This window comes from Lutra lutra, chromosome 17 (genome assembly GCF_902655055.1).
Source record: "Lutra lutra chromosome 17, mLutLut1.2, whole genome shotgun sequence".
In the NCBI taxonomy this organism is placed as follows: domain Eukaryota; kingdom Metazoa; phylum Chordata; class Mammalia; order Carnivora; family Mustelidae; genus Lutra; species Lutra lutra.
In genome coordinates, this window is record NC_062294.1 from 2,720,001 (window position 1) to 2,862,128 (window position 142,128).

Sequence of the window (142,128 nt, forward strand, 5' to 3'; positions counted from 1 at the left end):
CTGAGGCACCGCCTGAGGCACCGCCTGAGGCACCGCCTGAGGCACCGGCCGAGACACCCGCCTGAGGCACCGGCCGAGGCACCGCCTGAGGCACCGCCTGAGGCACCGGCCGAGGCACCGCCTGAGGCACCGGCCGAGGCACCGGCTGAGGCACCGGCTGAGGTAGGTTTGTTGAGCTTCTTTCACTCTGTTCTGTGCCCTGAAGGCAGGGACGAGACAGACACCTCACTTGGCCACCAGGGATGTGGTGAGCTCCGGTCAGGCAGCCGGAGCACTGGCCTGGGGCCGCACAGGTGTGGGGCGCAGCCCGTGTGAGGCTGCCCGCAGCGCGGTCAGGAGAGGACGTGGTCGTGTGTGTGGAGCCTCTGGAGCGAGGCCCCTGGTTGGATCTCTCAGGGGTCCCGGCTGGAGCTCGACCTGACCCGGCCGCAAAGGCATTTAGAAAGAAATAGGGCCAAAGTCCCACTTCGCGGGAATGCTGTACAACGTGGAAAGGAGAGCTTGGAAAGTCAACCCCTAGAACCGGGCTGGAGGGGCGCAGCTTCAGCCCCCGCCGAGCCCTGCCTCCTCTTGACCACAGCGTCCGGATGTGCGCATCCCAGCCTGTGTCGCTCGCCTGCACCCCTGCTACTGGGCGCTGTACCATGCACGTTCAGCAGGCAGCACATCCCAAGGCTCCTGCCCGTGGTGGGTCTGATGGGGACCCCGGGTCCATCTCATGCTGGCTGTGACCTCGGGCCGGTTAGCCCGCAGAGCCTCAGGCCCCTTGGGTAGAGCTGGAAGAGCAGCGCTCGCCTTATGAGATCGCCTGGGGGACTCCAAGTGGCAGTGAGAAGACCCGGAGCACAACACCTACCGTACAGTAAGCCCTCGGCCAGAGCTCCCAGAGGAGCTTATCTGCGGCTCATCTGATCCAGCCTGGGGTCATGAGGTGGGGTGTGGCCCCAGCCCAGGGATGACGGACACCCTCTTGGAGGACGCTCTGAACTGAAGCTCTGTGTAGGATCCCAGCTGGAACTGGCTCAGAAATAGTCTCACAGAGTAGAAGCAGCCATGGGAGGAGCCTGGTCAAGCGGGAAGAGCCGCACACTGGGGACTGGCTGGGGACTTGGACAACAGGGGCTATTAGGACCATACCAGCCGAAGTGGAGGCCAGCCAGGGTGGTCTCCTAAGACTCTTCTGCAGCAAGGACCATTACTTATCCCCAGTGCCCGTTCTCCAGCTCTTCCTTTGTGTTCAGCGGCGTGGTGGTTAGTGGTGGTACTCTCCTGGCCTCTCTTGCCGCTATATGCAGCCTTGGGACCAAGTTCAGGGCACCGAGAAGTCACAGGAAGTGTCGTGTCATGTGTCTGGGAAGTCTCCTTTAAAGAGAGGGAATGAACTGTCTTCAAATCCGAGAGGAGACTGAGGGGAGATGACGACCAGCTGTCATGTGGGATCATGGCTGGGGAGCCTAGAACAGGAAAAGGAGATTAATCTCCCTACCCAGGATCTAAAAAATAAGATCTATTTTTTTTAAAAGATTTTATTTATTTATTTGACAGAGAGAGAAAAACAGCACACAAACAGGGGGAGTGGCAGAGGGAGAAGCAGGCTTCCCGCCAAGCAGGGAGCCCGACGTGGGGCTCCATCACAGGACTCTGGGATCATGACTTGAGCCGAAGGCAGATGCTTAACACCTGAGCCACCCAGGCGCCCCAAAATAAGATCTATTTTTAAAAGGGAAAGGCATGGCCTTTCTCCTCTCCTTCTTCCACCTGTTGTCAGAAACTTGGGTGTGATGGCTGGAGCTCATGCAGCCATTTTGGGCCATAAGGAGGAGGGCCACGGTGTAGGGAGGCTGAAAGGAGCCTGGAACACTGTCAACTCCGTGGGCACCACACCAGCCCTGAAATACCTGCTCTGTCTTTTATGCAGAAAAATAAAATATTGTGTGTTTAAGCCACCTCCCATTGATTATTTTTGTTTGTTTTGTCCTATTCAGTGGAACCTAATCCCGATGGAAACATTTTCTAGCTCTTTAAATGTATTCAGACTTCAACAGCGTTCCATCTGGGAAACTTTCCCATACAGCGTGATCTTAGAAAACAAGTAGCATTTCTCTTCCCGTGGCCTCCCAAAGTTCTCCTGTTAAGTGTTCAGTGGCAGGTCCACTAGACCCTGATTCATGGCCCTCCGGCTGAACGGGACGAGACAGATATGTTCCATTCCAGTTCCTTAAAAAACAGCCAGACCAACTCGATGGCATTTTGGTACTTTTCCACTTTGTGGGAATTACGATGTACATCCTGTTCATCAAGATGATGCGAAGAGCAGAGCTTCGTGGTTGTGGCCATCGCGCTGGCACGCGAGGCTGATGTGCACTCAGCAGTGCACAGTAGGATGAAACACGCGTAATCAGCATAATGTGATTTACTCTCGTGCTGCTGCCCCAACATTTAAACAGATGTCAGATGAGTAGAAAACACGGTGGGAGGAACACATTAGGGTAAATTATTGCATCTGAAAAAGAGGGAGTATCGTAAAAATGTTAAAAGAGAAAGTTAGTATTTATGACTGGAGTTGCTGGTAATTTTATCTTGCATTTGCCTCCTTGTGCATGGTAATTAGAGCCTCCTCCGTGGGGACAGTTGCGTGTTCCAATGGGCTCGGGCGTAGCCAGCAAGGTCCCCTGCCTGCTGAGTTAGGCAACCCCCCCCCCAACGAGAACACCAAACACACGCCTGGGGAGGGTTTTCTCTGGCCCACTGTAGGTCTCAGGAGTGAGGGTTGCTGGTGGCGGGCCCATGGCATCCTCTTCCTGGATCCCGACCACTCGGGACACATAGCACCCATCTCGCAGATGAGGGCACTGAGGCCCAAAGTGAGGTTTTGGCTAGGATGTGGTGCAGTCCGCCTTGCGTTCCATCTCCTGAGTCCTGAGCCCTCCCTTCCTCTGCCTTTGTGCTGTTTAGACATTAAACGTCTCAAAAAAGCCACGTTGAAGACTTGGTTCTGTTTGCCTGCTCTTCTGGAAACTCTAAACCACGGTTGACTGAAGGCCACGACTGGAGGCCTGTGTTCCTCAGGGGCAAGGGTGCTGCGGCCGCTGCCCTGGGTGCTTGGTGCAATGCAGAGTCCAGGCTGCACCCAGACCTTCAGGGTCGCCACATCTGAGAGGCCAGGGCCCAGGACTGTGCATTTTATGATCTGCTTGAGAAACGTCTTATGGGCAGAGGTTTGAGACTCCCCGGCGGGAGGATTAGGAATTCGGACTCTGCGGCTGGCAGTCACGACACACAGTGAAACTAACACCCGCGTCCCTTGGTGGGATTGGACTTCACTTCGCGGGCCTCAGGGTGAGGTTTCCGTAGACGGGTCCAAACTCTCACCCTGCCACTGACACCCGTGTGGCCCCGGCGAGGCCACTTAGCCTTTCTAGAATGTGGCTTCTTCATCTTGGAAACATGGTGACACCCACGTGTGTCTCACTGGTCACTGGGAGAGCAAACGGCTTTGACCACACTCTTTGTCTTTGCTTCTCCCTCCCGTACCCCCGTGTGGACCATCTTCTGATGCACAGTGGATTCTTTCCTGGGAAACTCGCTGCAGATCTGACTTGCCCAGAAATATACACCTTGTGGAGCCCGTGTTCTCGTGAAGGGCCTGGAGTCCCATGTCCTTAGAAAGGACCACAGACTCTTTATTTGACCAAGTACTCCCAGATCCTTGTTGAGCCTCGAGAGAGAGATTTTCTTCTGTTCCGTGGGGCTTCCTGGTTGGCAGATAACCACAAGTGATGTGCAACTGGTAGCCTTGGTTCATACACACACCTGCTTCATGAATACCCGTCCGCGATCTGTATTCCTAGACTCCAGTGCTGGTGCGTGTCAGACACAGACACACGTAGGGCCCTTAGCCTCACCACCAGCATTGCTGTAGCGAGTGTGTACCCCCACCGCCAAATGCAGGTGTTGTCACCCCATCTCTGGTGTAAAGGAGGTGGGCCTGTGGGAGGTGACAAGGTTGTAAGGGCGAAGCCCTCAGAACGTGTTTAGTGCCCTTATAAAAGAGACCCCTTGCCTCTTCTGTTGTGTGAGGACACCGGGAGCAGAAGGCCTTAGCTTGCATCAACTCAGAGCAACAACCGTATAGGGCAGACACCATCATTACAGCTGTGCCCGCCCTCCCTTTGCAGATGGAGAGACTGAGGCCCGGAGAGGTTAAGGAAACTGCCAGGAGCACCCTAACTGGGATGTTACAAAGCCCGACGGTGTGGCATAAGGGTTTTTGCTTTTCATGTTGACTTTGAACTGCTGTGCAGTGAGAGGGGCCCAAAGAGAACATTCCATCTCCTCCCCAGAAGAGCCGTTTCCCGATGGCTGAGCACACTCGGACTTCGCACCCGTGTTATTGAGAGTTTCTTACCTGCGTGCGAAGAGTCAACTCCTCTAGTCATGGGCATGTGGCCCTCACAGGCAAGCGCGTCCGTGCTGAGCTGACCATGGTCTGTGTCCATTGGCTGGTGGTTTCCATACCAGCCCACACATTCCGTGGACCTGGGGTTGGTCCCTGAATTTCACAGGGTCAGGTGGGGCTCCGGGCCAAGGCCTTTGGCGTTTCTCTCCTGAGGGGCTGCGGCGGCCTTCTCAAGCATTGTTGCAGAGTACGTGGCTGGTTTTAATCTTCCAAACTTTGTACCAGAATTCTTGCCTCTGAAGGAGCCTTCTTGCCTTAAAGGTGTGTTGAAAGCTGGCTTCTGCTCACAAGCCTCAGTGCTGTTGCCTAAAATAATACTCCAGGATGCTGGCAAAGGGAATAGTGCACTTCCTGTGAGTGTTCAACTCACATTCTCCCAAAAATAACACCGAGACTGTTAGCACCTGCGCCTTCCAACGTTTCCTCGCTCACAACAGGGAGATTAATGGGCTCCATTCGGAACGGACCTCTCTGACCTCACGGATGAAGTCGGGGAACTCAGGAAATTGCCTGCTAATCCAAATCCTGATAATCCCCGGACTCGGACATTTCCCCTCATCCCCTTTGCAGCCCTCCAATGCCCCCCCTCCAAACCAAATTAAGCTTTCAATGTTTTGAGGAGATACTGAGCAGATCACACCCCACAAACACCTGTCTGGTATGGTTTACTGAGTGGGGACACCCAGAACGATGCCATGGAGCACAGTGAGGTGTGGCCTGGTGACCCCAGGGAGCTGGTCCACGGCAGAAGGAAGGAAATAAACAGAAGGAGAAACATAAGATTGCATTCTAACCCAGACTGCATCTCCTGGTCACACTGTGAACAGGTCGGGGCTTGGGGGGGGCAAGCACCATGTCTGTCCGTGGGAGGCGTCTCACGGGTCAGCAGAGTCCAATTCCGTGTACATCTGTTCAGATCGTTGGTGGCACTGGGGTGGAGAATGCTCTCCGTAACCTTCCATGGAAGGTATCTGGAGGCCCATGTTACAGGTGAGGCAACTGTGCGTACCTGGGAAGAGACAGGATTGGGATCCAAGCGTCTGACTTGCAGCCGACTTCTCTTTCCTCTGGTCGAGCGTGCACACTCCCACTGCAGAGCACACCTCGGCACACAGTAGGTGCTCCTTAAATGCATGTTGAAAGTCAGATGGCCACTGCTTTCCCCCAGTCCCCACAGACCGCAGCAATTCTCCCTCCTCTAACATGGTGGGGTCTGCAGTCTCTACCTGGAACTTACACCATGACAAGGTAGTCCCATGTCTCAAAGCATCTCTGGATGAAAATAAAAATGAAAATGAAATTCCCCCTCCAGTATCTGTCCCCGGGACAGTTGTCATTAACTCTGCTCAGCAGCTCTCTACCTCAGGGACACCCAGCAATGAACATTTCCTGGCCCGCCCTGTGCTGGAGGGAATCGTGTGACAGGGGCTGACCAAGGGCTCGTGAGCAGAAGTGCTGTACGTTATTTCCAGATGGGACTAGCTCATTGTCAGCTCAAGACCTCCAGAGCTCTCTTGGGCCCGGTGGCCAGTGATGTTGGAGACGATGAAAGCTCCACCAGCCCCAGTCCCCGAGTGACACGTGAACAGAGAACCCCTGTTGTCCCATGATGCTCTAACGTGAGCGATAAACCTGCTGCTTCGGCCGCTGAGACGTGGGGGCTCTTTGTTACCATGGCCTCCCCCAGGCTCCCTGACTGATGTGCCCTGCCTCCAGGTCCTCTTCTAGAAAACACCCATGTTTACCATTTTCTTGGGTATCCTTCCAGATAGAACCAAGCCCTGCACAAGGAAATACAGAAAAGCACACAACATACGCTGTTCTCAGTCTCAATCCTCTTTGCACCTAATATATCATAGAAAGATTTCCACATCCACATGCAGATGTTTGCCTCGTTCCTCTGTGAGAGCTACATTATATTGCCCTCCAAGTCTGTTGTGTCCACTTACTGGACATTTAGTTCTGATGTCTTGCTGGCACCGACGGGGCTGCAGTGGGTGTGTCCCCTCGCATGCATGTCCCTTCAGACTCACGCAGTTACATCCTAGAGCAAGCTCAGCGCCGCGTTTCTCCATCTATAAAATGGGAACAGTAGCGGAACCTGCCTGGAGAGATCGCCGGGCGTGGATCGTACATCTCAGTACAGGTGACGTGCTCTAGCGTGTGGACGAATGAAATAAGTAAAAACATAAATAAATGTAGTTATTTTATTATTGACTTGTGGGTAGATTAGTGAGCTAAAAATGGGCGAAATAGAGATTCTAAATGGGATCCCATTCCAGGAAGAAAGGGACCGGGAGTGCGCGTTTCACGTTATCGCTGACATATGTGTGTTACCATTAAATAAGCCGGATGTCGCGAGATTTCCCTCCTCCCCTCATCCACTTGCCCCTCCTCTCTTTAACAGCCTTTAGTTTTCGAGCATCTACTGTGTGTTGCTCACTGTGCTAGGAACCAGGGAAAAGGTGAATCATATACGCACCCTGTTGTCATCCCCGTTTTACCCAAAAGTCAAAAATAAAAATACATTATTTGGCGTGTCGCAACACACATGGTTCTTTGACATCGCTGCTTTTTAAGATACGTGCCACCATCATCCCAGCCCATTTGAGAACATTTCATCACCTCAGCAAGAGGTCCTGGCCCCGTAGTGGTCCTTGTCCTACTTCCCCGTCCGCCCAGCCCCTGGCCACCACTGATATGCTTCCGATCTCCACGGACTCCCCTGTCCTGGTGTTTCATGTGATGGAATCACACCGCACGGGCCTTGTGTGTCCAGCCCTTTCTCTCAGTGCAGTGTCTCCAGGGCTCGTGTGGTGGCCCGCGTCAGGGCTCCTTATGGCTGGGTGACATGCCGTCGTGTGGACAGACCGTGTTTCGCTCATCCCGAGCTCCGCTTGGATGTGGGACTTGTTCCCACTTTTTGGCTCTCACGAATAAGGCCGTCGACATCGTTCGGGTTCAGGTTTTTATGTGGGTGTTTGTCCTCCGTTCTCTCGGGCGTGCGCTCCAGCCTGCAGTTGCTGGGTCCCGCGGCGACCCCGTGTTTAGTTGTTTGGGGAGCGGCCGGCCGGTCCCCCAGCAGCTGCCTCGTTCACACTCCCGCCGGTGGCAAGCGAGGGCGCCAGCCTCAGCACAGCGTCGCCGACACCTGTTACTGTCTGACCTTGAAGAGGGAATTCTCTTTCCTGGCCTGGGGTGTGGTGAGACGGTGTCTAGCCGAGGCTGGAGCTTCGAGCCCCGTGAGGCCCGGCTTGCTGTGGTCCCGTAAGGGGACGGCGCTCCGGCACCTCCGGGCAGCGCTCTCTGAGCCCTCGCAGCGTCCCCGGGAGCCGGGCCACGGAGGCACCGTCCTTCCTACGCCAGGGACGAGGGGCCCGAGGTGCGTGCCGCTCCTGTGAGTGTCTCAAGTCCACACAGCAGGACCAGAAACCAGGTGCTCTGACCCGCGGTCCAGGCCCCTGTCCCCTGCACCCCCGCGGAGCCCTGCCGGAGGCATTCTGTCCAGCATCCTGGCCGGCTCTGCCCGCTGCTCTGCGGTTATCCAGAGGAAGAACCAACGACCCCAGGCTGCCATTTTAACACACCGGCTTCGTCGGAAGTTTTAAATTAGTTCTGACCAGTTTGGTTGAGAACGCCGAGTTGAGCTTTTTTGTAGTGATTTCCAGCAGGGAGGGAAGAGGTCATGCCACCGAGGCCCATCAGCAGGGCCCATTGTTTCGCGTCTCAGGCCCCCGCTCGCCGCAGGAAACGCACAGCAAGGTGAAGGCCGCGCTTGCCAAGTCTTTGAAAGCGGTTCCTCCTGCCGGCGAGTTCCTCCCAGAAGCCACAGCCCACCCGACTTCCCGCAGCGCTGTCTGCAGCACAAAGAAAGCAAATATTTCTGGGACCAAACACGGCACTGAGGTCGCCGCCCACCTCGGAGGTAGATGTGCGAGTGATGCTCCGGCTTTGAAAGCAAACTGAGTAAAAGCGGACACCGCGTGGGCGCGGAGCGGGAGGCGTGGTCCCCGGGCGGGAGGCGTGGTCACTGGGCGGGAGGCGTGGTCCCTGAGCGAGCGGGAGGCGTGGTCCCCGGGCGGGAGGCGTGGTCCCTGAGCGAGCGGGAGGCGTGGTCACTGGGCGGGAGGCCTGGTCCCTGAGCGAGCGGGAGGCGTGGTCCCTGACCGGGAGGCGTGGTCCCTGGGCGGGAGGCGTGGTCACTGGGCGGGAGGCGTGGTCACTGACCGTCGATGAGATGTGATCCAACCACCCGTTGCAAGGTCTTATTTCAGAAGAAAAGCCGATGGCTCCAAACCACGTTCAGTGCATATGAGTAAGCGCCAGGAGTTCTCGGCTGGGGCGGGATGTCGGAGGACATTCGGCCGTATCGGGACACGTCTTCGCTTGTGTGCTGCTGGCGTGCGTGCGTGGAGGGCAGCCGCGCACGGCGGGTCAGTCTGCACGCCCGTGTGGCCCGGGGCCGAGCAGCCCTGCTGTATACAATGCCTCCTGTAATTCCCATGCCTGTTGAATACAAATGTTCTCTATCCTATGTGGTCAGAAGAACATACACCAAAATATATAGCTGCTTGCCTCTTGGACAAGGGGAAAGGCTGATGATGTGGAATTTTGGGGATCTTTCGTAGTTTCTAAACTTTTTAAAACAAAAACCATTATTACATCACAATCACTTTAAAAAGCAAAGCAGATTTAGACACTGGTGATCGCAAACAGGGAGAGCCCGTCAAGGAGCGCCACCTGTGTCTCATCCCTGAGCTCAGTCTGCTCGGGTCATGGCCCTCCTGTGGTCTGTGCCCAAGCCGTGTGGCCTCCGTGCCCAGTGTCCTCTGGAAGGCTGACCTCCCCATCCCTGGCTCTCTTCTTCCCTTCCATCACAATTCTGTCTTCAGATTCAACCGAGCAAGCAGCAGCTGTGACTCCACAGTGCAGTAGATATGTTTCAGGGAGGAACACTCCGGAGGTGAGGGAGGTCCGTGCCTGAGGCCCCATCTACCAGCTGGCAGGGGCGCCCCCGCTGGCATGGGAGAGCTGCGGGTGGAGGCCTCAGGCTCCACGTCTGTGAACTAGTGTGACAGTAGCCACTGATCTCAGTGCTTGTGGGTGAGGACAGATGAGCCAGTGTGGTCAATGTCTGCATGTGGTAGGCCCACAGCAAATGGTCTTATTTCCCGTATGGGTGGCCTCCAGTAGTTCAAGATAGTTTTCAGTATCGTTTAACTCACGTGTTCATTTATTTTACAAACTGTTAATCTGGATGCCCACGATGTGCCGGGCGCTGTTCTGGTTGCTGGCGGGCCAGCAGTGAGGAGAATAGTATTTCTGGCCGTATTTGTAACAAATTACCTCAAACCTGGTGGCTTAGACCAACACATATTCATTCTCTCACAGTATCTGATGGTCAGGAGCCCAAAATCAGCTTAGCTAGGTGGTGCCGGGGCTCAGAGTGTCTGTGGGGATGCAGGGGTCCACTTGGAACCTCAGCAGAGGCTGTGGTCTCATCCAAAGCCTTGGCTGGGGCTGGAGGAGGTTTTTCCACAGAGTTTCCTCCATGGCCATCGACAGGAAGCCTCAGCGTCTACCCCACGGAGGAGCCCTTGAGCGTCCTCACACCGTGGTAGCTGGCCTCCCCCAGGGTGAGTGATTGGGCACCAGTGGAAGCCATGACACCTTTGGCCACCAGGCCTCTGAGGTCACACCATCACTTTTCCTCATTCCATTTATTCCGTTTGTTACAAGGGAGTCCCTGAGTTTGGCCTACACTGAAGGGGAGAGGAATTGGCCTCCATCTCCTAAAGGAGGAGCGTCAGAGAGCTTACAGTTTAGAAACTCTCACACCACCCTTAGGTAGATGACAGTCTGGCTGGCTCTTTAAACACAACAGAAAGCTCTGAAAATGCAGAAGATCAAATAAAGAAATAGCATGCCCACCACAGTCCCCCCACCAAAGATCACCCGCTCATGTTCACGACTCCCCAGCTCTCTTGAAGGACCCTGGGAGTGCATCCGGTGAGCATGGCCGTGTGTGCAGGTCTGGGAGCACCACCAGGACGAATGGCTTCCTTCCCTGCCAGAGCTTCCCGCATTCCCGCCCATCAGCCTACACCCTGTGCCCCAGCCCCAAGCAGTTGCCCAGCAGCCTTCTGTCGCCCGTGACGGGCTTCACCTGTTCTAGAACAGAACTTCCAGGGAAGTCCAATGGCCCGCGCTCAGTGGGCCGGCTCCGTCCGGGCAGCAGATGCTCTGCAGGCCCGGCTGCCTTGTTGCCGGCCCCGAGGGGGCTTTGCTTTGCTTGTTTGGTTTGAATTGCTGAGCATCGCACTGTCTGGAAGGCACCTCAGGTTATGGGTCCCTTTGCCTACAGACCCACCCTGTCCATGACTGCTCCCCGCGATCTCCGGGTCTCTGCTGTGCGTGAACCAGCGTCCGTTCCTGAGCCGTGACCGCCTTCCCATGTGGCGACAGTGCCGTGCAGCTCTGCCGGGCGGGAGGCACAGCCACATGCGCTCCTTCTGCCTGGTCCACGTTTCTGGACTCTAGGGGCCTTGAGAGAGACGCCCGTCTCCTCCCTTGGCGGGCGGAGCCGGGGTGGGCAGGCAGTGCGGAGGCGCTCCGGGCTGATCCATCTGCGGCTGGGGGAGGGGGCCCGGGACTCCCGAAGGGGACCAGGTGCACCTCACGCAGCAGGCCGAAAACCGCTGTGCCGCCAGACTTCCCGCAGTTTCCTGGAGCTGCAAGTGCGGACTCGAGAAGCTGCAGCGGACCCCGTGTGACCTCGAAGCCTAAAATACTCACCAACCGGCCCTCGGAGGAAAAGCGTGCGATCCCTGACCTGTGTTTATTCAGGGCTTCAAGACCAGCATTTAAAAATGAACTAGGGGAGGGGCGCCTGGGTGGCTCAGTGGGTTAAGCCGCTGCCTTCAGCTCAGGTCATGGTCTCAGAGTCCTGGGATTGAGTCCCGCATCGGGCTCTCTGCTCGGCGGGGAGCCTGCTTCCCTCTCTCTCTCTCTCTCTCCCTCTCTCTGCCTGCCTCTCTGTCTACTTCTGATCTCTCTCTGTCAAATAAATAAATAAAATCTTTAAAAAAAATGAACTAGGGGAAAAATGATAGAGCGCGAGGCTCTCGGTGAGGTTCAGAGTCATCTTGTGAGCCTCAGGGTTGGGGTCTCTGTAGGATATGAGACGCGTGTCTTGGGGCACCTGAGTCGGTTGAGCGTCTGGCTCTTGATTTCGGCGCAGGTTGTGGTCTCAGGGGTGACCGTGGCTGGCGTGCATCCGTGAGTTGGTTGGCACGTCCGTGACTTGCATCTGGGGTGGGGCCTCTGAACAGTGTGCCTGAGGCCTTTGCCCAGCCTCCCACCCCCGGTCCCTCGTGCAATTTCTGCTTCTGAATCGTTTCTGTTCCATCTGAGCAGGGCCAGCGCCACCTGTGGTCCAAGGCCATGGACAGTGGTTCTCACATTTGGTTGAGCATCAGAGGGTCCCCTGGAGGCCTTGGTACACGCGGTCGCCTGGGCCGCACTACAGAGCTTCTGAATCCGCAGGGCTGGGCTGGGGTCTGAGACTCAGCCGAGGCTGCTGGCCCGGACACCCCTCTTTGAGACCCACTGGCTCAGACTCGTGCAGCCGGGGCACGGCTCCTTCACCGTCTGGCCGTGCCGTATCTGAACTCCTGATCATTTCGTATCCTTAACTAGACACTGCATTTGCTTTTTTAGATGCATTTATTTTCAAAGCCAGGTCCCTATCTCCACTCTAAACAGAAAATCGGTGTCCTGTCACAGAAACAGAGAGTAAACCCTAGAGGCAAGACCAGTGCCGGCAGCCTGGGCTGCTGGTGGCCCTGTCCTGCTGTCCGTGCTGGGAAGCGGCGTGGGGGCCAGGGATGGCCCAAGGTTAGAGAGGTGTCAGGGCCTGTGAGCACTGAACAAAGACTCGATCTGGAGGGCTGCAAGAGGCCTCTGTCTTGGGGAGGAAATGTGTTTTTCAGCAATTGGGGTGAATGGTCTGGTACAGCGACTGAGTGCTACTTAGTGTCCCCTGGGGGACCTGGCCCATACTCAAGCCGGCACTGACCGCAGGTGCCAGCCACTCTCTCTGTCCCCCCCGTTCGGGCAGCTGTCACAGTCTGGCATGGTCTTGTTGACGTGTTGCTTTACCCCCTGACTCTACCTTGACGGCTGAGAAGAGTGCCAGGTCAGCGGAGGGCGCGCCTGCCTGTGTCCCGCGGCAGCCCAGCTTCGGAGAAGCCCTCCCTGAGCGTGTGCTGAATGACATGTCTCCCATCTTATGGTGGCACGGGGCTCCTGGTTCTTCCCCGTGAGGGGCGTCTCTCCCTCCCGTGATCCCGGCGTCCTTGTAAGCAGGACCCCGGGAATCCTTGGGTTGCTCTGGTTGCCCTCTGGCTGGGCGTTCCGGGGTCGCTCAAGGCTCCTGTGTCTGGATCCAACAACCTTCTCACTGGACCACCAGCCCTCGTGCCGGTCAGGCCCTGGTTGGGTACCCAGGAAAGGGCGATCAAGGGACCGTTGACAAAGGCCTGGGCAGGGTCCGTGGAAACCTGGCTGTGCAAAGGGGACAGGAAGATAGGGAGATAGAGTCAGGAATGGAGAGAGGGACTCCCAGGGAGGGAAGGTGGCCTGTAGGATGCCGAAGCCTCAGGAGGGACACAGCCCCACGGGGACCCTGCAGGAAGGGAGATGGGAAAGAGACCCTCAGACTTCACCCTCTCCCCACCTTCAGCTCCTGTACCAAGCCTCCCACGGGCTGAACCGCTGGAAGCCAGAGCCCAAGGAGTTCATTGGCTCCTCTGCAGCCACCCTGGGGCCTGGGGCAAGGCAGAGGGGATGGACCTGGAGAGGACAAGAGGTTCCACCCGGCCTCAAGAATAGGGACCCTGGGGGCGTCTCTGTCCCGGAGCTTGAGCTGAGCTGGGAGCGGGACAAAGCTGAACAGAAAAAGAATGACCAGTCTAGGTGTCAGGTGGCCTGGTGTGGGGTGCCCTGCCCAGATCCCCTTTATTGGCTGTGCCCACAGCCCCGGAGACTGTGACTACTGGCTGCCAGCAGCTCTCAGCGCCCCTCCTGGGCAGGCGTGCCCATGGCTTAAGGAGAGCTACCTCGCTGGGGAGCTGGGCACCCACTCACACCCAAGACCGGGCCCCATCTGCGATGCTGCTCTCAGTCCATACTCTACTGAGAGCCCCTCCTGGCTCAGCCCTTCCCCGTCCTCTCCCACCGAGAGCACCCTCTCTGCAAAGCACTTTCTCAGGGGTTCCCACTCACCTTTTTTCCCGGAAACTCGACCTCAGGTGCCTGCACCATTTCCTGGCTGCGTGAGCTGCTTGGTGATGAAAAATCCTCCAGAAGTTCTGAACCCCAGGATGTTACCTGGACGATTCCAGAATTCACAGGAGGACCAAAAAAGCCATGTCTCAGGAGCAGAGATTGCCGGTGGGCTCTCCCACGTGGGTGTGCGGGAAGGTATACAGCCCCCGCCGGCAGTGGTTCCCCCGGGCGGGGCGTTGCTAGGGATCTGCATTTTCCTGTTTTTGCCCGTCTGTGTTTTCTAATTTTTCTCCACTTAACTTGTTTTATTTGTATAGTTTTTCGTTGTTTCTAAAGACCTATGCTAGACAAAAGGAAGCGTATCAGAGCATGCAAGGAAGATGAGGCCACGAGGGGGAGAACCCCTGGCCAAGTCCCAGCAAATCGGGTCTCATCTACAGAAGGGATGGGTTTTGTGTAAATGAGGTCGATTTATGACACGAGACGCCGGTCCTCCGATACTCCAGCAGCACCAGCCCTCCAACAACCCTTTCTCAACGGATCTTTGCGACCTGCCACACAGGGGATCTGAACTCATCAGAGCGCCAGGCCCAGTGGCTGAGAACGCTGGATGGACGGGAAAGGCCCTCTAGGAGGGAAGGCGGGGCTGGTCTGGATCCAAACTGGGAATAGTAATAACCTGAAAAATAGCAGCTAGAACGGTCGAGCTTTTCCTTTATGCTGTCGTGGTCCATGAATTCTTGTCTCAGGTTCACTGCTGTACTCCCACGGTGCCCCGCTGAAGTGGGCACCATTAGCGTGCCATAGTGTGCCATTTTGCAGAGGGAAACCCAAGACGCACAGGGGGCGAGGAGCCAGGCTATGAGTGGCAGAGCCATGGCTGGACTCCGGCCCCTGGCCCCAGAGCCCATGTCCTCCAGCCCGGCTTGAGGCCAGACCACCGCGGAGCAGAGCCCGGATCTGCTGCTGAGGCGCCCGCCCAGCTCTCTGTGGGGCTTTGACAGTCTCTGCGTCCCAAACTGGGACTTAGGTACATGCTTAATGAGTCCTGTGCTCTATGGAACTTGCCTCAAGAATTCTTGGAAATGTGTACAACTTGTTGTCTTCTTTCCAAGTTATGAAAGTTCAGCTAATGGGAGGGGCGGGCTCAGGCATAAACCCCCCCCAACCTCAGGGAAACCAGCTCACGTTGCCGTCTTGCCTTCCTGACGGAGGCTCCTGGAGTTTGTAATGTGTCACCTGGGTGTCAAACAGCACACGTCAAGCCCTGGGGGCCTCAGCCAAGCGGAGCAGTCCGGGAATGAAGTCAGGGGAGAAAAGGAAAGGTGGATGCGTGAAGGGCGTGGGGGCCAGAGTGCAGACCCGTCGGAATCAACCGGCCGGAATAGGCTGAGCTCCGCGGCTCCCTGTGTCTTCTAGAGCAGTGGGCACCCAGAAGTCAGCTTCTGCGTCTCCGCGGGGGCCCCTCAGTCCCTCTGCCATGAGCATACAGCACCATGCCTTGCTTCTCGAAGGGGACAAGCCTGTCTCAGGGGACTTGTGGGCACCAGCGTACACCCGCAGGGCCTCAGCTCTGCGCCGAGTTCATCTCACTTGCCATTGATGCACAGAAACTTCCTCCTAAGATACAAAATCCTTTCGGGGTGAGAAGGACAGTTCCTCAGGGGGCAAATGTCTAACTCAGCTCGTGGGTTCACGAGGTTCAGGCCCAGTTGCTGCGACAAGGAAGACCCAGCAGGACAGCGGCTCATGCCACCTGAGGCCTGTCTCTCCTTTCGCCGTGGGCAGCCGGGCTGGTGCGACAGCTGCGTGCCACAAGCTCGTGCAAACGTGCAGGTCCCCTCGGTCGTCTTCCTGCCCTGTCACCCCCGAGGGTGAGGTCCTTGCCCACAGGCCTGAGGCTGAGCCGCCAGCACCACGGCAGTGCTCCAGCCGGGATGGGGAGGAGCAGAGTGGAGGGCAGACAGTGTCCCCCGAGACGTGACATGGCATTGCTTGCCCCCTTGGTGAGGACATGGTCACGGGAGCCCCCCCCGTGCTGACGGGGAGATGGGAGTGGTGGCTGCGCTCCCTGCCGACATGTGGGGAAGGATTGCTGTCACTACAAGGAAGAAGGGGGACTGATTTCTTGTCAGCCCAGGGTGTCCCTCCCGCCTTACTGCCTGGCGAGATGGCTCCCAGCCTCTGTGCCGCCCTCCGCGGTACGCGAGTCCACCTGGGCCCCTGTAACAAACCAGCATGGACCGGGGGGTGTCTTCTCTCGCTTCCGGAGGCTGGAAGTCCCAGATCAAAGCCCTGGCAGAGTCAGTTCCTGATGAGGACTCTCTTCCTGGCCTGCAGAAGGCTACCTCCCTGGGTCCTGGTCCTGGTGTGCTGGAGAGACAAGGACTTCCATCTTCCTCTTCTTACAGAGCCGCTAACCCCACCGTGGGGTTCCCACCCCTGTGACCTTCTTCACCTCCCGAAGGTCCCACCTCCCAACTACCGCCACCCTGGGGGTTAGGGTGTGAGCGTATGATCTGGGGGGAGCACAGTTCAGTCCGTAGCAGTGAGACTCTATGACTCTCCTGCGTCTGAGTCCAAGCCCCATCCGGCCCCACTGCCCACAGAGCCCCAGCCATGCCAGGACAGACTCTATTGTTCCTTGCAGATTAGCTGCTATTTACATGATGGATTACATGGACCCAGAGAGGGATGGAAGCCAGCAACCCCAGGGACCAAATTCCACCCTTGCTGATGAATAAGCCTCCTTTGGAAGCGCAGGCCCAGAGGAGCAGATGTATAGGAATGCAGATTTGTGAGAAGCCAACGACCAGTTCCTCAGCGGTTCCAAATATCCCCAAGGCTTCCCAGCCCCTTCCAGCGTCCCACTGCCAAGTTAAACACAGGCATGCCCTTGGTGGACGTGCACCAGACGTCGGAGGGCAGAGAGAGGAGGGAAGCCAGCTCCGGCCCACTCGCACCAGGCAGCCTCTCCCGGGCCGACGGAGAAGCCCGCGGCGGTGTGAAATAGTGTTCATGCGCTCGGCACGCACAAGACCGCAGACCTATTCTGGGGGATGAAGGGCTGCTCAGAGAGGTTCCCACCTCTCTGTATAAATGTGATTTCACACTCTACTCAGAATGCCCCAGGAACTCGCAACAAAAAAATGGGTGCTCAGATGGGCCCCCGCAATGAACAGCTCCTTGTGCCTCGCCGTCAGGCAGCTTGGAAAAACCACGTTTCTGGTCTTTTTCGGGAGCCCAACTGGCCAGGCCGAGAATACGCTTTCCCGGCAAAGGGCCGATTTGCTGGCCGTCCTCCTGCCCATGCTTGGGCCACGCTGTGTCACTGTGGACACTGTCCTTGCTGTTCCAGAGTCCCTTCCTATTTAAACCTTTCTCTGCCTTCCCAGCCCAGCTCAGAGGCTGCCTCCTCCTGGAACCCTCCCGAGAGCGCCCGTCCTGCCCATTCCTATCGCTTGTCAACATCTCACCTTGTCTTTGCTGGTCCATGCAGGCCAGGCTGCTTGACCAATGCCGTCCGAACACCCGGGTGGCGTCACCTGTGCAGAGGTGGCCTTACATGACAACCACGGAGTCTGGGCCCAGCTCATCGTTAGCTATGTTAACTTGGGCAAGTCCTATCACCTTTGTCATGCCTCAGTTTCCCCACTGGGAAGAGGGTGAGGCAGAGAGACCTGGTGTGTGTGTGGCAGCTCATAGGTGTGCTGTGACCCCCGCTCGGGCTTCCCCTCCTCCCTCCAGCCTGGGATGACGGCTGCCCAGGAGCATGCGGTGGAGGACGAGGGGGCCAGAGAGATGTGGGGATTGGGCCCAGGCCTCATGGAGGTTTGGTCAGGTTAAGGACTTAGGACGTTAAGCAGGGAATCTGGGCAGGGTTTGGGCCAAAGAGTAACACCCTCGGGACTGCATCTGGGAAGGTGCGAGGGGGTCTGTGACCCGCTGCTCGCAGGGCTGAGGGGAGGGCAGAGCACGGCACTGAACGCAGAGCTCCTGGTGTGGGCCCTGCTCAGAGTCACGGCTCCTTGCACTCAAGGTTACTGCCCTGACTCTGGGCAAAGCCTCCTCACACGTCTGCTGCAGGCACGGGGAACGGAAGGGGACAGAAGCCCTGCACTCCAGGTGGCCAGGGAGGAACGGGTGGTTATTAGCCAGAAGGCAATGCCAGGCTCCTTCCGGATCTTTCCTCGGCAGAGCAAAGCGTGTGGACAGAAACCCTGACATTCACCAGCATGTGCCTCGGAGTTTGGGGAGTCTCTGAACTTGGGACCATCATTTCCAATATGTGCATCTTCAGTGGGGTCCGGGGCACCAGGGCCCAGGCTCCTGCGCCCAGTGAGGCTGTGCAGCCGGCGAGGTGGTGCAGCCTGGGGCGCGTCACTTGAGCTCTCCGCGCTTCTTTGTCTCAGTCTGTCTCTCGCTGAGGCAGCCCCTGTCGCGGGATTTGAGTGCGGAGCAGTTCCGGAGGCGGATGCAGGAAGCACCTGCGGGACCGGCGGCGGGTGAGGTAAGACCCGCAGGGAGGGAGCCAGCACCAGGGACCCGCATGGGTCCCTGGGGCTTAGCCCCATGGAGGAAACTCGGGAAACCAGAGGAGAACACACACCTCCGAGGCCGCCAGAGCCGTGAGGCTGTGGTACTCACAGCCTCGTCCCCATCACCTCTGGTGGGAGCGGTCGCTGCAGGATGTCCGTCCCTCGGCCCGGCCCTCGGGCCTGCCAGCTGGGAAGCACTGACTTCCAGTGACGGCAGCAGCCGCTGGCTCTGGGGTCGGGTCAAAGTGCGTGGAAGGAGCCGGGGGCCGGGGGCAGGGGGAGGAGCAGAGCACTGACAGTGTCTGCTGCGAACAGAGTGGAATGGGACCAGTCTCGGGGTTAGTATGAGAATAAATGAGTGATACGTGTCAGGGGTGGACAGGCTGCTGGACGTTGATCGAAAGCTCTTGGTGCACACTAGCCCTTCCGCATTTTTGAGAGATGTGAGCCTGTCAGGTGGGTGACTCTCCCTTCCTTGGCAGGTGGAGGAGAGAGCCCTCGTGGAACTTCCTGATGGGTCATGATTCTCTTGGGGTACCAGTAACCTTGCCTTTGCCCCCTTCAGGGGCGGCCCTGCACCACCCTGTGACTTTCCCAGCGCACTTCCTAGAGTCTCCTTGTATCAGACTCTCTTCAGCTGTCTCCTGCCCGCCCCTGACTGCCTGCCAGCTCGCCCATGCACGCAGTGACCTCTTCTCCTTCTTTGTGGTCATCTGGCGCCCAGCCTGTGTTTGGGAAGTGGGTAGGGGACAGAGCTCAGAAGTAGACATTCCAGGCAATCGCTGTCCCTGCCTCCAGGCAGCGGGGATGTGGACACACAGCCTGGGCCCCGTCGGTCAGACATGTCTGGACTTCAGGTTGGGAGCTCGTGACCTCAAGAGCCGGGCCCATCACTGGGTGCAGGTAGGCTCTGGGACACACTGTCCAGATCCCCCTTGAGAAAGGAGGACTCACTGCCCTTGTAGCTGCAGCTCTCTTTGGGGTTGCTGTAGCAGTAGAGATGCGCCTTGACCAACATCGCTTCCTGGCTTTGTGTGGAGCTGCCTCCAATGACTGATCTCGGCCGGGTATGCGCCCCGGCCCCAGCCCAGCATGGGACAGCTCTGAAAGGCCAGCCCAGCCCCGGACTCCCCGTGGTGGTGGCTGAGGCCTTTGTTGGGACTGTCTCCCAGCTCAGGTTCCCCTCTGCCTCGTCCCAAATTCTGCTCCTCACTCCCGGGCCCGTTCAGGTGGTGGGACCGCACAGCATCTCAGGGCTGCTCCCCAGGTTCCTGCCTGGGACAGCCTCAAAAGGGGTTCAGCTGTGTCTGTTGCATCAGCAACGGTGGACAGGGCTTGGCGGATGGGCACCATGATGGGTTTATTAGTTTTGTCTACTCCTAGGGAGTCATAGAAGGGCCCAGGCTCCTGCCACCTTGTGGCTCTGCCTCCCCCCCTAGAAGGCTGGGGTGCTCTGTATTCAGTGTGTGGATGGGAGGGAGGTGACCTGTGCTTCCTCACCAGTGGGGTCCTTATGCCTCTTCTGCTCACAGTCTCTCCATGAGGACTGGCCGAGGGTTCTCGTGGGCCTACCTGATTGCCCGGTAGGATGGCAAGTGTGGTTCCTGGCTGGGCAGCCACTCTAGCATGACAGTTGGTGGACATGGAGCTGCCCTTGCTAGGCTGGGGTTGATGATAATAGAGCCAGAGCCCCAAGAAGGGGACTCTATCCCACGCAATGCACCCCACCCCGGGCATTGTTTTTGAGCAGGGGCTCAATACGGACCTGTTGAATGAGCGCATGAAAGCATAGAGAAATGAATGAAAAAGCCACAGACTCTGCTAAGTCCAGGAGGTGTTTCCAGGTTGTTCTGGCTTTTTGGAAAGCATTCTCAGCATGGTTCTCCAGTTAGAAAGGAAAAAGAATTGGCTGGACGGAGGTGCCATTTTTCTCTAAGACAGTGGAAGGAAGCGTTTTGACTGTTGTCCAGGATATCCGGAGCAGGGCGGACAGACCCCTTCCCCAGCCAGGCCTCATTCCCAAAGGCTGTGTGTTTATTTGGAAGAGGTCTGTTCCTGCTGGAAGACAGGTGTTCCGAATGCGGCCGACGTGCCACGGTTGGAGGCCTGGGTGCTGCACTAGCTCGGCTGCCTGGAAATGGATGGCTTTTCTCATCTCTCTGGTGGGAACTGGGAGTTTCCCAGCAAAAGGTAACACAGCCTGTGGAATATTATTTCCTGAGAAGCACTGGATTTCCCCCCATATTAGTCATCATAGAATGTGTATTATTTTAACTCTTGGAGTTGGACTTAGGCCTCAGTCCACTCTGAAGGCAGAGTGGAAAATCGCTGGTGGGGCCCATGGCTGGTGACTGGGAAGGAGCAGCCTCTCTTCTCTTAGAGATGATATCGTGCTCCTCGAAGGCACAAACAAGCCTTGTCCAGGGCCAGGACCTGGTGACTTCTCAGAAGTGGGGTCCAAGCCCTTGGTCCCTTGTGGGCCGGGTGGAAGTGGAATAGAGGGGGATGGTACACAGTGAGGGTTAGAAGATCTCATTTAATGACCACCCACTCGGTGCCCGGTGCAGACAGTGTCCTGGAGCTGGGGATAGAGCAGCGGCCCAGCTATAAACAGTAGGGGACACAGCAGGTTTACAAGTTCAGAAGTGACAGTATATTCTCCGTGGAAGGGGTGGGTCCCCAAGGACGTGGACAGTTTTCCAGATGAGAATAAGGGTGCCACAGACATCAGGGTCTGTGAGCACAAGGGCCCAGAGGCTGGAAAGGGCAGGTGTCCTCCCGGAGCTGGAACCATCCCCCTGACCCCCTCTGATGTAGCCCCTCCATGTCTGGCCAAGTTGCTGGCTGCATGGGTGGGAGGCCCCAGGAAGCTGCTCAGCAGTGGTGGTGCAGGCTGGGAAAAGGCAGTGAACTTGAGAGTCCCCTCGTATCTGTGGGAGAATGTGTGGGGATCGGGAAGGCAGGAGGCCCTTGGGGGCAGGGGTTGTCAGAGGTGACCATGCCATGGCTGGATGGTGACCAGCTAAGTGTAGCCTGGCCAGGACCCCCACTCCAGCCAGGGCCATCCTGTCCTCCGAGCCCCATTCCCAGTGGTGGGGATCCTGGGGGGAGGCTATGAGCAGACATTGCCCATGGGCACCTGCCTCTTAGCATCGGAAAATCCTGTTGGTAATTGACAGGTGAAGCAGGTGAGGCTGGCCAGGTGTCAGAGTGGGCGCTGGAGCCAGACCCCTGGGTTCAGATCCCGCTCTGTGGTTTTCCAGCTGCGTGTCCTTGAGCTAGTCCCTTCTGAGCCTCAGAGACAATGATGGCACCCCCTGAGAGTTATGAGGGTTCCGTAGGAGATACATAAATGCCAGGCACCCTGAGCCATGCTCTTAAACTAAGCTGATACTCTGGGATCCCCAACCTTCTGCGTCTGGGCCTCTCTTCCTTTTTCCTCCACTATCCCCACTCCTCTCTTTCCCCCTCCAGTTCTGTCTCTTCCTTCTGTGTTTGTCAGTGAGCCTCAGGAGCCTGCTCTGTTTAAACTTCTTCTCCCAGAGGAGCTCGGACAGCCAAGTGTTCCTGCCCTTCCACAGGCTCGCCTGAACCCCCGTTCCCTGGTCAGAGCGTTGAGGGGCTGGGGAGGGGCTCAGCCGGTTGCCTGAACTGCTACTCAGTTTGCAAGGCCCAGATCAAAAGCCCCCTCTTCCAGGAAGTCCTCTAGAACTTTCTTGAGTAGCTGCCTACTCCATCCCGCCCCCCCACCCCTTTCCCCTCCCATACTGTGGGCATCAGTGTGAAATGCCTGCCCCAAGGACTCTGTGGCTGGAGGAGTGGCAGCTCTCCAGTTCTCAGCTGCCTGGTTAAAGGGGTCCACAGGGGGGATGGCAGACTCAAGCTATCTACACCCCTTGTCAGTGGAGGGCCGGCGCCTAGATTAAAGCAACGAACACATACTAAGGAGGAGTCCCAGGTGTGCCAGGGAACCGTGGGGACCTCGAACGTGGTGGGGCCCAGATGAGCAGCCTGGTGTCCCGTCTTCTGCCTGCTCTGCGGCGTGCCCGGCCCTCCCCAAGCCTCACCTTCTCGTGGAGACTCTGCTTCCATCCCTGCCCCTTCTCTTCCTCCTCGTTGGTCCTGGCTATTATTTTCCTTGTTTTCCGTGGGAAAGGTCTCCGGACAGCTTTTATCTGTGGAGCACATCTGGTGTGCAGGCCAGGGGCTCCCGCACCACAGCCCGGCTACACCGCAGGCTGCAGGAGGCTTGGCTCTGCCGGAGGCAGGTTCCGGAAAGCACAGAGTGATCCAGAAAAAGGAATTCTGACTTTCATTTCAGGGGCCCGCTGACTGTCTCTTTAAGGGGGTGGACAGTCAATACTTTGGGGTTTGCAGGTCACAGGCTCGCAGGGGGCATTGCGGAATCCTGCCCTTGTGGCACCGGAGCAGCCAGAGATGTGGCAGTGCTGCGGTAAAACCTGACTTAGGAAAGCAGACGGCGGTCTGGACTTGGCTGGAGTTCGCTGGCTCCCGCTTGTCTGTCCCATGGACGCCACTTTGCCCTCAAGAGCAGCACATCCCACAACATGTTCCCGCCCTTCTCGAATTCTCCCGGGCGTTTCTCGTGGGTGAGACCCCCCAGCACTGCACCCAGCCCTTCTCCACCTCTGTCTGGCCCCTCTCTCCAGGCCTCTCTGGCTGGGGGCCCGGGTCCTGCCTGTGTCCCTCTCACGCACACGGGATTAGAGAGGGGAGCTGGCACAGGAGAGGGCCCACTGACCTCCCTCAACTCTCTCGTGACTTGGGAGCCAACACAGCAGGCTGAGTCAGAGACGGGGCGGGAGCACCTCTGCCTGGACGCCCCCAGCTCAGGAGGCCCCCACCTGCCCCTGCCCCTGTGGCCCCGGCTCCTCTGCCTCTTGGCCACCTTGTTAGGATGGAGTTCTGTTTCCTGGGTCCTCGCAGGGAATGTACATCTGGGGCCAGAGAAGGGGTGTCAGTGACTATCGAGGCCCAAAGCCTTGGCACCCCAAGTATTATCTCACACGAGGCACCTTCTCCCCAGCAGCAGCCAGACACATGGAAACTGAGGAATATGACTGCTGAAGGAGGGGGTGTTGAGGGCATCCGGGCCCCAGCAGACCACTTGGCATGTCTTAGGTCCTCTGTAAAGTGCTGTGTACGTACAATACTAACTGCTCTGCGGGTGCACTCCCGGTGTGCGGGCACCGTGCCCAGGGAGCGGCCTCCCAAGCTCCCCGTGCGGCCGCACTGTTACCCCTGCCCTAGGGATGAGGGCCGAGGTTCTGAGATGCCAAGTGACCTCAGCATCACAGACCGGCGTCCAAACCCTCACCCAGACTGCACCGCCCTCCATGCCTGTAGTTACTCGATGGGGTTGGATGGTGTCCCCCAAACTCCTGTCCTTCCCGGAGACGTGACCTTATTTGGAAATAGGATCATTGCAGACGCGATTAGGTAAGATGAAGTCATTCCGGAGTGCGCGGGCCCTTAATCCAATGACTGGTGTCCTTATAAGAAGAGGAGAGACAGAAAGACAGACACACAGAGGGAAAACATCCAAGTGAAGACAGAGGCAGAGACCGAGGGACGTGCCTGCAAGCCGAGGGACACCCAGGACTGCCGGCAGCTAAACGGGGATCGTGGAACAAATTCTGCCCTAGAGCCTACAGAGGGAGCGTGCCCCTACGACACCTTGATTGTGGACTCCTGGCCTGCAGACGGCAAGCGAACACACATGTCTCAAGCTCCCCGTGGTTGCTGTGCAATTCTGAGCCCTGGGAAACAGATGGGGTCACCAAGCCATGTGACATGGGACCTGGCGATTCCAGACTCTGTCCCTGGTCAGTCTAGCCTCCAGGGTTGAAGCCTTGAAGGCTCTGGTAGAGGGCAAAGACCCAGGAAGAGCCTGGAAGGGCAGCCTGAGGGCCGCTGGGAGTGGGTTCTTCCTCCAAATATTTGCAGGCTGCAGTTTCCTGAGTCCTCGGAGCCTCTGCCTTCACTCTCGGACTGGGGCTTTGTCCAAAATCGGCACAGAGCTCTTCTCCGGGCCCCCAAGGATCTACCAAGATGGACAGTGTGGCCCATGCTCCCGGTCCCCTGCTGCATCGTTCCAGGGCCCAACTTGGTTCAGTGCAGAAGCCCCAGGGTGGGGTCTTCAGCCTCTCCTGGAATGTCCCATGGTTGGCCGTGAGCCTGACAAGGGCAGAGAGAGTAGGAAGGAAAGACAGAAGTCCGGTGAGAGACGGAGACGGGAGAGGAAGCGTGGTGGAGGCACAGAGAGAGACAGATGGGAAAGGACAACAGGGAGCGGGAGATTGACTAGAAGGTCAGGACAGATGGACAGACCCAGACAAGTAATCGATATTGATAAGAAGACAAAAAGTTTAAGGTAGAGAGAAGGGCAGAGAGAAGATGGGGAGATCCACAAAAGAATGCTAGAAGGGGGCAGACAGGAGGGTACAGAACAAGGAGGAGGAGACAGAGGGGGGGGGTCTGCAGAGACCGCACCAGGCCCCTGTGGATGGGCTCAGCTGCATGCTTGTACTGTCCCCTTCCCCTGATGGTGCCCAGCCTGTGCCCGCCGCAGAGAGGGCCTTTGAGCTCAGCCCTGGACATACAGGGTGGGGTGTGGCCAGCACTGGGACGATGGCCACTGTGGGAGCCCCAGCCCCCAGACTGCGAGTTCTGTGGTTTCCTGTGCGTTCAGGGCCACACGAATGCCCCCACCCGATAGCAGGACATTGTGCGTGTTTTCAAGTCGGTGGGCTTTGACCCTCAGGTTTAGTTGGGCCTTTAGGTGGAAAGGGGAGAGGCCGCCCCATTTCCCCACAGACGCAGCTGCCGGCTCCATCGTGAGCCCCTGCAAAACGCTGTAGAGAGATGTCGGGAGTGAGAAAGGGCGAGGAGGAGGGCGTGTCAGAGTTGCTGGTTCCCCGCCCAAGGTTTTATGGGACCGGGTCTTCCAGCACCCCAGTCTGAGAGGCTCCCACAGGGAGGAATGGGCTTTTTGTTAACACACAGGGGACCTGGAGGGAGTGTCACTGTATCGAAGCCTTGGCTGGTTGCAGGTGGCAGGAAGCCCAATCCAACCTGGCTGGGTTGAAAAAAAACCTTTGCTCAGTTACCTAAGAAGTCCAGGGCCACATCAGCTTCAGGTGCTGCTGGATCCAGGTGTTGTCATGTGATCAGCAAGCTGCCTCTCTCCTCTTCCCTCATCACTGCTTTCCTCTGGGGGGAATTCATCAGGACACCGCCCTCCAAAGCCGTGGCGAAGGCGATGCCTGGCAGCCGTGGTCTTCTGCCAGCTCAGCGGTCCTCCAGGGCCCCCATGTCTCAAATTTGACTGTCTCTGCGTGCCCTGAATTCACTGCCGCTGTGACACATGGTGACCTGGGAGCTGGGGGTGGGGCTCCTCATCCACACTCATGGCCTGAGAGCTAGGAAGGCTCGCCGTGGGGAAGGCACTGCCGCTGGGGCTGACAGCCTCCGTGCCTCAGTCCAGCGGGGTCGCTCACTGAAGTACTGACACGGTTCCACGTTGTTGGGTAAAGAGCCGCCGCCCTGAGTTTCCGGAGTGCTTCCGCTTCACCATCCTGGACACCTTGACCCTGGAGTTTGGGTCGCAATGCCTGGCAGAGGGACGGTCTCCGGGAGGCCGGGGTCTGCCCCAGAGTGCTGATGAATGTTTTGAACGTCACCCAAGAATCCAGGGACCATCAGAACCTGGGGTCAGGACTGAGCTGGGGAGAGGGCCCGGCAAGATGCCGCTGTTGACGTTGGGCCTGGAGGAGCTGGAGCGACGGTGGGACTGCGTCATGGGTGACTAGAGCAGCCGCTGATCCCCAAGCAACCCCCACATGTCAGGCCCCAGACTGCGTGCTCCGCCGGGGAAAGCATGTCTCGGGGTTCTGCTCCAGGGCCGCCCACGGTCCCCAGGAGGTAACAGACATCCATCTTGACACAAAGTGCTGGGGTCTTCCTTCTGTGCACGTCTTTTGATGTGGTTTCTGGGGATGAGGCTGAGGAGGAAGGTGGGAGCTGTCAGAGTCCCGCACAGTTTTCTGTGTCTCCCTCATTCTAGACCTTCCAGAACATTTCTCGTTGTTCCTGCTCACCAGGGGACTGACATGGCACCCCGCCACAAGGCCCATCTCCCCCCCTCGGGACCACTCCTGTTGGCGGGACCGGGGTTGGGCAGAGCCGCTGGTACGGTTAGTGTGGTCACGGTAACTGTCAACGTCCTGTCATCTGGGGTATTTCTGTTATTTTCGGTGGATTGTTTTCCCTCCTCATTATGGATTATACTTTCCTGACTCTTGGCATACTGGGAAATTTTGGATTGGGTGCCAGATACTGGGAATCTTACCTTGCTGGGTGACAGACGGCGCTGAATTCCTGTAAATGCTCTTCAGCTTCCTTCCACGACGCATCTAAGCTACTTGGGCAGCTTGATCACTTAGTTTGTGTGTGGTCAGAAGTAACCAATTACGGTCATCGTTCGGGCATCTTGGACGTACATAACCTGGGCCCGGATCTTTATTTTTAGTGAATAAGAACGTAGGCCACCAACTCCTGTTTGGAGCCTCTGCGATGTGTGTGATTCTCAGCTAAGGTCTAGAAATCTGCTTTAGGTCTAGAAATTGGCCTGTGATAGGTGTCTTTTGGGCACTGGCCGGACTTAGGATTTGGACGTGACGTCTTTCATGGTCAGTGAGTAAGCCAGATCATGGCCATCTTTCTCCTGCCCGCTCTGGGTGACGTGCCAAGTGCTGTCACGGACCCGGCAACCACTGCCCCTACTAAGCGGGTACGACTTAATTTCTTCCCTGAGATGTAGACAGGGTGTTGGCCCCCGCCGTGAGACAGAACGCTCCAAGGCTGTGCAGGACATGGCTTGACAGTTGCTTTCAAATGGGCCTCAGAGGCAGAGAATTCCCGTCTGCTCTCGGAAAGGTGGGGTCTGGGGGCTCTGGGGTGGTCTCGCAATGCCGGGCATGAAGTGCTCATTGCGCAGTCAAGGCGTCTTCCTCCAGAAGCCTATTTGAATCTCAAAGGGGCCTTTTTGCCCTCATGTGATAGCAGCTTCCTTACCTCTCCACTGCTCATCATTTCGTTCACCCCCCGACGATTTCCCGGCACAGCCAGTATTCTCCTGATCGCCACTTGCAGAGGAGAACGCAGGGTCGGGGACGGGACCCTTGTCCACGGCGGTGCCTGCGGGCCAGGACAGAGGCGAGGCGGGAGTGCGCCTGACACCAGGACCCTGTCTCTCCTCCACCACCCATCTTGCCTCTTTTCAAAGTGAGTCACAAGGAAGACAGCCGCCAGGGAGCCAGGAGAGGAGGAGAGAGCCTCCGTCCCGGCCGCGCATCCATTTCACGCAGCGTCATAAAAGGTCACTTGGCAGAAGACGAGCAGTAAATTACATTACCCCGAGCACACACTCCACAATCAAAGGCATCGTCCCGGAGAAGCAGGGCGCTTGCCTCTGCGAGTGGGGCTCCATCATAAACCACAGGACGCCCCAGTACCTGTGGAGGAGGCTCAGGACCCCCACGCAGTCCCAGGACCACCTCCTGGTCCCGTGATGGTGGCCCCCACCCCCGTTCTGGGGGACAGGCCTGGTTCAAACGACACCCTGCCCAGAAACCACAAGTTTATGAATCCCAGAAGTTTCGCTCGCTCAGGTCAGGCTCAGAGCTTGGCTGACGTTAGTGAAGACATTTTTCTCTGTCAGGCAACAGAACGCAGCACAGAGACGCCAGCTGTGAGGCCTCAGAACCCGGGTCTCTAATTAAAACAGTGGAAACTTAGATATCTTCACGGATCCATCACTGCCGCCACCGGGTGTCACAGGGAAGGCTTCGGGGCTACCCCCACCTTGTGGTCCTGTAGGTGGCCTCTGTGTGTGTGTGTGTGTGTGTGTGTGTCTCAGTGTGCATGTGCCTCTGTGTCAGCACGTGAAGTTGTGAATTTGTGTGTCAGCATGCATGTCTGTGTGTCTGTGTCCCCATGTCAGCATGCACACGCATCTCTGTCAGTGGGCACACCCATGTGTGAGTGGGTGTGCCAGCATGTCAACCTCTGCATGCACATGTCTCAGGGTGTCAGTGTGCATCCACATCAGTGAGTGTGTCAGTGTGTGCACCAGTGTCCGTGTGAATGCATGTATGTTTGAGTGTGCACGTGTGGGTGCGTGTCAGAGTGTGTTAGCAAGCATGTGGGTGTGTCTCTGTGCATGTGTGAGAGTACATGTGTGCATGTGAGTGTATCTCAGTGCTGGTGTCAGTGCATGTGTCTGTGTATGCTTGTGGGCGCAGGCACTGTCAGTTCTATCTACTTCACAAAAGAGGACACTGAGGCCAGGTAAGCTTGGCCCGGGGCTGAGCTGGGTTTGTACCCCGGCTTGCTCTCCACCCCTACCAGATCTGAGCTCTGCATAGACCCTGCCACCTTTAGGCATCCAGCCCTGGGCCAGAAGTCCAAGCGAGGGACCTGGTGGTAGTTGTGAGTGACCGACGTCGATTGGGTAGTGTAGGTACTCTCTTACAGGGAGGGAAATGACACTTGGAGATTGGAGCAGATCGTGTGGGCCAGCTCCCAGCTCCTGACCCTCACAGCTCCAGCACCCGGATCTCTTGGCCCGATGCTGCCTCTGGTCCCCAAGCCTGCTGTGCCCACGTGTTGGCAGACCCTGACTGCTGAGGTCTGATGTCCCCAGGGGCATAAGTGCCTGAGCTCCTCCTGTCAGCCCAGTAACTCTGAAGGGTGATCCGTGATTTCACAAGGGCTTGCAGTGTGGTAGAGAGACAGTTGGTAGTATACTAAGGTGTGTACATGTGTCAGCAAGTGTGTGACACACAGCAAGTGTGTGACATACAGGAGCGTGATGTAACATGAGCTAAAAACACACAGTGAAAAAGCAGCAGGGTCGAGACTGCTGAAGAATGGCGGCACCAGTTTGTACAGGGCGGTCGGGGAAGGCCTTGGAGGAGGTGCTGACTGGTGTATAGAACTAAGGGAAGTGAGTGAAGGAGCCATGAAGAGCCATGAAGCAGGCAGAAAAGAAGGGGGGACATGGTGGTCATTGTCATCACCATCATTACCATTCCCACCATCCCCATCGTCACCATCACCACTGTGACCACCACAGTCATCCTCCTCCTCATCATCACCATCATCATCTTCACTATCTACACCACCACCATCACCATCATCACCATCACCCTCATCATCACTACCACCACCATCATCACACCATCACCCACACCATTGCTGTACTGTCGTCATCACCACCGTTGACATCATCACCACCATTGCCATCATCACCATCACCACCATGACATCACCGTCACCATCCGCATCAGTGTTCCCATTCTAATTCAGTCGGTCTGGGTGGGATGAAGCCTCCGTGGTTGATTCTAAAGTCTATCACTAAGGTCAGGAGCCGCCGCCACCCTAAGCTAAATCACCTTATAGGCAAAATTTCATGTTAAATTCCACATCACAAACCTCTTTGGGGTCGACTTTCTTGTTCCCCCCATTACAGAAGGAAGACAGACTTAGAATAAGGGACTTGATTAAGACCACCATCCCAGCAGCTGAGTGGCCCAGGCGCTTACCGTCTGCCTTTGCCCCGTGTGGCCCCGGAGTCCCAGACTCACACCTTCAGTACATCGGCGCGTAACATACACCCGGGGATACTGGGGATGGGTCAAAGTTCATTTCCGAGCCAGGACCTGCAGGTGTCCCCGCCCAGGACACCTCCACGTCCCTTCATTGTCCCAAATGTATGCTGCCTTTTGAAGAAGAGAGCCCGCTGTGCGAGGCCAAGAAGTCGATGAGGGTGATCAAGTCACCAGAGCTGCTACTGTGGCTGCTCCTTCTCACATCACTGAACCCCACTTGGTACAGCGCTCTGAGAAGCATCTTTATTGATTTGCAACAGGCATGTGAGAGGGCTGCTGGTCACTTCCCTGCTTTCTCAGATGAGCAAACCTGAGGCAGAGAAAGATTGTGAAACTTGCCTAATTCACACAGCTGGTGAGTGGCAGAGACAAGCTCATGCGCCAGCTCTGACCTGTTGGGAACCCAGCTCCATCCCTCCATGCGGCCTTGACACCCGAGGCCCCCGGTCTGAGCAGCAGTGAGCTTGGGCAGAACCTCTCTGAACTCGTTTCCTGCTCTGCAAATGGCGGGTGACTTGGTGCTTCCTCTGCTGGTCTCAGGGTCCTCGTGAAACTAGAGCAGAAGGGATGTGGCTGTATTTTGTCAACTTCCTAGCACCACGCACAGGCCACGTCCTGCTTTGTGGGTGACTCGTGTGTGCACCTGGCCAGGCTTCTCGGCCCCCCAGTAATCTCGCTCATTGGCTCTCGGGCATCTCTGCCCCTGCTGGAGGAGGGCCCTGAACAACGCGCCATCTTCAGACATCCTCTTGGCTCAGGCCTGTGCTCATGCAGAGGGTAGCTGAGTCCCTGCACTCCACATGCTTCCCCCTCTGCGGTCGCCCCTCACTGCCAGGCCGGATGGCAGGACAGACTGGGGAGGGAGGCTGGCAGTGGAGATGGTGTCGGTCTAGAATTGGAGCTTCCAGAACGCGCTGAAAACACGCATTCTGGAGCCCAGCACCAGCGATGCCGTGTGGAGTGTGCTGGCAGAGTGCCCTGGCCAGGTCTGCGGCCAGCAGACTGGAGATTAACGTAGTGTCTGTTCATCCAATAAGCCTGTATTGGCCCCAACTCCGTGGCGCGCCCCGAGGGCTTGCCGCTTCACCTGCCACATCTGGGAGCGTGCCTGGGTCTTGCGTACCTGAGGCAGGTTCTTCCGTGACAGTGCTTTGTTCGTCAGTGACAAGCAGACCATCTGGTGCACACGGCCTGGGTCCTGCAAGGGGGGCACCGCGCTGTGCTGGGACATGCTTGACAGCCTGCTCTCTGGGGGACACCCTGACTCCATGGTGCGGGCCCCCCACGGTGGCGGGCACCGGGCTCCCCAGGGGGAGCCGCTGTGCGTGGAGGTGGGAAGAGGCCGTAGCCCCCTGCGGCTTAGTATTTCTACTTCGGGGATTTGAGAGACATAAATAAACACACGAAGAGCAGAGACGGTCGTAAAAACAGAGTAAAAGAATTCGGAAGTGATGAGTTTTGAGTATCATTACCTTTACTTTTCATAATTAATCTTAAGTGTGCATGATTTATTTTTAATCACAGAAACTTTCTAAATTGTATTAAAATTTCATTGTGCTTACGAGCTGCTCCAGGCTGGTGCCAGCATCCCCCGGGTAGCTCCTCTCATTTGCCCTACTTTACAGATGAGGACCCTGGAGCCCGGAGAAGCTAAGTTCTCTCGCTCGGGGTCGCAGGCTGGGTCGGGCTTCCTAGCCTAGCCCCAGAGGATCATCATCGTGTCAGTCTTCTAGCGTTATTTTGAGGATTGTTGGTCTAGCGCACTTAGGTGACCCTCTTGCGGCTACTGTGCGCCCAGTCGGGGCTGGCTGCGGGCAGCGTCGTCCTCTCGATCCGTGCTGGTGAGCCACAGTGCCTCAAGCACAGTTTCCGTCCCCACGGACTCCCTGGGTTGGGGCCGTGGCTCCTCCCCTGACTTTGTGAAGCGGGCACACCAAGTTATCCTGCTGCTTCTCAGTTCCTCACTCACAAATGGGAGCCAGGAGAGCTCCCACCTCGCCAGGCCGCAGGACGCGGCGGCCCCAGAGGGCAGGCCCACCCTGGAGCAGTCCACAGTGCGCACCGCCATGCCTGGAAATGCTCCTTGGCAGACCAGCCAGGTGAGCTGGGCTGGCGCGTGGCGTTGGGGGTAGGTAAGCATCCCGGGGCAGCCTCCCATCCTGGCCCCTCGGGCCTTCCTGCCAGGAGGGTGTGGGCGCCAGGAAGCCAGCGGCCTGGTGGGAGTGGGCTGTCATTGTCCCGCGAGGTGAAGGCATCACCGTGATGCTGCCCTGGGGTGCCCCCACCTCTCAGCTCTTCCTTTGAACCCTGACAGTAATCCCACACGCACATGCGGCTGCCACGCCTGCGTGTCTGATGTCCTTTCCGGCTTTTGTAATGTCATTTCCCGTTGGGGTTGGGAGATGCGCTGTTGATGTGGACGAGTCACTTGTCGGTGCTTCTCACACACGGAGAACATGAGCACGGACGGACCTTCTGAGCAGATACCGGGGGCGGTCCAATGGCTGGGCTGGCTCGTGTCTGTCTCCTGCCTCCCCTTCCTTCTCCACCTTCTCTGGCCGCTTTGGGGGTCATCCATTCAGAAAACGGAGCTGTGGGAGTCGAAATCCCGCGGCAGAGGCCCATACTTTAGGAACTGCTTGGTTCCTGGTGAATTGATTGTTGGTGATTTCAGTCGAGAATCAAATGTAAAAGGACCCTGAGAAGTCATAATGGCAAAGCCCTTTAAATCTTTATAGCAATGGCAGCATTTACAATGAGGACAGTATGATACGATGGTACAGTTCATGTAGTATTGTAGGATAGTGTCACGGAAGCGGGACAGGCCAGGGCTCAGCAAACACTTTTGTAACGGGCAGGGAGTAACTATTTGAGCTCTGCGCCTCGTGCCATCTCTGTCGGCTTACTCCGCGTGGCGGTCAAGCCGCAAGCAGCCGGGTGTGGCTCGGAGCCGATTAAACTTCACGCGCTCCCGTGAACACTCCCCGCTTTTGGCTGTGGTCGCGGGCGGCAAGCACATCTGGCTCACCAGCCACGGTTTGCCCAACCCTGGCCCCGAGCACTGGCTTAGGAGTCAGATGAGTTGAGCTGAAACCCTGGCTCCACCACTCACCGTGAAAAGTGAGAATGTTGGGGAGCTGCTTCATCTCTGGAGCCTCCGCGGGGCCTTCCACAAAGTGCAGACGAGAACGGCGGGTACAAGCTCGTTGTGGAGAGGTGGAGGAGATCGTGCGTGTGAGACGCTGAACCCCATGCCGGGTGGCAGGAGGGTGTGTTCATGAGAGCTGACCTGGCTGGGGAGGGGAAGGAGGAGGAGGAGGGCAAGGAGGAGGAGGAGGAGGGCGAGGAGGAGGAGGAGGGGAGGAGGTGGGCGAGTCTCCAGCCCTCTTGACTGTGCCCTGCCGCTAACCTGGTGGCCTGACCAAGCTCTTGCCCCTGCCTGGCTTCAGTTTTGTCACCTGGCAGGTGAGGTTGGCTTTGGGGATGCCCAGGCTTCCTTTCCACTCAGTGCCCCTGGGACCCTGTAGGTCCCTCCATGTGGCTGAATCCCACAGGGGACTCTATCTAGATGGGTGCTGCTTTCACCGTTTCACCATGGGCACGGCACGGAGCCGTGGACTGCAGTCACCCGAAAGCCGGGGCTCTGCTGGGAAGCCCGTGCGCGGCCCTGGGAGCTTGGGCGAGCCGCTCGGTCGTCCTTGCTTTCCTCCGGAGACCCTGCAGCAGCCCCTCCAAGCAGGGTGACGCTGAAGCGGTGCGGGCGGGGACAACCGTGTCAGCCACCCTCCTGGGTGTCCCCCTTGGGACAAAGTCCGATCTGGCCGTGGTCACTGCAGCATCCCCCCAGAAGGTATGTCCACATCCCAGCTCCCAGAACCCGTCAATTGGGTCTTCACAGATGTAAACAAGGAAGGGACCTCGAGATGAGATCAGCCTGGATTTGGGCTGTGCCCTGCCCCCCAGGACACACGTGCTTGCAAGGCACACAGGAGAGACACAGACGCAGGGGAGGCCCCGTGAGAACAAAGGCAGGGGTGGAGGAGCATGGCCATAAGCAGAGGCTGGGAGAGGCAGGAAGGACCCCCCAGCCCGGAGCCTTCGCAGGGAGTGCAGCCCTGCAACACCCTCATGGTGGACCCCCGCCTCCAGCGCTGTCGGAGAAGAATCGTGTGTGGTTTTAAGCCCCCCGTTTGTGGCCGTCCGTGGCGGCAGCCGAAGGACACTGACCCTGTCACCAAGTGCGGCGCGGCTGCGGACAGCGAGGCCCAGATTCTCCCTTGGAGCCGGCCACGCCTCCAGCATGACACTCGCTCGTGTCCCCTGAGGAAATGCCATCTCCTGATAAGTGGAAATATTTTTCCAGTGGAGACATTGCAGGTCCGAACTTGTTAATGAGGTCCAGGGTCCTGTTTCGACTCCTGGGTCAGCGCTGGTGCAGAAAGGACGTTCCGAGCCGAGTGAGGCTCGGGCCAAGGAGTTCAGCCAAGAGCGCACCGAGCCCAGCAGTGACTTCTGTGTGTGCGCATGTGCGTGTGCGCGCCCGCGCCGACACATTAGTGCTTTTTTGTTAAGGATCAAAAATACACTTGAAAAAGTTATGAAACCACATGGTGTATTGCAAGCACGAGACAATACTCCAGATTATAATCAGTTACCTTCCCACCTCCCATCTTTTTGTTGTTTGTGTTTTGAGTTTCATTTGGGCTTTATCATTCATTCTTTTTCGGTTGACAAATGTTTACGAGTGGGGCCCCGGGGGCTTGGGGGAAGCCCATCTGATTTCCCCACTTCGGAACGTTAGTTAATTCAGCTTTTTGTGCTCAGTTTCCTCATTTAAAAATGGAGCCCGTGCAGGGCTCACCGGTGTCATGAGCATGAAGGCGAAGCCGCTCCTCGGGGATCCTGTGCGGCGCCTGCCCCGCAGGTGTCTTGTCTGCTCCCTGTCCTGGCCTTGAGGTTAGGGCGAGCACGACACAGCATACTGAAGTGACACCTCAGTGTTTTCACACGTGTGTGCTGAATGTGTGCAGCATTGCTGGGCAATGAAACATCTTGGCGTAGTTTTTAGATAAATTGATATTTACCCCCTTGGGCACCAAAGGATCCCCTGCTCCAGTGCCCTCAGACAAAACAAAATAAATGAAATCCAAACTCACCTCTGATGAAAATGACTCTAACCCGGGACCTCTCAGCCACGACTGGACTGGGAATGGTTTGCTTACAGTTGGTGTTTCAGCCCGGCAAAGGGTTCAGGCCAGGAGAGGATGCGGGGCGGGGTGGGGGCGGGAGGACCCGTGCCCCATTTCCCTTCTCTCTGGACCAGGCATGTCCACCGGCATAAAGCGGATGAGGCTCCTGATGGATGAAGACTCAGCTCTGCCACTGGCGGGGCTCAGCGTTGGCGTTAGACCACCTGGCCTTGGCAGTCATTTAGAAACTTCTGTGAGCCCTCGTGTCTGTCTGTGAAGGGTTTAACTGGAAGAGCCCCACAGAGCTGCTGGAGGGGCTGCGGGAGATGAGCTTCAGAGAGCAGTGGGAACAGTGATGGGCCCTCCCTGCCCTCCTTTTATCCTTATCCCAACAGGCTGTCTGATACCTGCCAGTGTTGTAGTGAGCTCTCCATCAGAGGAAGCATTCAAGCACAGAGGTGGGCACAGGCATAAAGAAGAGTGCTGCCCTGAGGACTCCCGAGGTCCCGTCCTTCTAGAGACTCTCTCACATTGTCAGGTGCTGCTGAGCCAAGGCTCCTTCGTGGGCTGACCCCGGGTATGCACAGAGCTCCAACCTTTCCCAGCCCCTCCTTCATTCATGTCCATGGTGACAGTCAACCCAGGCCAGAGGCCGTAGCCTGAAAATCTGTCCTACCCACACTACTCTAGCGTCCCTTCAAAATGGTGCTCGCTACTAGCCCAGAAATTAGCAAGTTCATTTTACAATGTTTTACTGTATTTGGGTCACTTTAAAACTTGCCAGCCTTGCTTGAAAAGCTCTTAATCCCGGAGTGTCCGCTCTCCCATCTGTGGCACAGCTCCCTGGAGGAGAGGCTCTTGGCCTTGGCCCTCTCCATAGGACACCCCCTCAGATCCCAAGTTTGAAACTTTTTTTGCTACCAGATGATAACAGCTTCCTCGTTCTTTATCCATGACTCGAGCTGTGGCAGCCAATCAGAGCATGAGATAATCAGCATGCCTGGTTCCCAAAGCAGTGAAACTTGACCTTCCTGTCACTCTGATTTTGACTCGTGTGCGATTTCTATTAGGTTTTGTGAAATCATGAAAATAGCTCCCGGGTCACCAGCGTGACGTGCTCAGCATGATGGAGAGGCAGCTCACCACCCGCCTGTGCTTCCTGCCGGGCTGGGGATGCAGGCTGCGGATGCGAATGCCCAGCTCATGTTGGGAGCTTCTTGGTCCTGGGGCGAGGAGGGGGACTGTGTGCAGCCACCACATTTACGGAACAAGGACATGAGAGAGATCCTAGACCCACAGGAGGACAGCAAGGACAGCATGGCTGGGGACTGTTGGGTGGGAAGTCACGGGGGACGGAGTTTCAATGGGGTCTTGATAAAGGAGGAGGAGTTCAAGTGAGGAAAGGTGTTTCTGACAGAGGGAACGGCATGTGCGAAGGCTGGGGAGACCAGCAGGGCGTGGAGAGCTGGGAGCCAGGGAAAGAGGGACAGGTGGGTGGGAGTTAGATTATATAAGCCCTGGTGACTCATGCTCACAGGTCCAGGGGTCTTCGGCAGAGTTTTCAGTGAAGGCTGTCAGCTCTGAGCGTGCGGTCCCCAGCAGGCGTGGCTCCAAGCACCACTGTGGCGGTGTCAGTTCTCATTACAGAAACTCCAACTCCTCCGAGCATTTTGTTTTTTGTTTTGTTTTTGAAGCACTGACTCTTTGAGTTGCGTAATTAGAAAGTCCCTTTTGGCTCTGTCTCCATCTGAGGGGAAAGATCCCCTTCTTGACCTTGGTGGGGGCTCAGTTCTGCAGCTGTAAATAGTGGGGTTTCCTGGGCTTAGGAAGCCAGGATTTGCCAGAGGAACACATGTGGAAAAGGAGGATGTGGGTCCTCCCGTGGAAAGGCCCCCGGTGTGTTTTCTGGGATGGAGGTTTGTGTGCAAGCATGCTCCTGGAGTTAGCATGTGGGGGCAGTGGTGCAGGATGTGGGATGGGCAGACAGAGGGGTGGGCTGAGATGCGGGAGCCCTGGGCCTGGGGGGCGCCCTGCAGAGCTGCCCTCATCCTCGGAGGCCGGGGCTAGGGTTAGAGATCGCCCAGGTCCTCACCTGAGCTTGGGCGCCACGGCTTGTACCATGCTGGCTGGCACGCTGCGCGGCTGTTCGCTTTGGAATCAGGCAGCCAGCCGTGGCCAGATGCAGCAAAGTCTGAGAGGGCGTCCTTGAGTCAGGGCAAGGGCACAGACCACAGGCCCCTTCCGAGGACAGCTGCAGTGTGGGATGTGCTCAAGGCTTGCTAGTCTGGTACAGCGTTCCAGACTTTCCTGGCTGACCCTAGAAATGGCAAAGTCAGTACACTTAGAAGCGGGTCACATTTAGTACATCTGGTAAATAGCTCATGCTTTTTTTTTTTAATATTAAGAAAATTTTCTTTGGCGGGGATAGGGTGTGCCTGGGTGGCTCAGTCGTTGAGCGTCTACCTTTAGCTCAGGTCATGATCCCAGGGTCCTGGGATGGAGTCCTGCCTCAGGCTCCCTGCTCAACAGGGAGCCTGCTTCTCCCTCTCCCACTACCCCTGCTTGTGTTCCCTCTCTCACTGTCTCTCTCTCTCTGTCAAATAAATAAATAAAAATCTTTAAAAAAAATAATAAATTTAATGCAGTTAGTTTCAGGTGTCCGATGTCGTGATTCAACACTCCCATCCAACACCTGGTACTCATCACGACAAGCACACCCCTTCGTCCCCATCACTGGTCTCCCCCATCCCCCAATCCCCCCACCATCTCCCCTCTGGTGACCAGCAGCCTATTCTCTAGAGTTAGGAGTCTGCTTCTTGGTTTGTGTATGTGTATGTCTCTCTTTTTCTCCCTTTGCTCATTTGTTTAGTTTCTTAAATTCCATGTAAATGAAGTCATGGTATTTGTCTTTCTCTGACTTATACTGCTTAGCGTTATATGCTCTAGTTCCTGGTGTTGCAAATGGCAAGATACTGTTCTTTTTGACGGCTGAGTAGTGTTCCTCTGTATCCACACACCGATCTTCTTTATCCGTTCATCAGTCTGAGGGACACTTGGGCTGCTTCTGTGTCTTAGCTGTCACTGATAATGCTGCTGGAAACACTGGGGTGCATGCATCTGAATCAGGATTTTTGTGTCCTTTAGGTGAATATGTAGTGGTACCCTTGCTGGGGCAGAGGGGGCTCTAGTTTTAACTTTGTGAGGAGCCCCACACTGTTTTCCAGAGTGGTGCACTATTTTGCATTCCCACCGACATGTAAGAGGGCTCCCCTTTCTCCGCGTCCTTGCCAGCATCTCTCGTTTCCAGAGTTAATTTTGCCCATTCTGACTGACTAGGAGGAATCTCATCATAGTTTTGATTTGTGTTTCCCCAAACATCATTTGTGCCGAACGATGTGGAGCATCTTTTCATGCGTCTGTTGGAGAAATGTCTGTTCATGTCTTCTGGCCATTTTCTAACTGGATTATTGGCTTGTTAGGTGTTGAGTTTTGTAAGTTCCTTATAGATCTTGGATACTAGCCTGTCATCTGGTAGGTCACTGGCAAGTATCTCTCCCGTTCCGTAGGCTGCCTTGTCCTTCCGTTGACTGCTTCCCCCACTTCGCAGAAGCTCTTTATTCTGATGTCGTCCCAACAGTTCATGTTTGCTTCTGTTTCCTCGCCTCCAGAAACACATCCAGAAAACCTTGCTATAGCCAATGTCAGAGAAATTACTGCCTGTGCTCTCCCCTAGGATTTTTATGGTTTCGGGTCTCATATTTAGGTCTTTAATCTGTTTTGGATTTGGTTTTGCATACGGTGTAAGAAAGCAGTCCAGGCTCCTTCCTCCTCGAGTGGCTGCTCATTTTCCCCAAAACCGTCTGTTGAAGAGACTGTCTTTTCCCCACTGTGTGTACTTGTGAATTCATTTCTGAGTTTTCTCTTCTGTCCCATTGATCTTTGCGGGCCTTTGTGTGCCAGTACCAGACGGTGTTGATCACCGCAGCTCTGTGACAGAGCCTGAAGACCAGAGTGGTGATGCCTCCAGTTCTTCTCTCCCAAGACAGACAGCTCACTATATCGGAGTTGCCCCTCGCATACTTGCCGGCTGAAAGCCATAGGACGTGTAGCCAGTCCCCTATTGGAGGCCTGTGTGGCAGAGATGGCCGTCCCCACCAGCCGTTTGGTCCCAAGTGCTTCCCGACCCGCAGCTACAAGGCGGGTCCTCAGTCACCAGGGATGGCTGGTTCTGGCCAGTGGCGTGGGAGCACACAGAGCGACACTGCACCCAGGGGCAGGCGGCGGGAGGCTCTGGGGTACTTCTCATGCTGGTCTCTCCACTGCTTGGAAGCCTTGCCGCTGCAAGGCGGTGGTGTTGCCAAGAACGTGGGTTCCTGCATGAGCACTGGGAGCCCAGCACCCGCTGACCGACCCTCACTGGACGTGATCATGAGCAAGAAAGAAGCCGATGCTGTGTTGAGCTGGAGGCATGGGGCTTAATTTGTTCCTATGCTGTGTTGAGCCGGGGGCATGGGGCTTAATTTGTTCCTAAAGCATGATCTGGCCCATCTGGACTAATAGAGAAATTGATGCCAGAAGGGGCTGTTGGTATCAGAACATCCTGGAACACGCAGCACTGGCTCAGCAGTCGGCGGACGAGGAGCTACACCAGCACTGGAGACGTGGGACCTGTGACCTGCGGGGGCCAGATGTCTGGTAAAACCTGCCTCGGCCGACCTGAGGAACCTGCGTCTTTAGAGAAAGAGGTTGCGGCGTAGCACAAAGCACGTACGCTGCGACCGGCCCCCCGTGGCAAAGTACGATACAGAAGAGACAAGCTCAGGAAACGAGTGGGAGTCAGTGCGGTTCTGAGGAGCCGACGCCGCTCGCCGCAGCAGCGGGAAGAGCAAAGCTGGAGGAGCTGAGAGACAGCGATCCGGGAAGCCCTCGTAAACCGATTCTGGCTAATTACATTTTCTCCAGGCCAAGGGCAGAAGAGTGGTGCGCTGCTCCGTAAATCCTTTCGGTCGGGTGGAGTGACTCATGGCAGAGATTAATGGCGAGACCTTCCCAAAGAAGCCCAACAAGTTCCAGAAAGAGAAGACGACGACAGAACAGAGAAATGTGTCCTCATGAGCACTGTGTCTTGAAATGCAAGCGGGCATGTTTATTGGCTCACGAGGCCGACAGCAATCAGATAGACGAGGAGCCTCTTGGCTTTCTCATGAGGGTTTTCCTGCCAACAAAAGGCTTGGTCCCCAACCTTCTATAGGCAGAAGGTGGCCTAGAATGTGGTACAGCCCTCAAGAGGGGACATCCCTCTTGGGGGATCCCTTTGGGGGGCCCAGATGATGAAAGGCAGGGAAGAGCTTTTCAGGGGCTATGGAGAAGCAAGGGCAGGGAGCCCTGGTCAGGACGCGTTGCCCACCCCAGCTCAGCATCCTCCGGCACTGCCCCGCCGGGCTTGAGCAACGCCTGAGACGGCCTCTTCTTTCCGAACGGCGAGGGTGTGGAGATGGAAAGGTTTGTAGTAGTGACTGCGAGGGCAGAGGGTTTTCTCTGAGCCGATGACACGCTCTCAGGCTGACCACGGGAATGGCTCCTTAGCCTCTCAGAGCCCCAGCTGCTGCCTCTGGGTAAAATGGGACGGAGGCGGCCCCTGCTCAGCGGTGCTGCCTATGAAGACGGACGGCGGTGATGCGCTCCGCACCCTGCGCGGTCTGGCGGACGAGGAGCTTGGCGCTTGTCTTGCTGCTGTTGCTTGTGCCTTCTGTGGAGGAGAGACTCGAGTCCAGAGAAGCGAGATCATTGTCACAGGGGCTCCGAGGCCAGCCCTTCCCGGTCCTCCCTGCCAGATCCCGGCCACCAGCCGGGGTGGCAAGGTGGGCCTGGCTCGTTGGGCCAGCGGCACCTTCCCCGGGATCCAAGTCAGGCTTGGCCGTGGGGCTGCTGCCGTCCCAGTGCCGAGGCGGCCCTTCAGCAGGCCTGCCTTGTGGTTTGGAGAAACACATGGCATGCTGAGTACTTAATCCTAAAACAACGAGAATTTTCTCTGTTTTAAGGGGCAATGACAGGAAGTTGGCAACATGGCAGAACTGGCCACACACGTCCTGGGCTCCATTCTGGGGGTGGAGGGAGTCGTGGCCTGTGAGGCAGGGCTGGGTGGGGATCTGGGTTTGGCCTCCTCCCTCTGGCCTCAAGCTGGGCTTAAGCTGGGCTCAGGCTGGGCTCATGCTGGGCTCAGGCTGGGCTCGTGCTGGGCACAGGGCCCACCCAAGCCCAGCCCTGTGCCTAAGAACTCCCCTCCAGGTCCCATCTCACTAAGCTCACCGACATGGGACAAGCTGGACCCACCTAGTGTTTGAGCCCCATCCCCTCAAAGGGGGGCACATGACAAGAGATGGTAGCAGTGACCCCGGGCTGTGGCAGGGGCTTTTAGCTCTGCCTGAGTCTCGGAGCTGCACAATGACGGCGTGAGGAGCTGGACCCGCGTGGTTTCGTGGGGTCTCTCCTGCCCCACCTGGAGCCGCCACCCAGTCCTCTCCATGCCCTGCCTGCCATTCCCCACCCCACATGGCCGGACCATGCCCCGTGTCCAGCATGCACCTTCTCCCCTTGAAATGTCCCGCCTCTGCCACCCTGCCGACTAGCGCAGGCGTCTGGTCGGTGAAGTAATGGCTAACGAGAAGAAACAGTCGTGTCTGAGCGTCTGTTGCGAGGACAAGGCTGCGTCTGCTGCAGCACAGCCTAACAGCCAGCCCCGGGAACAGTTACCAAGGGAAAAGACAGTCCTGGAAACTGGGGGGGGGGGGGGTGGGCAGCTCTCCAGCACGGCCCCGGGAGGACTCCTGCCGCACCATGACCGGTTCCCGCACACAGAGGAATGGCATACAGCTTCTCAGGCGGTCCTCACTCTTATTCTCCCCGTCACATTCCATTCTAGCCAACGGCCTGTTGCTTCTGTTGCTAAATGCTTCTGTCGCAGCTTGCCGCAGGGTGGAGGCCTGCGGTGCCGGGAACACAGGTGTCATAGGGCGAGCGGCTGACCTCCCACCCGATTCTAACTCCATCGAGAGAACGGCACACAGGCACACGAGGTAGCCTCCTGAGAGCTCACAGCCAGAGCTGCTGCTGGGCCCCGGCTTCTGCCCCTCCTGAGCGCCCTGCGGCCACGCCTCCCGGGGCTGCCCCTGTGCCCCAGGAGCTGCTTGTACAGTCCAAGCCTGGAAAGACTTAGCACTGGTTGGTCCAACTTTCGTTTTCTCAGATCAGGACACCGTAGCCCAGAGAGGGGAGGAACTTGCCCAGAGTCACTCAGCTACTTGGGGGTCGGAGGATCCCTCGCACATCAAGGCCGTGGCCCTGGTTCCTGAGGCCTCGGCCCTAGTCTGCCTCCGTGAGCCTCTTCGTGGTGGATCTCGAGCCTTGGTCCCTGACCCTGATGTCAGCCCTCTCCCGGGCCAGCTCCTGCATCTGCTGGCTCCCTGCAGAGCAGCTGGGGGCCTTCTCAGCTGCGAGGGTGGCTGTCCCGCACAAAGATCTCACGTCTTTGATGACCACAGTGCTCGGTGCTGATTGACAAACGAGCTGGTACCTGAGCTGCTCAAGCAGAATAATGACACCGAGTGTCAGCCCAAGGGCCGGCGGGGCAGCCCAGATAAACACAGAAGGCCGGGATGGTCTGGGGGCAGCTTGTGGGCCCCTGGGGCTCGGGGTCTTCATGCAGGACGGGAATCAGTCACTCCTGAACGCTGTGTCCTGGCCTGCACCAGCATGCTGGGTGGTCCCGGGCCGGCCGCTTGTCAGCTCCTGCTTCTCCCACATCTCCGTCCGCTGCGGCCACAGTTCCCACCTGTCAATCACTCAGCAGCTCAAGTAGTTACCAAGCCAGACACTGCCCCAGGCTAACAATAGTAACTGCGACAGCCAGGACAACAGTAATAGTAAGATCCTGAAAGCACCAGTGTTCCTATTTAATTTAATCTTCACAGCCACTTTGTGAAACAGATACCATTTTATCACAAATAGATCAGAAGATCAGAAGTTATTGATCAGAAGCCTGGGTTACAGAGAGATGAAGCAGTTTACCCACGGCCACACTGTAAGTGTTGGTGGCAGGATTCATGAACTCGGGAGCACATCCGTCTGGCTCTAGACCAGTGAGGGACACGGGGTAGAAAGTACAGATCTTGCCCTCCAGGCTTGCTTGCTCCTAGAAGGGGACACAAAGAAGAAACTGTTTTCCTCCACTGGACACTGTGACAGCTGCAAGAGATAGCTGGAACAATGGCAACCATTTTGTGATACTGAGGAAGAGGCTGACATGTTAAGGACGGAAGAGCAGCAAGAGGGAAGAACATGGGTTTTGGATGATGACACCCAGTTAACCATCTCCAGCCTCCCGATTTCTTTTCCTATAGGAAAAAAAATATTTTCCTTATTGTATAAACTGCCTTGACTGTGTTCCGGCTACTCGGAGCCAGACACCTCCTGTCTGGTTGATAGTCTAAGGAGGGGCCCTCCTGCCGGGAAACTTCCCCGACAAGTTTCAGTGCTCAGTGAGTGGGGGTGATTATGATGCAGATGATGGTGGTGGTGATAGTGTGGCTGCGGTTCTGCTTTCCCTACCAGTATGGGAGCCCTGACTTCTAGAGAACACAGGCTCAGCATTTCCAGCCCATTTCCTTTCAGGCTCAAAGAAGATGATCTCAGGAAAGGCAAGGCATGACAAGGAGCGCCGCTTTGAGTCACCTCGGAACACTAATTTCTGCTCTTCTCCTCATCCAAGTAGCAGCCACATACTGAATCTTGGCACACGTCGGGCCAGGCTGGGCTTCTATCTGTGTTGGCACATCCGACCCTCAAGGCCGTCCTGTGACATAGGCACCATCCTTATTCTTCTTTTACAGATGGGGAGGTCCGGAGATGCTAAGCAGTTCATCCCCCAAAACACAGGAGGAACTGGTGAAGCCGGTATTTAAATTCCGGTTTGGCAATTTTAATCTGGAGAGTGGGGGGAAACGGGAGTGTTCATCAGAGCCCAGGGGGTGCACATCCCTGTGGTCTTGGAGATAGCCACATGTGCACAGATGTGGCCCAGAAATCTTTCCTCAGAAAAGAGGAGAAGTGCCAGTCTGTAAGGACGCATTTATAAGGATATCTGTTACGGCACCATATGGTGTGGAAGCCAAAAACCAGACGAACAGACCAAGCAACCTGGACACAAACAGAACATCCCTCAGTGGGGAGGGGTGAACTGCGGCTCACCCGAGCTATGGGGCATCAGCAGCTGATGAAGGGGGCGGGAGTGGGGGAACATTAGGGGGGCCACTCCGTGAGGAGAAAAATAAACTGATATGAGCGGTGATGTTTATGGTTTCATCTCACTTGGGTAAAAGCAGGGATGGAGGGGCGCCTGGGTGGCTCAGTGGTTAAAGCCTCTGCCTTCAGCTCAGGTCATGATCCCAGGGTCCTGGGATCGAGCCCCGCATCGGGCTCTCTGCTCAGCGGGGAGCCTGCTTCCTCCTCTCTCTCTCTGCCTACCTCTCCGCCTACTTGTGATTTCTGTCTGTCAAATAAATAAATAAAATCTTTAAAAAAAAAAAAAAAAAGCAGGGATGGAATCTCCCTTTGGGCACACATGGTTGTATTTGATTGTGTAAGCATGAGACGGGCATGGCAGCAAGTGTGCCACACTGCTCACACACGGAGAGCACAAACGAAGCAGGTGGAGTGGGGAAAGTATTACCAAATAGTCCTTTAACGAAATGCATCACCAGGCCTTAGACATATGGAGAAACCGAACAGTGAACCATGCACCATTTCTTTGGATGACTCCTACTAATGCTCCCTACGTAAATGTGGTGTATGTGGGTGGTGGGCAGGACACATGTGGCTCCCTGACCTCTCCCCACTCCCCAGAGCCACACCTTCGGGCTCCCCTCCTCTTGATTGTGAACACAACCTATGTCCTGCTTCTGACCTATAGTATATGGCAAGGGTGAGACCTGCTTGTGACCCACAGGATATGGCAAAGGTGAGAGGTTTTGCAGATGTAATTAAACTTGTCACTGAGCTGATTCTGACTTGATCAAAAGGATGATTCTCTTGGGTGGGCCTAGATTAATCAGGTGAGAGCTTATAAAAGAAAGACTGAGACACTCTTTGATGTCAAAGACTTCCCTACTGGCCTTGAAGATGCAAGCCATCATGGGCTCCATAGCTGAGAAAAAAAAATTCTACCAAAAACCTGAGGGAGCTCAGAAGGAAATCCTTCCCAGTTGAGCCTCTGATGAGAACACCACCCAGAGGACACCCTGATTCAGCCTTGTGACACCTCGAGCAGAGGACCCAGTGAAGCTGTGCCCAGATTCCTGACCCTCAGAAACTGTGAGGGAGTACATGTGTGTTGTTTTAAACCACTAAGTTTGTAGTAAATTGTTACACAGTAACAGAAATATAATGCAAAGCCCACAGCTAGAAAATTGGAACAGTGCAGAAGAGAATAACATGCAAAATCTAGGTCCACCACCACCGTCTCGCTGTGGTGTCTGATGCTCCTTGAAGAACATCTTTCATGTGCAAGGGGACCTCAGTGCTAGGAAGAGGGGTTAGTGTTGTTTTCAAGTATATATAAAATGATCCCCCCCCCCCGCCCATTTCCCTTGGTAGAATATAGTATGCCCTCTCTTAAATCTTGCTTGTTTTCATTTAACCCTTTTTTATCAGCCCCTCTCCAACCCCCCACGCTGCCAGTACCTCCTGAATTCTCTTTCTCTGATAAAAATGGGTCTGAGCACATCTTTTCTTCCACACTTTCTGGACATGTGGACCAACCGTCCCTGTTCCAATTTCTGATGGGTGAAGGTTTGGCAGAACCACAGATAACTCGGGTCTCTGAAAATGATTAGGTCAGCTAATGGATGCTTAGAGCCTGTAAAATTCACAAGGCTGTCAAATCATTTCCAGACACAGGAGGGACGAGCAGCAGAAGGGCTGGGAGCCTTGGCAGGGGGGCGGAAGATGCTTTACGGAGGCTGGAGACAGAGGGATGAGTGGCCCCTCTCTGCCTTTGGGGCATTTTGGCAATTTGAATATATTTTATTGGATTTTGTCATTATAAAAGGACTATATGATTCTTTGACAAGGCCAGTGATTCAGAGGTAGATACATGAAAAGATGAGCTAGGAATGTGCCCACGGATGCCCTGGGGAAAGTGCCCCAAGGTGTGAGTTCAGGAGCTTCAGTGCAGCCTTGTTTTGTGACCACCCCAAACAGCCCCCTCACCGAGTACTGAAAGAGCATGAGTTCGATAAAGTGCGGCGCGTGCATGTGCTGAGGGTGCCAGGCTGCCGTTAGAAACAAAAAGGTGGTGGAGTGTTGATGTGTCAGAATAACACGGGGCAGCCAGAACGAACAGCCCCTAACCACGGGCAATAGCACAGATGAATCCCACCTACCTGGAGTTGAGCAAACCCGGCCACACGCTGTAGGATTCCATTTGCACGAAAGCATAAACACGGGCTGAGCAGACTGTGCCATTGAAGTCAGGGGAGATTACCGCTGCTGGAAGGGGGGTTTGTGGAGTGGGGGAGTTCTGGGGGCCAGGAACGTTTCTCGGTGTGGTCGATGTCCCCGGGTGTGTGCAGCTGGTAAAAATCTGTCCTGCTCCACATCTGTGACTCCTGCACGTCTCTGTAGGTGTGCTAGACCTCGGTTAGACGTGTGAAACTCAGTTCCTCCTGTCATTGACAAAATGTGACCACGTTTGTGTTTCAAAACGTAGCCCGTCGTCCCAAGAGGATACGTTTAGAAATCCAGCAAAAAACGGTTCATGAATGATTTGAAGTCAAAAATGAAATGCAGCCGACCTTTGCACAACAAAAGCTTGAACTGCGTGGGTGTGGGTCTATGTGGATTTTTTTCCCATAAATACAATCCGGTACCGAAAATGTGTTTTCTCTTCCTTGTAATTTTCTTAATAATGTTTTCTTCTCTGTAGCTTACTTTGTTGCAAGAATACAGTACACAACGCACACAACACACGAAACATGTGTGAGTCGCCTGTTTACGTTAGGGGTAAGGCTTCCAGGCAGCAGCAGGCTGTTGGCCAAGTTTTAGGGGAGGCGAAAGTTACACACGCGTTTTCGGCTGTTCGGGGGTGGTCGGCATCCCTGACCCCTCGTTGTTCAAGGGTCAACTCCAGCTGTAAGTCAGCGAAACCGATTCAGGAGGCCAGAGGCGGGGAATGAAGGAGAGCTGTGCGGTGCAGTGTTGCGTGGTGCCAGAGCCACAGCCCTCTGTGCTGCAGCGGAGAGGGCGGAGGCAGGATGCAGGCAGCGCTGGTCTCCTAGCAACGACCCCGGCTCACGCCTCATTGGCCAGAGTGCGGTCACATGACCATCCCTAGCTGCAAGGGAGCCTGGGAATCCTGGTCTTTTGCTGAGTCCCGTGGTGAGGGGAGAAGGCCAAGGCGGATCTCGAGAGCGGGGGCTCCGTACCCATAAGGGGCAAGACTCACCCAACCAGCCCAATTTTAGGGAGTCAAGGAGGACGAGGAAGGAGGACGCCTCCCGCTTTGAAGACCGGGATACCCAGGGCCCGCGCCCGCCTTGGCTGGCCGCCCGGTGTTTATGGCTGCACGACGCAGGGTCACTGGGAATTAAGGCAATTACGGGCAATTAAGGCGAGGAGGAAGAGGAAACTGCCATTTCCAAGGACTTCCCGTATGTGGGGCGGAGGGCCTCTCACAGGCCGCATGCCACCCCGCGAGTGGGGACTTGGGGCCCATCTTGCAGACGAGGCGAGCGTGGCCCGGGGCTCCTTTCCCCCGTGGGGTGCGCGCGTGCTGTGCGCTTGGCCTCTGTCCCCCTTGGGCACCTTCGGGAAGCACTGCTGTTTGGCACAGATGAGGATGGAAGGCCGGAGAGCTTCGCCGGGCGCTCGCAGCGGAGGGGACAGTCCCGACTGCGCGGCTGCCCAGCTCTAGCGCCCCCCCAGCGACTCCTGACCGCGGCTCCCTGGCAGGCCCGGACTGCAGCAGGAATTTGGCACACTGGAATATTCTGGAAGGAAGCTTTCCCTGTTTATCCATTCATCCCAGCTCCACGGGGCCACTCCTCAGCCCTTTGAACCCTGGGAGCCCACGTTCTGCGCTGATGAGGAACTCCAAATTCCCTAACGCAGCCGGTCCTCGCGAGATATCCTGGGCAGCCCGCAAGGTCCCCTTTGGAGACCTGGGACGCCTGGCTCATGGCAGGGACGCCGTGCACCCCATAGGGCTGCCTGAGGTCCCCAGTGTCATGGCAGCACACTTGATGCTGCCCGCACAGCCCTCCCTGCCGAAGGGAGCGGCTCGCGCAGCCCGGCCCGCAGCGTCCGCAGGCTGGCCTTGTTCTCCTCAGTGAGGAGCAAGTCCAGGAAAGCCAACCGTCTGGCTCCGTTACCTTCGCTGCTTTTCCAAAGGGCCCTGTTTTCCGCCGGCATCCCGCCCCGGCCCCTCGTCGGTTGATACAGATTATACAAAGGAGGCAGCTCTTTCTGGCATGATGTATGGGCCCCTCGCTGGGGGCCCATCTATCTCCACAAGACCCCGTCCTTGGGCCAGGTATCGCTGGGGTCATGGCCTCGGGAAGGCCACCAGAGGTCAGATAAGGATGATGTTGAGTCTGTCAGAGATTCCTCGGGTGCACAGACCCCGCATGCTGGGGCTCTGCTCAAGGAATTAGTGAGATTTGTCATGGGGTCAGTGAGGGTGGGGAGGGGGCGTGCTAGCTGAGGTCACAGGGTCACTGCCTCAGTGACTGAGTGCCTTATGGCTAATGGGGATGCCCCGTAGCTCCTGGGGTCCGGCATCCCCTCGAGAGCCCAAACCCGTAGTAGCACAGAGACACTGTGGAGAGGGAGATGTGTCCAGGCCCCCGCAGGGGTGCTCAGCAAATGGTTGTTGAACAGACACACGCACAAGCGCATGAACTGGCTGTGTGGCCTGGAGGTGGGGCCCGTGATCTGCCTCACCCCACTTCCTTTGGTCAGAGCACTCCGACTTGTCTTTGGGAGGAATGTTCTGTACAGTCATGGGGTCCTGCCCTCCCCAAGCCATGGGGCGGCCCCATGACTCATGCTGAGTGGCTGACCCTTTCCCCAGCTAGAAGCTGGACTGGGCACAGATGGAAGAAAGCCCCAGCGATGACCAGAGAGGTTCATCCCAGCAGAAATACCAGGGAGGAGCTTCTTGGCCAAAGAATGAAAGAAAGAAGCCCCCGGCCTGTCTGGGGGTGAGGAGGGGGGCACAGGCAGCATGTCCTCCCCTTGCCTTTCGTCCTCTTTGCTCTGCCCCTCTGCGTGTCACACTCCGCCAGCGCTAGCAGAAACATAGCCGCACGGTGACAGACGGGCCACACACAGAAAAATGGCAGTGGATCCAGCTGGAAAGGGACAGCTGCCAGACTCAGGGAGCTAGGGTGAGGGCTGGGGCCGGGGAAGGGCTATGCTGATGGTGGAGCCCCATCCTGAGGACCTCTGGCCACAGGAGAGGCTCGGCTGCACAGTGGGGAGCACTGGACGAGGAGATGGGATGGCGGCTGGTGAACCTGGTGTCGGGTCCTCTCAGCAGCACCTGCCTCGGCGTGAAAAAAGCTTGAGGAGGCCCATGCATGCCGGACCTAAATTGGCCCCCACCCCCACCCCAGTTCTGAAGCCAGCAGCTCAGGAAGTGAACATGTTGCCCATCCAGTCCTCCGTGAGCCCTGCGAGTGCCCATGGGCAAGTGTGCTCTTGAACTTTGTGATTTCTCCTGGTAGAAGCAACTCTTCCAAAGGGGATTTTCTTAGCCAGTTTTGTTCTGTGCTGTTTTGTTTTCCTGGGGGGTGTGGGGGAGGGCTAGGTGCTGAGTAATGGGGTCTTTGAATGCCCCTCCGTGATAATTACCAACTGGCTCTGCGTCCCCAGAGGCCCCGGCACACAGTTCTTGGAATTGTCCCCTCGCTCCATTATGTTTCAGAAAGTGCAGCGCCAGAGGCATTTTCTGAAGAATCAAGATCTGAAACCAACATTATCTTACTCTCTTATTGTCGGCACGGGAAGACAGCCGGGCCCCGGCCAAGGGAAACATGTCAGACTTCCATCAAGTCCCCGAAGGTCGGAACCTCCAAGACTACCAAAGTTTGATTTCATCTTAGGAAAAACTCGGAATGTAATGCCAGGACATGGTGACTATTTTAAGTAACTCTGCGCATTAGGTAGAAAACAAATAATAATAATTACAATAGAGATCCATGGTTAAAACCCCGCGCAGGGTAGAGGGACCCGGAGAGCAAAGAACTGAATACGGAAGGACCCCTCCACGTGCCCCGTGTGCTCCTCGCTCTTTCTGCTCTAAACGGCCCCCACCCCACCTGCCAGTGTTCTGTGTAAATCCATGGAAGCCGGATGAGACACCTGGGCTCTGGGACGCCTTCCCTGGTCCCTCCCGTCCAAACGGCTGGTTCTCTTCTCCGCGGGCTCACCCTTCCTTGGTAAGCAGTTTTCGTTATTATTTTGGCCTGATACTATGATTACTTGTGAGCACCCCCACCGCCCTCACGAGGCCCCAGGTTCCCTGATGGCAAAAATCCACGCGCAGCTCTGCCTCTTCCTCCTGGCCTACTGCCTGGTCCTTGGCAGGAGGTCAGAACCTGCCTGTTCCGTGAATTAGTGAGCTGCGTTTACTACGGCCTTGTCCATGTTTGACGTGATCCTACGGGCCCCGTGGTGCTCGTGCTACCGCGGTGAGCCCGGGTTTGCTCCCGGGGGCATGTGTGTGCCTCCGTGACTTAGTAGCCTCCGAATGTAAAAAGAGATTCGAGCTCACGAACGATCTTGAGACACACGTACACAGTGAGAGCGCACAGTTGAAGGCCGATCAGAAATCATGTAGAAGCAGAAGGACCGATTTCCAGGAATCTGGAACGAGTTAGGTGCTGTAATTAAACATAAAATTTTACTCTGGACTTCCTGGCAGCGAGAGAAAATGGAAATTATTCAGGACCATCAGCGTCTTCCTGTTATTCAATTCGAGGAGGACTGTAAGGAGGAGGTCCCTATTTAAGGCTGGTGGAAAATGCTTTTGACTTCTATTTTGTTAAAGATACAAAACATTAGTCACATATTCAAATCTGAGGTCATCTGAAGGTGATAGGAAGAGAATGCTGGGGCACAGAAGCAGGGTCGGCTCCTTGTCTCTGCAGACCAATGGCTCTCAGCTGGGACCCTGCAACAGCTATGTGACAGCCGCCCCCTCCCCCATGCAACAGGGCAGCCAAAGTCATTTCTGGGCCTCCAGGGGGTGTGGCTGGGTCACTGTTTGCCCCTGTGAGGTCATTCAGGGACCCAGGACCCTTCAACATGTGGCCATGCCACCCTCTTGTCTGTATGGCCCTCCTCGTCCAGCTGGTGCCTAAGGAAAGGCACACCGCTTTTGAGCCACTTGGACTAGGAAGTGACTTCCGTGTCACTCTGAGAACGTGTCCCAGGGCCACCTCAGATGCAGGGGGCTGAGAAAGGCAACTTCTGGCTCAGCAGCTGTCCCCAGTGACAAGTCCTCTTTACAGAAGGAAGACTGCAACTCAACATCAGACTCTCCAAGGAAGAACTTTGAAAACCCACATGCCGGGCCCACGCCCGGAGACCCCGGCTCAGGGATCTGGGTGGGCACAGGTACAGGCGTTGTCCAGGGCCCCTGCAGGGATTCCGACGGGGCCCTTGATGTAGGGGCCTTCCTCGGGCTACCCTCTTCCCCATCGGGCTTTTCTCTGACCACGTGCAAAGGCGGGGAGTGTGCCCACAAAGTTCATGTCCCTCCCACAACCCCACAGTGCGATGTTATTTGGCAGGAGGGTCCTTGCTGGTGTAATCAAGTTAAAATGAGGTCATCCTGGAATAGGGAAGGCCCCAGGTCCGATAGGACTGCCGCTGTGTGAGAGGGGACACAGAGGCACACTTGCACTGGGGCCAGGTACAGCTGCAAGGACCGCTCACCGAGGATCGCCAGCGACGGCCCAGGGCAGGAGTCTCCCTGGAGCCTTCGGAGAAAGCAGGGCCCTGCTGACGCCTTGATTTCAGAGTCTGGCCTCCAGAGCTGTGAGCCCGTACGTTTCTATGGTCTTACGCCCCCCAGTTAGTGGTGACACAGGCAACTTGGACCCCCCCTGGCACTCTTGTGATTCTGGCTGCACCCAGGGATGAAGACTGGGGAATCCAGGAGCTCTGTAGCAAGGTACCGGGGTCAGGGGTGTGGAGGCGACCACCCTGGGGCTTACAGGCTGGCCGGGGTCTGGGGGTTCTGAGGGGCTTGTGTCTAGGATTAGAAGCTGGATTTGTCCCCTGCTCTAGCTCTGAACCTTTCCCCCCTCTTTTGGCTTCCTCCCCTCAGCCGTGGAATAAAGCTTTTGGCCTAGAAAGGGGGTTCTCACGCCCATGCCTGCCAGTGATGGAGGCACCAGGGTGCTGTGAGATGCAGACCCCAGGCACGGGGTCGTCAGGCCATCTGGTACCCTGGCCGCAGGCAGCTGGGAGCCCCACTCACGGGCAGCGTGTGGACGGCTCACGGCCCCGACACTCTTCCTCCCTGGCTTACAGTCCAGGAAATGCACTTTTCTGTGTCTGAGCAGCTAAATGCTGCTTTCCTTCATCAGCCTCTGGGACTGAGTTCTGGAACCCTCTGTGTGGACTGCGGACAAAGAGGCCCTGATTATGGGGGAAGGAAAGAGCCCTCTGATTGCACTGGAACCACAGCATCAGCTGCTGGTCAGGCACGTCTGAGAAGGCATCAGTACACGTACTCATTATCCAGGCAAAGAAATGTGCTAGAAAAACAAAACACACTCGACCCGGTGGGATCTAGAAACCAAGTCGAACTTTCTTTGTCTAGAACAGACGGTTACCACGTGATCTTGGTCCGTTCTCTCTTTCCTAGATCAAGGTAGCTTTGCTCGCTGTTAATATTTACTCATTTTTCCCACATGAGTTGGAGGAAAATTACAGTTCCTACCTTTCTAAGTTCATAGGGAGAGAAAGAAATCATAAAGATTAATGCATTTGACCGTGTAAAATCTTTTTTAACCCATTACAAAACGAGGAAGCTACCACATTGGGGAAAATGTGAGCAATGTCTACGAAAGACAGTCTGACTTTGTAAGTGGCTTCTAGGAGAAGAGATCGGTTCTAATGCACTACTGCGAAGTACATTTCCTAATGTGTGGGTGATACTTGTAAATCAGAAAGATCAAGGCCGTTACCCCAGCAGGCACAAGGCAGTCGTTATTTGCAAGCAGTTCACAGGGCAGGAAACAAGTGGCTGGCTCCCGTGGAAATGCACGTGTGCCCTCGTGGCACACACAGACGAAGGGAACCCCAGCAGAGGCTCCGGCTCCTGGGCCTGCCCCTGTCACGAAGAGGTTTTTAAAAAATTGCAACATTCATTAAGAGACTTCAGAAAAGCACCCTTACCGCTCGTGCTGGTGAGACTGGGCTGGTGCAGGCTTCAGGGAGGGCCGTGGGACCCCGGATGTGGAGTGCGTGAAAGGTCACACCTTCCAGGTCAGTCACTGTGTTCGAGGTGATTGAGTCAAATGAGACACACAGAGACGCTGATGCGGGTGTTAGCTGCGACCGTCTCCGACTTTGCTGGTGTGCTCCGTGCAGTAAAAGTGAACGGGGTAATGACAACGGAAAGATCATTGCTGTGTGGCATTCTTATTTTAGTTCAGGTGCCTGTGTATGTCTTCTGGTTTTTCTACAATAAACATGCATTGTTTTTACTTTTTTTAAATGTGTGAAATTCTCCGTCTCTGTCCAGTTCCCTCTTTGTTCTGCTTTGCCTGTTGGTTGTGAGCTCGGGTGGGCCTTAAATGCAGACTTGGAATATTTGAGGGACGATGGGGCACGGAAGCAGACATGCTCGCCGCTGATTGGCAGAACAGAACCCCGTGGAGGCCTCTCCCTGGTCCAGCCCGCTCAGTCCGGCCTCCACCCCTCCAGCACCAGCTTCATTCTGCTCCCCAAGTTGGGTTTTCCAGAAATACATGTGAATAAGGGGCTCTGTGGCCTCCAGTCGTGGGATACTGTGCTTTACTGTAAGAAACTGAGGATTTGTTCCTGGAGCAGAGCTCCTCAGACCTTCTGGAATTTCCCAAGTGAGGGGAGTGATCGAGGTGTCTTTGGTTGTGCTGAAGTGACTTCTGGAAAGACCCGAGGTCACCTATGGATGGGGCCGGTAGCCTGGGGAGCCAACCCTGGGGTCCGAAGGATGGGGCTCTTCAGTCTCAGCCCCTGATGTCCCGGAGTTCAGTCACCAGCGCAGTGACAGAAGCACACGTGCTGATGAGACACAACCTTCACGAACGCCCACGTGTCGCAAGCACGCCGGGACAGTACCTTCCACAGAGTCAGCTTTATTCCGTCAACAAGTGAGGCCGACGTAATCATAATGCAGGTTCAGGATTCCAAACTCAGTGCCATTTCACTGCACGTTTAACTTGGCTTCATACACGACATGCAGAGCAAAGCGCAAGCCGGAGTGACTGGATAAGACACCACGGGGCTGAGAGCACTTGACCTCAGTCTGTGGGTGCGCAGCAGGGGGCAGGCCTCGGTCGGGCCCGGGGCAGCTTCCGTGCCACTTGCCGTGCTGGAGCCACGGAAGGTCTGCTCTGTCCAGAGATGACCCCGGCAGAGCCTTCGCGGGGTTGTCATCCTGAGGGGCTCTGACGTGGGAGGGTCAGCGTCTGGAGAGCCTGACTGTTCGCTGCAGAAGTCCTTCCTTCTTAAGAGTCTAATCAGTCTTGGGCCTTTGCAGGCCTCCTCTGGTTCCAGCGATTATCAGCTCTTGGTTCTACCAGGCTCTCTCGGCCTTGCTGGTTATCAGCTCTGGGTGCCTCCAGCCGGTGCTGCTTTGGGCGATATCTGGCCTAGGAAGCGGCGCCCTTGCCTGCTGACGTCACTGCTGGGTGTGAGGGACTCCGTCTTGCTCTCTCCAGTGGGGCTTGGGGAGCTTCTAGTGGGGGTGCCGGGAGGGTGGTGCCCCGGAGGGGGCATGGAAGCACCGTGTCCCCTCCCCCAGCGTCTCTCCCGTGCATCTCTCCCATCGGGCTGTTGCTGCGCTATATCCTATCCTAACGAACCCGTGATCGAGTAAGAAATGCTTCTCTGAGTTCTGCGAGCTGCTCTAGCAAATTAATCCGACCTGCAGAGGGGGTCACCGGAACCTCTGACCTACCTGTGGCCATTCAGCCAGAAGCACAGATGACGGGCTGGATGTGCGGCTGGCGTCTGAAGTCAGGGAGGGGCAGCCTTGTGGGACCGAGCCCCGCGCTGCGGGGTGTGATGCCACCTCCCGGTAGACAGTTGCGTTCACTGCTCAGTAGTGTGTAACACTACATGTGTTCAATCCTTTGAAAAGTGTTGCTCTGGGGCATTGATCCATCTTTGACCTGGCAAGGAACAAAACTGAGCCTCTCAAATGGAATCGGTGTCACCAGGCTGAGAATCTAGACACGGCACTGGGGAACATGGTCCGAGGACAGAGGATTGAGGAGGTGCTGCTGTGTCCACTGGGAAGGGCTGCCCTTGATTCTCACCATAGCCCTGGGGACAGGGACTCTGGTTACTCCCACTTGGTGGATGAGGACACTCAGACCAAAGTTGTCCAGTAGATATGGTGGCACTGGGATTCAGACTCCAGGCTGACATCAGCGTCCTTGTGTGTAACTGGCCTACTGACTGATGCACAGTGGTGGGCACCAGGCCCTGGGCAGGGGGCGCACCGTCGACCCCCGGGTAAGGCCGCCAGGTGTGGACAGGTGGCTGAACTTGGGAGTTCCGGGTTCCTGGAGCCGTGACTTGGGGCCCTTCCGGGGAAGGTGTGACTACCTGCTCGGCCATGGTGGCTTGACTGACAGCTCCCAAAGAGATACGCCCATGTTGCGACCCCAGGTTCTGGGAACGTGGACTTACGGAAAAAGGTCCTTGCAGATGTCACTAAGTTAAGGACCTCAAAATGAGACTGTCCATTTGGACGGATGGCTTCTCCAAGCGGGCCCTGAATCCATGATAACTGTCCTTAGAAGAGACACACGAAGGACAGACACACGGGGAGGGTGAGGACAGAGGTGGAGATTGGAGGACGTGGCCAGGCCCAGCGGGCACCTGAAACCCCAGGTCTGGGAGAGTCAAGGAAGGGCCCTCCCCTGGAGCCTTTGGAGGAAACGTGGGCCCCTGATGGCACCTTGATCTCAGATTCTGGCCTCCGGGAATGAGAGAGAACATTTCTGTCGTTGGAAGCCGCCACTTCATGGTCCTCTGTAACGGCAGCCCCAGGACGGGAATATAGAGCAGGTCCAGTGAGACCGTTATTGTACCTAGCGGTGTTGCTCTGGGCCGGCTTGTCCCAGATCTTGGTGTCTGCACAGAGGGTTGCCAGCGAGACCTCCTGCATGGGATCCACAGCCTCCCTGAGCCCTGCCTGCCCCGACCTAGAAATAGCTCTGGCTGCGGCGCCCTTTTTTGGTTAATGGATTGGGCTCGCGGTCCCTGCCGCTTTCGTAGCTTTGCCGACCAGGAGGCCCCGGGGAGCCTGGCTCCTTCCCTCCCTACTGCTTCTTATCATGATGGATTGCCGCTCGGGAGTGAGATGGAAACTGAAAAATGCTTTGTCCTGCATGGCTCTGGGCTGTGCCCTCCTAGTTTTACTCGCAAATCCCGGGTTGTAAACTTTTAAAAATAGGCACAGGGCTGCCAGTGTCACTAAAGGGGGGTCTGATTTATTTGAGATGCACCATCATTGTTGTAGATGGTTCTAGAACTTGCCAGAAGGACCCTACTGGTTGTGACGATCGTTCGGTTTTGCCCTTGGCTCTCTGTGTTCCTCTCTGGCTGTTAGTTTTCTCCTCCAGGAGGAGAGGGTGAGATTCCTAAGGACTTTCTGGGGACCCTCCCTGGAAGGCAAACATGTGGCGCTCTGTAAATGCTTCCCTAATGGTGCGAGCTGAAGGGGTAACAGCCTCTATGCTGAGGCGGCTTGAGCGGAGCCAGGTGGGCGAGCACGGAGCAGGCGCCTCGCGTGTGTTTGTACGGAGCGCGTCAGCCCAAAAGCCTCTGTAAAAGCAGATTCTCAAAAAACCCCAGAGAGCAGAAGGGAGGTGAGGCATGTGCCACCCTAAGAATGCTGCTCTTAAAAGTATATTTAGCCAATACTGCTCAGATAATAGTGGAAAATAAAATTTGCCAAGGACTCAGCTGACCCTTTTACAGCTGAAACTAGACCCGCTGAGCGGAGCTGAGAAACAGAGGGCTTCTTCACCGTCCTCGCTGCTGCTTTTATTGAAGCAAAAACACGTGGAGACAAACAGTAAAAGAGGGCGTCGCTCCCCGTCCCGCTGCTCCGGGAGAAAACCTGCTACGCTTGGGAGGAAGCTGTCTTCCAGGCCCTTGGTCGTCGTGTCCTGCGTCCACTCGAAGTCCAGTCCATGCTCTGCGTGGCCGTTTACAGCGCCGCACCCACTTGGTGTCACGTGGACCTTTTGGGGTGCATCGTATATTCGCCAGCATTGTTTGAGGTGAGGGGGCTCTGTTATACGGCTACGGCCTAATCACCCGAGTAGCACCCCCGTGGTGCATGTGTGGCATAATAATCTGATCAAGGGCCAGTTTTCTGAGGGTTTGAGCAAGACGCAGATTCTTTTTCTTTTACCCTGAGCTCACAGGCCACGCGTGACGCCAGTGTCTGTCCTCCTGCTGAGATGAGGTGTGGTCAGCAGGGAATGTGGTCAGTCCAGGCCATCATTTCGGACCTTCCCAGGCAGGGTTCGGAGCATGCTGATGACAGAGGGACATGGAGCCGTCCAGCGTCTCGTGGGCCTCTAGGAAACTGGAGCGTTCTTATCTGACGAGAGGAGCAACAGCATTTCCAAAAGTAGGTTTCTGAGGGGGCAGCACAAGCCTTGAACAGAGTCTGTGCTAGAGCATTGGCCACCAGCATCCCCCGTCCCCCCACGGAGGGTATCATTCAGAACTTGCATTTGGAAGCTGCTAACAGAAATCCCCCGATGGTGGCTTCAACACTCTCAAGTGTTGAGAAGTCTCAAGGTGGTGGTAGAAAGCACTGGTTCAGCACAAGACTGTTGAAATGGAAATTTTCCCCATTTTCTCCGACTTTGTTTTATTGGTGTCTCATGGTGTCAGGATGGCTGCCCCTTCTTCACCATTGCGTCTGTGTTCCAGGCGGGACACAGGAGAAAATGAAGGTAGGCAGATTCCATCCAATACCACTGGGACTCTGCTTGAGACTCATTGGCCCAAATTGTGTCACCAGATTGCACTCACCTGTGGAGGAAGGATCTCTTTCTGTCTTTTTTTTTTTTTTTTTTTTTTTTTTTTAAGATTTACTTATTTACTTTTAGTGATCAGAGAGAGACAATCTCAAGCAGACTCCCCGCTAAGCACAGAGCTTAGGACACTGAGATCGGGACCTGAGCCAAAACCAAGAGTCTGCTGCTTAACCAACCACGCCACCCAGGTGCCCCCAGAGTAAGGATTTCTAAACTTGTGTGTCTTTAGGAAACCCCCGAGTGTCCCTGATGCAGTACTATGACATCTTTTCTTGGGGCAGGAAAACACACGGTATCTAAAAAAAAACAAGCTAAACGAAAACACCAAGAGTAGCTTTTTCCAGGGCTTTCTCTCTGGGGCAAAGCCCCACCCCTGACCCGCCGGCTCCAGTGAGGGGTCATCTGAAGGGCAGGGCTGTTGCCAGGGGCGCAGGTGGGCGGCAAGGGCTGGGGGAGCATGGAGCGTGAACTCTCAGGCAGGCCCCATGAGTGTGCCTGCCTGTCCCCAGGTGTCCTCGTGCAGACAGCGTCCAGCTCCGGGCTCCTCCCGCCTCAGGGGTGCCTCCCCAGCGGCACAGGGGGTCATGGGTTGGGCTCACAAGTAACCCTACTAGTAGTTTTGTTTAAGTCCCTTCGACTTTCACCGAAATATGGGGATCGGCAGGTGTCAGCACCCACCTGAGGCATTCCCCAGTCAGAGGGCGGGATGAGAGGAGTGTGCTTTGTGAGCCAACATGAGCGACACCCCATTGCCTAGGGGGGCCGTGGCACCCCCACCCAGACACCCTGTGTCCCTGGGGCCGCCCCTATGGAGACTCGCTGAGGAAAAACCGTCTTTCCCCGAGCCGCCTGTTTCCCCAAACTATCACACCTCCTTCAACTCTGGACTTTTCCGTCTTGCTCTGTAGTCACCCCTTGGCCCCAAACATCTGACCTGAGACGCTGTTGTAGATAATAGAAGTCTTTGAAAACATTGTACAAGCCACTTACACACCGCTGTTCTCATTAACCCCACCCGGATGGAATGTGTATTCCGGGAAACTGCTCGGGCCCAGCCCCTGTAGAGATCTGGGCTCAAGACCCCTGGTCTACAGAACAGTCTTTGAAAAACACCCCTCATGTGCACACGTGCATACCGACCCCCGTTACTGCCCCCAACCCCACAGTCGCTTCCCTCCTGCGGCCCCGGCCCCCTCCCCTCCGCTGGCCCCACGTCTTGACCCGTCTTATTTTCCACCGGTTGTCCTCAGCCACCTCTGCTGGTCCCCACCTGAGAGCCGGGCCAATGGCCATCCACAAAGGGAATGGCAGGAGGGGCAGCACAGAGGCCTCGTGCTGGTGTGCTGACCAACTTAACAAGAGACCACAGACCAGGGGCTCCAACAGCAGACCTTAAGGGTCCCACGGTCTGGAGGCCGGAAGTGTGAGATCAGGGGGCCTGGCTCCTTCTGAGGCCACGAGGGAGACGGCACCAGGCCTCTCCCCAGGTCCTGCTGGCTCACGGGCTAACCTTGGTGTCCGTTGGCTTGTGGACGCATTGCCTGGTATCTGCCTTCATCTCCACACGGTGATCTCCCTGTGTGTGTGTCAGTGTCCAAGTACACTGATGTGTTTGGATTAAGGACCCACTTATTCTAGTATGACCTCATCTTAACCTAACTGATTACATGTGCAACAATCTTTAAAACTTTAAGCTTACATCATTAATAAATGAATCGGGAGGGGGACATAATCCAACCTATACCAGCACTCTTGCCAGATTGGAGAGTCAAGGAAGGCAACATTCAACCTGCAAAGTGGGCTGAGACAGCTCAGCTAAAGGAGAGGGAGGAATGGGGCGCCCGGCTGGCTCAAGTGAGAGTCAAACTCTTGATTTCGGCTCATGGCATGATCTCAGGGTCGTGGTCATCCCACACCGGACTCTGTGCTGGGTGTAGAGCCTACTTGAGATTGTCTGTCTCCCATTCCCGCTTCCCCCCTCCCACAATCCCTCTAAAATAAACACATAAATCTTTAAAAAAGGTGGGGGAGAGGCGAAGAGTGCCTTAGGCTGAAGAGAGAGCACATGCAAAGGTCTGAGGATGCGGAGAAGGCCAGCCATGCCTTTTGGAAGGAGCAGGGTTGGAAATGTTTAGGCGGGGGCTGCTGAGTCTGGAGAGGTAATCAGCATACAGAAGTTGTGCGTGCAGTGTGGTCCCATCTGTAAATTCACAGACATGTTTGTGTATACCCGGGGCAGGAGGAAAGATGTCAGAATGTTCCCAGGGCCATCCCTGGGTGGTGCTGGGCCAGCACCGAGGGCTCAGGGGTTGCTGGGAAGCTAGGTCTGGTTCCCGAGACCACGTCGCTCCCATGAGGATGCATTTCCCAGTGAGGAACGGTCTGGGCTGAGCAATTACGAAAACTTTTAAAGGCTTATGCGGCAGCCCTTCCAGAATGTCTCACTGCAGCGCTCCTCGTAAACAGATTGTAAAGACGCAATCAGCCCAGAGCCGCTCGGCTGCGACCGTCTGATGTAAGCCAGGCACTGATTTATGTGCGCCGGTCCAGACAGACATACCTGTGGACCATCAAGCTGGAATTTCTTCCATACTTCCCCCTTGTGCATTAAGGAACTGCTTTTATTTCTCTCTCGCCGGAGGGAAGTGATATATTTACTCGGCGGAAGAAGCAGAGCTGTGTGCAGGATGCTAGGTAAAGAGCCGCGAGGGGAGCCGGCCGCCGGCCGGGGGTTGCCGCGCCTCTGCGACCGGGGCCAGCCCAGAACGGAGGAGCCGGGCAGTTCGTGGTCAGGTTCAAAGCTACCCACACGGCCGGGCGCTGCCCTGAGACCCCCCAGAAGCAGTCCCCAGGGGACTCTCCCACCCCGTTCAGAGATGAGTACTTTGAGGTGCCGGGGGGGCATCCATGTCCCCCAGTAGACAGCTGGATTTGGGTTTGCTCTCGGCCTCCCCCTCCCACCACTCTCGAGCTCTTCCGGTTTGGGTGGGGGGGTCGCCTTCTTAGTCCTGGCTGGGGAGAGCATCTGAATCAACACACTGCCTTTGCCTTCAACCTGCTTCTCCTCCCCCCGGCCCCCCGTCCTCCTCCCCACCCATCCTCCTTGTTCTGCTCCTCGTCCTCATCCTCCTCCTCCCCCTCCCCCTCCCCAGCTCCCTCCCCTTCAGATAACAGTCCTGCAGTGAGCCTGGGTAGCACACCATGGGCTCCAGTGCCTCGTCACTCCCCGCGCCCATGGTTTTCATCCCACGACATTATAGTCCCCCGACCGACTGAAGGGACAGGGTGTGTTTCCCCTCCTCTGAATCTTGAGCTCATCCCACAGGTTGTGCTTGGGACATGGAATGAGGTAGATGGGACCACGTGCCCCTTCTGAACCCAAGCCTTGCTGTTCTCCTGCTCCTGTGCTGTGGCCGTGAGCACCCACACCCCACGGGCGCACTTGTCCCGGAAGGAGGATGAGGACCACGTACAGCAGAGCCACACCAGCTGCCTGCTCAGCCGGCTCTCGCCCGGCCCTGCACTAGGGAGCTGAACAGAGCTGGCTATAGCTGGCTGCTAAGAATGTGTGGTTTGTCACACAGCATCCTGTGAGCCACAGGTAACTCCTGCAGTGTTTCCTGTGAAAAATATGACAGATACGGGGAAGTGTCAGTAAGACAAAGTCCTTTGCAGTTTGCCACCCAGAGATAGTCTCTGGGAACATTTAAGGATCTTTTCTTCCGCTTTTTCACCCTGGGTACACACAAACATGCCTACGAGTTTGCCAGCGAGACCACACTGCGCGCACATCCTACGGGCGCCCGTGACCCGCTAAAGACTCCACATCCTGCCCCCAAGCTTTTCTGTCCCTGCTCACTCCAGAAGGCACATCTTGTCTTCTGTGCATCCTCGGGACTTGGCCTGTGCTGTTCTTCTTGCTGGAACACTCCTCCCGCTCCTTCGGCTGAGCCAACTCCTGCCCATCTCTCAGGTCTTCCCCAGCCTGGAGATGGCCTCCCTGGCCCCCGAGCGGTGTGTGCCCACAGCTCCCTGTCCTCATTCATTACCTGTCTGGGGTGTGGCTGCGTCATGTCTGGTCCCTCCCCTCTAGAGCTCTACTGGACAGTAGGGCAGGACTGTGTCTGTCTCGTCTGGTGTCCCCAGGGCAGCACCTGGCACACCATTAATATTTGTAAAATGGCATCGTAACATGAGACTCTGACCTGATGCTGTGACATGAGGCTGTGGGCAGTGCTCCCCTGTCATCAAAGGCCAGCTTGCTTCTCAGCAGAAAGTTGACTAAGCTTTAAGAGATGTTTGGCATTTTCCATGGCTGGGAAGGGACACTTCTGCCCGCTTTCTGGAGCTGGGGCTTGAGGAGTGTTCTTCCCCAGATAAACAGCTCGTGCCTGCGCTGTCCTCTCCCTCTCCCAGCCATCCTGGCTGCCCACTCTTGCAACCTAGAGCACCTTTCCTCATGGCGCTTCTCCCACTCAACAGCCTCCCGTGGCTCCCCAGCTCCCTGGCAGCGTGTGTCTGTAGCCGTCTGATCGTGTGCACAGAAGGTACAAAGACAGGCCTGGTCGGGGTGGGGGGCGCGGAAGGAGAAGAGATGAGGAGGGCTCTCTGCGGCTCCGCTGGGTTCCTGGCCCCGGTCCTGTGTGGTGTTGAGCTTCTTGAGAACAGGGATGAGGCCTGTCTCACCCGCGCTGGAGCTCTCTGCAGAGACGTAGTGACTGCACAAGTGACTCGCTGCCTCTTAGAGGCTCCTGACCTCTGCCCGCTGCCTCTGTGCCCATGGTCCCACTGTGTTCCCAGGGTCCTGACCACCGTGCACTGGAGCCCTGGGCCTGCACCGGCCTGGCCTCCTACAGCCCCCCTGTGTCCCGCCTTGGTCTGGAGGAGGCACGGACCTCACATGCTCTGGTCTGACTGCTCTTCGCTCTTGAACTGGGAACCCTTAAATCATGGAGTTTGCCTTCCTGGAGGGCAGAGGCCATTCCGACGCTGTCCTTTCGGGAGGCTTTTCCAGCTCCTGCATCCCGAGTGTGACAGGTGCTGGTGGCCCTGTCCTCACCCCTCAGCCTTTGCAGCGTGCTCAGACTGTCACACGCGTGCCTCCCTCCTGGAAAGCTTATTAAAATGCACATTTATACTCTGCATTTCTACCCCAAGTATCTGTTAGTCTCAGGCTCTGGGGAACTCCCAGCCACCACTGTCTGTGTATCTGTCCTGGGGGGCTTTCCCCCAGACCACGCAAGGCTGCTATTGTGCAGCAGGCCAGCCGGGCCGGGGACTGGACAGCCGAGGAGCAGCCCTCAGTGTGGGGCTCCAGGGGTCGACGTCAATCCCCAGCTCCCCACCCTCGGGTCGGCGCTTCTCCCCGCGGGCGGGAGTCGCAGTCATCCGTGGGGCAGCTGAGAAGAGACACCCATGCGGGGCTGCCTCTACTTCCCTGTCTCACGCCCCGCCCTCCCTGAAGTCAGCTCCTTGGACTTGGATTCCTGCCAGCTTCTGGAAGACACTGTTGTGGGTTGAGTTTGTTCCCCGAAAAGACATGTTGAAGTCTCAACTCCCAAGTTCCTGTGAGAGTGACCTTGTTTGGAAACAGGGTCTCTGCAGATGTGACCAAGTTAAATGAGGTCACGCTGGATGCCAGGCCTGGTGTCCTCCTGCGAAGAGGAGGGGCAGACACACAGGGAGACTCCACGCGACAACAGGGGCAGAGACCGGAGCGATGCGTCCATTAGCCAAGGAGCACCGTGGACCAGCGGCAACACGAGAAGGCAGGAAACGGTGAGTCCGTGCTATCTTCCAGAGCCTTCCGAGGGAGCGCAACCTGGCCGACACTCGGTGTCAGACCTGTGGCATCCAGAACTGTGAGACGGTGAGTCTCCGCTCTTCTCCTCCATCCGGTTCATGGCCATATGTGGCAGCAGCCCCAAGAGACCACCACGGGCGCTGCGCTGTGTTCCTGGGCAAGGTACTTCAGCACACTGAGTTGCCTTCCCCATCTGTTAGTGCGCTCAGTGCTCACCTCACAGGACTGGGGTGAGGCTCAGAGCTGCGGGAGGCAAAGGACCAAACACCACTCCTGTTTCACAGAAGCTGCCCTCCTTACCATCACGGCTTCTGTGTGGCCTGTGGGCTCGGCTTGATCTCTCAAATGATCTGGTCCTTGGAAATGACGGATTTCTGACCCTTGAATGGGTATTTTCAAACCCTCTGGTGCAAGGGTCACATGGTAGAAATGTGATTATGAGCACCAGACACCTAAAAATACGGGCTGGTGTTTGCTCTGATCCTCGTGCCGGAGACATTTGTGCAAAGATGAGAATTAGATGCATGTGCAGACATTCCACGCGGGGCCCTGAGCACGGCCTTGTTTGGGTACCCTCAAATGATGTGAATAGGTTACAACAACAAAGCACAATTTTTAAGGTAGGCGAGGAATGCCTAAAACAGAGGAGTGGTTAAATATGGGTTTGGCTTATCATTTAGACCAAAGGCTGGGAAACATTTTCTGTAAAGGATAAGATCGTAAATACTTTAGTCTTTTCGGGCCTACAATTTCCATTGCGACTCTTCTACTCCAGGGTTGCTGTGCAAAACCAGCCATAGACCATATGTAAACAAACAGGTGTGTGCCAATAAAACTTTATTTACAAAAACAGATGGTGGGCCACATTTGCCCCACAGGCCATAGCATGCTGGCTCGAGTTATGACAGGCTGTTAGCAAACCACCGAAAGGAATGGAGTAAGAGCAACCTACTGTCCCCTGGGGGGCATCACCCAGGCCAAGTTTTGGGGCTGTCTGGGTTTAGGATCCCCCAGAAGTACACCTTGATATAAGGATTCGAGTATAGGGAGTCTTTTTGGGAGGTACCACGAGGAGCAGAAGTGGGAGCTGGGGCAGTGGGACAAGGAAGGAACATTATCAAGAATGTCACTACTGTGACTCCTGGGGCTCAGTGCCCCTGGGGCCCCAGGAGGGAGTGTTAGCTGCGCTCCAGAGCTCTGCCACCGGCTCATGCGTGAGATCCACCCCCCCGCAACTGTGGAGGGCTGCTTGGGGGAGGGGAGGGGTCCTGGTGGCGCTTGGATTTGCCCTGTGCATAGACAAGCTTGTCCCCAGAAAGGCAGCCTTGGGTGTGGGGGTGTGGTGGGTCCTGGTGGGAGGATTCATAGGGGCAGACAGGAAAGGCGTCCACACCGGATTCAGCAAGAGAAAAAGGAAGCTGTGGGGGAAACATGCCTGTGTGGTGCTGTTTCTGCCCAAATCGGTAGCACGTGGTCCGTTTCTACCTGAACGGGAGGAGTGCGCGGCGCTCACACACACGGTCGAGCCGGCAGCCAGCAGGGAGGGGGCGGCGGAGGCGCTCCCCTCAGCGTCGCTCATGTCTATGTCTGCGTTGTCGCAGACCGGGCGTGGTGCCTGGGGCAGGTGCGAGTCCGTACACGCACATGCGCGTCGCCACAGCGAGAAGCGTGGGCTCACAGCGCGGAGTGAAGTTAGTGAGGTCGGTTCCAGAACAGCCTGTGGAGGGTGAGGACACTTCTGTGTCATCTTGTATGTGCATGGATTATGCGACGTTTGTATACGTTCACGTGTGCCTGCCTACCCATCCGTCTCTGTCAGTCTGTCCATCCATCTGCATTGTCTGTCTGTGGATCTCTCAGTATCTGTCTGTCCCTCAGTATCTGCTTGTCTCTCCTCAGCAAGCAGTTCACCCAGGTAGAGGGCTTGTCCCCAGTGTGGATTCAGGCCCGGGATCCGTCGCTCAGAAAGTACGTCTCTTGTGTTCCTTCCTGCCCCCCAGCAGTAGCTGAGGGAGGAGAGGAGCAGCGTCATCCAGCAGGATGTGGGAAAGGAGAAGCGAGTAGAGGGTTGATGGCCAGGAGCCTGCCAGAGCGCCAGGGCAAGGGAGTCGGGGAGGAGGGCTGGAGCACTGAGCAGGCTGGACAAGGGCTGGAAGGACAGGGACAGCCTGCTGCAGCCGTGCCACTGGACAGTGTCAGGTGCTTCCCTCACTCAGGGCTCTTCTGGTTGAGGGTCCTTTCCATGCCTTCAACACCTCTAAGGACCACACTACCTCAGAGCCTTTGCACATGCTGGGTCCTCTGTATGGGGTGCTCTCTCTCAGCTCATCACTTGGCTGGCTCCCCCTCACCCTTCGGTCTGAGCTCAGTTGCCACTTTCTCTCAGTTGCCTGCCCTGGCTGCCGCATCCCTGCCACCCTGCCTTCCGCAATTACTCTCCCTATCACACACCCTGTTCATTTTCCTCAGAGCTCTAATCACTCTCTGAAACCTCAGGTCTCTGGGTTGTTTTATTCTCTGTGTTATCTGTGCTCACTGTCCACCAGGGAGGGTGACGACCTGGCCCATCTAGTTCCACAGCGGCACCCCCCAGTGCTGGGACACAGTAGATGCTCAATAAAGCCTGGTTCCCAGCAGAGGTCTCTGCCCCTGTGGACAGCAGGGCCGGGGTGGGGGGGCAGGTGGGGGCAGGCCGGGGTTGTTGGGGTCTGAACCGAGCAGAGGAAAAGAGCTTGAAAGCGGGTGAGCGGCCACACGTTGCTCTTCCTGCTCCAGTTCAAAGTCGGGCCTGCCCCTGGAACTGCCATTACGGGTTTAGATTGTTCCAGAATCCCGCTGCTGACTGTTCAAAAGGCTCCCAGCTGCTATCAGGAAATAGCTCAGGAAGGTCTCCGCTAAACACCAAGAAACTGAGATGCAATCGGCCGGGCTGGAATTCAGGAAAGTGTTGGCTCTGGAGTTTAGGAAAGCGAGAACATGTTTCAGGGCAAAAGGAGGCAGATCTGCCCGCCCAACCCCCTGCTCCTTCCACCTGTCAGGCAAGGGCAGATCCGCGTCCCCCCACCCCACCATTAAGGGCCGGCAGCGGCGGCCTCCAGCAGGGGTGCAGCGCGTCCTGACGGCGGAGCCCGGGACCCCGCCGCTGCGGACGGGAATGTTCTGTGATTGCTGCTTCTTCCTGCTCTTTGGCATCAGCTAGAGATCTTTCAGTTGTGGTCTCGAGGGCCAAACAGGAACCAGGATTTTCCATTATGGTTGCAATTTTGGCTTGTAATTTTATCACTCGAACTAAATCCACTTCAGAAATGCCATAAACTAATTGTCACTGAATAAACTGAAACTTTTGAGGAGTTTATAAAAGTGATTTAATGAAAAAAAAAGAAGAAAATAAAAAACAAATGTTGCCCACAGAACTGTTGGCAAAAAGGTAAAAACTCGCTGTTTCTTCGGAAAGCGTGCCCCCGGCCCGCCCTGAACCCAAACCCTGTCCGCCACGGCCCCGGAGCCCAGCCGAGGGAGCAGGGGAGGCCGGTCGGGGGGCCATCGGGGGCTGGGACGTGAGCTGGGCACAGATCAGATCAAACCGTCCTCCAGCAGAGTGAGTCTTGTTTCCTTGATTAAAAGTACCAATAATAACAGAGCACATGTCAGGGTTAAGTAAATGTGAGTTAATTACTAGACTGTGACCATTTTCACAGTTCCTGAAGCTAAACACCGCAGCTCCAGCTGTCAGTTTACGTTAGGCAATCGTTCGCACGACTACCGGCCCGCTGTCTCACCTCCCTCATATTAAGAAACAATATACAAAGGGTATAAAGTGATCAGCTCTGTTTATGCTGAGGAGGAGGGTTGTAATGTCGGCGCACAGGAGCGGGGGCCGAGGGAGAAATTGTTCCTGGCTTTTGATGGGTTTCTGCTGATTGTTTATGAATGAAAATCTTTGGAGAAACTTCTGAACGCCGAGAGTCTGGGAATGGTCAAGAGAGCAAAGCCCATCAAAGCCTTCCCAGCACGGAACAGGGAGAGAAGAGGGTTGATGAGACAGGGTCTGCGGGACAGACAGGTCCTTCTTGGGTCCAGAGGATTTGGGGTCTGTTGAACTCCTGCAGGAAGAATCCAGCTGGGAACCACAAGGGCTGATTCCAGCATTTTCCATGGCTGCTGGGGTGCACTGGCGTGGGGACGGTTGTGCGCTTCTCAGCTTCCAGTTGGCTGAGGACAGTGGGGTCAGGATGGGGGTCTACCTCCCACTGTGGCCTCAGAAGGTTCCTCTTGCCTCAAACCCCAGAAATGGTAGGTCTTCTGTACAAACGAGACACAGAGGTAACAGAAGTCGGCCTGGCTTCCAGGAGCGGTGGACTGTCGTGGAGAACAGCAGCGGCAGCCAAAACCATGGAGAAAGGTTTTCTGTAGTTTAGCCTCACAGAATGGGAAGTAAGGAGCAGCGAGAAGTAAGGAGAAGATGGACAGACGGACAGAATGTGGCATAGACAGACAGTGGAATATTACTCAGCCCTAAACAGGAAGGACGTTCTGACACCTGCCATAGCTCGGACAGACCTTGAGGACACTGCGGAGTGAGGTGAGCCCGTCACGACAGGACTGAGTGCGGTTCCGCTCACACGAGGCCCCGGAGGAGTCAGATCCACAGAGACGGGAATTACATGGGGGGGGCGTGGGGGGCTGGTGTCTCATGGGACGGGGCTCCCGTTAGGGCAGATGAGAACGTTCTGGAAGTGGATGGTGGTGATGCTTGAATGTATCTCATGCCCCGGAACTGACACTTAAAAATGGCTAAAATGGCAAATTTTAGTTTATGTATGCTTTGTGACAATACAAGAAAAATGGCATAAACTAGGTGTGAAGGTGAGATGACGTGGTACTCGCAGATGACGCGGGTTCTGTTGGCAAATAGCAAGTGTTGTGTATTTACACGTCCCTTACCGTCATGATTACCAGCTCCCCGTAAATTCTTGCTGGTTGCTTTATGGGGGGGGAGGGGGGTCTTACGTTCTGTTATTTATCTAGAACAGGCTGTGTCCAGGGTGGTTCTGAGTAGAAAGATGGCATCTGTGATGACCTTTACAGTGTGAGGACTTAGAACCAGACCTCTAAGGTGAACTCGGCCCCAATCCAGTCGTCACAGCTCCTTGGGCCTTGGTGGGCGCGTTCTCTGCAGCCCCAGGTCATGGCCCACGGGGCCGTGTGTTGCTCATTAAAGCCCAGGACACGAGGCCTCCCCGTGTGTCATCGCTTAATGTTCCCAATGAGCTAGACTGTCTTCCAAACACTGTGGGAGTTCCACCCTCCCACGACGCCTTGAGGGACGAGACAGGAACCGTTTATGGTTGAGTGGCAGAGGCTCGCCGGGGCTGTCCCCATCTGGAACACCCTGGTCCCGAAGGACAAACCACCTGCCATCTGGGTTTCTACGTTGCCGTGGGGCACAGCCTCTTAATGGCCAGGTGTTTGGAATAAAGGGCCTCCGATGCAGGCTGGTGTTGCACAAGCACGGGGAGCAGAGAGAGAACGACTTCGCTCTCCAGATGTCCATCCCCCGAACAGCGCTGGGGTCACGGTTGCTGTGAGAAGCTGCTACAGACACCTCCTGTAGGGACTCACTGCCCCCGGAACTAGACGCGCGTCCCCAGGGAGCAGCTGTTGTTCCTGCCATCTCCCTCTCCCTCCTTTTCCTTTTGCCCGGAAGACTGGTTTGCGTGGCTGCCAGGAGAGAGACCCACGGCTGGGCACCACGTCAGCTGGTGCTGCGGGAGGACGAGCACCAGTTTCTTCCTCTCATCGGAATGCACCCACTTTACCTAACGCCCCCAAGAGTGTGCAAAGGCCAACTCGCTTCTCCAGGTTCTGAGGAGGCTCCTGAGATGCGGGGCCTGGGGTACTAAAACCTGGACAGTCCCAGGCCCACGGGCATGAGCTGGGCACCCAAGCCCCCAGGCCGGGCTTTGGGCATCTCGAGCTTTCCTCTGGCTCAAGAACAAATCCCAGTGCCCGGCGGTGTCTGGACCGTGATCCGAGCCCCGGCTGCGCGAACCCCTAACTGGATATCTGGCAGTTCACGGGGGCACCTGATGTTATCGTCTCCTTCTCTGGCAGGTCTGGTTCCACCAAGTAACTGGTATCTGGAAATAAAATAATGCAGTTAGTGTCTTGCCCCGGTCCAGGGCCGTCTTGGGGGACCTCCGCTCTAATGACTTACTAGGTGTCCTTTGTTTGTCAAGCCGGTGGCATTCTGTTCAAACACAAAGGCGCGGATGTATAGCAACGCCGTGCACTGAAGGGAGTTCACAGGCGCCAGGCTTTTTTCGTTTCTCTTTCTGTATTTGGCTCTAAGATGGCTCCATTCCCCACACCCCACCCCTTCCCGGGGCAGGAAAAGTGCATGCCGCTCGCTCGCAAGTGTCCTGACTGCATTTACGTCACCTAAGAATTTTCTTTTTCTGGCTCGTTCTCTGGCATTGCCCGGCCGAGAGGCTCCAGGAAAATCGTAAACCCCGATGAATGGCACCGCGGTAACAGCCTGTCCCACTGGAACACGTTTGTGCTTTTTGTCTTGTAATGTCAGAGCGAACTTGGCCGGGAAGCTGCAGTTGCCAGCTGTGTGCGGGTTTGGCTTTCTGCGTTTCTGAGAGGGCTGAGAGGGGCCCCTCGGGCTCCCTCCACATCCTGGGGAGAGGCCGCTCACCTACCTCTCCATCTGTCACGTCGTGCCGCTAAGAATTGTGGCAGGCCCTCGTGGACGTGCCCCGACGGCTACGCGAATGCTTCCAGAACTCTCTTTTCCAGGCTTGGGGCTGAGCGTGTCACACAGGAAGTCCCAGATGAAGAGGAACTCAGCCTGGCTCTGCCGCTGCCTCACTGGGTGGCTTTGGGGGAGGTGCCCCACGTCTCTGAGCTTCCACATCTGTGAAATAAGGGACGACTGGACTGGCCAGCACTTTCCGGGTTGGTCTCATCCCCGGGTCTTATTTTGTAGGGTGACCTTCCCACGATGGGACACACGTCAATTGGCCGGAAACTGGGCTCTGTTTGGGGCAGACCTGCAATAGCTTGGCCCTGTCTGCTCCGCACCCCTGCTCCCTCCTCCAGGGGCTCTGGGGTCCTCTCACCAGCTAATAAACACACCACGAGAGGCTCTGTGCAGGGAGTTTCACGCTGGGATTCTGTGCTCGGACTCACCAAAGCAGGGGCAGCCTGTCTGTCTGCCTGTCTTTCTGTCTGCTTGTCTGACTGTCCGCTTTCTCTGTCTCTTTCTCCCTCATGCACACATCTGTCCCTCCTTTCTCTCTGGCTTCCTCGAGTTCTCTCGGGTTTATCTTCATTTGTTCCTGAGCTTGAAGCTGCTGAGAAACCCCTGGGGACGTCTCTCAAACAGGTGTCCCGCCTCCAAGTCTCTGATTCGGGGTCCGGGTGGGTCTGAGTGCTGCCTCTCCAGCGAGCTCTGGGTCGTGTTCCTGGACCACCCTTTGGGAGTTCCTGGCTCTTCTCCTGCATTTGCTCACACGGAGGGGGTCTTCGTGTTTGGTTTTCGGCGCTTGTGAAGAAAGCCGACAACGTGCAGAACAGAGGTGGTACCAGGGGTTTCCTAGACGCGCTCAGAGGACCGATCGACATCGTGCTGTGCCCAACCTGGAACAACTGACTTTCCCGCAGGCTGGGACCTGACAGCACGTGCATTTATTATTTCTGCCCCTACAGCAGGGGGCGGGGAGGGGAGTAACGCTCTCGTTAGTAGACAAACCAAGTGTGTGCGCCAGGAGCCAGCCACACCCCAGCCTGGGTGCTATCCCGCAGGGCCCTCACACAGGTCCATGCGGGGCGAGGACAGAGATGCCCACCCAAGTGTCACTGATGGTGATGAGAAGCAGGAGCCTGTCACTGGAACAGTGGACAGTACAGCGGGGGTGCCCACCGCATGGGCAGCATCTTGGGACAACGGATTGGGTCCACCCAACACCACGGATAGCTCTTAATCCTGTGCTCAGCGGGGAAGGCAAAGGAGAAAGACAGATTTAAGTCAAGACCACTGACACCAACTGTTTGTACACAAACCCTTGTGCAAGGACACATGGACACAAGGAGCAGTTGCCTGTGTAGCGAGAGGTGACAGGAGAAGTAAAGCAAGGGCAGGGTGTGGGGTCACTGGGACCAGGGAGGGAAATGATGCCCCAGCCGCTATTTATTGGCTGTTAGGAACCCAGCTGTCCGCACCTGAGTCGAACTAAGTAATCCTTAACAGAGAAATGCATAGGAAGGGGAGGAAAGTCAACACTCCGTGTTGGCCGTGTGCATCTGCAGACCCGGGACCCCTGCCTGCCCCTCCTGGCCCATGCGGGGTCCAGAAACAGAAATGAAGCCACACATCAGGGCTTGTCCCGGTTGCCCTTGTCCCCTCATGGTCCGCAGTGGGTGGGGCTCGGTTTCTCTGTGGAGTCTGCGGGCGAGCCCAGACGGACAGACTGCCGGTCCATGGACCCACGGCCTCAGAATCAGCTACAGCACTTGACCAGAAACCCTAACTCCCCCCGGCTCTCTGGGGCTGAGATGAAGAACTCTGGGGACTCTTACCTGTTTGTCTGTTTAAGTTTTACCCAAGTTTCCAGGTGTTTGGGCTGAAGCCCAAGTTAGGCAAGGAGTGTCCCCCCAACCTGGTTTCCAGGTGCCCGGACGGGACTCCCATGCGCCCCCTGGTGGCGAGGATGAAGGGCACTCAGTGTGCCTGGGCGGGTGGCCGTCCGGTGGGTGGAGGGGAAGCTGACCGCCGGGTGTGTTGCGATGGGCACCGCTGCGTCCGATCGCCTTGCTGTTTTCACACGTGCCTGTCCCGAGAGCGGAGGCGTGGCTTGCACGCTGGGCTTTTGGTCGCCGTGGCCAGACATCAGGGAGCTGGTTTGCCAGAGACCTTTTTCTTCCTGTTACTCACATCTGCTCACGTCTATGCGCCGGTCCAGTTCCCTGACCCATGTCGCTGCCCAGAGGCCCACGGAGAGGACATTGGTTTTGCCCACAGTTTTTTAAATGGGAAAGGCGCTGGCACTGTGCGTGAGAGAGAGAGACGGGTGCATTGCTGCGACTTGGTTGTATCCCGCAAGTACAGAGAACCAACGGGAGGCAGAACTGTGCTGGGGGCTGGCGTACATCCATGTGTGAACATACGTGGTCCCTGTGGCCCGGGGAACTTGGCATCCGTCAGGAGGAGAGTGGAGTCAAAGAACCCACAAATACGTAATTAAATCTAGAAGGCCTGATGAAATTTAACCTGAGCCACAGTGAAACAAGGCTGAGAGCACTCAGAAGGTGGAACGGTGCATGCCAAGGCCCTGTGGCAGGAAAGGACCCCTCGTGTTGAGTGTGGCTAGAGAGGGAGGCAGGGAGTGTGGCTCCGAGTCCGTGGGAAGGGCTGGGGTCAGGTTTTGTGAGTTGCTGTGTCATGGGAGAGGCTTAAGCAAGGGGCTGACATCATTTCTTTTATATTTGTGTTTTCCCAGATGTAACCAATGCACATAATTAAGGAGGATCAAATAAGCCCAAGAAGTTATTGACGGAAAACACTGGCATCCTGCTTTCCTCGAACTCATCCCCAGTTCCCTTCCCCAGAATAAGCATTTTGGGCATTTTGGGTTTTGTTTGTCATAAGCTCAATGTTTCTCTCCTGCTCAAAACAGGAGGGAACATCCGCCATCACTGAGCAAATGAGCGAGGGAATGAACTCCCACCCCACACGCACCAGCCAGGCTCGGGAATGACGTCTGAAGGTGTGAGTCTTCGAGCAGCCAGCAGCCTCTGTTCCGAGCGGATCCCAGCCCTGCCTGTGGGCCTGTTAGAAAGGGTTCATGCTGCCTTCCCTTGGGGGCTGCGTGCCAAGAGGGCCGGAGCCACTGGGCTGGGGGGGGCGGGCGGCGCAGTCTGAAGGACATGCTTAGCCAGGTGGCCCCTCCCGGGTGACGGGCACACCATCAGCGGGGAGGCAGGCTGTGTGCGTGGCAAAGGGGCAGGAGGACATGAGCCCGCAGGCCTGGCTGTCAGGAAGGCTCTGGAGGAGGGAGGGGGAATGGGAGAGCAAAGGCCAGGGCTTCATTTTCTGGGACAACCGTCTGCAGCCATGCGCCCAGGACTTGGTTCGTGTCCAGTGCTCGCATGGAGCCAGACAAGTGGCATCTTAGTGCGCACAGCAGCCCAGTCCCTGAGCTGACCCGGTGCCACACGGAGAGCCTGACGCCACTGCACTGGCTTCATCCTCACCAGGAGCTTACTAGTGGCATTCCTGTCACCACCCGGCCCTTGGAGGTGGGAAAATCCCACGTACCAAGTGGAGAGAGCTTGTCCCAGGCTCCAGGCCCAGCCTGCCAATCACTGGGGGTGATGGACCCTCGTCAGTGAGCAAAGGGACCCCAAAGCAAACAAGGCTGGGGGCGGTGGCTCCATCCCTGCTTGTGACAGATAGATGGGGTCAGGGGGTGCTCCTGTGAACTTAGCACGTCAACCTGAGGGTGTGTGTGGCGGGGTGGGGGGAATGTTTGGTGTTTACCATTTCTTCCAACCTTCTCTTCCCACGGGCTCTGTCCCCCACAATGTCAGAATGCTTTCAGAATTCCTAAAAATTTGCAGAATTAGTCCAGGGCACTGAAGAAGAAGGGCTTCTTCAGACTGTCAAGAAAAGAGATTCAACATTGTGGCCACTTGGAACCCTCCAGCATGGCGGAAGTGGACACTGGCAGAGCCTGGAGGGTCAGCAGGAGGAGCAAAGAGCAAAACTTCCCTCTGGGAGTAGGTTCAGTGCAGCGGCCAGGTGCTAATCGGCCAGCCAGCATGCCCCCTGTCCTCAAGCTACATGACCCCTAGCACTCTGAGCCTGCTGGGCCTGGGTGGCACCTGCTCTGAGGTCTGCTTTGGTCCCACCTCCCACACTGGGACTTCCTGGAAGGTACGTAGGATTTGCGTGTAGGGATCCCCAGACCACGGTTGGCCCATCAGGCCAGGCGTGTCCCCGAGACATGGAGGCACTGGAGGGATGCAGAGGAGTGAGGAGATACCGAGGGAGGGTGGACGGCTTGGCTTCTGAATCCTTCTCCAGTGAATGCTTCAGAGAGCTTCCTGCTGTCCGTTCTTCCTGGAAAAGGCTCCTCAAACACCCGGCGCTTGGCTTGTTTCAGGTCAGCTGTGGGTGCAGAAACCGACAAAGTTGTAAAGAATCCCGGAGTGTGGGGCGGCGCTTGCTGTCCTCCAGTCCTGTGCATGAGGCCGTGTGCTGCAAGGGCCAGCCAGCGTGTGCTGGGGACCTTTTGTCTCAGTGACATGAGCAGCGGGAAACCTGACAGGAAAACACGTTTCCCAGGAGAATGCCTATTCGTGGTTGTCGGAAAGGGCAGGGGCTGGCCCAAAGTGTGAGCTGATAGCAGAGTGGAGGGAGGGAGAGGCAGGAAGAGGATGATTCATCTATCTATCCATGCATCCATCCTCCAACCATCCTTCCATCCATGCATGCACCCATCTGTCCATCCATGCATCCGTTCACACATCCAGCCATCCATCTACCCAACCACCCATCCATCCACCCATCCATCCATCCATCCTCCATCCATCCATCTAACCATCCTTCCTTCCATCCATCCTCCATCCATCCATCCTTCCTTCCATCCATCTATCCATCCATCCATCCATCCTCCATCCATCCATCCAACCATCCTTCCTTCCATCCATCTATCCTCCATCCATCCATCCTTCCTTCCATCCATCTATCCATCCATCTTCCATCCATCCATCCATCCTCCATCCATCCATCCATCCACCCATCCTTCCAGGCATCCATCCACACATCCCTCCATCCATCCATCCATGCATCCCTCCATCTATGCATCCCTCCATCCATGCATCCCTCCATCCATGTGTCCCTCCATCCATGCATTCCTCCATCCATGTGTCCCTCCATCCATGCATCCATCCATCCATCCACCTATCCATCCCTCCATCCATGCATCCATTCAACAATATTTGTGGGTACCTACAGTGTCCCAGGCTCTGCTGTATGCACTGGAGATACCATCAAGGACCCTGTCTCCCTAGGAGGCTTATATTCCAGTGTGGTAAGACAAATGGTAAATGAATATAGGAGAAAAAGTACAGCACACACAGACATTGGGTTCTAGGAATTAAAATCAAGCAGCGTGAACAGGGTAGGGAGGGTGCATGGTGCTGTTTAAGTAGGACTGTCCCGTGGGCTCTGATCAGGTGTCATTTAACTGGGAAGAGAGGGTCTCTGATGCCCATGGCTCTACACTCCTTGTGGAGAGTGGGTGTGGAGACGGCTCTATGGCTGGGGACAGTAAGGAGGCCCGAGTGTAGGGAGAAAGTGTGTGTGGGGGGAGCACAGATGGGGCCAGAAAGGGCAAGGACCAGCTCATGGGGCCAGACCATTTTAAGGAGCTTGGACTGTATTGTGCCAAATGGGGTTGAAGAATCCGGTTGTCTCTTGTGTGAGAATTCACCGGCAGTGGGCAGGGGGCAGGCAGGGAGCTGTGTTGAGGGCTGTTGTGATAATCCTGCGGGGGATGGCTGGGTCTGGGGCTCTGCCTGAGGGAAGCAGGGGAGAATGTGGAGAGGGGGAGGGAGACAGAGGGAGCCTGAGTGGGGTGAGAAACAAGGAGGAGGGAAGAGAGAAGAATGACCCAAATGTTTTTGACCAGAGCCTGGAAGATGTTATCCATCAGCTACAATGGGGAAGACTTAGGAAGAAACAAGTTTAGGGGGCTTGGGGGACGTGAGGGCAGTCCTGGCCTCGGGCTCTCAGGGGACAACTTTCAACCATGGGATCATGAGGGAAGGTCTGGAAACAGAGCCAGGCCTGGGCAGCAGGATTCCTTAGTGCTGTCCCCACAGGTTCCCAATGAGATGTGCCAATTCCATGTCCCTGCCTGGCCTCCTGCCAGGGATGGGGCACAGTGCCCGAGCTACGTGCCTCCCAGGGCTCTTCCTAACCCTGCGGCTGCAGCCATGAGCTACTGCTGGAGGTCCAGGCCTGAGCCTCTCAGGCTGCCACACCCTGGTCCCTGCTGCCTGGACCACCCACTCCTGACCGCCAGCTTGCTGGCCCAAAGAATTTGCATTTCTTCCTGTGGCATCACATGAGGGTACGGAGCCCCCAGACTGTGGGTCCTTTGGCTTCAACCAGGTAAAATTTGCATTTGTGAAAGGACAGGGAGTGGAGGGCCAAATTAAAATTTTTTAAAAATATATACATTATTATATATTATGCTTAAATGTGTTTTACATAAATAAACTCATTTCTATGTTACACATAAATAATTAAGTAGATATTATGTTATATACAGTATATAAATTAGATATATCAATTATATCATTACTCATTATATCAAAGTTTATGTTACATATCCATATTTTAATAGGTACAAATATACTTTTATATAAAGTTTGTTATTTAATTATTACATTTATAAGTTATAATTCTAATATAAACATATATATTTTATAAATATATAAAAATATATTTATATATAATCTATGTATTACATAAATTAAAAATAACATTTTATAGAATATAATTACTTGCTATAATGCAAATAATTCATAACAAATATATATAAAATATACAAATAAAGATATATACCATTCAAAGGAGCCCATTTGCTCCCTCCCTAGAGAGGAAGCCGCAGGAGGGCAGATCTGTGTCTGTCTTACTTTGCCAACACTTGACCCCCAGCAAGCCTCTGTGGGGAGGCTTGTGGAACAGATAACAGCCGGCTATTTCTTAGCAGAAGGCTGAGACCTCAGAGGCCGAATTATGTCTGAGCCCAGGCCTGCCTCCTGGTCCCTGGAGGAACCCCTGTCTCATTCAGTCACAATGCAAAGGTCTTTCCCAGAGTCCCTCTATGAGCTGGTGGGAAAACACATAAAACGTCCCTCAGGAGGTTTATGAGGTCTCTTAGATTCTGTGGCAAAGCCCCCAAGATAAGAGACTGTTAACATGCAAAGGACTCACTCAGGGTGCCTCTCTCCCTGCAAAACGCAGCTCCAGGAAAGAAGGGAACCTCCTCTCATCTCTCCTCCCAGACCCTCCCAGGTCCTGGTTCCCAGGGGCTCTGTGCCCATTACTGGCAGAGTAGACCTTTACTGACCCCCGCCCTGGGCTGGGAGCCGGCCAGGGCCTGGGAATGCACACAAGAAGATAAGGCACTCCCTGTCCCTTTTTCTGGAGCCAGGACCCACCAAGTGACACCATGTGCCTTTTGCATCTGCTTTGGGAACTTGGAACTAAGCGTCATGACAGAAAACAACCATGGCAGGAAAACTTCAAAACACCCATGAGAAAAGTACATGTTGAAATGTCCAGAAAAGTGCACAGTTCACAGGTAGGCAGCTTGATGGATTCCCCCCAAACCAACAAAGCCCTGGGACCATCCCCTGCTGCCCCCGGAGCCCCCAAGCGCCCCTTCCAGCTGTGCCTCCACTCTCTCGCCTCCTGATAAGGCTTATCAGGCCTGATGCAGTTGGGGAGGTAAAGTACCATGAGTGATGTGGCAAACAGATTTATTACAGGGATTAGAGGGGCTGGGGAGGGTTAGAGACAAGCCCTGCCCCGCCTTCCAGAAGTCTCAGGGCAGTGGACCAGCATGGCTTGTGGGGAAAGCAGGAAAGGGCTTGGCCCGTGGAGCGTCGGATGGGAACCCAGAGCGGGTGGGAGAGCCTATGGGAGGAGAGTTATTTCTGCGACTGGTGGTCCAGGGGTCATGGGTGGTTGGCGAAGTTGGCAGGTGGGAAGGACAGGGAGGGAGCAGAACCGGCTGTGACTGGCCAGCGGCTCTGTGCCGGCTCTCAGAGTCCTTCGGGCTAGAGTGCGCGCCCCTCTTCCTGCCGTCTCAGCACCGTGCAGGGCAAAGTGGCCGCAGCTCAGCCGCGGGGACACAGCCTGACACCCACATGGCAGGGGCGAAGATCCGTGGAGTCTGCTGGATTAGGCATCAGCGCCCACTTCTTTGGCTCTGCGTGACGTTGGCGTGACGTTTGTCCTCTGTGTTGTGTGTGCAACGTGTGTTCATTCTCGTGTTTGCCCAATATTGCATCACGAGCCGTAATTACTCACTCAGCTGTTGAAAGCCATTCAGGCAGCTCCTAGTCATTGGCTGTTACCAGCAGTGGCCCGACTATCCCGGCGCGGCTCTCGTGGGGGGCACACACACACGTTTCTCCCAGGTTCGCCCGGAGGTGGGCTTCCTGGCGAGGCTCGTATCAGCGTTGCATGACTCTGTCGTCTTCAGACTCGCGTGTCGCCATTCAGTCTGCGTCTTGAGTTCGGGTGTCGACTCTGTTACTTACAAGCCCCGCTCGTGCCGGTGCCCCTGGGCACGCACAGGAAGGGGAGTGAGTGACCCTGCATTGTGTGTGAACACGTCCATTTGTTGTGAACTTATTTATGGCCTGCCCCCTCTTCCACCCTCACCTCCCACCCCAGATGTGAGCTCCGCAAGACCAGAGACTGTTAGCAGGACGAGGACCCCTCAGAGGCGTCCACACGCTCGTCCCCGGAGCCTCTGCAGGTGCTGCCCTCCAGGCAGCTGGGCCGCTAGGTTGCCAATTGGCTGACTTTAAAACTGGGAGATTATGCAGGATTCCGTGATGTGCCCGAGGTACCACACACAGGGTCCTTGAAAGTGGCAGGAGAAGACGGAAGAGAGAGCAGTCATGGCAAGGTGAAAGGCCTGGACCGGTTCTTGCTGGCTATGGAGGTGATGGACAGGCTGTGAGCCAGAATGCTCTAGAAGCTGGAGAAGGCCAGAAAACAGGCTCTGTCCTGGACCCTCCAGAAGGAACCAGCCCTGGAAACACCTTGCTAAATTAGCCTGGCAAGACCCAGGCCCGACTTCCAGTCTCCAGACTGTAAGAGAACACGTGTGTGATTTAAATCACTCAGTCTGTGGTCTTTGTTTCAGCGGCCACAGGAAATGGGGTCCTGTCTTGTTCCCCGCTGTGCCCCCAGAACCTGCCCACGGTTGACCCGCGATGAGTGTTTGTTGAATGGATCGGCGTAGGGAAGGGGACTCTGGCTGTGTAGCTACAGTGTGCCAGCCACACAGGGTTGCAGGTACAGCCAGCAAAAGTGCAGGAGGCCCAGGGAAATTCGAATGGCAGATAAACAACAGACCAGGTTTTTAAATAAAGATTTTTCCATTTTTTATTTGCAGGGGGAAGGGCAGAGGAAGAGGGAGAATATTAAGAAGGCTCCACTCCCAGCATGAAGCCCTGTGCAGGGCTCGATCTCACAACCCTGAGATCATGACCTGATGTTTAACTGACTGAGTCATCCAGGCACCCCAGCAAACCGTTTTTATAAAAGTGTGTCCCATGCCATACCAAAAAAGTCATCCACTCTTGGTCGCCATTCAGATATACCTGGATGCCTTGCCTGTAATCAGGAAGCCGCACGGGCAGTCCCCTCCCAGATCGCGAAGTGTGCCCCCGACTCACAGCAAGTTAGGGCAGACACCTTCCACCCTGCTCTTCTTAGAGAGACAGGCATGAGCCGAACGCGTGATCTCGGGGCCCCTGCGCACCACGGGCAGGACGCACCCTCTCCCAGCCGGTCCCCACGCGCTCTAAGGAAGCAGGTCTCAGAATGACTCCCTGAGCAAAAGCAGACACTGTGCAGCCTCCGTGAGTCTGTGAGGCCGGGTCCCCTCTGCTCAGTGAGGAGGACGGACACGGGACCTGTGGCCAGATAGCACAGGTTCCGAAGACCTTGGCCCTGTGTGTCTTCCTGCCAAGTCGGCATTCCCCAAGCGGGGTCTGAGGAAACCTGCTAAGGAAGCCAGGGGCAAGGGAAGTCCTTCCTTCACGGCCGGGCCAGCGCGCTCTGGGAGGTGGAGCCGCCGGGATGCGCACTGGCCGGGGTCGTGCCATTCTATTTCAGGGAGAACGGTACAAAAATAGGGTCCATGTGTGATTGTCTCTCCCCCACAGTGCGCTGCCCCTGACACTCGGCCACCCCGGCTTGCGCAGACGCACAAACACCTCCAGGAAACGTCTGGTCAAACACGTTCACGGACGCACATCGACGCACAAAAATAACTCGGGAGGAGAGCACCTAGAGTGGGGACGGGGCTGCCGGGGCGAGGGGCTCCACGTGCGATGTTTCTCTTGGTGAGGACTCCAGACCACCTCGGAGTTCTCCAAGGACATTAAAACACCAGAGACCAAGGGACCTGCCCAAGGTCCTGGAGTACCACAACCCTTCCCTGGCCCCCGGCTTCGGGCCATGCTGGCCCCCCAGATGAGGGGACCCCATGCTAGCAAACATTAATGTCTCTGAGCGGGCGCGGCCCTTCCCACCTGCCACCAGCCTGATAGATTCGGGGTTCGTGAGCTCTGCCATAAATGCGATCTTCTCGTACTTGGAAAAGTTACTTTTGAAGCACTCCCCAGATAGCAAAGGGAAGGGCGGCCATGGTCAGGCTTCTGGGGGGCCCGGGAGGGTGCCCACCACACTGGGAGATGGGAGGGGGGTAGGAGGGAAGGACGGCTCACGCAGCTGGGGCAGGGCGTGGGGGCCGTGGGGAAGGGCGCGGGCAGCACCACCCAGGGCAGGGGAGCGGGCGCCAGGGCCGAGGGAGAGCAGGTGGAGAGCCGGTGGAGAGACCAGAAAGACGACCCCCAGAGACCGATGGGGACTATCCACCACACCGGATGCCATTAGAGACCACAGCCTGCCTGTCCCATCCTCACTGGAGGGAGCCCAGCAGCTGGGCGTGTCTGGACCCCAGTCCTGTCACAGGACAGGCCGTGACAGGCTCCCCCGTTGTCCCTGCCTGATGGCCAGGCTCTCAAACATTATGAATTCATGGGTCCCACGTCCTCTGATGTTCTTTTGTTTCTGATGCAAGGAAATACCTGGTCTCTGTCACCTCATGTTGGTCATCAGGGAGGCTTGGCCGCTGCCATCACTACTGCTCCCATGAAGAGCTCCTCTCCGCTCTGCTAACTTCCTTCTTGTGCACAAACCTTGTTCGCTCGTGAGCTCAGCTGCCACACATTCCGGCGTGTCCCGTCACCATCTCCATGCTCATCCTTTCAGGCTGCCTGCCCAGTGCCACCTGATTGCCTCTCTGGGTCTCCCATGTCATGGCCTCCTGAGAGCATCCAAATTCACGACCAGTGGCCAACCTGCTGTGCCATCAGAGCCTACCCACATGACCACCTCCGCCGACCCTGGGAGGCTGCCTGAGTGGGAGGAAGCTTGCACGGGAAGGGAGAACGAACTGTAGGTAAAGTTGTCACTGAATTAGACTGGACAGAAGTCCAACAGTGCTTGGATCCTGCCCTTCCAAATGACGCCCCCCCCCCACACCATCTTTACCTGTCAAGGAGACTCTTTCCAAAAAGAAAAGCAGGTATGAGTTCGGACCCAACCAGGGTCTGAGCACCACCAACTCGGGTCTCTAGGAAGCCAGCCTTGGGGTTCACAGCCAGGCCCAAACCCGGGACAGGATCAGATCCCGTGCTCAGGTCTGGATGGGGATGGGGGCATGGTGTGCAACCTCCCAACCGAATAAAACAAGAGGAGAGCCTCTTCTTGACCAGTGCTGGTGAGGTTCAATGAGCCACCATCAGCAGGCCGAAGTGTGCTTCAGGGCTCCGTCCCGGGTGTAAGCAGATCTCTCTCCCCCACCCCAGGCAGCCCTGACGGACACAGGCCGCCCCTCACAGGGGCCTGTCCATGCAACACTTCCAGCATGAAGGGTCAGAATGGAATGCTTGCTTCCTGTGCACAGCTTCCTCCCAAGAGAAAGAGGAGGTTGTGCGCTCCCAGCTCCTCACTCCAGCTTCACCCCCCCCTGGAAGGAAGGGCGGCTGAGAATGAAGAAAGGCCAAGAGTTTTACATAAATGGGCTCCTTCCGTGCGGAAGGAAACATAAGGGTGGGGAGGAGTCACTCTCCCTCACAGTAGTAGAGGTCACAATTTAAAGGCTTAAACAAGAAGAGAGATTATCTTAGGCAACAACTGGTCTCAGGGGCAGGTGATTCTAGTGGAGGTTAATTTGGTCCATCCACTCTGTCCTTCCTTTCTACCATCTTCAGCCTGTTGGATTTGTCCTCAGGTAGGACCCTCATGATCACAGAGAGGCTGCAGAAGCTCAGGTAGCGCGTTCTCACACAGTATCCAAGAACTGGTGGTACCATTTCCCCCGTGTCTGGGGAGGAGATCCTGTCCCTGTAGGCTCCAGATTCCAGATGACAGCACACACCCTCTCCCCTCAAGTGGCCAGAGTTGTGTCTCAGTACCTATGTGGAATGAGCCTGATTGGATTAGACCTGGGTTGGGGGGGGGCGGTTACTGAGAGCGGTCAGGTCCTGAACAAAGGGATGACTTTGTTATAAAAGCATACGAGGGAGGAAGGCACAGAGTGTGGTCCTGGGGTAGAGAAGGTAGGGCAGGTGAGCCAAGAGAACGCCCCCCACAGCGGCTGACTTACCGCCTAATCAACCTTCAGAGACCTTTGCAAACCCAGTCCTGTAAATCAGATCCTTGTCTGCTGGGGCGAGTTAGGAGAAGACCCTGTGTCACAGTAGAAAACTTGACTATGAATGGTAGTGACATACAAACGTACGCTTCACCAGCAAACATCCCGTCTGTAAAACCAGATGCTTGGGCAAACCTGTTCCTGCCTTCCCTCCATCAGGGGCACCTCTCCGCACGGCCGGACTGGCCGAGGGGTCAGGAAACGGTTTCCTGAGGCTTGAAGCTTCCCGAGGGCAGAAGCTGCCCCGGCCGTGCCCGCCGCGCCCACCCTGCGCCCACACACGGCAGGTGCCCCAGGAGCAAACGCATACCAGGGAAGGGATGCTGGTGGCACCTCTGATTCCTGACAGAGCTCCCTGCAGCCAGGAAAGCATCCCCCTGGGCTTCCAGGGTCTTCTGACTGGGTGTGAAGAGTAGCTCCTCTGTCTGGAAAACTTGGTCGCTGATTCAGTGTTCACGAAACGCCTGGAACATCGGTTCTGAGGGTGGGGGGCGGGTTCCATGGCGACACAGCTTCCTGTGCCGTGGGCCTTGCTCCAGGCTTGGCTGAGGCCCTGAAACACAGGTGAGGTGCCGTGGTCCAGCGGGTCGGGCTTCCAGGGGATGGGCGGCCCACCTGGCTCTGGTCCCAATTTCGAAGTTCTCCTTCAGGGTTACGACGGCTCTCAAAGCCAGCGTGGGAGTGGGGCAGTTGTAGGCCAACGCTCACTAAGATGGGGTTTCCCCAGAAGAGGGAGCCCCGGGGTTAGATCCTGCCTGTCATGTGCATGGCTGTGGGGCCGCCACGGGGTCAGGCTGCTGGCACCTGTAGGGGTGGTTGGAGCGTTCCCAGAGGTGGCCCTCGTAGGAATGCGGGCACTGAGCAAATGGTGGGCCTGGAGACATCTCTCTCCCAGAGTAGAGACAACTCTTCTCCCAGGATGGAGCTGTCATGTCCTTCGAAGTTAGCCGTTATCTGTGAAAATCCCCCATCTCTTGGTCTCTGCAATAGGCCGTCCAGCAAAGATGTGTCATGCATTCATTTCCATCTTCCCAACCAGCCAAAGAGAAAACAGATGGTAGGAAGGGAGCCAAACGCCGTATGATCTGTTCTTTCCCCGAAAACATTACGGCATCTTCTTCGCAGGATGATGTGTGGAGGCGGTCTTGTGCCCTCAACATCCCAGCCGCCCGACCACGCCAGGAATCTGATCAAGGGGAAGCCTCTGGTCTGTTTCCATATGGCTGAGGGGCTCCGCCAGGACGCGGTGCCTTCATGCCAAGGCCAGCCGGTCCTCCAAATCCAATTACCTGAGGTCATCAGCGGCTTTGGACGTGTCCCCGGGTGACTGTGCAAATAATTTGTTGCTGGAAAGCAGTCCCGTCAGCGCACGGCGCAGTCGACAGCTCGGGGCCTGTCCTTCCATCCCGACTCAGCCTCGCTTTGTCAATGACTGTCATGAAAAATTCGGTAACATAACTAACTGCAGTGGCCCAGTGGCCGTGACGCAGATAATTCTCGGGCTCTGATGCGTTCGACCAACTCTATTGGCGTCTGCCGTCCATGGCCCGGTGTTGTTGGGAGAAAGGAATTGGGTTAAATGCCGTGAAGACCACAGGGCTAAGCTGGGGCAGCCAGGCAAGTGTCTGGGGACTCCTGTTCCCTCCGCCCTCAGGGTCCAAAGGTACCTTTGCTTTGGCCTCACGTGAATTGTGATCACGGTGACCCCAGGAGCCTTGGTACATGGTGGGAAGCCTGGGCCCGCGGTTCCATGAGGCATTTCACATGACCCCACGAGGGCCATGATTGTGGGAGTGGGCATCCCCACAGACACAGCAGGGAATGGAGGGGAGGCTGTGTGCTTGTGGACTCACTCACACAGAGCCTAGCAGCTAGGAACGGGAGGGAGGCCCCCCGCCATCTGACCTGATTCCCCAAAGTGCTGGTTGCAGCCTCACTCCTACTGCAGAGGCACATTTGTCCATTCCAGATCGCTGGCCTGGCCATGCCGATGACCAGAGCCTTTTCAAGTCTCGGAATGAGTGTCTGTATACGCCTTGATCCTCCCAAAACGTGTACATCCTGGGTGCCCCCCTCACGCCATCAGTCTTGCTGAGCAGGGGCTGGGATGTGCGGAAGTGGGGAAGGGCACTGGGAGTGCTTGCCATTGGGGCCAGAGTGCCCGGGGACTAGGAGGGGAGTGCAGGGGGCCTCCCGGGGAGGAGGCGGTGCACACACGCACGTGCACAACATGGAAACCACTGATGGATTGGTTGATGGATGGATTCATAAAGCACTTTATTTATTTTTCTTATTTATTTATTTTTTATTAACATGTAATGTTTTATTAGCCCCAGAGGTTTAGATCTGTGAATCGTCAGGCTTACACACTTCACAGCACTCACCATAGCACATACCTTCCCCAACATCCATAAACCAACCACCCTCTCCATACCCCCCACCCCCCAGCAACCCTCAGTTTGTTTTGTGAGATTAAGTCTCTTATGGTTTGTCTCCCTCCTGATCCCACTTTGTTTCATTTTTTTCCCTCCCTACCCCCAATGACTCCCAGTCCTGCCTCTCAAATTCCTCATATCAGGGAGATCATATGATAATTGTCTTTCTTTGATTGACTTACTTCACTCAGCATAATACCCTCTAGTTCCATCCACGTCATCGCAAACAGCAAGATTTCATTTCTTTTGATGGCTGCATAGTATTCCATTGTGTATATATACCACATCCTCTTTATCCATTCATCTGTTGATGGACATCTAGGTTCTCTCCATAGTTTGGCTATTGTGGACGTTGCTGCTATAAACATTCGGGTGCACGTGTCCCTTCGGATCACTACGTTTGTATCTTTAGGGTAAATACCCAGTAGTGTGATTGCTGGGTCATAGGGGAGCTTTATTGTCAACTTTTTGAGGAACCTCCATGCTGTTTTCCAGAGTGGCTGCACCAGCTGGCATTCCCACCAACAGTGTAGGAGGGTCCCCCTTTCTCCGCAACCTCACCAACATCTGTTGTTTCCTGACTTGTTGATTTTAGCCATTCTGACTGGTGTCTTATTGTGGTTTTGATTTGTATTTCCCTGATGCCAAGTGATGTAGAACACTTTTTCATGTGTGTGTTGGCCATCTGGATGTCTTCTTTGCAGAAACGTCTGTTCATGTCTTCTGCCCATTTCTTGATTGGGTTATTTGTTCTTTGGGTGTTGAGTTTGGTAAGTTTTTTTTATAGGTTTTGGACACTAGCCCTTTATCTGATATGTCATTTGCAAATATCTTCTCCCATTTTGTCGGTTGTCCTTTGGTTTTGTTGACTGTTTCCTTTGCTGTGCAAAAGCTTTTGATCCTGATGAAGTCCCAATAGTTCATTTTTGCCCTTGCTTCCCTTGCCTTTGCAGAAGTTTCTAGGAAGAAGTTGCTGCGGCTGAGATCGAAGAGGTTGCTGCCTGTGTTCTCCTCAAGGATTTTGATGGATTCCTGTCTCATGTTGAGGTCTTTCATCCATTTTGAGTCTATTTTTGTGTGTGGTGTAAGGAAATGGTCCAGTTTCATTCTTCTGCATGTGGCTGTCCAATTTTCCCAACATAATTTGTTGAAGAGACTGTTTTTTTCCCATTGGACATTCTTTCCTGCTTTGTCGAAGATGAGTTGACCATAGAGTTGAGGGTCCATTTCTGGGCTCTCTATTCTGTTCCATTGATCTGTGTGTCTGTTTTTGTGCCAGTACCATACTGTCTTGATGATGACAGCTTTGTAATAGAGCTTGAAGTCCGGAATTGAGATGCCACCAACTTTGGCTTTCTTTTTCAATATTGCTTTGGCTATTCGAGGTCTTTTCTGGTTCCATATAAATTTTAGGATTATTTGTTCCATTTCTTTGAAAAAAACTTGATGGTATTTTGATAGGGATTGCATTAAATGTATAGATTGCTTTAGATAGCATAGACATTTCACCATATTTGCTCTTCCAATCCATGAGCATGGAATGTTTTTCCATTTCTTTGTATCTTCCTCAATTTCTTTTATGAGTACGTTATAGTTTTCTAGTACAGATTCTTTACCTATTTGGTTAGGTTTATTCCTAGGTGTCTTATTGTTTTGGGTGCAATTGTAAATGGTATCGACTCCTTAATTTCTCTTTCTTCTGTCTTGTTGTTGCCATAGAGAAATGCAACTGATTTCTGTGCATTGATTTTATATCCTGACACTTTACTGAATTCCTGTATGAGTTCTAGCAGTTCTGGAGTGGAGTCTTTTGGGTTTTCCACATAAAGTATCATATCATCTGTGAAGAGTGAGAGTTTGATGACTTCTTTGCCGATTCGGATACCCTTTATTTCTTTTTGTTGTCTGATTGCTGAGGCTAGGACTTCTAGTACTACGTTGAATACCAGTGGTGATAGTGGACATTCCTGCTGTGTCCCTGATCTTAGTGGAAAGGCTCTCAGTTTATCCCCATTGAGAATGATTTTTGCTGTGGGTTTTTCACAGATGGCTTTGATGATATTTGATGATTTTCGCTGTGGGTTTTTCACAGATGGCTTTGATGATATTGAGGAACTCACTTTGAAGAGTTTTGATCAAGAAAGAATGCTGTACTTTGTCAAGTGCTTTTTCAGCATCTATTGAGAGCATCATGTGGTTCTTGTTCTTTCTTTTATTAATATATTGTATCACATTGATTGATTTGCGGATGTTGAACCAACCTTGCAGCCCAGGAATAAATCCCACTTGGTTGTCATGAATATTCCTTTTATGGACTGTTGGATCCTATTGGCTAGTATTTTGGAGAGAATTTTCGCATCTCTGTTCATTAAGGATATTGGTCTGTAATTCTCTTTTTTGATGGGGACTTTGTCTGATTTTGGGATCAAGGTAATGCTGGCCTCATAAAATGAGTTTGGCAGTTTTCCTTCCATTTCTGTTTTTTGAAACAGTTTCAGGAGAATAGGTATTAATTCTTCTTTAAATGTTTGGTAGAATTCCCCTGGGAAGCTGTCTGGCCCTGGGCTCTTGTTTGTTGGGAGATTTTTGATGATTACTCCAGTCTCCTTACAGGTTATGGGTCTGTTCAGGTTTTCTATTTCTTCCTGGTTCAGTTTTGGTAGTTTATATGTCTCTAGGAATTCATCCATTTCTTCCAGATTGTCAAATTTGCTGGCGTATAGTTGTTCATAATATGTTCTTATAATTGTTTGTATTTCTTTGGTGTTGGTTGTGATCTCTCCTCTATTGTTCATGATTTTATTTATTTGGGTCCTTTCTCTCTCTCTTTTTTTTTTTTTTTTTTTGATAAGTCTGGCCAGGGGTTTATCAATCTTATTAATCCTTTCAAAGAACCAGCTCCCAGTTTCTTTGATTTGTTCTACTGTTCTTTTGGTTTCTATTTCATTGATTTCTTCTCTGATCTTTATTATTTCCCTTCTCCTGCTGGGTTTAGGCTTTCTTTGCTGTTCTTTCTCCAGCTCCTTTAGGTGTAGGGTTAGGTTGTGTACTTGAGACCTTTCATGTTTCTTGAGAAAGGCTCGTATCACTATACAATTTCCTCTCAGAACCTCCTTTGCTGTGTCCCAAAGATTTTGAACAGTTGTGTTTTCTTTTTCATTTGTTTCCATGAATTTTCTCAGTTCTTCTTTAATTTCCTGGTTAATCCAGTCATTCTTTAGTAGGATGCTCTTTAGCCTCCATGTATTTCAGTTCTTTCCAACTTTCCTCTTGTGATTGAGTTCTAGCTTCAGAGCATTGTGGTCTGAAAATATGCAGGGAATCCCAATCTTTTGTTACCAGTTGAGACCCGATTTGTGACCCAGGATGTGACCTATTATGGAGAATGTTCCATGTGCACTAGAGAAGAATGTGTATTCTGCTGCTTTGGGATGGAATGTTCTGAATATATCTGTGATGTCCATCTGGTCCAGTGTGTCATTTAAGGCCTTTATTTCCTTGTTGATCTTTTGCTTTGAGGATCTGTCCATTTCAGTGAGGGGGGTATTAAAGTCCCCTACTATTATTGTACTATTGTCGATGTGTTTCTTTGATTTTGTTATTGATTGGTTTATATAGTTGGCTGCTCCCATGTTAGGGGCATAGATATTTAAAATTGTTAGAGTTTCTTGTTGGATAGACACTTTGAGTATGATATAGTGTCCTTCCTCATCTCTTATTATAGTCTTTGGCTTAAAATCTAATTGATCTGATATAAGGATCACCACCCTAGCTTTCTTTTGATGTCCATTAGCATGGTAAATGGTTTTCCACCCCCTCACTTTAAATCTGGAGGTGTCTTTGCGTCTAAAGTGAGTTTCTTGCAGACAGCATATTGATGGATTTTGGGTTTTTATCCATTCTGATACCCTGTGTCTTTTGATTGGGGCATTTAGCCCATTTACATTCAGAGTAACTATTAAAAGATAATGAATTTAGTGCCATTGTATTGCCTGTAAGGTGACTGTTACTGTATATTGTCTCTGTTCCTTTCTGATCTACTACTTCTAGGCTCTCTCTTTGCTTAGGGGGCCCCCTTCAATATTTCCTGTAGGGCTGGTTTGGTGTTTACAAATTCTTTTAGTTTTTGTTTGTCCTGGAAGTTTTTTTTATCTCTCCTTCTATTTTCAATGACAGCCTAGCTGATATAGTATTTTTGGCTGCATATTTTCTCATTTAGTGCTCTGAATATATCACGCCAGCTCTTTCTGGCCTGCCGGGTCTCTGTGGATAAGTCTGCTGCCAATCTAATATTTTTACCATTGCATGTTACAGACTTCCTGTCCTGAGCTTCTTTCAGGATTTTCTATTTGTCACTAAGACTTGTTAAGTTTTACTATTAGATGATGGGGTGTGGACTTATTTTTATTGATTTTGAGGGGGGTTCTCTGTGCCTCCTGGATTTTAATGCTTGTTCCCTTTGCCATATTAGGGAAATTCTCTACTATAATTCGCTCCAATATACCTTCTGCCCCCCCTCTCTTTCTTCTTCTTCTGGAATCCCAATTATTCTAATATTGTTATGTCTTATGGTATCACTTATCTCTCGAATTCTCCCCTAGTGGTCCAGTAGTTGTTTGTCTCTCTTTTGCTCAGTTTCTTTATTCCCCATCATTTGATCTTCTATTTCTCTAATTCTTTCTTCTGCCTCATTTATCCTAGCAGTAAGAGCCTCCATTCTTGATTGCACCTCATTAATAGCTTTGTTGATTTCAACTTAATTAGATTTTAGTTCTTTTATTTCTCCAGAAACAGATTTTATTTCTCCAGACAGTTTCTCTAATATCTTCCATGCCTTTTTTGAGCCCAGCCAGCACCTTGAGAATCATCATTCTGAACTCTAGATCTGACATATTACCAATGTCTGTATTGATTAGGTCCCTAGCTGTCAGTAGTGCCTCTTGTTCTTTTTTTTGTGGTGAGTTTTTCTGCTTTGGCATTTTATCCAGATAAGAACATATGAATGAGAGAATAAAATACTAAAAGGGTGGCAAAGACCCCAGAAGAATGTATACTAACCAAATCAGAAGAGACCCCAAACCAGGGGGAGAAGAAAGGGGGTAAAAAGAAATTTAAAAAATATATATATATATATAATATAAAACACATATATTTTATATATAATTATATATATAATATAAATATAAATAAATACACACACACACACATATATATATATATATATATATATATATATATATATATTAGACTGGTGAGTAGAACAGAGCCACCCACTTGATTTTGGATGTATTTTGGTCTCTTAGAAGAAACTACCTCCCAAAATTTTAAAGAAAGAAAAACTTATATATATACAAATAAGGGTAAACATGATGAAGGGATAGAATATGACTGTAAAGATGAAAATTTTGAAAAATTCTAAAAAAAGAATTGATAAGATAAGTTGGTTGGAAAAAGAAAGAAGAAAAAAAGGGGGAGGGGAGAGAGTGTGCTCAGGCAGGAGACTAGAACAAAGCCCTGTGCTAGATTTAGGTTATATTTTGATCTATTAGAAGAAATTGTATCCCAACATTTTTTAGAAAACATAAACCCTATATGTATACAAAAAATAAGGTTAGACACAATGAAGGATAATATATGACTATAATAATGAAGGTTTAAAAAGATTTTTTTAGAGAGGTATTATTAAGATAAGCTAGTTTAAAAATGTTAAAAGAGGAAAGAGGAAAAGTTTTTAAAAATTAGAATGAGAAAAAATTTTTTTAAATTTAATTGAACTTGGCAAGACTAAAGGATCACAGGAAGAAAGCCATGAGTTCTATGAGTTGCTGTCAGCTAGCTCTGAAGTTCCACCATTCTCGTTAATGGGTGAGCTTGGCCATGGCTGGACGTTCTAGCTGATCTTCTGGGGGAGGGGCCTGTTGCCGTGATTCTCAAACGTCTTTGTCCGAGGCGGGTTGCGCCGCCCTGGCCAGGGCTCGGGCTGAGTCATCTGCTGGGTTCGCTCTCGGAGCTCTTGGTCCCCGAGCGCTTTCCGTAGAGCCGCGGAGGCGGGAATGAAGATGGCGGCCCCCAGCCTCCGCCGGAGGAGCCCAGAGCCCGGCCGCTCCTCAGTGCGCCTGCGGAGAAAAGCCGTGAGTCCCTCCCGTCTCGGGGTCTCCGGCCGCGCTCCGAGCGTCCCTGTTTCTGGCGCGGCCCGTCTGGAGTCTCCAAACCCAGCAGATTCCTGCCTCCAGAGAGGGAAGGTGAGTCTCCCCAGATGTGCCACTTGTGGGGTCCCTGCTCGAAGAGCAGTGGCCCGGCTGTGCCGTGGGTCATGGTTTAAGGTGACCCCGAGCTGAGCGCCCCGTCCTTGGCTCTGTCTCTGGCGCCGGCTTCCCTGCTCCAATACCTGCCGGCTCTGCCGCACTCAGACACGCCCGGTCCTTCTGTGACCCCGCGGGACCCGACACCACACTGTCCCTGCCTGGGCTTCACCCCCATTAGCCTCTGGAGGGACGTCGTCCGTGGAGCAGACTTCTAGAGGTCCGGATTTTGTGGAACTCTGCTGCTCCCCCGCTTGCCGGGAGCCGGCCCCTCCCCCCGCGGTCTCTCTTCCCGTCGCTTGGGACTCACGTCTCCGCGCGTCCCGCCTTCCCGACCGTGGTCGATTTTCCGTTCTGAGCTGCTGCTCCTCTTCTCTTCGATCTCCTGGTGGGTTTGTAGGTGTTCCGATCGTTTGATGACTTTCCAGCCGAACTCCTGCGAGCTGATGTCCTCTCAGTCCGCTACTCCTCCGCCGTCTTGCCTCGCTCCCTATAAAGCATTTTATTTTTAAATAACTTTGAATCTTCAGAAATTTACAAAGGAATACAGAAAGTTCTCCATATCCCAGTGTATGCTCCCTTGGGACAGGGACACTGTCTTACGTCACCACAGGATGGCTGTCAAATGAGGAGTCCACCTCCAACCTGATACTGTCCTCTACCTTAGAGAGCTTATTCAGACATCACCAGATGTCCCGTGAATGCCCTTTCAGCCCAAGAAGATAAAAGAAATTATATATATACTTCTTCTGGTTCAGGATCTAATCCAGGATCACAGGTTACCTTCCATTGTCTTGTCTATTTGCTCTCCTTTATTCTGGAACATTCTTCAGACTTCTCCAGTCTTTTCCAGTCTTTTATGAGTATGACATTTTTGAAGAGGGAAGACCCATCATTTTGTTGAATGGCTCTCAATCTGCATTTGTCTAATGTTTCTTTGAGGTTAGATTCAGTTTGTGATTTTTTTTTTTTTTTTTTTTTTTGGCATGAATACCCCAGAGGTGACGTGTTCTCTTCCGGGCCTGATATAAGGGGCCCATGACATCATCTGTCCCATTACTGGTGACAGTAACTGATCACCTGGGTCAGAGGGCACCTCTCCTCTGTGAAGTTACTGCTTCTCTTTGTAAATGATGACTAGCTTGTAGAGAGATGAAAAACCCCTTCTACTTACCATATTTCTCCTTGCAGTGTTAGATACAGACAATTCTGGCCTGAAATACATATCACGAAGGTGGCTTCCGATTGGTAGTTTACTTCTGTATCCCGTCCTTCCTTATAATTTTGTAGGGGGAGCTCTGTAAAAAAGAGCTTTCCCTTTCCCCTTCCTCATGTACCACATCAACATAGATTGATGAATTCTTTTTCATTCTCTGGGTTGTCATCCATCATTATGAATACTTATTCTCTTGCTCTGGTTGCCCTAGGTTTGGCCAGTGGGAGCCCCTTCACATGACATTGACCTGTCCCCATTATTCACGGACCACTTCTTGCATCTGTCACAATGCGGTGCTTCAGGCTCATCTTGAACTTTCCTTGGTCCATCTTAGAAGGAGCCCCTCTCCCTCTGCATCTTCCACTCTCTTTCCTCCAGGTGTTTCCACCCACCATAACTACTATCAAAATCATCTGATTCATACCCAGGTACTGTCAGTATTTTCAATCATCTTCTTGCATATAAGTGGGAAACACTTTTCTCAGGAAAAGACCGGTGGGAGTACCTAACAATGAGGTGGGTCCAGACAGGCTCCTCGGACTCCTGCAGATAATCCCGTGCATGGCTGGCGGTCTGAGGAGCAGGCCAGCCTCCCAGGATTCACATTAGCTTGACCAATTATCTGCCTCCAATTTTGCCCCAAGCCCCTGCAAGTAAAGCCCAGCTGATGGACAGTCTTATTCTTGCAAACGGTTGTTTGACTTGGGGAACGGAGGATTAAAAACACACTGTTCAACGATGAGCCAAGTGTAGCCCCTAATGCACTAGGGTAAGAATGCTTAATCTCCAGGGAGTGCCCCAAATCCCCAGGACGTGCTTTCAAGGCTTCGTTTTGCATTTAGAAGCCTTGATGAACAAAAAGACGCAGAAACCACACAAAGATGGGGTTTTGCCGGTGATCTAAGCTGTCTGCCACTAGCCCATATGGTATCTTTGTGCAAATTAGGAGAAGGTGCTTTTCCCCCTTGGTAAATATAGCCCGGAGCCATGTTCAAGTCTTTTGAGTGCTATGTGGGCTACCCACTTGCCCCCTTGGCTAGGCACCCTGAGCAGTGAAGAACCTGCACAACTGTACCCAGCAGTTCAGAATCAAGAAGGTCCTGGATGTTTTCTTCTTTCTTTCCTTCATTCCTTCCTTCCTTCCTTTCTTTTTTCATTCAATTTTTTTCTTCAGTCTTACACAATTCACAGTGCTCACCATAGCACATACCCTCCCCAGTGTCCATCACCCAGCCACCCCATCCCTCCCATCCCCCTCCACTCCAGCAAACCTCAGTTTCCTGAGATTAAGAGTGTCTTATGGTTTGTCTCCCTCTCTGATTTATCTTGCTTTATTTTTTCTTCCCTTCCCCTGTGATCTACTGTCAGGTTTCTTAAATTCTGCATATGAGTGAGATCCTATGATCATTGTCTTTCTCTGAATGACTTATTTCGCTCAGCATAATACCGTCTAGTTCCATCCATGTTGTTTCAAATGGCAAGATTTCTGGCTTTTTGATGACTGCATTGTATTCCATTGTATAGATATACCACATCTTCTTTACTGGATGTTTTCTTTCTGCCACAAGGAGTTCTACCAAGAGCCCACAGGGAATAAAAAGGGCACCTGAATGGTTCACTGTTAGCATTTAGGTGTGGACAAATGCCAACTCCTTGAAGTCTTTGCTTTCATGAATTACTAGCTCCTGAATTACTTCATGAATCACAGGCTCAACTCTTGTTAGGGGAAAGCTAGGTTAAGAGGCCTCTTGTGGGGAACTTTGTTTTTGTCTGTGCTTCTGAGGTGGTGCCAGGAGGGTAAATCGCAGTCCAATCTGCAGCCCGCCAGCCTGGGGAGGTTGTTCTCCAGGGGGAGCATTTCTGGAGTAGCTGTGATGACCCAGAGGCCAGAGCGTGGAGTGTCTGTCACATGGGGAGTCGGGGGCGTTCCGGGCTCCAAGGCCGTGAGCGTTTGAGGACGTGGGGGTGCCTCGGAGGGTAGAGCCCGCTGTGAGGAGAGCGTGCAGGGGGAGCAGGGGAGCCTGGAGGCCAGGCAGGAAGGAGCCCCTCTGTCACATTCTTGTCCCCCCCACCGACGTTTTCATGTCCATTTCACAGAAGAGACTCAGGGAGAGTTAGAGCGTCCGCCTCCGGTGAACAGCTGGTCACGCACTGGGGTAATCAGGGGACAGAGCGCTGCACGGATCGCAGAGCTTACTTGCCCCACCCGTGCCATGTCGTCTTTACTCAGTGATACGGTCTCCCTCAGCCCTGCAAGATGCCTGCCTTTCTGTAGGCGAGGAAGAGAGGCGTTAGGACCAGGAGCAGGTTTATTTAACCAAAACCCCAAAGTAATGGTGCTGGTAACACATAAAGGCTTATTTTTCTCTTCAGTAAAATGAGTGTAAAAATGGGGTGTCCAGGGTCGTCTGGTGGCCCCATGGCTGTCATTGCTTGATCTTTTGCTCTACTGCCCTTAGACCCCACAGTGGGACAGTGGGGATCTGGGCATTGGGGTTTGGATGGATCGGATCAGAGGGGGCACGTACCACCCCCGCTTACATGCCACCGGCCAGCACTCAGTCCTGTGGCCGTCTGGCTTCAGGAGGCGGGGAATGCGGTGCACAGACGGGAGGGGGCAGGTGGGCCTCATCGAGCGCCATGGCCACTGTGCAGACGGCGAGCATTCCGCTGGCCGTGCAGAGGGAAGTCACAGGCCCACGCGGAACTGGAATTCAAACCCTGGGACCCGAGAGGGAAGAGCCGGCATCCTTCCTCAGCAGCAGATAGCCAGAGCTCAGGGCTTTGCTGGGATGACCAGCCTCGTACTGTCCCCTCCCCGGAAGCTCGGGGGCAGAGTCAGCCTCCTGCCAAACTTCCTCTGAAGGATACAATTAGTAGAGCTCTCCAGACAGGGGCAGAAAAGTGCAGCCTCCCCCCATGACCTGAATGGATCATTTGTGGCTCAAATGACAGACAAATGCAATAATTAGGCCTATTTAGTAAAGAGGGGGTGAAAGGTCAAATAGGAGGCCAACTGTCTCCTATTACCAGCCTGGTGGTGACCACGTTGGGTGATGTTTGCACAACAAAGCAAGGCTGGCCATCCAGGAGCTTGGCTTCCAGGAGGCCGACGCCAGGCTGGCAGGACCCAGGTTTGGGCCCGTTCTTGTGGGTCCGCATCCCTGACAAGCCCCGGGGGCTGAGAGGCCCTCACCGCCATGTTGTGTCACAGCGGGGCCGGGAAATGACTCGGGTCCTCACTGGACAGGGCCTCCTCCTGCCCTGCACTCTGACTCCCCAGCTGATCTTTCTTCTTCCCCCCCAGAATCTGATTTCACTTTATTTTAACCCAAAGCAGATGATAATACACTAGCTTCTGAGCCTTTTCTTTGCTCCCTGCCTGGGAGGATTTTCTGAGGGTCTCCCAGGCTCGAGGGGTGAGAAGGGCAGGGGCAGCCGGCCGTGGGCCAGGGACCGTGGACACAGGGCATGACAAGTGTGTGGCCTCCCTTCCCTCCTCCCTTCCTCCTGGGCTCCTCCCCCTCTTTCTCTCACTCGAGGACAGTTGGGACTGGAGTCCCTTCTGATGACAAAGCCAACAGTGTCCCGCAGGAGCCTCTTCCTCCCGGACCTGCGCTGCGTGTCAGAGACGGTGGGAGGACTCTGCTCAGACCCTCAACAAACTTCCAGACACCTGGAAAGCTGGGCCAGTCCTTGCACAGCCTGTGTTGGGCATCTCCAGTCGCAGGAGGGGACGCTGGGAGGGCCACAGCCCTTCCCATGAACCCCCTCCCCTCCTCCCGCTCTGCCCAATGAGGCTTATAGGACGAGTGGGACAGGGCTGGACTCAGGCCGGGGACCAGCCTGCTTTCGCAGAGCCCTGTGAGCAAGCCGAGGGTTGCAAATATATTTCCGAATTCCCCTTATAGCTGGGAACTTTGGAAAATGAAAAACCAAACCCCATTCTCCTCCTCGGCCCTTCTTGGAGGCCGAATGATGGGTCACACCTAGATTCCCTCGTCCCCTGTTGGTTTCATGCTCCTAGAGCCTCTTGAGGGACTCACCATGCCCTGGGGTTGTGGCGGGGAGACATGACTCCAGGGAACACGGGTTCACAGGCTTCAGAGGGAAGTCACCCAACTCCCTGGGGCTCAGTTTCCCCATCTGTCAAATGGGGGTGAACGCAGGTCTCTTGTCTCAAGGTTGACGTCAGAAATGAAGCCAAGAAGCACCCCCGGAGTCCTGGTCCGTGGGGACCCCCATTTCCCTTTGCAGAACCTCTGTAAGGCCTTCAAGGGACAAGAGTTGCTCCTTGCCTTAGGGACCCCTTGTCAAAGCCCCCCTTTCCCACCTGCTTATCCTTGCTCAGAAAGGTAGGGTTAGCTGGGGAGAGGGCAGAGGTGAGGGTGCTTGAGCGCAAGGCGTTATCCGGCTTGGTGACTCGGGAAACGTGGCCGTCCCAGTGTTCTGTCCGCTGTGGCCTGGAAGCTAGGAGGCCACCGGCACCGGGCCAGAGTCCCCACACCCAGCAGATCCTGCATCCAAGCTCAAGGGCACCTTGCCGGGGCCTGGGGCAGGGACCACCAGGTGCGGGCAGTTTGCTCTTAGACAGATACAACTTCCTGGTTCTCAGAGCAGAAGCATTTTTATAATTGTTATTATTTTCAAAAAGCTCAGTCTCTTTCCTGCCTGTCACATTAGTTTTTGTAACCGCGGTGAGTAAAGGTGCAGGAAACGGAAGCCGGGGGTCCCCGGGGCAGTGCCAAGGGAGGAGGAACACGCAGGAGTCCTGTCTGGGTGCGGGGGCCCGGCTGTGGACGAGGAGATGGGGGCATGTGGGATGCCCCCCGACGGCCAGGCGAACCCCAGCCAAGACCCGAGACCCAGACGGGTGGGGTGCAGGAGCACATGACCAGCCCCGCCGGGAGGCCTGCCTGCTGCTGCGCTTCGTCGGAAGGAGAGCAGGAGGGCGGCTGCTGTCTGTCTGTCTGTGGAGGAGGTCCTTGTGCGCCCTCAGAAGCCCCTTGACTCCAGGGGACAAGCCACGTCCCTCGGGAGGGATGATTTTTGTTCTACTGTACAAATTAGAGTCCAAGTGTCGAAGCCACCAACTCAGCCCTCGGAAATGAAAACCCTGGAGATAAATTTGACTAAGAGGGAAAAGACCATGTTGTCCAAGACCACGATGGAATGCAGCTCGGGAGACACCGGAGACCCTCCTCCAATCAGCAAGGGTCTGGCCTCCCGCAGCACGCGAAATCCTCCGGGAGAAACATTTCTCTCACGCAGAGGTGCAAGGTCGTTTTCATGCCCGGCACCCAGTTTGCGTCTTGCTTCCAGGGACTGACCTTTAGCCCTCCTGTGAAACTGGGCGCTTGCGTCTCTCCCGAGCGCACCCGGGGATCCTCGGATTCCCGCTTCTGTGGGGTGGGCGGCTGGGCGTGGGGAGGAAGCGCCCGCCAGCCTGGCCGGCAGCCCCAGCTCGCGGCACGGTCACGGCCACCGCCGCTTGGGGCGCTCGGTCACTATTGCGTCGTGTGTTCACCGCGCCCTCCCCGTGCGGTCAGTGCTGCTGTCACCACCACTTCACGGATGAGGAAACTGAGGCACGGAGAGGCTAGGTCACGAGGAAGCTGGGCAGCCCGGCAGCAAACCACATGAGCCCGAGAACCTTCTGGGAGCCCCAAGGCTCGTTTCGGGGCTTCCCACACACCCGTCGGACCCTGACATTGCCGGCGCCCACGCTCTGGCCCCACAGGAAAGGCGGCGTGCGGGCCGCCCCAATGCGGAGAACGACGGGTGGCCCCACGGAGAAGAGTGTCACTTGCAGAGAAAACCAGACAGCGGGGCTGGGTGAGGGAGCCGGTGTTGAAGCCGGAGATGGAAAAGGACCACTTGCCCGCGGACAGCGCGAGGCCTGCACGTCGCTTCGCTTGGGAGCTCAGCCTCGGGCGGTGCAGTCAGCGACACCAACAGCCCTCAGGCCAGCCGCACAGAGACTGGATCCTTGTAGCCCGTGGGTTGCTCTTAGCCCAGCCTTGGGAATGGTAGCGAAACACCTGGACGTTTTTGTCCCCGTCCTAAAGATGAGAAAAGGAGGGGGGAAGCAGGCGTGCGTCGAGTGTTAAGCCGAGAAGCTGCATCTTGAAGCTTGTGGTCCTTCAATCCGATCAATCACAAGCATTTTCCCCTCTGCTAGTATCTGTTTCCCAAAGAGCATCGTGTTTCCGCCACAAGGTCACTGAAACCAATTAAAACCACGGAGCGGTACCCCGCTCGCTCCTCCCTGCTCCTAAGCTACTGCAAATCGGATTTACTGAAAATCTGATTTCCACTCCCTTGTAGTGGGTAAAAAAGAAAACTCTCTTTTCTGTGAGATTTTGGTTTCGGTGCCTAATTAGGTTGGTTCCACCATTATTACGTTTTAAAAGTAAAACATGATTTTATAATGAACATCGAAACCACAGAGGAGATAAGCGAGAAAGCCACACCAGATGCTCGCATGCCTGGGGTGGGAGGGGATCTGGTTCTGCAGACGTGCTGGTGTCTGAAGCTGTCCCACACATTCCATGGAGAAAGGGCTGGTCCTTCCCCGCGTTCCCTGCTCTTTTGAAAGGAGCATTAGAGGCGGGAGGGCAGGGATGGATCAAACGAATCAGAACCTTTTCCAGAATCCGACTTTGGCTACGTGTCTGTCGTTCAACTTAAAACACGCTGGGATGGTTCTTGGCGTCTGCCACTGTCCCTCCTGTCCTGCTTTCTGGTTTCCACCCCAGTGCACACAGACACTGTCCCCAAAGACCTGAGCATGGGTCCTCACCAGAGGGAAGTTTCAGGCCAGCTGCTTTGTACAGCGGATGTTCTGCTCTGATCTCCAGCCTGGAATGGGCAGCGTCTCAATGATGGGATGCTTGGGGGGCCGGCATTTCCCAAGACCTGGGGGCTCCTCCCCACAACTGACCCGCACACGAGATCCAGCTCAGCTCTTGCAAACAGAGAGAAACTGCACCCCGAGGGCTGTGATTGCTTCGAAAGCACAGGGAGTAAACCACTGTCAGTTAGCCCCGGGGGGGCGGGGAGGGTGTGGAAGGGACAGCTCTGGGGCCCCCCAAACACAGGAACGTCACCATTTTAAAAAAAAAAAAAAAAGGAAGATACTATAGCCACCAAATTCCCATGTGGCTCCCTGCCCCGCCCTCTGTCCCTACATCTAGATCAGAGGTTTAGAGCCAGAAGTTTAAAACCTTCAGAAAAGGAGCATTTTTCAGATGAAGTACATCAAATCTATTGATTTACCTTACAGCTTACGGCAGATCAGTTTCACAGTTAACCCCATGCATGCTTTATCAAACGGGATGGCGTTCGCTAGCTTGTGCTTTGTTTGCTTGGCAAGCATTCTTTGAGCACCTACTGTGTGCTGGATATTGTATTGGGTGCTAGGGATAGAGAAGAGACTAAAACCAAGACCCAGCCCCAGTGGGGCTCTGGTGGTCGGCAGGGAGAGGGGAAGACTAAACACGGATACGGGGCATGGCATGCCGGGTGGTGGAATGTGTCTTGGAGAAGAAGGGGCAGTAAGGAGGGGATGGGCACTGGCAGTTGGAACAGGTCACTGTCCAGAGGTCTTTGTGATTGCCTGTGTGTGCTTTGTGCTGGTACTACCGCACACGCCCATTTTACAGCTGAGGGAACCGAGGCTCGGCAGTCCACTGAGCCACTATCCTAACATCATCCAGACAGTGTCAGGATTCTGATTTCTGTCCAGATTTGCCTGACGCCGGTGTCCAAGCTCTTAACCCTTTGTTTACTACTAGGAGGACGTGTCTTCCCCTAACAATTTAACTGGCTTTCTCCTGCCATAGCCAGTCCCCATCTACCCCCCAGCAGAAATCACTGTCCCTTTTATTGATGAGGGGACGGAGGCCCAGAAAGTCATTTGCAGATGTCCCTACCCCCGACCTCCTGTCCCTGGCGCCGTCCTGTTGGGCCCAACAGTACATCTGACAGCGACGGGCCCTCCTCCCTGGCCAGACCATTAAAAAGTGACAGAGTGACCTCCGACATGATTCAGTCTGCAGAGTGCAGGGGCCAGAACGCTGAGTGTGCGCGGATTTCAATGAAGATTGAGGCATTTATCGCAGGAAACCACCTTAATTGCTGTTAACATAAACCCTTGCGTGACCGCAGCTAGAGATCTTGATTTGTGCCTTGAGACTGGGGAGCAGAGACGGGAGACCAGGTCTGCCCAGGATCTTAAGGAGACAGGAGGTTGCCTCCTGGTGTCTGTTCCCCCCCATCTGTTTGTTTGTATTTTTGTTAAAAACAACAACAACAACAACACAGCATCAAAGCGGGCCTGCTGTCCACCGCCCTGGAGCCCGCCTACGATGGGCAGGGCTGGCATGGAGGAGGCGGTGGCTGCCCTCCCCGAGCCGCTGCTTCCTCGGGGGTGTGCGGAGGAGCCCGTCCTTGGCAGGGTGAGGCGTGCGTGGCTGGGGGGAGCCTGCAGCTCTGCTCAGGGTGGCTCCCCCTTACCTGTCCCGGTCTCTGCTTTGAGAAATTTCCCCGGGGGGAGCTTTCTTCCTTTTATCTATATCCGACGACATCCTCCCTTTTTTTAACTGGGAAAGGAACAGATGCTTGCTTGGACGAGTTCAACCGATACAGATGAGTCCAGATAGAAAGCAAGGGGGTCTCTTCCCTCATTCCACACTGTGGGCAGCCTGGGAAATAGGCTGAGTTTTCCTCTGTTTGTTCAACATGTTTTCCTTACAAAAAAGATGGCTGTGTACATTTTGTCCTTCAGCTTGCCTTTCCATTCACTCATTTATCGGGGATAACTCTCAAAAGTCGGTATGAAAAAGTCACTTTTTTCTAACCAGAGTGTTGGATTAAGTCCATGAAACAACCAGTCACTGTCATGTCTTAAAGTTAGCCTTTCCTTTGAGCAATAAGACTCCTATATAATTCAACCCATTCCACCTTTCCTTTGGCTGCCAGGAAGCTCCATTGCTAGTTGAAGTCATGAATTCCTTCCTCTCTTCCCTCCCAGCATGAAGTAGGTAATACTACTCCCACCTCCCACATTGTGACATCGGACTTATTTTGTACGAGTGTTTACTCTCTGCTCCAAATTACAAGCTTCTTGTAAGCAGGACGTATGTGCTTTTCACTTTTATTTTCTCCCTCTAGCTAGTGCCCAGCACATGCACATGGACTTTGTTTAATGACTAATTTGTGAAGGGACCTGCGATGCCCAGTGTCATCTGTTCCTCTTTCTTTTCCACTGGCTTTGTTCTGTTCCAATTTTTCAGTTATCCTGGTTTCTATGATGCTTTCTTTCAAAAGATGTATTAAATTATTTTGGAAACCAGGTGGGAGGTAAAATTTTTCTTCTTCTTTTTAAAAAAACATTTTATTTATTTAGCAGAGAGAAATCACAAGTAGGCAGAGAGGCAGGCAGAGAGAGAAGGGGAAGCAGGCTCCCTGCTGAACAGAGATTCCCGATGTGGAGCTCCATCCCAGGACCTTGAGATCACGACCCGAGTGGGAGGCAGAGGCTTAACCCACTGAGCCACCCAGGCGCCTCTAAAATTTTTATTCTTAAAAGTAAAGAGAAATCCATCAAAGCAATGAGACAAACTGACAAATCAATGACAAGTTATCTCAGAAAGCACACTGGGAAATTCTCCCTGTCACTGTGGCTCCCAGTGCTACAGTGCCCAGTGCCTCTCCTTTTCACCAACCTTGTCTTCGTGCGGACCTGAGCACAGGCTCTGCCCAGAAACACCATTCCTGATCCCTTTGTCTGCAACCACCCGTTCCACAGCCTGCTGCTCTCACCCAATACTCCTTACCACGAGTGTCACCAGCCCAGCCTTACTGATCATTCCGTCCACCCTGGCTGATCTTCCCATAGCCACGATGTCCCTCATCAATGCCGCGAAGCCCGAGGATGTCCAGTGATGCCCAGAGATGCTCCATTACGGCCTGTGATGTTCAGCAGTGCCTGAAGATGCCCGGTGATGCCCAGCAGTGTCCAGAATGCCCGCGGACTCCCAGGGATCCCTGGGATGCCTGTGGTGCCCGACATGCCCAGTGATGTCTGACGTTTCCTCTGGTGCCCAAAGATGCCCAGGGACACCCAGTGTTGCCCAGTCGGAAGGGCCCTCCCCACGGCCCCAGTGCCAGCCCACTGTGCGCACACGCCCCCTACCCCAGAGCTAGGAAGCTCCTGGTTGGGATCTTCTCCGGCAAGCGCCACAGCCCTCCCCTCCCCCACTCGCCACCTGGACAGTTGTCATTGCCCCGGCTGCGCACGGTCCGCTCTTCTGAAGCCTTCCCGACCGATGCACCCAGCTGCCTCCTCAGTCGTCCGTGCTGCAGTTCCGGACGGGATGTGTACTAGGAGCCACATGCCGAATCCAGCTGCCGTACCGGCAGCTCTCTGCAGGGCAGCGTGGCAAGGCGGCCCTGACTTGCCCCTCCTTCCCTGCCCATCCCCACCCCTGCAGTTAATTCTCCCTGAGGTCGGTCTGGGACTGACGACTGCCATGCTGGGACACATGGGCCTGGCTGCTGGGGGCGTCTCACGGCCAGACCGAGCAACCCCAGGGCAGAAGGGTACATCCTAGGGGCATGAGCATCGTTTACTCCTTGGCTGGTTCATTCCTTCCTCCTTCATTCGTTCATGCTTCCATTCGCTCATTTATTCCCTTTTCACTGCTGCGTGCGCCGGCAGGACCAGCCCCTGCTGCAGGTCCCTGAGCAGAGTAGGGCCTGGATGTCTGGCCGAGCACGGGGCTGTGCTCCGAGCAGGGCTCCACGAGCACTGCTGGTTGCTGAGTATCAGGAGTCGCTGTACGTCCCCGCGTGCCGGGGCTGGGGCTCAGGCCGGGGACTGAAGAACGACAAAGCATTGGAGAGTGTGGGCAGGAAGGGAGCAGGATCCGCATCAGGACTGTGGCTCTGCAGGGACCCGGGGGCATGTTAGCGACATGAAAATTGTGTGAGCCATCCATATTAGCAAATGTTTAATTGTTCTCCTGGGGAGCAGACAAAGGCATGCAGGCATTACGGGCTTCCTCAGAGTTTAATGACAGAGTTGAAGCACTTCCGTTCAGGAATTTGGAGGAGCAGAGACCATAAGCCTCTCAGATCATCTGCGCCGAGTAAAGCTTTCCCTGAAGGAGAGCGTGGCCCATCTCTGAGGAAAGTCAGCCTTCCCTGAAGCCCAGCCGGGCGCCTAGAACTGTGCTGCACATTCAGAAATGCAGAGCGGCGAGTTGGCGAGGTGGTGTCCCCACCCCAGGCCCAGCAACTCTGCCCAGGAGCTGGGCAGTACGTCCAGGAGTCACAGACCCCGAAGCCGGCCCTCAGGGTCGCAGTGTGGGAGACGCGTCTTGTTGTCAGACCCCTGGGAGTGCAGAGAGGAAGGAGCGTCTCTAGAAACGTGAGTTCTTTCCTGGGAAGTTGTGAGTCGCCTTGTAGGCAGAGCATTCTGGCCATAGCAAGCCCCACACTGCCGTGCGCCGCTACCAGTGCAAGCCACAGCCCTCGGGAGAAGCGGGACAGGTGTTAGCTGGAGAAAGTTGAGTGTTGGTGGAAGCACACAGGTTTATTCTCTTTTCTGTTGTGTGACTCTCCCATGAGTGAGTGGTTTTTGCTTGAACAGAGCCAAGGCCCGGGTTTCCCTCATTTGCAGGAAAAACCTCGTGCATTCTCGTGGGCATCTGCAGGGGCCCAGGGCTCGGTACTGATGGCCTGGAGAGCGTGATGAAGACACAGGGGTCCTGGGACTGGGGGCACATGCACTACACTAGAGAGGGAAGGGCAGGCTGGCAGGGGGCCGGGAATCTGAAGGGAGCCAGAGAGAGGAGGAGGAAAGAGAAGACAAGAGACAAAAAAGAAACAGAGAAAGAAAGAGTGCACGCACATGCAGACGGACAGAAACAAACAGAACAGAAGGCAGAAGGAGAAAAAGATGGGGAGAGATCTGGACAGAGAAACAGAGACACACAGACAGAGACAGACCCATCCTTATAGTCTCCACCCTGTGAGCACAGTCACGCCCCCTGTCCCTACCATGTCCCTCCTTCACGTGTGGTAGGTCTGTGGGCTGCACCCCCTTCCCTTTGAATAGAAAACACGGCTGTGACCTTTAGAGATGCAGAACTTCCTACATCCCGGCACCTTCCGAAGACGCCCCCATGGGCAGCTCTGTCCGGGAACATCCCGGCTTGTCCATCTGGCGCTTTACGAGTGAGGTGCACCCCTGACTTTACCTGTGCAGGGAGTCGGGGTCCAGGGCCCTGGCTCCCTACCCAAAAGAACCCAGTGGCCAGCAGTCTTCAAAGGGACCACCCAGGTGGACTCAGGACACAGTTGTCCTAGGATCCCACATCAGCGTCTCCTTGCATAGCCTCAGACAAGGTCCCAGGGGGGTTCAGGGAGTTATCTCTATATCTGGACACTTTGGGGGTCTTTTCTGGGATGAAGCAACCATGAGACACCCATTCCTTTGGGCCATCCTTTGCAGGCAGATGAGAGTGGAGCCAAAGGGTTCGTGGTTTTCTATTGGTTGAACGTAAGCCAGCATCTGTGGGAAAACCAAGGACACAGTCCAGGGCCGCTCCCCAAGGCTCCCCCAGAAGGGCTCGGGGTATCACCCATGGGGATGCTGGAGGTCCAACGAAGCTTGAGATGCTGTTCAGCTAGAAAATAGAAGTGGGGTATGGACATGGGGCATTCAACATGGAAGGGTTGGGACACTCAGGAGGAAGGGGAAGGGGAGAATAAGAGGAGGTAGAGAAAGGAAAGGAGGGATGGGGAGAGATGCTGGGAACAGAAAGAAACAAGAGACTGAAGACAGAGAAGAGGAGGGGGGAGGGAGTGAGTGGGAGGAAGGGGAGGGGGGTAGTGGGGAGAGAGCTTTCCCTGGAATCTCCCAGAAGCTCATGGCCTCTGAACAGCTCCACAAACCCTTGATTAAATGTGTGAGACGAAGGTCTGGGACCTGATGGGGCCCCATCCCTTGCAGCTCTGATACTCTAGAATTCCGTGAAATCATTTCGTAGCGGGTCATATTCAGGACGGGCGACACCGATGGTATCGCGCCCTGTGTGCGCACCGCATTTGCAGTAAATGAATATTATTTCATTACAAGAACAAATCATTATTATTGCCAAGTGGAGGGCAAATGGGGCCAAGGATTATTAAAACCATACTTCCGACGGCTATCAGCTCCTGTACGAAGACATCGATCTCTCCTCTCGGGCAGCTAAGCCTGGAGAAATCCGCTTTTAATTACCGATCGGCATTGACTTAATGTAGCATAGCTGTCTTATCACATTTAAAGTACGTGTCTACTTAAGATACTTAATTTAAAGTGATATCCTTAATTTCCTCCTGGTTTCCAAAGTTTATGCTAACTGTAACCTGCTAGTTTGCAAATGCACTCCCTCTTTGATTACAAGTCAGATCCCACACTTTCATCTCTAGTTACTTCAGGGGCAATGCCCGAGCTCAGGCTGTTCATCCCTGCCCTGCCCGGTGTCCTGCGTCTGTGTGGCACGATGTGATTTCGAGCACATGACAGTTACAATGCTGGCCAGCACTGATTGAGCACCTGCTGTGTGCCAGGCAGGGGTGCCTCCTTTCATGGCACTGACCCAACAACCCATTATATGCCCGTTTACCGAGGAGGAGGCCCTGGTCACATAGCTGGGGGGCAGGAGAACCAAGACAGATGCATCTGTCCATCTCTTCTAAACGTGGTGCCTGTCTGGACAGACCTCATGCCGGGGACCCAGTGGGAGTGGAATGACAGAGGCCACTTGCAGCGCCTGGGAAAATTACATGTGCGGCTGAAGCATTACCCTGGGGGTCCCTCGCTCTGAGTCTCAGAGCACGCAGCTTCTGTCCCCATGCTGCAGATGGGCGTCCCACACCCGGGATGAAGTCACCGTGCAAGGAGGTGATGGTCCACATGGGGAACTCTGACACCAAGACCTGAGCCTTCCCTCCACGGCCCTCTCCCGAGGAGGACATGCTCCCATGGTGTCTCTGGCTGAGGGCACTACCATGAGGCCTGGCCCGGAGATCGGGAGGCCGGCAGGGGTGCTGACTGGTTGTGTAGATCAGGAGGGGCAGGTGCAGAGCTCGGAGGCAGGTGGAAGGGCCCCAGCCCCAAGCGGTGCTGCCAGCCGATGCTCAGCAGTGCCTCCATCTGTTTCCTGAGCCACCCGAGAAACCCTCAGTGGGAGTTCTGTCTCTACCTCCTGGGCTGCTTAAACTGAATAAAATCTCTGCCCCAAGGTAGCATGAATCTTGAGAATCTGTCACGTCTTCTCCAGCTCCTCCTCCTCATCATTATATTTCAGGGAAGGAGCTGCCTCTTTTCAATTCTATAAGCTTCCATTACAAAAGTAACATAATGGAAGCTTCTAGAATTTTTAATTTTTATTTTAAGGAGAAAATAAACAGATATTTCCCCCTTAGAAAGGAACGACATTTTAGGCTGACAGCAGAGAGACGGCAAACGAAGACCCTGGGGCTGACCCCCCAGGTTTGAGCCCGGGTGTCCCGGGACAAGCCCTGCGCCCGCCCTGTGCCTTTCCCTGCATGGGAGGGTTACAGGAAGTGCTCTGTGTGAGTGAGCAGCACACTCCCTGACACTACGCGGTTGTCCCCTGAGTGTGAGCTTAACTGTCACTGTTCATTAATTAGGAGCCTCGTCCGACACAGGGTTAAAAACTGGAACCCGTGCACCTTGCTGGTGAGGTGCGCACACAGAATCCTGCTGGAGAAAGCGCCTTCCTGATCATTGACCCCCTCCGATTCATTAGTACTCTCAGACACATGGACACACGTCTCTTCCCACTTTCATGGATGATGAATTCAATTTATAATATGAAATTATAGCCCAAATTAGTCCCAAACATTTAGAAATGAGAATTGGTCATCGGTCATGTTTAGTTCATCCATTCATCCCGAAGTCTCCAGCCCCCAACCCCTACTGGTCTATTTGCATCTCAGGATTTTCCAAGAGAACTAACAAAACGCTTAATCCTGAATGATGTTTCGAGTGTCCCCGCGCCGTGCGGTGTCCATGCGGCAGGTCCTTCTGGGATCACAGCTATAAGGCGGCGCCCCATTTTATAGATGAAGGTACTGAGGCTTTTAGGACTTCGGTGAACTTGCTAAGAGCACAAGCATCCTGGCTGTCCATGGGCCTGGGCGCTGAAGGACAGCCGTCCACTAGCAAGGAATAAAACTGCTAACCAGAGGCCACAGACGTCAGAGAAGAACATCGCGTCGCACGGACGTTTCATGGAGGAAAAGGGACTGAGTCAGTTTTAACTCCGGACAAACACAAAATAGGCAGAACAAACACATGTAACTATTTTAATCCCCCCTCCTAAGGCAGTGCTCATTTTGTAACTCTTTTAAGTGTGCTAAATATACATTTGTTGCAGATGTACGCAACTCTTAAGAGTATCTAAAAGTTTCACTTTTTTTGTGATTCTTTGTGATGCATGCAATGTCTTAGGTTTCCGAGAGGATTTTATAGTTTTTCAGTGTTTGCAAAAGTTAAGTTTTCCCTGTTGAATGTCAACAGTGAGTGCTAAAACAAAACACAAAACAAAACAAAAAAAGTTTCATGATCTTCCCAGAATTATGGATTGAAGGGATCTGGGATAATTTTGCAGCCGGGTCAGAGGGGATCCCTATTAATTAAACCCTGGGGCCCGGGAATTCCTAAGGGGCTCCGTGAGGGCTCAGGGCTCAGGGACCCCTGAAATTTCAGGTGGAGCCTGGGAATGCCTGCTCCCAGACACAGGCCCCATGCGTTCTTTCATCTGTTGTCAGCCCAGCTCCTGACTCACACCAGAGGCCGGGAGGGACGAGGCCCAGGACATCCCACAGCATGCCCACCCCAGTGTCACAAGGAAAGGGTCTGGCTCCTCCCCTTCCTCCGGTCACCTAGCGGGTCGGTATTTGGAATCCACCAGGAAGTAGGTACTTGGGTTAACAAAAAATGTGTAATATTTTTGACCTAATTTCAGGAAATCACAAATAACCATTCCAATGCAGCTGTTCTATTTTTTTCCACTGGGAAAGGAAGTTTGCACACTTTAAAACATTTTTTTTAATCACAGAGAACTACTAAAATAAATTATGGTACATCCATAAGCTGGCATATGGGGCTACCATTAAAGTGAGGTTTATAAGGGACCTTTAGCGAAGTGCACATGAGATACCGGTAAGTGAGGACGGCGTGGGACAGACTTCTGACGCTGGCTTCGTGTAACACGCACACATGCACACATTCCATGCACACACCTGTGCACACACGTCTGCACACATGCACACCTGCGCACATATAGCCGTGCACGTGCACACGCATGCACAAACACACCAGACAGACCGAGGGCCGTTTGCCACTGTGCTGGCCGCGGGCACTTCTGAGCGGTGAGCCTTCACGTCACTTTGATTTTCCCTTTTAAACTCTCCTAAATTTTCTCCAAGGAAGGACTGTTACATTTACAACAGAAGCCAAAGGATTATAATGAAACACGGTCTCTCTAGAACAGAGACTGTTGAATCAGGGTATGGAGAAACTGTCAGCAGTGATCGTGTTGTGAGTAGGAAGGTTTCAAAACGATATTTAAAAACCCAAAGCCAGGGCTTCAGGTTTAATTCAAGATTTTGAAAACTCACAGATCCCATTACATATGCTTATTTCTTTGACATTTAACAGCCGAGCAGAGGAGTCAGAATCTGTGGCCCACACAGTTTCGGAGAGCGTCGCACAGGGTCCTGAGTGCTCCCCAGTGTCGCTGGTTTTGTTTCGCCGTCTGTGTACCTTGGTGTAAAGGTCCAGGGGATCGAGATTCAAATCCAATCTGTGGTGTGGCCCACAGAGAGAGAGGGGTGTATCCCCATCCAGGCTAATTCCTTCTTGTTTTGTCTAAAAAGCAGGAGAATTTGGAGCTGGCACTAGGACAGGGTTTCCAGAACGTACGAAGTATGAAATGGCAGGTCACAGCAGACCCGCCTTGCAGGCTGTTCCGGGCCAGAGGCCAGCCCCGGGCGCCCAGCGGGAAGGGGCTGACCCTGACCTCCCGGGAACAAGCTCCTCACCCCCACCCTCACCCCCAGCAGCCCCTCCCCAGCCCCCCTCTCCTCCTCAGCTTTTCCCAAACTGGTGGGTCTGGATGCAGGCCCCGGGGTCAGCGCCAAGGCAGGGCGCCGCTTCGCAGAGCTCACGCAAGGGCCTCTGCCCGAGGATGGAGTAAACAGACTCTCCTTAAAGGTCACTTCTTCAGCTCTGGCTCTGGCAGCCAGAGGAAGCTGCAATCATTTTTCAGGGCTGTAAATGCCAGAAGAAAAACTCACCGAGTCCCAGCTTCCCTCCATGCCCCTCGTCAGCCCAGCGCCTTCTCACAAGGCATTTCCTTGCCAAATAAAGATGCTTTTTTTAAGCCTGAACCCTGAACAGACCTCAAGTAACCTTTGCTCAAGGGTCTTGGGATGCAAGCTTTTGTAAATTTAGTTCACAGGCCTCGGCAGCCCCAGTGAGCGGGCCCTGGCCCCACGGGCACTCTGGCACCAAGCTCGCTGTCTGTGCGTGAGGGACTGACTGGCAGGTCTGGGCCCTGGGCACAGTCTTTACATCGAAAGGGGTCACAGTGCATGGTTCTGTCTTGTTTTGTTTTTATTGTTTTGTTAAGTTTTGTTTGGTTTGCTTTACAACAAAATGAAAGATTTTATTTCTACCACCCAGTCTTCCTCAGAGTCGAAGTAGCCTGTAGTTGGACGTCCTGAGGACAGAGATGTGCTCGACCAAGCGGAGGCAGCGGGTGGGGGGGATGAAATGAAATTAAGGATTAATTTTAGTGGAACTGAGATGTCTCCTTTCCAACATTTATAAATGTGTCTTCCCCATTGTCCAAATCCCAGACGTCGATCTCATGGGTGAACATGCCCCCCTTTGAAAAATGCATATGCTCTTTCTTGGTAAGGTTCAACTATTGAAGGTGTTGGATTAGTTCATACTAAAGTGTGACTGACTGATGCCAGAACCTTCCTTTAGGAGACCTGACAGAGAATGAAGTCTGGAAGTATAACAAGAAGCTAGGTGGGTAGCTGGGAAACAGGTGGCCGTGTTTGGAAAGTCAAGGCCCGAGAGAACACAGATGAAGTCATTGCAGCCTATATGTCCCGTTTTGTGTAAGGACCTTCCTGTAGGAAGAAAGGCTAATCTCTAAAAGCAGTTCAGAGTGGGGAAAAAAAAATAGGGGTGAATGCTATGAACTCATTGGGTCTGTATCAATGAATCATACTTTAGACACTCTTGCTCTATGGCCCAGTGACACCTTGAGCCCACTGGGACATCTTGGAGGCTGGGCCCGGTCTGCTTCCCACTGGCCCAAGCCACCAGCAGGGATCCTGGCACAACGCCCACAGCCCAGACTTCAGCGGGTGTCTAACAATGGTTCTTGCGTCCTCGGGCAGCAAAATTGAGTGTCTGTGGGAGAAATCTTTAAGGAGCCTACTGTGTGAGAAAGAGTTTTCTTGTTAGGTTAGATCTCTAAGCAGCTTCAGGGATCCCTTCCGAGGCTTGTGCGCCACATCTCCATGGGTTAGAGCAACAATTCAGCCAGTCGCTCCGCTGGTTCGCTGCCTATGTGACCCCAGGCAAGTTCCTTCACCTTCTGTGTCTCCCGTGAGCTTGGCTGGAGCAAAGATGGAATTAGTAATGTGCTCCCAGCGTGGTTCAGGGCTGGAGACACTATTCACAGGGTGGGGGTGGGGGGGTCACTGGCACAGTTCCCGGGCAGAGCTGGGCACATAGTGGACCCCTCAGGCGGTGGCAAGGCCCCGATCTACAGAAGCACTCCAACACCAGAGGAAGGACCATCTTTTGAGATAATCAGTTGAGTTGATTCAAGTATCCGATGGATGGAGGTGTGGGATGGGGCTGGACCCGTCTTTGGATGACTGTCTTTGCAGCCCGGAGACCCGGCGTTTAAAGGGCTGTCCCTGTCCACAGGGCCTAAGTGACCCGCAAGTACATGCAAAGTAATTTTTTTTTTTAAGACCGAAGAGCACCGCGAGATGCTACTTTGTCCCTCTGGCATTGGCCGACGGACAGGATGAGATGGTACCCAGTGTGAGATGGGAAGGGGACCCAGATGCAGCTTGTTTGTGGCCGGAAGCGTGGTCAGTCCTTGCACGTGGCCAGTTGGCTCAGAAACATCCGCCCTCTGAGCGTGAATGCCTCTGCTCCCGTCGGCTGCCCCCAGGGCCACATCCCGGGAAGCAGCAGGTGGAAGTGCGCGCGTGCTCGCTGCAGCGCTGCTTGTAGTCCCGCAAACGCAGCATCAGGTGGCGTCCGGCCCTGCTCGTCACGAGGGACACGTTGGTCTCTATGGGTATAATTTGCAGGGACAGGTGTTTAATGAAATGTGACCAAAATACAATTTCTCAGTGATAAAGTTTAGGGTGAGTATTCCTTTCTTTTTTCTATTTTGATGACATTTTTGAAATTTTTAAACGGAAATTTTATTAGCTTTAAAAGAGTATATATGTCCTAATTTTGTAAATAAAAGGGAAGCTGGGCCCTGCAGAGACTCTGAGGCATCCCACGGAGGCCTGACCCACCTAACGAGATGACATTCCAGGACAGGGAACTCTCAATGATGACAGAAGACAGTTGACAGACGGCAGAGCCCCGCGGCCGATCGGGGCCGATGGGCTGATAACCCCTCGTGCGGCCTGGCTCGTTTCAGCCCACAGGGCTGGCTGCAGACCCCACGGGCCCCAGCCTCCCTCTGAAGTAAACAGGAAGCAGAGCCAGGCCAGGCGCTGGAGGAGGACCTGCCCTCCCGGCCGCGAGCGGAGGAGACCGGCCCCCCACTCCACACACACTGACATTCCCAGGAAACGGGCCGTGGGTGTGGATGCTGGGTCTCTGCGGGGTGTGCGTCGTGAGCCAGGCTCCCTTTGAGGGGCAGGGACAGAAGGGCAGAGGGAGGTGGCCTGACAAAGGGAGAAGCAGGCTGGCAGGCCCGCTTGACTGCACAACGAGGTGAGCACCCTGATAATGGCCAGGCCACTCCCTTAACCCCGGGGACATGCACGGGTCATGACCGCTCACTGCCACGTTGCATGATGGGGGACATCGGCTCACTGGGCACTAGAGGAGGCTTGGCTCTCCCTGTTGGGGCCTGCCCGCGGGGCTCAGGCAGGATGGCAGGAAAATGCTGCCCCATTCGCTGTCCTTACACCTGGCGTTTAAAGAAGTCCCAAGGAGCATGTGGATGTGAGCACATTAAAATATGGAAAGAAGCACACCAGGGCACGGCGTCCCCGCGGGCTAATTAAACTAACCCTGAGGTTATTTTGAGATTTAAAAAAATATCAGAAATTACCTGTCCAAAAAAAAAAAAAAAGGCTAAAAAAAAGTTGACAGAAAGTAGCCCCTCTGCAAGGCGGATTCCATTTCATCACATCCCGAGCTCTGCCTGTGTTCCCTCCCGGAGGACAGCGCCACACGAGGGTCACGCAGGCCCCGGACTCCCCCAGGCTGGTTCTCCCTAGGAAACACTAGCGGCTACCGGGGACCGTGTGAAATACGTGGACCCAAGAAGCCGTGGTTGCCGGCAGTTCCGTGCAGTTCCACGCGGTTCCGTGAGTGAGCAGGGCTGGGGGACGGCCGTTACCGCGCGTCATCGTTCCAAGAGGGAGTGTGGAGCCGATGCTTCTGAAAACACGAAGCGGGTCACCCCGCCCCCCGTCTGCGAGGACACAGCACCTGCACGTACACACAGACAGCCCGGCCAGTGCCACCGCCGAGATGTGCAGGGGACCCTCGCCACCAAGCGGAGTGCTCACCGAGGGCACATGCAGCCCGTTCCACAAGCCCGTGTATTTCTAAGACGAGCAGCTCGCGGGGCTGCTTTGTGACAAAAAGACACAAAAACATCCGTATGCTAAAAAAGCACCTTAAAATAGGATTTATCAGAATAGAAGTTTGGTAGGGTTTTCTTTATTATTGTTATTATTGTTGCCATGTAATAAATATGTTTTTTGTGTCAGGTATTTTAATGTAATTTTTTGTGTAATAAATACTTTTAAGTAATTCTAAATCAAAGGTTTGAAAATGGCAATTCTCCCTATAATGACAATAATAAATGCCAGTTAACTGCACCAGGGGCTCTCTCGGTGCTGTGGATTACTAATTCACTTTTTGCTGCCATTGGTTATCCCCATTTTACAGATGAGGAAACAACTGAGATAAACAGAGAGGTTGAATAACTTGCCCAAGGTCACACAGCCAGCGAGAGGCAGAGCAGGGATTTGAACCCAGACCTGCAGCTCCATTGTCTGGGTATGTGACAATGTCCCTTTGCCATGAGGTCTCCAGCTGGAGATGAGGATGGGGACAAGAAGAGAGTCCCCAGTGTCTACAGCCTGCTCCCTGTCAGGCTCTGCTGGGTCGTCTGCCTTCTCATCTCTAATCAGCTCACACGTTGTGGGGCTGAGTTCTGGCCCCATCCCCCTTTTACTAGTGAAGGGGTCATCAAGTGACCCAACCAAGATCACAGGCCCAGTGAGCGGAGGGGCCGGAGTTGCACCAGGTCTGTGTGACACCGTGTCTATGTCTTTCCATGCCCGCTCGTCACCTCTAGTCAATGAAACACAGAAAAACAAAATAGCATCTCTCTGTTAAGTCATTCTTCGATGTTGATTTTGTGAGTCTTGAAGAGAATAAACTTCCGAGGAGGAAAAAAAAAATTCACCTTAAAAACCAAACAACAATAAAAACAACCAACCTAGCTTTTCTCCCAGGAAGAGCCAGTCTCTGAGCCCGTGCATGAAACCAAGGAGGCATGAGAAGTCACTGACCACCTTTGCCCCACAGAAATGCTGGCTCCGGGAGCTCCTCCCTCCGCCTGCAGAGTCCCAGAGGAGAGCTAAGCAGGGAGGCACCTGGGACCCGGGGCCCCTGGATGAGTGCACGCTGCCATCGCGGGCCCCTCAGAGCCGTGGGGAGCCTTCTCCCGGCCGCCCTCCGACGGCTGTCCTGCTCACCATGCAGCCAGTGAAACGGGTTTCTGTGGGGCCAGACCCCTCTCCCGAGCTTGCTCCCATGTGCCGACAGCCTCTGGATTGCATTAGCTTCATAAATAACAAGTCTGTTGTCAGATTTTCCCCTGGTGAGGAAAGGGCAGCTGGGGAAGCGGGTGGGTCACGACCTTCATGTTTCTCAGCAGGAGTCAAAACGCCTCCCCTGCCGGCCAGGAGAGGAGGGTCTGTGTTGTCCTTGCACTGGGCCCTGACAGGCAGATGGAATTCCCGCGCGCCGGCAGGAACGCTGGGGTCTGTCTTCGAGCCTGGTGCGCGGCCGCCCGTGCAGGCCAGACATCTGGTGGGTAGTGGAAGAGCTCCCTGCCCAGTCCTCCAGGCTTGGAGCACCACGGGCTTGGGCAGTGCGCCCGTGGTTCGGGGTGTCGGGGCCTCTCTGTGCCCCAGGTTGGCAGCAACAAATGACCCCCTAACAGGAGGGCTCCGAAAATGGAGGCACAGAAACCTCAAGGCACTGGGTCCCAAGGAAGTGCTCAGTGAGTGACCAAGTGTCACTGCCCCCTTGATCCCGAAGACATGGGGACTTTCCCTTCTGGAAGCTGGTGCTTCCTCGATCCACCCCCAGCCCTGTGGCACAGGTTCGGGAACACCCGCCCCGTGTGAACCTGTGTCCAGAGCCTGTGTTTCTGCTTCCGGCCAGAAGCCTCCCGTGCTTCCCCAGACTCTGGGGACAGGACCCCGTTTAAAGTGGCTGCTTCCAGTGTCCTCATGGGTGATTTCTCCAGTGTTTAGGGACTCTGCTGCACATTTTCATGGTCTTTTAAAAAGGGAAATGTGGGAGATGGGGGGACCCAGGGGAAGGAAGGAAAAGGAAAGGGAAGGAAAGACAGAAGCAGATTTAGTGCTCACCTGTCCAGTATCCAGCATGTGCTTCTGACTTTTAAAATTCAGTCTTCACTGTCCTCCTGCTGTTAGGGCTGTTAGACCCATTCCACAGATGAGTGCAAGGACAGGACACCTAACCCTATGCCGGCCTCGATCACCACCCCATGTGTGCCTGAACCTGGATCTCAGCCCCAAAGGGAAGGTCAGAGGGAAGGTCGAGTGAGCCCTGGAATGAAGTCAGTAACCATCCTCCATGTCCCCAAAGGTATCCCAGTGGATCCCCTCCCCTCCCGCCAGGTCAGTCCTCTGTTACGCTAATATCTCAGGGTCCCTCCCCTGTGGGAAGCCTTCCTCACGCTGCAGACTATTCACTAATAATTCAACACCATTGGAGGAGGAGGGAGAAGTGGTGGCGGGGACAGGAACAGATTGTATTGTTCCTCCCTGCCCGAGGGGACGGAGCTTCTCCAGCGCGGTTTCATCCCAGGTGCAGACTAAACGTGGAGCTCCCCCCCCCCCCCCCCCCCCCCCCCCCCCGCAGGGATGGCCACTGCAGCTGCCACTGCGGCAGCACTCCAGGTCTCACTGGGGTGTGTGACTAGGAGTTCCGTACATTTATCAGCCCGTTTTCCAGAAGAGGATACTGAGATACCCTGGGCTGCTGTACCAGGGAGCTGGGCCTTGAAGGATGGCCCAGAGTCACGGAGAACAGATTCTCACTGGATGGTTTCTGAGGTCTAAATCCAGATGGAGCCTCGGCCCAGGGCTGCTGCCCCCTGGCCGGAAGGTGCCTGCCGGCATTTCCACCCCATTAGCCCATGCAGTTGTCCTGGTGTTCTCCCCACTCTCTGAGAATCTCATTTCCCTCTCTGCCTCTTGTCTGCTTCCCCCTCCAGACTACGAGGCTTCTGTCCTTGATGTTCAGCATTGACCCCTCCTAGTCATGGACTGGATCATTCAAAATGCACCGGACCTCGGGAAAAAAACAAAAACAAAAACTGGACTGAGCGGTAGGCGGCGGCCAAAGAGCAGCGGTGCAAAGTTCAAAGCTCGACTCACACCCAGTTCTCCCCAGGAGGGCCACTCCGGGAGCCCCCCCGGACTGAAAACCCCTGTTGCATGGGGACATACCCAGGGCTGCCATCTGCCTCGCTCTGATCTGTGGAGCTGCAACCTTGAGGAGGGCTTCAAAGCACGTCTGCCGATAGATCAAGCCTTCTCTCAGCCATGACAGCCCCCCATCGCTCGCCTCCCCAAATAAACCCGTGTAATGAAGACAGATGGCCCCGGTCAGCCGCCGGCCGCGCGGGGCATGGAGCGAAGCCTGCAAATGGTGCCATGGGCGGCCTGGGGCCACACACCCCACCCCGGAGCGGGGGTCCAAGGTGTCACCGCGACGGAGACGCTCCTCCTCAGCCTGCGCCCCTCCACCACCCGGGGGGCCGCACCTCTGCTTCCATAAGCCTGGTGAGTCTGAGTACATGGGCCCCCTTCCAAGGCGGTTCCCAGCCAAAACCACCGCCAGCCCCGCCGTGGCCGGCTCGCTCCTCATTAGCGAGGTGTGCAGGGACCCAGGAGCCTCGCTGAGATGACAGAGTGGACTGGGGGGGGGCAGGGCCTCCCCCTGCGGGTGTCTGAACACAGGGTCCCAACAGTGAGGAGCAGCAGGTCCCCGGAGAGCGTCCCTCGGCCTCCCGCTCACCTTGTGCTCGCCCAGGGAAGCTGGGGGTGGGGGAGCGCTGCGGGGTGGGGGGAGGTGCTCTGGACATGCTGGAGGGGCACAGCCTTAGCGAGTAGCCCGCAGAGGCCTCCCTCTCAGGGAGCTTTCAGGATGCGGCTGCACGTGTCCTGGCTGGCCTCTGGTTCTGCGGAAGTCACCACCAGGTGGGAGCTGCCTCTGGGAAGGAGGGCAGCCGCCTGGCAAAGGGTGACCAGTGTTCCGGTGCCGGCCTGGCTGGTGTGCAGGCCTCGGGGGTATGCGGGCCACTTTCTGGAGGAGAGTAAGTGGAACACGGTGCGGGGGTCCAAGGGGTGGGTGAGCCACGGCCCTGGGAGGCGAGCGTCTGTACACCCCACTGCCAGCTGCTGCGAGCACCCCAGCTTGCAAGGGAGACACTGAGGCCTCAAGGCTCACAGAGCACATGACCCCTAGACCCTGCCCATCGGCCTCTTCTGGCTAGTGGTCTCTATTGCGTGGTCGGATCTGAGGGGGCTTCAGCAGGGGCCCCTGGGGGCAGCAGGGTCAGGCACGGGGCTGCTACCCCGCGCTGTTTCTAGACCCTTCTGCAGATCTCTGTGGCGTGGGGGAAACGCGCTGGCGAGGCGAAGCCAGCCTGTGTGTGCGTGTGGCGTAGGCAGGCCGGGCAGGCGGATGCCTGTGTGGTCCGAGGGGCTTCGTGCGTGTGGTCCGCCACCAGCTCAACGCTGATCATCTGTCCAGAGGCCGCTGACTGCCTGCCGATGACCAGTCTGTTTACTTTAGTCCTGTCTGCGCCCACTGAACTCGGAGCGCTGTCTCCTTCCAGCTGGACCTGCTCAGGGGGAGGGGGAGGGAGGGAAGAGGGACATGGTGTACGTGTGGAGCTCTACAGCGGACGGGCTGCAAATGGGGTTCTGGGGGAATCAAGACACCCCCTCATGGGCCATGCTCCCTCCACCCTCTCCTGGCAACTTCCAGCCTCCCCGTGAGCCCCGGCCCCCACCGCAGGTTCGCCCAGACAGACCAGGGGCATGAATCACCCCTCAGGCCGAATGGGGCCTAAGTGCTGTTCCCGATCCTGACCACGGAGGTAAACACACGCTTGTCCGATCCGGGCTTGCGTGTGTGGACTGGTACACAGCGAGCCCGCTGCGGGGCCAGTGGGAGTGTGTGTCTGCATGCGCCAGCCCAAGGAAAGACGGGTCAGTCTGGAGATTGGGGCCCATGTCGGCAGGGGTCTGCGGGCCCCGGTGTCTACCTGTCTCGTTTGACCGGGGTCTCGCGGGGGAGGTAAACATGCTGTGCACGCGCGTTTCAGGTTTATGACCCACGACGGCAGCTGTGCGGGGCTCATGGCCTCAGTGGATGTGTTCCAATTATTCCTCCTCTTTACCCAATTCTGTGGTTTTCATTGACGATTTCCTCCTCTTTAATATTTATATCCTGTAAGTCATCTCTGATAGCATATGCAGTGACCGGGGATGGAAAGGACACAGAGACAGACGCACAGAGGAAATACCTTTTCTTCCCTTTCCACCGAAGTGGAGGTTCTAGAAGGCCAGTCTCAGAAGATGACAGGCTAGACCTTTGTGTTGAGAAGTTAAGGCCGAGGGGATAGAAGGTGGTCCGAGGCCCCCGCGGAGAGGCTTCACGTGTCAGAACACGCTTCTTTGCCCCCCCACCCCCACCCCTCGGTGGTCCCCAGCTGGATCCCACGCACCCGTCGTCATCGCTTCCTCTCGGTTTCACAAACACGGAGTCAGAAATCGGTCATCTGACCGGCACCACTGCTGTCCGAACCAAACCCAGATCAGTCATCAAATGCATAACTCGAAGTTGGGGTGACTTCATTCGGCAAAAGGGAAGCGGCTCTTTTTCCATTGCGATTCAGCTCACACGACAGAAAGCCAGGGGCTTTACAGGGAACCGCCGTCTCGTTCGGCTTACATGCCGTGCGGCCTCCACCGGGTCTGGTTCCAGAGCATGTCCAGACCCCAAGACCCCGTCCCCATCAGCTTCTCTCTCCCCCCACCTCCCCCCCAGGCCTGGACACCCAGAATCTGCCTTGGTCTCTGTGTATTTCCCTGGAAAATCAGGTCGGTGTTATTCATCAGCCGTACTAAATGCAAGTAGCTTAGCCGGGGTTTGGCTAGTGGTGGTACAAAGGTAACAGCTGTGTAGAAAATTTAACCAGTGCCAGGAAATATAAAAAAGACGTTTTAAGAAATTGTCCCCTCCCGATTTTGCATCCTAAGTCACCACAGGCAGCGTTCGGTGGCCCCTAGCCCTCCCCACCCAGGCCTCTCTCTGTCTACACACTGGCTGTGTAGGGGGGTCACGTCGGACTGGATGGGAACCCGATTTTTCCATCCTAACCGTGTGCGTCACGGGCATATCCCCAAATCCACGCACACCATCCTTGAATGTTTGTGTCTGCGCGGGGCCCCCGCCCGGCCGTAGAGCTGGCTTCACCAGCCCCTCACTGCCCCTCGGGCTGGTGGTTAGTGGGAGCACCGAGTTTTCGCTGAAGTGGATTGACTTTCTGGACTGCCTCAGCTGATGGGATTTGGGGTCTTGCTTCCAGGCAAGAGGGATTGAGGAAGGATTTAAGCATTCTATGGAGGAATTCAGGACCTACAGACCCCACATATGAGGCCCCAGGGACATGCAGACACCTGGGCTCGGTGCGCCTTTGCAGACGTGGGTGAGGAGTAGATGCCAGCTGAGACCACAGGTGGCTGGAAAGGGTGACCCGAAGACACAGGACTGGCCAGCAGATGCACCTGAGAAGGGAGTGTGGGGCAAGGAGGCCGCCGTCCCCTCTGGGGGCTGGGTGGGAGAGGTGGCTCTGGGGTGCACCTGTGTGCGTGCCCTAGCCAAAAAGGAAGAAGAAATCTGATGCCACGGGAGGGGTGTGTCCGTCTGCCTGGACCTTATAACAGCTCTGCGTCTGCCTCTGTGACTTCTGCAAGCCGATCATCCTGTGGGAGTTATCTCAGTCAGGCACCGTCTCTTCCCTTCTTCAAATTCCCTGGCCTAGTAGAGTGTGGCCTCCTCCAGGAAGGCCTCTGGGGCCCTGGCTGGTCCACGGTAGATTCCCACACGCAGCCTTCTCCTATGCCCTGCTCCTGTCTGCCCAGTGGCACCGCTAGCTCGGGGGAGGCAAGGGTGTCTTAGGACTTGGCCCCAGTACTTTGCATGTGGACGCAGGAACCATCCTGGCCTGGAGGTCAAACATTGGCTCTGCAGCCACACTCCCCGTGGGAGCCCGGCTGGCTCTAGGAAGACCCCTCCCAGTGGGGTGAGGCTGTTCCCAGGGCAGGGAGCAAGGGGCGGGGAGTGAGGCACTGGCCTCGGGCACAGAATATTAAAGGGGACCCTGAAAAGATCAGACATCATGAAGAAAGATCTAGATGAGTGCAAAAATAAATCCGTGTGGAGTCAATACCACAGTCTCATGTGGAGTCAGGACACAGGGTCTGGATCAGGGGGAGGCAAGTGGGAAGTCTCAGGCAAAGATAGGGTCAGATCCTGTCTTCCTTTACAATTCTGATATTCGGTTTGTCATGGATTTTTTGCATTAATTGTTTTGTTTTGCAGAACAATATTTTACATGTCCTTGGCGCCTCATTTGCGGGGTCTGTAAGTCCTAAATTTTGTTTTGTTTGTAAATAGAACTACTGTTTCTCTTTGTGACTGAGTTTTCAGAGCTGGTGCCTGCCTCACCCCGCCCTCTGGTCCTGACCCTGCGCCATGTCTGGTCCAAGGTGCTGGTCCAAGGTCACCCGGGCGGAGCTGGGATTCAAACCCTGGGCTCTGTCCGCCAGAGCTTCTCTGTGAGGCTGTTGGCCCCGAATTGTGAATTGTTAACGGCCAGTAGGACCCCTGGATCTGTCTGGGCACCTCAGTTCCTGGAGAGCTGATGGGGAGTGGGATGGACTGAGCAAGGGACCCACAGAAGTCATTCAGCACTCAGTAACTCTTTGTTTAGTCTCCCCCAACCCCTCGCCTGTCACAGTGCTCAGGGAGGTAGGAGGTCAGCGAGGCACTCACCAGCCGCTGGGTCCCGTTTCCACAGGCCCTGCATGACCCCCCCGCCTGACTGCGATCGCATTTGGAGCTCACACATTAACACTCCTGGAACAGTTTTACGGAGAGGAGTCACGTATTTTACGGGAAATACACACTTCACTACAATGTTGATGACAAAACGTTTTCCTCTTTTTACTTAATGTATGGGTTTTTTGTTTGTTTGTTTTTTTTAAACAAAATGTTCCCCAAACCCAGGTTCTCAGAATCTGGAGAAAGGAAAGTTTATTGGACACATGGGAAGGGTCATTTATAAATTGATTTCGCTGTTGACCAAACAGTTCTGCCTGTCTTCTTCTTCTTTTTTTCTTAAATGAGACGATAACATTCTTAAACCAACCCCTCAGCCCCCTGCCCTCCAAGGTAGAGCTCTGTTTTGCTAAGATACAGGCGTGCGGCATCAGCGGGGGCTGTCTGCAGCCCTGGTGTGGGGGGCCGTCTGCCTGCCGGCTTTAATTAAACTGGCTGACCAATTCAGTTAAAACAACAACAGTGTAATTATTTGGTAGTATAGAGTAGCTTTTTGAGCAGAACTTTTCTATCATTAAGACGGGGAAGGAAATGGGAAGAGGGACAAGGAAGACTTTGAGGACCAGCTTGAGCTTCTTGGACAAAATCTTGGCTTCCTCACTTAGAATGTGGGGACCCCACATCCTCCTTCCAGATGGGACTGGACGTGCGGTGCATGGCTCAGAGCCTGGTCCCAGAGGGTCTCTGTGTCCTGTGTCTCCTCCTTCCCCCCACCCTCCAGTAGAACAGATAGTGTGCCCAGAGACAGGCATCTTAGAGGTGGGGAGAAGGTTTTGGTTGCACTTTGATGTGGCTGGGGAGGTCGTGAAACATTCTTTTGAAAAAGCATTCCTTAATATCACGTATTGATCATCTAGGATGTGGGAAGACCTCCACTAAGCAACTCCAGGAAATCCTCAGACTGATGTGATGGGGTCCTGCCAAGGTAACAGACAGGATCCAGCTGGCCCGGCTGGAGGGAGGGAGCCGGGGCCAGCCCCTGCCTTCAGGGCTTCCAGACCCTCCTCTCTACATGGGAAAAGGGCGCTTGACCTGACTTTTCATGATTCGTAGGAAAAAAGTGTATAGAAACAGTTTGCAAAAGTATCCCATGTTTATTATAGAATATCTAGAAAACACAGCGGCATGAAAGGGAGGCAGGGGAAACACTAAAATGCCAGCACTGGGAGATACCAACTCTTTACATTTTGGCATTTTTGTGTACAAATCACACACACGTGCACACACACGCACACACCAGTGAGGAGCTGTGCCTGGCATCGAATCCGCACCCACAGGCATGAGCTACGGTTGTTACTGTGATTTATTTTCTCTCGATCTTATAAAAACAGGACGAATGGCGCATGTGCTGTTCCTGCAAATTGCTTTATTTGATTGCTGAACGTTCCCTCCACCTTCATTATTTTTCTACGATACAATTTTTCGTGGTCTTGAGCAGAAAATAGCTTTAAAACCTAGGGCAGCCCCGTTCCCTTCCTGGACTGGGAAAGGCCGAGGGAGCCGGAGCGGGACAGCCCGTGCTTCTGTGTGGCTCGGCCTTCCTGGGGAAGGGGAGTGCGATTCCCAATTCCCATCCGTCTGAGCACTGGAGGTGCTGAGGCGGAGCTGTTTGCCAAAGTCGATGTGAATCAGTGCAATTTCGGAAACGCGGCTCTTGATTCCAAGTCCTGTGTCCCAAACGGGTTCCACCGGGGAGAAGGAAGGGACGAGAGCAATACTGCTAGGACCAGAAGTTTTGTGGCTCAAGCTGGGGACCGGCAGGGGAGACATAGGTTGGAGGTCAGTAGGAGGTCGCCTCACGCCCCCCAAAGGGGATTGTCATAGCAGACGAGGCCACCAGGGCTGAGTTTTAGGGAGCAGGCGGTGCTTCCTGCTCCGGGGCTGCTCCACCACCACCGGCCAAAGCTGCTCAAGAGTCAGCAGACGCCTTGGGAGCAAACACAGCCTCCAGGCAAAGGCACAGAAACCCATTCCAGTTCTTGGGCACCTTGTGGATAGAAACAGTGAAAATTCTAGCAAGAGCAGCAGGGCTAACGCTCGCCACTCGCTGTGGTCCCGGCATGGGTCTGAGTTCTACACGAGCTCAGTTTTGCATCCCCCTTCTAGGTGAGCACGTCACGGGCTCCTTACCGTGGCAGACTGGAGACGGGCCCTGCTAAAAGGTTCTGTATCGTCCCAGCTTATCCCGAAGTCCATCCCCACCCCGGTTCCAATCTTGTTTACTTTACTGAAAGAAAAATAATATTTGCAGTATCACTCTTTTGTCCCTCTTACTACAAAAACAGTGACTATCATCCCAGTTTCAAGCATCACAGAGAGAAATGACTTAGACAGAAGGTCCCACATCAACCCAGAGCAAAACACCAACCATGACTAGGGAGACCTTTCCAAGAAGATCTCAAGTCAGAATTAGGAGTTTTCTTTACCAAAGTGGAGCATTTCTACACCATATGCCTTGGCCCTGGCCTTTCTCACGCTCCCAGCTCTCTCTCTCTCTCTCTTTTGCTCTCCCATGGTCCTCTCTGTGAATGGATTTCGGAGAAACAAGAGAAGGCAGGGGGCTGCCCTAGTGAGGAAAAACCTGCACCCCCTTTCTGGTTCTCTGTGATGGTAAATCTGGCTCCATCATCCCCAGCAGTGTCATCCCCAGCAGGGTCCACCTGGCCCTTCTGTCGTCACTGGGGGCTCCAATGATGGGAGCATGGGGAGCCCCACCTGTGACCCAGCAGGACCCCTGGGGATGCACCCTGTCACCACAGAGGCCTGCGGTGCCTCCTACCTTCCCCCGAGGGCCCCCAGAACCAAGTGGAAGGAAAGTCAGGGATTACAGGTCGGTCTTGGGGGAAGGGTTTTCGGAATGGGGAGGGCAGCCCTCTGTGGGAGAAGCTGCTGCCTTTTCTCTTTCTGACAAACTCCTCCAAACAATCCCGCCCCCTTTCCAGGGACAGCTCCAGGCAAAATGGGGTTCTCTGTAATCTTAACTCGTTTTCTTCTTAGGAATTTCTCTCCTCTAAAATTTTTAATATCACATGGTCAGATCCTGATCGAACCAAGACTCAATCTGGCCACCAGGACTGGGGTTGGCCTGGGGCTCCCGCGCGTTCCTTTTATTCCAGAGGGAAGCAGGCTATGATCCTGCTGGGTCAGAGCTGGTCTAACCCGCTCAGTGGCAAAGGGGCCGGGCAGTCCTGACCTTCACCTCTACCTACAAGGCCGACTTAGGCCCAGGAGCCCACGGGGAGGGGTGCATGGGGGACTCTGGAGAGTGGGGTTCCCTGGGTTGGGCAGGGGGCATGGGAGGAGATGCAGGAGTGCCTTGGGAGCCGCTGGGCTGGCTGTGAGGAGCCCAGAGGGTCTAGGAGCGCAGAGAGAGAGTGCTGGGGCCCCCAGAGACCGAGAAGAGCGGTGGTGGGCTGGAGGGAGCCGGAGGGAAGTTTTGGAGAAGGACACTGGGAGTGGGGGTTATCAGAGGTGAGGCCTGGAGCACCTAAGTGGGGAGGAAGGGGAGAGGGAGGGAGGCAGAAACCCACCGGGAAAACGGAAAATAGGAGAGGAAAAGGGGAGTGAGAGCCCTCCAGCTTAGCAAGGGAGGGAGGTCAATGTTCTTCCAGCCCCCTGGGTCTGTCCTGGCAGCAGCCCCTCTCCCGCTTCAGGGCCCCTGGCCCCAAGTCAGCAGAGGGCGAGCTCCCCACCGGAGCCCTCCCGCCAGGACTGATTCCCAACCCCCAACCCCTGTGGTGGCTCCACCCCCCGCATCTTAGGTTGGGTCAGGCCCCGGGTGGAAGCTCCCCCTCCCCACCACAAGCCACAGAGGTGCTGAGCTTAGCTTACAGCCCCCCGACCCCACTGAGCTCTGGAGGGGAGGAGGGCTAAGGTCACCATGTGCCCGAGGCGCAGTCTGCACCCCAGTGCCTGGTCCCTGACTGCCTGGCCCCAGGGCTGCGGTAAACAGGGGGAGCTCAGCTGTGACAGGTAACCCACGGTTGGCACCTGGGGCCAACTCCCAAGATGCCCAGAGAGAGCCCGCAGCAGCTCAGGAGCTGGATTCCCGCTCTGTGCCGGGGTCGGGAGCTGGCCCCACGGAGCTCCTACACCCGCTGCCGGAGGGGGGCGGAGGCCCAGGTAGCAAGGGCAGGTGCCTCCCGCCGAGTGCCAAGTGCCGAGTGAGCTGGCATGGGTCACACCACCGTGTACACAGCCTGAGAGTGCAGCTCCCGAGCTTTGGAGAGACTGGCCCCCAGGTGTGGGTGGAGGGCTCCATCCCCACGATTGTCCCCTGAGGGGTCTGGGCTCTAGTCTGTCCTGTGCCAAGTGCTCCGGGGAGAACCAGCGATGGTTATTAAAACCGCTGTCTGTCGGGGTGACACTACTAGGGTCTAGAGAACGGAGGATGCCTCGTGTCCCTGGGCTGCCGTCCTCACCGTGGGGCGCCACCAGCCTGTCACTTGCTCCAAATCCAATGCAGGGGATCAGGGGCTCCCAGGCCTGCCCCGGTGACTCCCGCATTCCTCCCTACACAAGGCGGCAGGTGAGCGGGGCCAGCCAGTGGGGGAGGAACTCCACGCACCCAGGTTTTCACTGGGGCAGAATGTGGGAACCAGGCAAGAGCCGACCTGCAGAGCACAGGGATGTGGGCTCAGGGAAAGGGTCCAAAAGCTGCAAGGAGCTAAAAAGTGTGTGACGTGGGGGAGGGGAAGAGGGAGGGAGAAGGGAACAGATGAGGTTTGGAGGAGGCGGGAGCTGGTGACTGCCAGTGGCCGGCCTCGGTCAGCGGACCCTGGGGTGTGCGGCTTCAGCCATGCCTCCTGCAGCCCTGAGACCCGGCTGGGAAGAAGGCCCAGAGGCCACGGAGGGCAGCGCGTCCTCCAGACCCCTGCAAGCTGCACAGCGGGGCTCAGGGGTGTGATCTAAACCCACTTAAGGATACCCGGTTCTGGCCCCTGTCACATGTCACCCCAGTCAGTCCCCATGAGGCAGCGGCCAGCGGCCTCCATTTCACAAGTGGAGAAACTGAGGTCTGAAGCCAGTGTGCAGGGAGCCCCAGGGCCAGGGCTTGACTCCTTCCCAGCTGTGGGTTGAAAGGAAGAAGCCGATGGCTTTCCATGGGACACAGACTAGCGCCGCGACACGGGGACTTGTGCTAGATGCTGAGACTTGTGTGCGTCCCCCTGTGTCTTATCCCCTTGGATTTCACAACAACCCACGAAGCACGGTTAGTCCCCATGTTACAGAGGGGGAAACTGAGGCTCCACCTGGATGGTATTCCCGCGCTGGCTTTTTGAGCATCTGTGTGGGCGCTTCCTGCAGAATCTGGGTGTCTGTTTCTGACCCAGCGGCATCTCCTGGCCCCCGAGGTGGGGCGGGGCACAGGGGCTGAGTCCCAGGCCGCAGCCTCCATGAGGCAGTGAAACTGTGGGGGAGCCCATGTCTCGGGGTTAAGGCCCGCCTCCCTGGCCCCAAGCCACACCCCAGAATCTCTGCATCCCAGGGCCTTCTGGCCTTGCCCTTGATCTCCCTGAACGAAGCAGTGTAGGCAGACCTTTAAAATGGGCTCCGGGGAGGGGATCCAGCTTTCTCTTCTTTGAAGCCCCGTCCCCCACTCCCCTTGTGGTTGGAGTGGGTAAGAGTTTTTAAATGACAGCTAGAGACCCTAGGAGGCCGAATTAGCTGATGGGTGTTAGTTAGCTCTTGGTCAAGTCTAGGCAGCTTAACTTTTTGAGTGGATGATGTCATCATCGTGGCTTCATGGGACACAGGACCCCAGCTCCCGTGGTCTGTGAGAACGGGGCAGCCCCTTCACTTCTGTGAGAGGCATGGCCCTGCCCACAGGAGGACCTCTTGTCTCTATGCAGACAGGGAGTCTGGCATTTCACAGGGCTCTCCTGGGACTTCCCTCACCTTTTGGGCAGCAGGTGGAGCCCCCCCCCCCCCCGGGGGCGGGGGAGCTGGCCAGAGATTCCACATGAATAGAATACAGTTGTGGGCACTCCCCTTGAGATGCATATGAAGTGCCCCACTCTTTGGAAGGGAGAATTCAGTGCTGAGGTTGTCTTGAAGCCCTGGGGTAATTACCATGAGCCAGAGCCAGGGGAGTACCCTAGGTGAGCGCCATATGTTTGCAGCAGTCACCCCGTGAGCATGGGGTGGGGCTATTGCTTCTGTTCTGGTTGTTCTTGCTTGGTAACAAATTATCCAAAACTCAGCAGCTAAAACAACCGTGTTATTTTGTTCAGGATTCTGTGGGTCCGGAAGGCAACAAGGGTTCAGTTGGGGTATCTCATTGGTTGGGGTCAGATGCACACTTAGAGCTGTGGCCTGGAGCCCTCACCGCGGCCCCTCTAGCACAACGGCCTCAGTGCTGGCTGTCTGACGTGGCAGCCAGCGCCCCCCAGATCCAGTGTCCTGAGAGGACCCTGCAGGAGCCCCCCAGCAGCATTGCCACTGTACTGAAGGAAGTGACCCCACAGCCACCGATCCAAGGGGAGGGGACATAGGCCTGACCTCTCGGGGAGCAAGGTTCCCCGGGGAAGCACATGGGAGATGGGAGATATGCTTGTGGTCATCTCGGAAGGGTGTAACGTGTTGCTCCTTCTGTTGGAAAAGTGTGCATTTACTATAGAAGATGTTTCTGAGCACCCGTGGCATGTGGGCGCACCACCTCCCTGGGCCTCTTCACCTTCCGCATGGCAGAGGGTGTCTGCCTGGCTTCCAGGGCTGGCCCCCTGCTTTCCTTTGCCTGGGGCTGCCTCTGGTCTTTGCTGCCTGCATAGCAATCCTGAGAAATCCTGGGAGTTCAGTCGCTCCCTCTCCCACTCTCCCTGCCCCAGAAGCCTTTGATAACTACCCCAGCTGCCTCTACAGGGTGACTGAACAGCGGCTCCAAGAATCCCCATAGCAGGGCTCAGCTCGGTGGCCCGTTGGTGCTAGCCGGCCCGATGACCCGCCCTCTGCCCCGTCTCCCTTCCCCACTCACCCATAATGTTTCCTGGGATCATCAACCAAACAAACTTCATTTGAGTCCTGTCTCTGCATCTCTTGGGCAGGATCCAAAATTAAAACAGTCCCAGGAAATCTGGCCGCCTTTCTCAGGCACCAAGGCTCTCCCAGACCAGCCCTCCATGGAAGATGCTCCCAAGAAGTAAACAAAAGTGAAGGACCCGCAGACTCATGGCGACTTCCACAATTAGCACCACCCCTTGTGAGATTCAGGGAATGTCCTACAAGGGGCCCCCCTGGACGTCGCCCAGCTCCAGATCCTTGAGTTGCCGGGAGGCCTTGGTCCTCAGCAAGATGAGACCCGGCCCCCCGCTCTCATGGACAGACCAAGCGGGGATATTGTGAGAAGGAACTTGAGCTGGCAATTGGAGAGGGGGTCGCGGTGGGGTAGACCCTACATGAGAGACAGTGGTCTGTCTCATGGGCACTCATTCTGCCCTGGGTAGTGACAGCAGGCCTGCTCAGCCGGACCGGGCTTCCTGATGAACTGATCTAAATCTTCCGCAAATTCACGTACAAGCTTCCGAGTGTGGGCTCACCCATCCTGACAATGGCAGAGGCAGGGTTCACAGTCTTGGTCTTGGCAGCCCTGAATGTCTGTAGTGGCTAGAGGGCTGTGTTGGGTAGAATTCTGTGCTCATGGTCGACTTAGGGAAAGGGAATTCACTGTATTTCATAGCTCAACAACGAGCCATAAAGATGGAAAACCAAACTCAGGGAAAAAAATGAAAGAAATAACTCCAAGAAAGTACTGGAGTTGAAGAAACAGAAGGTACTGATGGTCTCTGCAGGTCACCACTGCTGGGGGTCGTTGTGTTTTTTATTTCTTATTTTTTTGTTGTTGTCATCATATTTCTTTAAATGTGTGTATATAGCTTTTACTGTTACTTATATAAGGATATGTGTCTAATCCTCATAACAATTCAGTGAAGTCAGTAATATTATTATCCTGGTAACTTAGACAAGGGAACTAAGGCAGAGAATTTAAAGTGACTTGCCTGTGGCTAATGGCAATAATAGTAAGAGGCAGTAGGGTTGGAATTCAAACTCAAGTAGTTTTTTTGAAATACTATTGCTTTTCCCATTAGAATAGAAGTCCAAAAGATGGGGGCTCTGGCTATTAGCTCCATGAAGGTATTCAGAAGTCTTTCTTAGCCACTTGGCAAGATTTTTGTTTTTGAGGTCTCATGGCCCAAGGAGGCTGCTGCAGCCCCATCCATTGCATCCACATTCCAGGCAGAAATTAAGTGGTGGTGATGGAAGAAGACAAAAGGCAGCCCTCTCAGCTGATCAGCGCTTCAAGATATCTTCTCGGAAGTCCTACTCAGTAGCTGCTGCTTACATCTGAACAGGACTAGATAAGATGCAACTAAATATAATAACAATAAATAGAAATCCTCTTCCTGTCTCTGGGGCCAGGTAGGAAGAACTGTGTGGAATTATAACATAATCTGTCATCTGATTAACACTGGGATTTCTGCATTTGACAGTTCTCTGGGTAACTGGTCACCACTCAGCTCTCATTATTGTGCAGACATGAAGCACAACTCCTGGGGTGTTGGTGGCTTGAAATCATGAGGGAGCCGCTGGCGACCATCTAGTTTCTGTAGGTGGACTAAATCGGCATGCCCGGTCCTCTGTGGCTAGGCTTGCTTTCAAGTTCTTATTGGTGTAATTAAATGAGGCACTGCGCAAGGCAGACCCGCCCCTGTTTACTTTTGCACCTGGGAGATGGCAATTACCTCTCCAGCCCTGGGAAGCTGTGAGGGCCAGAGGTGGCCCCTGCTTTGGAGGGCTCGAACAGGCGTGCTCTGTTCCACATGCAGAACCCGGCAGGCAGTCTGAGCCAAATTGAGGCACCAAATCAATTCAAGGAGATGTCTGGTGTGTTTGTTTGCTTGTCCGACTTCCCGTTGGGACAGCTTCAGTCCACAGTATCCAGGGGCCCTTAGGGACTTGGGGATGGGTGGGCGCTGGGGCTGTTTGATACTAATTTCACCCATTTCGGGGCAGGCTTCTCTCTAGCTGTTCGCTTTGGCCCCTGCGCCCGGGGATGGGGGCTGAGGGCTTTGCTAACTTCCCAGAGACAACTTTCGGGGTGAATCTGCCCTGTGTGTAGCTAGCCGCCATCCTGGGCAAGGTGGCTCACCGTTCCCAAAACTCCACATCGGCAGAGTGGGGACGATCAGGGCTGGTAAGCCAGAAAGAGGTGTTCCCAGGCATTGCGTTTGAAGAGCTATGAAGCAAAAACAAAGTGGAGAACAGAGAAGCGGAGAGCTCTGGGGAGCAGACAACTTTCCCCTTCCCCCCACCCTCCAGATCTGTCCTCCCACTGCGTGTTTATCCGCCCTTCTTCCAAGCAGCAGCGTCTGGATCTGACTGATAACAAAAACACCCGTCCCCATGCTCAAAGGGGGTGGCAATGCCACCATGTGCCCCTCACACAGAGGCTTGGTCACCTGGTGAGATGCTCTTAAAGCCAGCGCCTAGAGTCCCCCCGCAGACCCAGCTCCCGGGGGCATTAGATGGACTTGTCAGTGCCTCAGGACTGACTTCCCCTGGGGTTTTTAGATTTGATTTCCTTGGCTGGGAATTCGGATCTTGGCCTAACCACAACCTCATGAAATATTAACAGTATCCCCACTGGAGATCTTGGGAGGGCGGTGCAGGGAAGAATGGGGACAAAACTGTCTTCTAGGAAACTTCCTATAAGACTGCCGTACTGGGGGCGCCTGGGTGGCTCAGTGGGTTAAGCCGCTGCCTTCGGCTCAGGTCATGATCCCAGGTCCTGGGTTCGAGCCCCGCATCGGGCTCTCTGCTCAGCGGGGAGCCTGCTTCCTCCTCTCTCTCTGCCTGCCTCTCTGCTTACTTGTGATTTCTCTCTGTCAAATAAATAAATAAAATCTTTAAAAAAAAAAAAAAAAAAAAAAAAAGACTGCCGTACTGTGTGCCGGGACGCTGGCCAGGAGTGTCTCTCTGACTCTTCCTGCTACTCCCACGATAGAGATGAGGAAACAGAGGCACCCAGGAAACCAGGGGCTCACCGGGGCACACAGGTGGCCGGGGTGGAGTTGCACTCCGTCCCCAAGTCCCAGGGTAGGGGGCCCACCCAGAAGGATCATGCCCGGTTCTGATTCTGGAACTCTCCCCCAGGGGAGGTGCCTGCACCATCTTCCGTGTTCCCCAAGGACAGGCCCACATACTCACACTTCTGTGGTTGGTCCCCAAAGCCCCCCACAGTCCCACGCTCAGCACCACCAGCTCAGGCTACCTGCCTTCCTCGGCAAGGCGCCGCACTCCCCCATCTCTCCCTCCTGCTTTCGGGCTCCAGGAAGCTCCGGGCTGTCTCTAGCATTCTCTTGTGGTGGTAGCTGTGGGGACTGGCCGCGTTGGTGGCTCCGCATCGCTGCTCTCCCAGCTGGGCGTGGTACCTCTTTGGGCCGCCTTCTCGAGGTGCTTTCCGGGTGGTGCTGATGCTGTCCTCTGTCAGGTCCTCGGCTGGTGGGGACGTCCAGGGCCTTGTAGTTTATCCTGTCAGAGGCGGGGAGAGTCACTGTCCATGCTTCTGAGAGGTCCAGCTCATTTCTGTGGGTGACCCCTCTGATAATGTCTTCTCAGGTACATTGTATTTGATGCCTGGATGGACTTTCCCTTCTGAATCGACCCCAGCCTGAGTGTGGATTCCAGTTCTGCCACCTAACACTCTGTGACCTTGGACAAGTGACTCAGCCTCTCTGGGCCTTGTTTTCCTCATCTGTAAAACGAGACCAATAATAACCAATAATAACGCCCACTTCCTAAGATGGTTGTGGCGACCGTCAAGGTGAATGTGCCCAGACTTACAGGGTGGCCCATGGTGAGCACCCGGGGCTTGCCGAGGCTCCCTGTCCTGTCCGTAGCACACGTGTGGTGTTCTGGGGAACCTCCTCGCACATGGAAGGGAGGCAGTCGTGCCATAGCTTTCACGGCACTTAGGGTTCAAGTTGAGGCAGATCTGCATTTAAACCCTAGAGTCCCGCTTCACAAAATGCAAATTACCCAGAATCCTGTCTTCTCGTGCTTCGTTACGCAAAGGTCTACTGTGGGGACAGTGGTGCTGAGAGAGAACAAATCGTGTCTCTCACCCAGAAAACTGAAGTACCTGGCGTTAAAGGGCATGTGGGAATTTTCTGGCATTCAGATACTATTGCTCAAAATAAACCAAAGAATATGAGTACCAGAGAGTTATGGGTGGGTCGAAGTTCCAGGAGAGTCCTTGAAAGGCAGCACACTGGGGTCACTGGACTCAAATAGCTTCTGGTTTCGACCAGGACTCTTTTCCATGATCCCACAGTGGGAAAGTAATCCTGTTGGCTTCAGTCCTCCATATGTGTATGGAGAGACATATAGACACACACACACACACACACACACACACATACATACAAACCTAATTAGGTAGGGGATGGATGGGTGGATGATTGATTAGATGAGTGGATGGATAGTGGAAGGATGGGTGGAGGGACAGATGGATGAGTGGATGGGTGGATGGACAGTTGGATGATGGCAGGATGGGTGGATGGATGGATGAGTGGATGGATGGACGGACAGATGGATGGGTGGATGTATACATACATACATACATACATATGTAAGTATGTAGGGGATGGATGGATGGATGATGGAAGGATGGGTGGATGGATGGGTGGGTGGATAGATGGAGGGATGAGTGGATGGATGGATGTGTGGATGATGGAAGGATGGATGGATGGATACATACATATGCAGAGAGTCAAACATCTGGGTAATTTGAACCTAAATTTACTGATGTTCAAGTAGTTGTGCTTGTGTCCCCGTAACATGCCCAAAGAGATTCCTCATTCTGATATTCCTTAGATAATCGTGGTAACCCTTCCGTATTTTGTATACATAGAAATAACTTCTACACACAACATATCACCTTAGCAAAGCTGCTGTGTCTGGCCCACTGTGGGCACTGTAGCCTCTAGGCGTCTGAGGCAATGGGTGTTCTGAGTGGACGAAGCAAGCTCCCAGCCTCATAATTTAGTGCTTCTCTGAAGCTGCTTCCCCGTCACTGCGGAGGGCTCCCTGTACCCACACCTGATTCATCTGATGGCACTCGATCAGGCGTGCCATGTGAAAATGCCCCATAGGTCTGGGTGGGGGATCTGTGACACTTCAGAATGGGAGCCCGCCAGACTAGGACTCGGTCCCATTGTCATGTTCCTGACCCTCCTGGCCCTCAGGTTCTTCATTTATAAGAGGGAGGTCCCTTCCAGGTGACAACTTTTTCAACACTGGAATCTGAGGATGCAGGAGGAGCGGGAGAGGAGGCTGGAAGGGGGGCAGGATCCTGGAGGGAGATGTCAGCTGCAGTCACCAAGGGATGGCAGAATGCGGGGAAGAGGAAGCTGTCACCAAGCACTGCCTCCTCAATCCGAGTCTTGCTTGTACAAGAAATGCGTCTCTGGTTCTTCATAACTTGACCTACCCCCAACTAGGAGCTTCTGGCCCACTGGACCTCAGCCAGCCCAGGGTCAGCTCATGGCCATTTCCTCTCTGACAGGCAGGGGACAGACTCTCATTTGCATAATCAGGAAGAAGGTTCAGCTTATATACCAGAGACCCAAGGGTCTAAGTCTGTTCCTCTCTCATGTTAGACGCAGGCAACCCAACTTGGACTCAACCAGGGTGCAAAGGTATTGGAATTGGGGAGGTCAGGTCATTGGGAGGCCAGGAATCCCACATGTTTGTTGGTGGGTGCTGGGGATGGGTGGAGGGAGTACGATGGGAGCTGGATAATACAGAGAAAGGGACAGTGGAACCCATCAGTGTGGTGGTCGCCAACAGCAGCGAGGTTTCCAAGAGCCATTCATGATGGGAGACCAGGACTGGGAAATGACAAAGGTGGGTCAGGGGCAGAACAGGCAGACGTTTCTCTCTGTGTGGAATTAGTGAGGGTCAAGGCCAGCACTCTCCACCGGGAGGGGCGCTGGGGGAAACCGTACAATCAGGAAATGCACAGTTTCATCCTGAAAAATCCCCAGCCTTTTTAATTAAGTTCAGGCGTGATCCTCCCTTCTGATCCCGGCCATCTTCCGACAGAGCCCATGCTGCCTTCCGGGTGGGCTAGAAGAGGCTCAGAGTCCCTCCCTGGGTGCACCCATCTCTGAAGCCCATTGTGGACATGAACCAGGAGAAAACTGGGGTTGGTTTCCAGATTTCTACAACTTTTCCTCCTTTGACCTCTGTTGTTGATGACCAGGAGGCCTCGGTTACTGGAAAAGACGTCCTTTCTGTAAACAACGCTGCCGCTCCCTGATGTCACGGCTCGGGATTTTATAACTTCCAGTTTCTGGTCCCTTCTATGGGACTTTCCAAATGCTGCCCCTTTTCCCAAATTTAAGGCAGAAAAGTGAATTTGAAGTAACGGATTTAGAACTGGAAAAAAAGAAAGAGTGTATCAGGATTCTCAGTGACTTGAACAATCTCGTTCCTTAATAACTCTAGTGAGGGGCAACAAGGAAAGAGTTTGCAAGAAGAACTTGCAGAAACCATTAGTAATTCTAAAAATAATCTGTATTATTACGTGGGCCTTACTAATGGGCTCATTAATCCATGTGTGTGGCCCATCTATGCGCAACAGTGCTGTGAGCTGGACGCTGTGATTGTGTCTGAATCACGGATGTGGACGTGGAGGAGAACCTTACTAATTTTTGGTTGTCCTCATTGGTTGGTGATTGAGGTCATTCTCCATTTCTGCAAAGAACTCATGGCTCTTGCATTTAGAAATTGGGCAGAAGGAGATGCACTGTCCTGTTACAGTCTGCTTCTGTAACTTACCACCAGATAGCAAGTCACAGGCAGTGGCCCTGACGGTGGGTTTTTCCCTCCCATCCTCCAGCCTCCAGAGATGACACCTGCTCTCTTTGGTTTTTTTTTGTAAAGATTTATTTATTCATTTGAGAGAGAGAGCGAGAATCCTCAAGCAGAGTCCCTGCTGAGCGCAGAGCTCCACGCGGGGCTCGATCTCATAACCCCGAGATCGTGACCTGTGCTGAAGCCAAGAGTCAGACGCGTAACCGGCTTCTCTACCCCAGCGCCCCAACCTTCAGCTCTTCAGTCCCACGTCCACGCTGCTGGTCTTGGGTGAGGAGGTTGGGGGGGTTCTCGCACACACTGATGGATTTTCCTTGGGCCACTCGAGAAGTCATGGGTTGAGGAGGGATCCGGATGCCTTTCTGCTGAGTGTCCATTCGGGAAGCACTGAATGCTGGACAAGCGTGGGGTGCCGGGGGTGCCGGAGGAAGCTCCGGAGGAAGTGGTCAGAGCCCACGCTCTGAGTCCACCTCCCGGGGAGGCCAGGCTAGGTGGGAATGCCCCAGAAGAACACCACCACCCAAGGTACTGTGGACCTCGACTGACCGGGGAGGCTCGAAGGAAACGGCAGTGCATCCTTGACCCGGGGGTGGTTGGGGGTCAGCTTGGTGGGCGAATGGGAAAAGCAGGGGCTCTGAATAGGCAGACTGGGGTTCGGGTGTACCCTTCTGGATCCCGCCAGCGTGGGGAGCTCCACCCTCCAGATCCTCCCTCTTACGACTAAAAACCCTGAACGCGGAAAGCGGAGGGAGGAGGGCACGTGGCTTGGGGACCTCGGCATGGGAGGAGGGGTTGGCAGTGAGGTCCCAAGTATCCCAGACAGAGCTCTAGAGAAGCCTGCAAGCCAGAGCCGTCAACAGTCAGACAGAAAGACACTTGTTTCCCTCAGAACTAGGTCCCAGGAAAAGGGCAGATGAACGGAACAGAAAACCTTTATGACCAAACCATCCTCCAGCCAACCAGAAACCAGTGGAACAGCTCCCTGTCCCCCTGCGGGTTCAGAGGCGCTGAGGGGGACCCCCACCTCTGACGTCACAGAGGACACACTCCAAGGGGCGTTGGCGCAGCCAGGTGGACTCCCAATCTCACTCAGTAACAAGAGCCCCAAACTGGTAACTTAAACCAGCAGAAATGCATTCTCCCACCTTCTGGAGGCCAGAGGTCCACGCTCAAGCTGTCTGCAGCGTCACCTTCCTCTGAAGGCTCCGGGGTTGGGGGCCTCCCTGCCTCTTCCAGCTCCCGGGGCTCCAGGCAGCCCTCGGCTGGTGGCCTCATCCCTCCTCTCTGCTCCTGTCTATGTGAGCATCTTCCCTCTCTGTATAGGTCTGAATCCAAATCGGTCTCCTTGTGAGGACACTCGTCACTTGGGGTCAGGGCCACCCCGATTCGCACACATGCACACACGCACACATACGCACACGCATGCACACACATACACACACACACACACACACACACACACACACCTCAACCCAGAGCAGGTGCTTTGGAGCCTGCAGCCTCAGAGCCAGCGGGCATTGCTGTGAGAAGCAGGGACACAGGCCCACTCTGCCCACACAGGTCCCTCAGACGGGGCAGACCCTGTTTCCCCATCTAGGACAAAGAGGGGAGGACCGACTGTGTGTGAGGCTCGGTGTCACGTGTGTGGGATACGAGGTAACAAGACCCGAGCTCTGCTCTTAAGGTGCCTGAGGCGGACGACGGCAGCCCTGAGCCAGCAGAGACACGAGGTGGGGAAGGGACACCCGTGAAGGCTGTGTGGGTGTCCGGGGATTCCGGGCTAAAATCCTTATTTGTTTGAGCTGGTGGGGGACAGAGCCGCTCAGCGGCAGTGGGAATGGGTCCGTGGACTTATAGGACTGTGATGCCCTTCCCGAAGCTTTGCAACGGGGCTGAGGGACCCCAGACAGGGCGCGGAGCTTCCGTAAGCCATGCAAAGAGCTTTGCAAAGGGCCAGGGCTGTGGCTTCCATACTCATCTGACCCGGAGTAATGTAAACGGCCCACCCCACTAGACCTAAGGTTTATTTGTACAGTTTGGGCCATTTCTGTAAATGTTTGACCCATTTGGAAATCCAATCCGAAGGGAAAGCACATTGAGGGCTTTTATCTTGTGTCCTGGAATTCCCGTCAGTGGCACAGACCTTTTACCAACGGCGGCTTATTAGATGCTGCGTTCTGTGAGCTAGGGAATGCAAGGACCCGCTTTGTTTTCTTTTTATAAAACGTCTCCAAATAAAGGGCGTGGTGAACGGTGCGGCAGTGTGAGACCGGACGGTCTCTGTGCCACCAACGCGGCCGGCACACGGCACAGGGCCCCGGGCAGGGGCCCGGGAGATCTTGGATGGGTGGGAAGAGCCCGAGTCCGAGTGGGGGGTTCGCCAAAGGGGCACGCGGCTCTGCCTCCTTCCAGAGAGGGCTCCCCCCACGCTACACGTCACGCTTCTCTTGGCGAGCGAGTGTGTGCAGATCGCCTACTGCTCAGGGAAGATGCACAGCTTCCAAATGAAACGCCTGACGGCCACCAACTTCTCTTTTTAAAAAATTAATACAGGTTTTCATAAAGCAGGACTTGATACTGCGAATGTTTTGGAGGGAGAGAGAAAGGAAGAGACAGAGAGAGCGTGGGAACATGGTTGGCACCTGCACAAACTCCAAATTATTACCATTGCTTTTGCGGCATGTGGTTCCTGGGGTTGGAGATACCAACGGCAGGAAACCATAAGTGGGAAAAAATGAGCACATCAGCTAGCAACCTGCTTAGCAGCTCAGGGGTGATTTTCCAAGTCTCGAACTACTAGTCCGGATGGCCTGCATCCCAGCCCCTCCCATGGCGCTGGCAGGCAAGGAGGGCCCCGTCCAGGCTGGGACACAGTCACGCGTCGAGCAAGGTGTGACCCAGAACTCAGCAACCACACTGGCAGCTCCGAGCACCGCGCGTGGCCCGTGGGAGGGGCTGGGCCTAGAGAGTCTCACTGGCTCTGGGACTCTGGGACTCTGAGGGTCTGACTCCCTATGCCGGGGCTAGGCCCCTGAGGATGCCCTGCACTGTGACGTCCGTGGGATCAGAGCCCCCCATCCCCAGGACCGTTTGCTGCTCAGTCCCTGGCACAGCCTATCCCTGGGAAGCAACTCAAGGCTTCTGGAGGTGGACTTAGTGCTGGTGTCTCGGTCAGGGTTCCCAGCGGGCAGCAGACAGGACCACTGCATCAGGACACTTTCCAGAGGGTCGTTTTCAAGGGATTGTATTCAGGTGGGGTCGGGGGTGGGGGTCCCTGGGGAAGATTAAGAAGTGGGGGCTAGTGACAGCAGAGCTATTGCCATCCCTGGGTCTTAGGGGACAGGGGGAAAGAGAGGTGACAGGACTCAGGAGAGAGATTCATGCACAAGTGACCACCGGCAGGGGACAGTGACTTTGGATTGAGACACATGCCAGCCTGAGGTGACCTTCTGGGGGGAGCCTCAGGGGAGCAGAGGACTCCTGGCCCTTGTCCTGCCCCAGTATCCCGGTGCCCCCTGAAGTTGAGGATGGAGAAGCCTCTGTGTGGTCAGCTCGGGTTCATGGGGTACAGGAGCTGAAGACCGCAGGGACAAGTCTACCAGAGACAGGGAAGGCAACATCCTAAATCTTCCTCCGTGCCTCCTAAATCCTGCTGTCTCCACTGCCCACCTCCACACCGGCGCCCGCCCCAAGCCCTCATGGTCTCTCGCCTGGTTGGTTGTCACAGCTTCAGACTGGAAGCCTCATCCCCTTCCAATCCCCCTTCCAGAGGCTGAGATGCAGGGTTCTAACACCGTCCCAATCACTCCCTCTGGGCCCCCTGCCTGCAGGACAGGGAACCAGCTACAGGCCCAGTGCCCTGGGCTTCTCTCAGCTTCCCACTCCTGCCTCCCCAGCAACCCCTTCCCCAACTTGTACAGACATGGCCCTAGGGACCAGGAGGTCCCAGGGGCTCCTGGTGATTTCCCACCTTTACGCCTTTGCATGTCTGCTTCTTCTGGTGACAGTGCTTTCCCCTGGTCTCGGAGAGTCCCTCCTTTTCTTTAAGATTCTGCTCCAGTGCCACCTCCTCCGGGAAGACTCTGCTGACCTCTCAGGCTGCATCAGGCCTTCTTCCTCCAAGAGTCCATGGAGTCTCAGTCCCTCATAGCAGGAGGTTCGGGCAGGAGCCATGTGTTAGCAGGTTCACGTGGACACTGGAGGCAGGGACCTAAGGAAAATTTCTCCCTAAACGCCAGGGAGAAGGGAAACATGGTCACACTAAGAGCACATGTGGTACGAGTCCCCCGGGAACAGTGTTGTCGTGATCGATGATGGACCCCGCTGCGTGCCAGCCGCGAGCATGGCAGTCACATGCTGTCTGGGCTCGCCGGCCGGGCTCAGCCCTGCTGCCGGAGGACCCTTTTGGTTTCAGGAAATGCACTGTCCTTCAGGCCCCGTCCTCTACCCCAGGGCCCTCGCCAGCAGCAGAGCCCAGACCGGGCTTGGATTCGGTCCTGATTTGGAGCATGCGACGCCTCTGTTCTGCTCAAGCTGCCAACCGGCCCATCCCGGGCTTCGCCTTTCAGCCGCGTTTGCGGTCATGTCCGCGCCGTTCCATTTCACCTGAGTCAGCCGCTCTCGGGGTGCCGGTCTCCGCCCTGCGGGTTTGGTGACCATCAGCCCCAATTACCCGAAATGCCATTTGCCGGGGCCGTTCTGCCTGCACACAAGCCAGCAGCACAGGAAAGAATCATTCCTAGAGTTAATTGAAACCAAACCGAGACCACACGGCTCCTTTTGGGGGAGCTGACCCCGGCCCTTCGCCATCCCCAGTCCCCCGCGGCCTGGGGTCAGAGCTGATCCCACCCACCGCACATTTTGAGTTTTGCACAATTTACCTTTGTTGGGGTCTGGGTTTGAGTTCTTGGGGCAGTTGGTTGAATTTACAACCCAAGGGGATACCAGCAGTTAAGGGGCGAACTGGATTATTTCTCTGCTGCACCAAAGGTTGCTCTGTGGGGTTTTCGCCTGCAGAGAGCCACTTGCAAGCTCTAGGATTATTAAAAAAAAAAAAAAATCAAGTCATCATAAGTGGGATACAGAGCGAGGAGAGAGCAGAGTGGCTGAGCCCGTGGGATATCAAGTTGCTTCTGAGACCAGTGGATTTCGAGAACCTGTCCGACCTTCTCGCCTGCTGGTAATGGTGAGATTGATTGTGAATCGACTGAGCACGGGTTTCTCCGGCAAGACTCAGTCGGGCCTCGGCCTTCCTCTGCTGGGCCTCTGGCTGCCTTGGTCAACAAGAAACAAAACTTAGTAAGGAGCGCTTCCCGCAAGGTCTGTGACGATTGATACAGTTTTATCTTAACCGTTCTGGGCTGTAACATTTTAAAAAGTTATTTGTATAAACGTCACTTGATTTCTATTTGTCTTTTAAACAGCTTGATTGAGGTATAAATTCAGGTATCGTGCCCTGTGTATAATTCAGTGAGTTTAGGTATAGGTTATTAGTAACCTATTTTTTTTAATTGTGGTAAAATACATATAACATAAAATTTTCAGTCTTAGCCATTTCTAAGTGTATAATTCAGGGCATGACTTCCTCCCCCAGTGACAACCATCCCCACTATTGGCCTCCAAACCCCTTACCTAACCCCAAAAATAACTTTTTCAAAGGAG